The sequence below is a fragment of the Lipophrys pholis genome (genome assembly GCF_963383615.2).
Source record: "Lipophrys pholis genome assembly, chromosome: 5".
In the NCBI taxonomy this organism is placed as follows: Eukaryota; Metazoa; Chordata; class Actinopteri; order Blenniiformes; family Blenniidae; genus Lipophrys; species Lipophrys pholis.
This window is the reverse complement of record NC_137628.1, coordinates 9,944,544-10,071,318: the sequence shown is the minus strand read 5'-3', so window position 1 is coordinate 10,071,318 and position 126,775 is coordinate 9,944,544. Positions and strand designations below refer to the sequence as shown.

Sequence of the window (126,775 nt, the reverse complement as noted above, 5' to 3'; positions counted from 1 at the left end):
ACATGAGTCATATTCAAAGATGGTGGAGCACAGCAGGACGGTGGCTTCCCTCCCTCTCAGTGTCAGTGACTGTGTGTTTATAGTTTATTGTTCTTTTTTTTAGACACTTTTTAAAGCCTCCGCTGAGTCAGCTGCAAAGCAATTTCGTTCTCGTATGAACCAATGGTGTATATTTTTGAATAACAATAAAGATATCTATCTATCTATCTATCAATCTATCTATCTATACTTTACACAACTACAGCCAATAAAACATTAAACTGCTTTTATGAATTCATGAGTCCAGTTGTTTTACGCGGCCTCATTGAGCTTTGTTCCAACATGTCCGCCAACACCTTGAAAACATCTTTACCCCTCCTCTCCTTCATCCTGTACCACATCACCTATAGTCATCAAGAAAGAAGCCCTTCATCAGCAAACGGAACCAATCAAAACATCTTCAGTTTGCTAAAGTACATATTGACAAACCTGAACACCTTCGGAAATCGGTCTGTTGCAAATAGTCTGAGCCTCCAGCTCAGTATCAGTCACTCTTTTAACTTAGCAAGTAGATTTTTGTGCAGCAGGAGAGGACATCTGACAGTTCATACAGATATATTGAAACGCAGGACAGTCAAAGACAGTATAGGGACACAGACATAGACGGGAAATCACAGGCTCACTGACAGGTTAAACAGTGAATGAATGAATGAATAAATAGATGAATGAATAAATAAATAAAAGGAACCACTTACATACCACTATGAAAACTTGTTGATAAAGAAGGAACAATAAATAGATAATAATCAGGTTGAAATTCATTACATAGCAAGACCCAAGAGTAAAGTACTTTCAAGCTGCTCCTGTAGCGGCTCGTATTACGTTTTAAGGCTTTAAATCTCCACCCAGATGTCAGAAGCTGGAACTCTCTGGCCAGGGGATGGGAGTCATCGCCAGAGGTGGAGCTGGCCAGTCGCTGTAGCTGCCTGTTGTACAGCGACTATAAGCTCAGCTGTGACTCTCCAATCAGCCGACGAGCCCATTTTATTAACTATAAAACAGATTCAATTATAGCTCGATAAAAAGTGTCATCAGGGTTTTGTCCACATTGAAAAGGGACAACTTTCGCAGACAAGACAGACGCTGGTGTCCCTTCGTGTTCACTGCCTCACACCTTTCTTGAAAGTTTCACTTCGACTCTGATTATCCCCACATACAAGCATTTCACTTGGATTGTACCTGTTCTGTGGTGGTGCAGCTCTGGATGACAACAAAGCCAAGTCGAGGTCAGCCGGCTCCTTGAGGAGCTCTCTGGCAGTTTTAACCACTCTGGAAAGTTTGAGCCGCTCGTGACGTGACAAGTTGTTGTCGCTCACCAGCACCTCGGGAATCCCATGACGAGCAAAAATGGACTTCAGATGGACATTGACGTCTGTCGACCTTGAGATGGTAATACTATAGCATATTGACAGGAACTAGCAGGAGAGATCACATTGATCCAATATCAGCTTCTCTTCATCGTCTTCCTCTTAAATCTGGAATAGAATCTAAAATTCTTTTAACTTTCTTGCGTCTCCTTTGATGGTAAAAAGGAGACATCGACACGACAATCAAAAATTAGATGGAGTCAGAGCAGGTGTGACATGAAGAAAATAATTTATTAAACAAAAATGGTACAAATGATCACAATTGTGAAGGAGGTAGGGACAAGGGGGTTGTGCAAAACAATATCAAATATATTATTGAATATAAATACAAGAAAACCAGGCATCACCTTGTAGAAAACAAAACTCAAACAAATGCCTTGCTCACTTATCAAACAAAAAAGGAGGAGCTTGACCCAAAAGGCTGTACAGACATGGCACCAACCCCCTTCATGTGCATTAATACGCAACTATCATGACGGAAAACATATCCTGAGTGTCCTCAACAACTTATTTCAAATGGACAGAGTTCATCACAATTAATATCAGAGAACAAGAACATCCATCCATCCATTTTCTTCAGCTTATCTGTATACGGATCGCGGGGGTGGCAGTCCGAGCACTGTCACCCAGATCACATTGCACTGATTAAGAACCTTTCCTGTGGGTGGTGAGCCCACGGGAAGATGGCGCCTGACGTGGGACACGAACCCACTACCCTGAGAGTACGAGCCTCATGCTCTACCAACTGAGAGGGAGAACAAGAAAACAAATGATATTGTTGTTGTCCCTTCATCAGTATAAGCTGTAAAAATAATAGTAGTCAGACTGCATTTGAGAGTTTTCTTGAAAGTTGAAATCAAGCTGATCAATTTAAGTTCATCACCGAGTTTAAAACAACTGGAAACAGTTATCAATTAATTTTAAAGCCAATGTTGAGAATTATGATCTTATTGTGATAATCTATTGATCATGACAGATTAAAGTTAACAAACCATCACTGAAGTACATTGTGTGGACGTTTGTTCAATGTTTATTCCATGATAGAATAATCACAGCTTCTCACTGTGATGAGTGGAACGTAAACTTGATCAAAACCAGAACAGTGTTCCATAAAGACAAGAGCTAAAAGACAATCCTGTCATGATCAACAGTATTTAAACCTTGAAAAAGGTGGCTGAAGATGATGGCATGTCGAAGTTTGTTTCACATTGCTGAGCTGAGATAAAGTTTTATGAGCTGTACTTGTGCAAATTTTAATGCTAACACGGAGAGCCCTGAAAACTGCAGCACTGTTGCGCTCCATCATCTTAAAATAAGAGTCACTTCCTCCTGCTGGGATCAGCTGGTCACAGACGGTGGTCAGTTTGGAGTTTCCAGCTTCCAGTGAGGTCCCTTCCTGGGGAGGACAACAAGATCAATTAAAACAAACGGAGACAGCTAAAGTATGCTAACATTTTAATTACTTTCAGTACAACTGCAAAGAATAAGAACAGTTACACGATCACATGAAGGTGTGACAGAAAGTACTCACTGGAGTGCGTCTATTCTGACATAAGTTGATCTCAGTGAGCTGCAGAGATAAAACGAGACAACTTCAAAATTCTTGAATCTTTTATTTCTTCTCTGGCTGAAACATGCTGCAGTTAAAGAAAAAGGAAATAAAAGGCTGCTGTACTCGGGGGGAAAAAAGAAACATGTTCATAAACAAACCATAAGTCTTTGTTCTTATTTGATCATTTTGTCTTTTTCATGTTGAAATGGGAACATCGTAACCCAACTGGGAATGTGGGAGAGTTCCCGGAATATAATGTGACGTCGCACAAGACTTCATGAAAAAGTATTTTTTAATTATCCCCGACTTCAAAACAAATCATCAAGAAAATATGACGATTTACTTAGTTATTGAATCTACCTAAAGAAATCAGTTTTCCCTATTTGTTTGATTAAAGATGAAAAACAAAGTAAAAACCAAATAAAGAAACTTTATCGTCCTCTAGTCAGCACAACCAGGTTTTAAGTGAACCAAATGGCACACACACACACACACACACACACACACACACACACACACACACACACACACACACACACACACACACACACACACACACACACACACACACACACACACACACACACACACACACACACACACACACACACACACACACACACACACACACACACACACACACACACACACACACACACACACACACACACACACACCTTTATTAATCCCGTAGGATGACTCCGTCAGGGAAATTTGAGTTCCAGCAGGTTAAAAGAAGAGGAGCAGGACACAGAGGATAACAAAGATGAGTTACAGGAAGTAAGGTAATTCACCTTACTTCCTGTAACTATAGAAGTGGCAAAAAGAATTACACTCCTAGCAAAATATAGTACAAGAAATATAAAATAATATAAACTCTTACACCCCCCCCCACACACATATCCAACCTGTAGTCCATTATAATCTGATGCATTAATATCAGATTTGCACATCAAAGAAAACCAGAATCAGACACTTTGTAGAATCTAGAAACCTGAGCAACTGTTTCATTGTTTGGTGGTTTTACACACTGAACTTGAACTTAGGAGTGTGATGTGACCTGCCTGGAGGTGTGTCCATCAGTGTGTGGCTGCACTCTCACCTCTGCCAAGGAGGTTATAAAAGCACCTTTGTTTATTTGTCCATCTGTCTGTTTACAAAATATCTCAAAAACTAATGAGCAGATCTTCATGATTTTTGCCACACAGGAGAACTTTGATCAAGGGAAGAACCCAAAAAGTTGTGATGGTGATTTGGATCAAATCCTGGATCCTTGAACACCTGTGTCCATGTCCACCCTTGGCAGAGGTCAGAAAACATTGACTGCTTTTGTTGATTTATTCATTTACTTATTTTATTCACCACTGGATTCAATTATCACTGTAGAACCAGTACAGATCAATGAGCTCCAGTTTAAGAAGACAAATCTTCTCACTGATATCAGAAAATCCACCAAGAGCAGAATTTAACAGGCCTGTGCAGAGGTCCACTGTGTCTGAGCCTGAACCCTGATGAACAGAGTCAAACCTTTCAAACACTGAACAAAGGTCACATTCAAATATTTAACGTTAATAAAGATCTGTCAGTTTGCTTTGTGATGAAGAAAAAACAGAAAAGGAACCTGCCTGTCTGTCCCACTGTCGACTTCTTCTGGTGACAAAACCTCCAGATGGTATAAACAGAGAGTAACAAGACGACACCACACATGATGATGATGATGATCACATCTGTTAAAATCACACATAAACACCACAACTCACCAAACAGTCTTTGAAATATGAGTTATTGTTCCAGGTCAGGGTCAGAGGTCACTCACGATGTCTGGACACTGTGGAGCTGCTGGTGTTGACTCTACGGTTCTGTTGACAGGACGTCCTCACATCAACTGACACTGTTTTATTCTCCACAGGGTTTTCAGCCACACATTGAAGAGAAGAGTTCAGGTCCTGCTGGTAGAATAAAGTCAGAGACAGAGAGGCAGCAGAGAGGCTCTTCTCCTGGATCTTCAGGTCTTTGGACCACAGGAGCGTGACGTCCTCCTGAGCTGAGTCCACAGAGCAGCTCAGAGAGCAGCTCTCAGAGCTTCTGTTCAATACGCTCACTTGAGGAGTCGGTACAGAGTCTGCAGAGCAACGACACAGAGAATCACATCCCAGTCAGGATACAGTCTGAATAATGATACAGGATTAATAATGATAGTGTACAATGAGAAGACTGCAGTAATACTTGCTGAATGGAGATGTTTTATGTCTGGATGGTTTTTCACAGAGAGATTGATATAATGTAGATACTTCTCATTCTGTTCTCTTTGTTTTTTGGTATTTATACACTACTTTCTACTCTAATAAGTTCAATACTTTAACAAGGCGCCTGATGAAAACTGCACCATTAATTTAGTTGCTCCTGCTACAATAAAAATACTCATTCTGTTTTCTGAAGTGACTTCAAGCAGAAAACTAATGTGCTGATATGGCAGCAGAATGATTATTGCAATGATGGACCATCTCCACCAATCAGCCCAGTTGAGGGTCTCCTGGTGTTAAAGTTGATCAGTGCTGTGTGTGAAGGCAGGTTCCACCCAGGACAGGTCAAGAGTCCCTCACAGGACAAACCCAGAGAGACACACATCACCAGACTGGACACACAGATCAAACGTACCGTACACCATCAGTTTATAATTTACAAAAACAATTCTTCCTTCTTCAGAGTCAACTGTATACATCCCAGAATCATTCTTCTGCAGCCCAGTGAGAGTAAAATATCCCGTGTTCTGGTTCCAGTGAAGTCTCTTCTTGTACTTTTCTCCATATATCTCCAGCAGTTTCTTCTCAAGCACCAGAGCAATAGCCTGTCTTTCATATGACAGAAATCCTTTCTCCTGAATAGACTCAGGCAGAGTGATGTTTCCTCCTACAGAGGCTGTCAGGGTCTCCAGTGGATCAGCAGCAGATGAGATGATCACTGTGAAATAAAAACACATGCATCCATCAGAAGGACAATTAGCTGCAATTTAACAAGAACTGAATCAGAAAAGCTCCATCAGCCTCGGAAACTTCTGCAGGTCAAAGTGGAGCAAAGAACTTTAATGATGTATTTGAGAAGAAGAGGTGTGCTTATAAATCTGATCCATTTCTGTCTGCCTGCTCAACTCTGTGATTATACCTGAAGAACCTGAATCCTTCACAGCAAGCAGCTCATAAACCTCTTCCTTTTAGGAAAACCTGTAACCTACACCTTTCATGAGGAGTGGATGTTTGTGTGTGTGTGTGTGTGTGTGTGTGTGTGTGTGTGTGTGTGTGTGTGTGTGTGTGTGTGTGTGTGTGTGTGTGTGTGTGTGTGTGTGTGTGTGTGTGTGTGTGTGTGTGTGTGTGTGTGTGTGTGTGTGTGTGTGTGTTTCTGTTTCAGAAAGCAGCCATACAGCAGTGTGTGAAGTTCAGGCAGCTTGTTTTGATTTTTTTTAATCAAGTACAGTACATTCTTTACTTAACATATAAGTACAGTACAGTTTTATTTAATCTTTAAGAACAGTTTTTTGTTCGTTTGTTTTACATTTATTTAAGTCCAATGTTTATCTGACTTTTCTGTGCTTTTAATTGAATCATTATTTAAGTACAGTCTTTTATTCTCCTATATTTAAGCGTAGTGTTACTAATCTAACTGTGTAAAATTTTACAATGGCTGACAATTTTAAATATACCTCTTTAGGAGTAAAACCTCTGCCTTGTTTTTGATGAATGCTTAGGCTTACTAGGCTACTGTATAGTGTTGGTCATACTGGTGGTATTTGAAGAGCCAAGTATTTTCTGGGTGGTAATCGGTGTAAAAAGTTTGAGAACCACTGCTGTAGACCAGAGGCTGACAAAGTGCGGCCCATGAGTCAATGGTGGCCTGCCATGAATTACAGTTGCTAGTTTAATCCAAGTGTACATTGCTTAGAAAGGCTCAATCTCTGTTTCATGGTCTTTGACGACATCTATAGGTTTGGTTTAGGGATAAGCGGTAATTGCTGGTGTGGCCTTTAGGTGCGCTGTGACTCACCAAATACACCAAAAATGCAGAAGAAGACACGGAAAACATAGAAGTTGATTCCTGCTCATAGACGTGTGGTGTGGAGGGGCGAGACGCACATCTGTTTTCCACAGATGTGCGTCTCGCCCCTCCACACCACAAAGCCGATCAGGCGTGTTAGAATTTCCCCAAGCGACAACCCATGTTCAAAAAACCTACTTTTTTGGGCTTCTAAAGCGCAGCGCCGTGTGGATGATAGAACGTGTGGACAGGCCCTGAGACTGAATGGCTGGTCTAAATCTTTTTTTTTACATATTCTGAAATGGAATGTTATTCATTTTCATTAGCCTTTATTTAGTCAGAAGAACCACATTGAGATTAATAATCTCTTTTAAAAGTGTGTCCTGGCATCCCAAGTTTGACTGTAGAGGGCAGAAAACCCCGTTTTGGAATTCGTGCAGTAAAATGTTTCTCAAGGTTTTCTCAAGTTTTGCTTCATTTATTAATTAAAATGTATTTCTTGCACATTATTGAATGCAGATCAATAAATGTAAATTATAGAGATGCAACCTGGTCATTAAGATTATTACAAATGGGATTTTGTTTTGGGCTGTTTTTCCCATTGTTTTCTTTGGCGGCCCTCAGTCCAATGTTGGGTTCTTAAATTGGCCCTCAGGTATCAAAACTTTGAGAGCTCCTGCTGTAGATGATCATTCTGCTGCCTCAACCTTAAGTTGGGATATACAGCTATACAGAGCCTCGGAAACCTTCAGTGACCAGAAGATCACTTTTATTCTGTTTTTTTCTTTGTCCTTTAAACACAACCTGCCTGAACTTGTTTTTCATAGTAAAGAGATGAATTGAGAGCCACTCCAGAGGTCTGTACTACGACGCTGGATTTTCCCTTATTGAAATTAATTAATCAATACAAACAAATATATACTCTTTTTTTGCAAGAAAAATATATGAATGTACTTATAAACTTAAATCACACAAAGACTTATTAAAGAATTCATCCTTCTTGTTCACATCAACAAAACTGACTGAGAGAACGATAGTGAAGCTCTGCTCGGTGCGTCTTCGCGTGACATCCGAGGGGCCGTTACATATAGGAATATATAAGAGCATAAATAAGATCAATGAGCATCAAACAAAACGAATGCAAATGAAACATCATGCTTTTCTTAGTATCTTTTTCATTTCTGAAGCTTCTTTTCTCGGAAAACTGTTTTCTCCGTTTGATTTAGTCAGAAATTTCCACTTTTTCAAAGACATGAAGCTGATCAAGTGTTTGCGATGTGATGAGCAAACAAAAAACTCACCTAAATAGAAGAAGAAGATCGATCCTGGAAGCTCCATTATCAAGTTAAAGAGTCAACAGCGTGTGAGTCCACAACGGACATGTGCAAAACATGAAGGGTGGGGTCTAATGCGGGATCGGGAAGTGAGTAGGACACACGCACGCACGCACGCACGCGCGCACGCACTCACACACACACACACACACACACACACACACACACACACACACACACACACACACACACACACACACACACACACACACACGTGGGTTGGAAACGAAAGCTTTTGGGGGGATTTCTCCCAGTCACGAGATAAAAGGAGTAAACTGTATTCAGGTGCTGCAGAGGACAACTGAAAACCTTCACAACAGTTATATTCTTGCTGGCGACAAAACGACTCTTCCTGTACCTTTTGGAGGAGCTCAGTTTCTCTGGCTTCACGCTTCACCACAGTGCTGATAGAATTGAGTCGACAGAAGCATCTTCAACCCACAGCTTCCCCCCAAACCAGCAGGTTTCTATCAGAGCTCACCTCACAACATTGTTCTCATGCAGCCTGCAGCCCCTCGCTTTGCTTCTTCAAACTTTATCAGGCTGAAGAGTTCAAACCTGCTGTTTGCAGCAGATTGTAAAATAAATGTTGGTTTTTCTTCTTTCTCAGCTTTTTTTTTTTTCACGTCAGATTATATTTCCAATATTTTTTATAATATATATTTTTTAGTATTTCGGAATTATTTATTCGATTTTGAGCACTTTGAGTTTTTATTTTATTTTATTATTGTATTAATTGTTTACTTCACCTTCATTCATCCTTCATTCAGTGGATTCCAGAGAGTGGTGAACATGTAGAAGGAAGACCGTCTGGGAGAACCTCAACCTCTGGTTGCCATGAAACGTGTGACAGTAGAATTGGAGGCCAAGCTTTCTGCTATCAGGCTCTTCTCATGTGGAACCAGCTCCAGTTTCAGTTAAGAAGGCTGGCCCAGTCTCAACTTTTCTATTAAATTGATACAGTAATTGAATTAAATTCAATGTGTTCCTCAGGAGAGTCATTGGTGACAGTCTGCTCACCTCTTCCATGTCTGCTGCATGCACTTTGAAACAACCTTTGGCAGCATTCATATTTTGTGACCTGTTTTGATCTGTTGAGTATTTAATTACTGGCTTCAATTCAAATATTCAACTTCCATTAAAGCAGATGGAGTGTTTGTATGAACAAGATAACTTTAAACAAATAAAGGTTTCTGTGTTCACTGGGATTTTATTTCTGATGTTAGAGGACATCGAACCAAAACTCAATCAACAAGACAGAATAAGTTCAGTAAAATATATGTACATTGTGTAACAGATGTCAGTGTTTTATCATAGAAAAAATGATCACTCTCCAGGGTGACGTCTGTGCAGAAGATGACTGGCTTCCTTGAATTAGAACTGGGGTGGATCATTAAGTAGAGCTCACAGCGGGTGATCCGTCAGAATCACGCGAGATTTCCTTATTGGATGATGATTTATTGGGTTCACAACTGTACGGTTGAATATGTATAATCACTTGCACGTCAGTGTGTGGTTCTGAAACAGAGAAACAGAAATAAAACATAACTAGCAGAACGCAAATGGCCTATAATGCAAGAAACATTGTCTTTTTTTTTTTTTTTTTTTTTTTTTTTTTTGCCCTTGTCTTGTTCGGCAGCTTAGGCAAACAATATTATGTGATTGAGAGCTGTCTGGAGCCAGAACAGTTTTTGCTCTTGCAACAGGAAGAGACCTGTAGTCTCCTCATACAATACCCTTGTTGTGCTACACATATTATTTGCAGTTATCACACTGATCCAAATACTTTCTAACTGTTATTAGATTAAACCAGCCTGAGCAGCTCTATCTAGACAGTAACATGATTTTCTAGATTAAACCAGCCTGAGCAGCTCTATCTAGACAGGAACATGAAGCAGGAACATGAATTAACAAAGAGGCAACAACAAAAGAGGAACATGATTTTGAGAGTTTGAGCAAATGATGAAAACAAGCAACTTCAACAACACCTTTCGTGAGGAGTGGAAGTGTGTGTGTGTGTGTGTGTGTGTGTGTGTGTGTGTGTGTGTGTGTGTGTGTGTGTGTGTGTGTGTGTGGTTTGTCCACTGAGTGTGGCTGGAACTGTTGTGGGGGGACCCGTAGCGACACCCCGGGTATATGTGTATGTGAGTATGCATGCATATACATATATATTATTATTTTACTATTGAAAAAAAAAATTCTTAACAACAATCCCTAGGTCACCATTCAATCAAACTTTATGTATAAAGCATATTTCATCTAAGAAAACCTTCATATTAAAAAACTCCCAACCAGCTTTCACTCCTTTATCCATATTTTCAGCAGAATGTGTCACGTGTGAGGTGCGGAGAACCAGGAGACAATGACTTTAATTCAAAAAATCTCGTCAGGTGTCTGTTGATCACATCCAGCGTGTTTCTTCACTTATTCATACTAATTCAAACTCGCACACTGAGTCTGAGCTGCTCCCATCATGCTTAGTTTAGCCCAACACACATAGCGCCCCCTCCTGGTCCTCTGGTGGCTCTGCAGAGTCAAACCATCACAAAGATTCCAAATCATCCGGAGCTGGGAAAACTTTTCACATTGTTTCTGAAAAATAGACGATGCATCCTGTTGTGATTCTGACGACATTTTAATGATTGAACCTCATTTCTACAAGAATTTCTCCAACAAACCATTGAGACAAATTCATTGAATCAGGAGAGCTGATTGGATCAGTGTTTTCAGTTTGTCACTGTGAAGTTGAGATTTGGGAGAAGTTTTGTGGAGTCCTCTCCGTGTCACCGCAATATGATGACGTTTTAACCAGTTTGTACTTTAAGTAACACGAACACAAAGACAACTTCTTTAGTAATTAGGAGCAAAGTGAGATTGTTTAGTTGTCCCAGGAATATGACCGCCACTTTTGAAAGAACCAGATTTACCTGCCAATGATATGAAGAATTCAGTAAAAGGCAAAACCTGTCAAATAATCAGCGAAGTGAGTTTCAGCTGTGTAATCCTTAACTAATCAGTAAACGTGAGATTTTCATTACTAAATCCCACTAAAATCATTTAAAAGCTGTTGAAAAGACGCCTTTGCCTCCCGTCTAAACTGTGTCAAAGTTTGTTTGAAAAGTGAAACAACGTCTTTTATCGGTCGCCAGTCCATCACAGGACACACAGACAACCAAACGCACTCACACCTAGGGGCAATTCAGGGTCACACTTTACCTCACATGCATGATTGTGGACTGTGGGAGGAGTTCGGAGTACCCAGAAGAATCCCACAAGGTGATGAACATGCAATCTCCACACAGAAAGGCTCCAACTGGATTTGAATCGATGACCTTCTCGCTGTGAGACGGGAGCCCTAACCACTGTGTGGCGTTATTGGACAATTCAATGACGGTCCAATAATACCCCAATTTCAATGGCTATAAGCCTATTTGGGATCAATTTAGACTACATTGGACGCACCTATAAATACCTAATTTCAATGACTATATTTGAGCTAAATCCAGACTATGACGGAACGATCAGATTTAGCCTAAAAAAACATGTAAATCATGTTGAGTGTTTGGTGGGACCTTCCACAAAGTCGACTGAGGAGAACATTCATGAATGGACCATTTGATGTGATAAGTTAACAGAACAACACTGACCCACATGCACACACATCCAGAGTTATCTTTGTTTCTTACACTCGTTTCTGAGGGGATTTTACTCCTCGTGGCTTTAGAGGAGCAGGCGGGAAACCTCAGGGATGAAAAGCTATGTAAATCTGTAAAGTTTTCCACAGGTAAGTGTGTGAAATGTGTATTAATATTTCTCTATGAGTAAAATCAGGCTCAGTCCATGAAAACTTGAAGCCCCACAAATGTATTTTTTTTGTTTGTTTGAGTCGTTAATCTTTTCAAAAGACGCCATGTAGAGGTAGCTCGGGTATTTATGAAGGGATAGCTCTGAATGTGAAGCTTTGACTGTTAATAAACTTCTGAGTGTTCATGAAGCTCCACCTGTCTATGGGGCAGTGACTGTAAATAAAATGTAGATAAAAATACAATACCTTCAAAAAAGAAAAACAATGTCTAAATAAGGACGAGAGCAGAACACTTCAGGACAAAACATGAATTTAATCAGAAAGATCTCAATTACCATTAGATTAACAATCTGCCAAATAAAATGAATCTGCAGGTAGATGAAGCAGGTGGTGCAGTGGAGGAGGAGGAGGAGGAGGAGCTCTCAGACCGTGGCTGCTTTTTAAATTGGATTCCTGGAAAATTACTCGTTACTTCATCAGTTACTGCAAAATAATTAGTTACTTACTGAAGTAGAGCCAAATTTCACAAGCTTCAGGTTGCATACCATGATGCACTGCTTTTACCTTGCCAGTCAGTAGTTTGTGATAAATAACGTGTCCACTCTTAATGCTACTATCTGAAAGTTTGTATTTAAATTTAGGAACAGTCTGTAGCTGTCAAACAAGGACATTAGAAAGGTTTTTATCAGACCAAAGTGTCAGACAGGTACACATCTGCACTTTGAAGGCATATACAGTCCACCAGGTTCAGAGCTGTTATGAGTACACCGAACCTGTAGGGGGCATTGTCTTTTTTCACTTTTGAATTTCAAGATATTCACAACTGAAGGGTAACCAGGTCTGGGGGGGGAAGCTGCAGTTTAAAGTCTCACATGTTCAGCAGTCTGTGGGACTAAATGCCAGCTGGTCATAGACGGCATTAAGATTGTTAGGCTGAGAATTTGATGGTTCCTGTGAGATCCGATCCTGGGGAGGAAGAGGAAGAGGAAGAGGAGAAGTTAAATTAAAACAAACTGACAAACAAAAGTTTCTTAACCTTTGAAATTGCTTTTGTAAAACTGTAAAGAATAAGAACTTTCCTGTCAAGCACATCAGGATGTTGTTAGGTAATTCGTTTTGCACGAGCAGGAGAAAGCGTCTGGCAGTATGCACTGATACGTTTAAAAAACACACAGGACAGTAAAAGCAGCAAAAACATGGAGAGGCACTCACAGGCTCACTGACAGAATTAAAACGTGAATAAATAACTAAAAGAACTGCTAAAATGCCAATATAACAAAACTGTTAAAAATATATTAAAATAAAAACAATAAATTAGGGAACAACCAGGTCTGACTTCCGTTAAATAATAAGACCCAAAAGTAAAGTGCACTAAATCTTGTTTAAAGAGAAACTGCAGCAAGGCAAGGCAAGGCAAGGCAAATGTATTAAAAGAATACAATTCAAACACAAGGCAATGCACAGTGCTTTACAAAGAAATAAAAGAAACACATTTAAGTTAAACTAAGATAAGATCAACTTTATTGTCTGTATAGTTAAAGGTATATTTAAATAATCAAAAGCAGGAATGTGTTGAAAATGTTTCAAATGTGTCAACGTCTGTTAATGGTTTATCAATGTTTAGATATGCTCATATTTATCAATAACTGAAAATCTAAGAGCTTAAAAAAGCACCATTTATTTTGCAAGTCTTTTTGAGGTATAATCCTAAAAGGCTTTAAAAGATGGATTGATGTGTTGGTGAAAATATACCTAAGTCATCATTGGAAGTGGAGCTGACCAGCCGCTGCAGCTGTATGTTATACAGCGACTGTAAGCTCCGCTGTTACGAGCGATACTTTATGAACCACTGTCTTTATTTTCTGGAGCCACTAGGTGGCGCTGTCTGTTCAAAAAACGTTTGAAAGCACACTTCATTGCTGGTCTTTCATACTCTATCTTCCAACCAAGATTACCATCTGGTGGAGACAGAAAATAAAGAAAGTGGTTCCTGAAGCTTCATGAAGCTTTGTTTAGCCATCACTCGCTGTGTCTCCGTGATCAGCTGGCTTACCCATTAGATTATTTGGTTGAGTTCCTTCCTTTTAAGAGATGGTTTCTAAATCATGACACCAGTGGAAAGGATAAAACAGATTCAATTAAAACAAGATAATAAACTCTCATCAGGGTCGGGACGGCTGGATTTAGGGACTAGGACAACATCAGCATCCTTCCAGTGCTTCATACTGGACCAGGCTGAGCGGAACTCCAGTCTAGCTTTATAGCTTATTTGCTTTTAAAAGATCTATATTAAGGTTTTTGGTTACTGTCTGTAGATCTGATTCTCCTCCTTGGTGGAATTCTAATGTCTTTAACAGATTTGTTAACCCATGGCTTATTGTTAGAGTGTATTTGAACTCTCTCACTGGGTATAAGCATGTCTCTACAGAAAGCTGAGTATGAATAAACAACATCAGTTAGTTCATCCAAGACCTTACAAGATTCCTCCAACATCTCCCAGTCTGTACTGTCGAAGCATTCCTATAGAGAGCGTACAGCATCATTCGTCCAGACTTCCACATACTTACTTTGGACTACCTCTTTCAAACAGTCTTATAAATGGGTAGAAGATGCAAGCAGTTGTGGTCTGCAGAACCTGGGGGGGTGGGGGTCCATCCAAAGCATCTTAGATGGACCCAGAACACAACGGTCCATCAAAGAGGAGTGAGCAGAGATTTGAAAGCAGCTCATGAGTCTAGGTCAGGGCTCTGCAACCTTTATGACCAAAACAGACTTTTTGTGGGGGATTTTCCCCCAAATCAAATTCATTTATGAAGTTTAAATTATAATTTGAGATTGTACCATTTGATGATATTTTCAGCTGATTTTCTACCTGGTTTTAGTGTTTCATCCTTCTATTCCAGCATTTTTCTGACCATTTCGAATCAAATCGAATCGATTCGTATAGAATAGAATAGAATAGAATAGAATCAAATAGAAATGTTTTATTAAACTCATAAGGAAATTCCTTTAACCATGGCTGCACACAGAATAAATAGGGAGTTCAATATCAAAAAGGACAGAAAACAAAATCCTGGTCCTGAATTCCAGCCAGTCTAAAAGTCCCTCTAATGAGCTCTACTGAGAACAGGCCATTTCTCTGTCTGTACAATGATCAGCTCATTGTACATTGTCTGTCCATGACTACGCCACACCCCTCTCTAGAAGAGGATGTGGTTTTCACTCACGGTATCACAAAGTAATATTTACAGTGGAGGTATTGCTACGACTCATAGAAATGCTGTTGTACGACCATACCAGTTTGAACCAGAATCTGAGCCAGCAGGAGAGGCTCCTCAAGACCTTCAGTCACTTTTCAGAATAGCGTGTTAAAAATACTGTAAGTCTGAATATGTTATTCAGTTTGGTCGTATGTGTTGTTACGTAGCTACCAGTAGCTCCTGCTAACTGTAAGGCCAACTGTTACAGTATGAATATTATACTGAATATAATCAGTTTATCAGTAATCTTTGTAAGTCTTTATCTACCCGTGAGAGGGTCAAAGTGAGTATCAATACCAGTGGGAGTGGTTTAATTCCCCAGTTGATGTCACAAAGGGAAAATCTTTTATTCGCCTGTACGTGTACACATTTGCTTAAAGGAGTAGTAAGCAAGTGAGGGAAATGACTTTCTTCACTTCTGGAGCCTCGTACACAGGCTATGGGGACACACGTTACTGTTAGAAAACCATTACAAAGCAAATGTGTATAATATGGAATGTTTAGAGTTAATAAAGATCTGTCAGTTTGCTTTGTGATGAAGTAAAAATAGAAGAGGAACCTGCCTTCTGTCTGTCCCACTGTCGACTTCTTCTGGAGACAAAACCTCCAGATGGTATAAACAGAGAGTAACAAGACGACACCACACACGATGGGGATGATGATGATGATGATCACATCTGTTAAAATCACACATAAACACCACAACTCACCAAACAGTCTTTGAAATATGAGTTATTGTTCCAGGTCGGGGTCAGAGGTCACTCACGATGTCTGGACACTGTGGAGCTGCTGGTGTTGACTCTATGGTTCAGTTGACAGAACGTCCTCACATCAACTGACACTGTTTTATTCTCTACAGGGTTTTCAGCCACACATTGAAGAGAAGAGTTCAGGTCCTGCTGGTAGAATAAAGTCAGAGACAGAGAGGCAGCAGAGAGGCTCTTCTTCTGGATCTTCAGGTCTTTGGACCATAGGAGCGTGACGTCCTCCTGAGCTGAGTCCACAGAGCAGCTCAGAGAGCAGCTCTCAGAGCTTCTGTTCAATACGCTCACTTGAGGAGTCGGTACAGAGTCTGCAGAGCAACGACACAGAGAATCACATCCCAGTCAGGATACAGTCTGAATAATGATACAGGATTAATAATGATAGTGTACAATGAGAAGACTGCAGTAATACTTGCTGAATGGAGATGTTGTTTTATGTCTGGATGTTTTTTCACAGAGAGATTGATATAATGTAGATACTTCTCATTCTGTTCTCTTTGTTTTTTGGTATTTATACACTACTTTCTACTCTAATAAGTTAAATACTTTAACAAGGCGCCTGATGAAAACTGCACCATTAATTTAGTTGCTCCTGCTACAATAAAAATACTCATTCTGTTTTCTGAAGTGACTTCAAGCCGAAAACTAATGTGCTGATATGGCAGCAGAATGATTATTGCAATGATGGACCATCTCCACCAATCAGCCCAGTTGAGGGTCTCCTGGTGTTAAAGTTGATCAGTGCTGTGTGTGAAGGCAGGTTCCACCCAGGACAGGTCAAGAGTCCCTCACAGGACAAACCCAGAGAGACACACATCACCAGACTGGACACACAGATCAAACGTACCGTACACCATCAGTTTATACTGTACATTAACAGTTCTTCCTTCCTTAGAGTCAACTGTATATATCCCAGAATCATTCTTCTGCAGCCCAGTGAGAGTAAAATATCCCGTGTTCTGGTTCCAGTGAAGTCTCTTCTTGTACTTTTCTCCATATATCGCCACCGGTTTTTTCCCCTCCACCTTAGCTATCGTATTGCTTTCATATGACAGAAATCCTTTCTCCTGAATAGACTCAGGCAGAGTGGTGTTTCCTCCTGCAGAGGCTGTCAGGGTCTCCAGTGGATCAGCAGCAGATGAGATGATCACTGTGAAATAAAAACACATGCATCCATCAGAAGGACAATTAGCTGCAATTTAACAAGAACTGGATCAGAAAAGCTCCATCAGCCTCGTAAACTTCTGCAGGTCAAAGTGGAGCAAAGAACTTTAATGATGTATTTGAGAAGAAGAGGTGTGCTTATAAATCTGATCCATTTCTGTCTGCCTGCTCAACTCTGTGATTATACCTGAAGAACCTGAATCCTTCACAGCAAGCAGCTCATAAACCTCTTCCTTTTAGCAAAACCTGTAACCTACACCTTTCATGAGGAGTGGATGTGTGTGTGTGTGTGTGTGTGTGTGTGTGTGTGTGTGTGTGTGTGTGTGTGTGTGTGTGTGTGTGTGTGTGTGTGTGTGTGTGTGTGTGTGTGTGTGTGTGTGTGTGTGTGTGTGTGTGTGTGTGTTTCTGTTTCAGAAAGCAGCCATACAGCAGTGTGTGAAGTTCAGGCAGCTTGTTTTGATTTTTTTTAATCAAGTACAGTACATTCTTTACTTAACATATAAGTACAGTACAGTTTTATTTAATCTTTAAGAACAGTTTTTTGTTCGTTTGTTTTACATTTATTTAAGTCCAATGTTTATCTGACTTTTCTGTGCTTTTAATTGAATCATTATTTAAGTACAGTCTTTTATTCTCCTATATTTAAGCGTAGTGTTACTAATCTAACTGTGTAAAATTTTACAATGGCTGACAATTTTAAATATACCTCTTTAGGAGTAAAACCTCTGCCTTGTTTTTGATGAATGCTTAGGCTTACTAGGCTACTGTATAGTGTTGGTCGTACTGGTGGTATTTGAAGAGCCAAGTATTTTCTGGGTGGTAATCGGTGTAAAAAGTTTGAGAACCACTGCTGTAGACCAGAGGCTGACAAAGTGCGGCCCATGAATCAATGGTGGCCTGCCATGAATTACAGTTGCTAGTTTAATCCAAGTGTACATTGCTTAGAAAGGCTCAATCTCTGTTTCATGGTCTTTGACGACATCTATAGGTTTGGTTTAGGGATAAGCGGTAATTGCTGGTGTGGCCTTTAGGTGCGCTGTGACTCACCAAATACACCAAAAATGCAGAAGAAGACACGGAAAACATAGAAGTTGATTCCTCCTCATAGACGACGCACATCTGTGGAAAACAGATGTGCGTCTCGCCCCTCCACACCACAAAGCCGATCAGGCGTTTTAGAATTTCCCCAAGCGACAACCCATGTTAAAAAAAAACTACTTTTTTGGGCTTCTAAAGCGCAGCGCCGTGTGGATGATAGAACGTGTGGACAGGCCCTGAGACTGAATGGCTGGTCTAAATCTTTTTTTTTACATATTCTGAAATGGAATGTTATTCATTTTCATTAGCCTTTATTTAGTCAGAAGAACCACATTGAGATTAATAATCTCTTTTAAAAGTGTGTCCTGGCATCCCAAGTTTGACTGTAGAGGGCAGAAAACCCCGTTTTGGAATTCGTGCAGTAAAATGTTTCTCAAGGTTTTCTCAAGTTTTGCTTCATTTATTAATTAAAATGTATTTCTTGCACATTATTGAATGCAGATCAATAAATGTAAATTATAGAGATGCAACCTGGTCATTAAGATTATTACAAATGGGATTTTGTTTTGGGCTGTTTTTCCCATTGTTTTCTTTGGCGGCCCTCAGTCCAATGTTGGGTTCTTAAATTGGCCCTCAGGTATCAAAACTTTGAGAGCTCCTGCTGTAGATGATCATTCTGCTGCCTCAACCTTAAAGGGGACATATCATGCTAAATCCACTTTTTTAGCCCTTAAATGCATTTTGTTGTATATTTAGAGTGTTTAGAAGTACAGAAAAGTTCAAAGTAGTCTCTTCAGGTGCTCCGTTGATATCTTTATATTCTGTTTTGGTCATATTTTGCGATCGGTTTCGATTTTTCTATTCTCTATTACGTTTTTTGAACAATGACGTCACAGTATTCTCAGCGGAACTGCCAAATTAGGACATCGACATTTCGAGCAATCCGCCATTTTTGTTTCTCGCTGCGGTTTTGTAGTCCAACCGAAGTTACGAGAGGATAAGTCGAAATGTTCGGTTGTTGGATGTAGTAACCCACAAGCTTCGTTACACCGTCTCCCAGCATCAGAACCTTTTCGAAGTGCCTGGTTGAGTTTTATTTTTCACAGAAATGTACCCACATCTGTGGGTAAGGTCATTTTTGTGTGCGCGAATCACTTTAAGGACGACTGCTTCAGCAACCTCCGCCAGTATAAAGAAGGATTTGCCGAAAGACTTGGTCTGATTGAGCGGTCAGTTCCTTCTATCTATGGAGACGACGAACAGAGCACTTCGGTAAGCTGTATATAACGCTAAAAAGTGTGATGATAAGACGTCCCTGTCATTGTTTTGTTAGCATTAGCAGTTGCACCGTCTTCATATGTTAGCGCTGTGTGCTCGTTTTAGATTATAATGTAACTTCTGTGTTAAATAGTCGTTGTAATACAGGCAGTATTGTAGTAGTGGGCATGGATGGAGAAGTTAGTGTAAATATAGTAACACACCATTGCGTTACATCCATATGAAGACGTTGTTCTGTAGGTGCATCATCGTCATTTTCATCTCGCTCCGCCGGGTCCGACTCTGGCTCCAACATGTATGGCTGGATGGACAAATCTTCCCTTGTTGACATTTTGTAAATAATGTGTGAATATAAAGTTTCTGCGCCGCTAGATAATTGTATCTGTTCTATCAAACTACAAAGATGGCCGAACAGGGTGACGTTGAACCGAGTATCACCTCTGCAACCTGGAGAGGAGGCGGGGTATGAAGTGTCTCATTTGCATTTGAAGAGACCGCCCCAAAACGAGTTGCTCTCAGAAGCACATCAGAAAAGGGGTTGAAAAGGGGCCTGTGGAGCTCTAATAATGAGGAATTCAGACCCAAGCATTGCAGTTTCGCGTTGTATAGACCACAACTGTATGATTTATATGTAAAAAGGAAGGATTTAAAAGCATGATATGTCTCCTTTAAGTTGGGATATACAGCTATACAGAGCCTCGGAAACCTTCAGTGACCAGAAGATCACTTTTATTCTGTTTTTTTCTTTGTCCTTTAAACACAACCTGCCTGAACTTGTTTTTCATAGTAAAGAGATGAATTGAGAGCCACTCCAGAGGTCTGTACTACGACGCTGGATTTTCCCTTATTGAAATTAATTAATCAATACAAACAAATATATACTCTTTTTTTGCAAGAAAAATATATGAATGTACTTATAAAATTAAATCACACAAAGACTTATTAAAGAATTCATCCTTCTTGTTCACATCAACACAACTGACTGAGAGAACGATAGTGAAGCTCCGCTCGGTGCGTCTTCGCGTGACATCCGAGGGGCCGTTACATATAGGAATATATAAGAGCATAAATAAGACCAATGAGCATCAAACAGAACGAATGCAAATGAAACATCATGCTTTTCTTAGTATCTATTTCATTTCTGAAGCTTCTTTTCTCGGAAAACTGCTTTCTCCGTTTGATTTAGTCAGAAATTTCCACTTTTTCAAAGACATGAAGCTGATCAAGTGTTTGCGATGTGATGAGCAAACAAAAAACTCACCTAAATAGAAGAAGAAGATCGATCCTGGAAGCTCCATTATCAAGTTAAAGAATCAACAGCGTGTGAGTCCACAACGGACATGTGCAAAACATGAAGGGTGGGATCTAATGCGGGATCGGGAAGTGAGCAGGACACACACACGCACGCACGCACGCACACACACACACACACACACACACACACGCACACACACACACACACACACACACACACACACACACACACACACACACACACACGTGGGTTGGAAACGAAAGCTTTTGGGGGGATTTCTCCCAGTCACGAGATAAAAGGAGTAAACTGTATTCAGGTGCTGCAGAGGACAACTGAAAACCTTCACAACAGTTATATTCTTGCTGGTGACAAAACGACTCTTCCTGTACCATTTGGAGGAGCTCAGTTTCTCTGGCTTCACGCTTCACCACAGTGCTGATAGGAATGAGTCGTCAGAAGCATCTTCAGCCCACAGCTTCCCCCCAAACCAGCAGGTTTCTATCAGAGCTCACCTCACAACATTGTTCTCATGCAGCCTGCAGCCCCTCGCTTTGCTTCTTCAAACTTTATCAGGCTGAAGAGTTCAAACCTGCTGTTTGCAGCAGATTGTAAAATAAATGTTGTTTTTTTTCTTTCTCAGCTTTTTTTTTTTCACGTCAGATTATATTTCCAATATTTTTTATAATATATATTTTTTAGTATTTCGGAATTATTTATTCGATTTTGAGCACTTTGAGTTTTTATTTTATTTTATTATTGTATTAATTGTTTACTTCACCTTCATTCATCCTTCATTCAGTGGATTCCAGAGAGTGGTGAACATGTAGAAGGAAGGCCGTCTGGGAGAACCTCAACCTCTGGTTGCCATGAAACGTGTGACAGTAGAATTGGAGGCCAAGCTTTCTGCTATCAGGCTCTTCTCATGTGGAACCAGCTCCAGTTTCAGTTAAGAAGGCTGGCCCAGTCTCAACTTTTCTATTAAATTGATACAGTAATTGAATTAAATTCAATGTGTTCCTCAGGAGAGTCATTGGTGACAGTCTGCTCACCTCTTCCATGTCTGCTGCATGCACTTTGAAACAACCTTTGGCAGCATTCACATTTTGTGACCTGTTTTGATCTGTTGAGTATTTAATTACTGGCTTCAATTCAAATATTCAACTTCCATTAAAGCAGATGGAGTGTTTGTATGAACAAGATAACTTTAAACAAATAAAGGTTTCTGTGTTCACTGGGATTTTATTTCTGATGTTAGAGGACATCGAACCAAAACTCAATCAACAAGACAGAATAAGTTCAGTAAAATATATGTACATTGTGTAACAGATGTCAGTGTTTTATCATAGAAAAAATGATCACTCTCCAGGGTGACGTCTGTGCAGAAGATGACTGGCATCCTTGAATTAGAACTGGGGTGGATCATTAAGTAGAGCTCACAGCGGGTGATCCGTCAGAATCACGCGAGATTTCCTTATTGGATGATGATTTATTGGGTTCACAACTGTACGGTTGAATATGTATAATCACTTGCACGTCAGTGTGTGGTTCTGAAACAGAGAAACAGAAATAAAACATAACTAGCAGAACGCAAATGGCCTATAATGCAAGAAACATTGTCTTTTTTTTTTTTTTTTTTTTTTTTTTTTTGCCCTTGTCTTGTTCGGCAGCTTAGGCAAACAATATTATGTGATTGAGAGCCGTCTGGAGCCAGAACAGTTTTTGCTCTTGCAACAGGAAGAGACCTGTAGTCTCCTCATACAATACCCTTGTTGTGCTACACATATTATTTGCAGTTATCACACTGATCCAAATACTTTCTAACTGTTATTAGATTAAACCAGCCTGAGCAGCTCTATCTAGACAGTAACATGATTTTCTAGATTAAACCAGCCTGAGCAGCTCTATCTAGACAGGAACATGAAGCAGGAACATGAATTAACAAAGAGGCAACAACAAAAGAGGAACATGATTTTGAGAGTTTGAGCAAATGATGAAAACAAGCAACTTCAACAACACCTTTCGTGAGGAGTGGAAGTGTGTGTGTGTGTGTGTGTGTGTGTGTGTGTGTGTGTGTGTGTGTGTGTGTGTGTGTGTGTGTGTGTGTGTGTGTGTGTGTGGTTTGTCCACTGAGTGTGGCTGGAACTGTTGTGGGGGGACCCGTAGCGACACCCCGGGTATATGTGTATGTGAGTATGCATGCATATACATATATATTATTATTTTACTATTGAAAAAAAAAAATTCTTAACAACAATCCCTAGGTCACCATTCAATCAAACTTTATGTATAAAGCATATTTCATCTAAGAAAACCTTCATATTAAAAAACTCCCAACCAGCTTTCACTCCTTTATCCATATTTTCAGCAGAATGTGTCACGTGTGAGGTGCGGAGAACCAGGAGACAATGACTTTAATTCAAAAAATCTCGTCAGGTGTCTGTTGATCACATCCAGCGTGTTTCTTCACTTATTCATACTAATTCAAACTCGCACACTGAGTCTGAGCTGCTCCCATCATGCTTAGTTTAGCCCAACACACATAGCGCCCCCTCCTGGTCCTCTGGTGGCTCTGCAGAGTCAAACCATCACAAAGATTCCAAATCATCCGGAGCTGGGAAAACTTTTCACATTGTTTCTGAAAAATAGACGATGCATCCTGTTGTGATTCTGACGACATTTTAATGATTGAACCTCATTTCTACAAGAATTTCTCCAACAAACCATTGAGACAAATTCATTGAATCAGGAGAGCTGATTGGATCAGTGTTTTCAGTTTGTCACTGTGAAGTTGAGATTTGGGAGAAGTTTTGTGGAGTCCTCTCCGTGTCACCGCAATATGATGACGTTTTAACCAGTTTGTACTTTAAGTAACACGAACACAAAGACAACTTCTTTAGTAATTAGGAGCAAAGTGAGATTGTTTAGTTGTCCCAGGAATATGACCGCCACTTTTGAAAGAACCAGATTTACCTGCCAATGATATGAAGAATTCAGTAAAAGGCAAAACCTGTCAAATAATCAGCGAAGTGAGTTTCAGCTGTGTAATCCTTAACTAATCAGTAAACGTGAGATTTTCATTACTAAATCCCACTAAAATCATTTAAAAGCTGTTGAAAAGACGCCTTTGCCTCCCGTCTAAACTGTGTCAAAGTTTGTTTGAAAAGTGAAACAACGTCTTTTATCGGTCGCCAGTCCATCACAGGACACACAGACAACCAAACGCACTCACACCTAGGGGCAATTCAGGGTCACACTTTACCTCACATGCATGATTGTGGACTGTGGGAGGAGTTCGGAGTACCCAGAAGAATCCCACAAGGTGATGAACATGCAATCTCCACACAGAAAGGCTCCAACTGGATTTGAATCGATGACCTTCTCGCTGTGAGACGGGAGCTCTAACCACTGTGTGGCGTTATTGGACAATTCAATGACGGTCCAATAATACCCCAATTTCAATGGCTATAAGCCTATTTGGGATCAATTTAGACTACATTGGACGCACCTATAAATACCTAATTTCAATGACTATATTTGAGCTAAATCCAGACTATGACGGAACGATCAGATTTAGCCTAAAAAAACATGTAAATCATGTTGAGTGTTTGGTGGGACCTTCCACAAAGTCGACTGAGGAGAACATTCATGAATGGACCATTTGATGTGATAAGTTAACAGAACAACACTGACCCACATGCACACACATCCAGAGTTATCTTTGTTTCTTACACTCGTTTCTGAGGGGATTTTACTCCTCGTGGCTTTAGAGGAGCAGGCGGGAAACCTCAGGGATGAAAAGATATGTAAATCTGTAAAGTTTTCCACAGGTAAGTGTGTGAAATGTGTATCAATATTTCTCTATGAGTAAAATCAGGCTCAGTCCATGAAAACTTGAAGCCCCACAAATGTATTTTTTTTGTTTGTTTGAGTCGTTAATCTTTTCAAAAGACGCCACGTAGAGGTAGCTCGGGTCTTTATGAAGGAATAGCTCTGAATGTGAAGCTTTGACTGTTAATAAACTTCTGAGTGTTCATGAAGCTCCACCTGTCTATGGGGCAGTGACTGTAAATAAAATGTAGATAAAAATACAATACCTTCAAAAAAGAAAAACAATGTCTAAATAAGGACGAGAGCAGAACACTTCAGGACAAAACATGAATTTAATCAGAAAGATCTCAATTACCATTAGATTAACAATCTGCCAAATAAAATGAATCTGCAGGTAGATGAAGCAGGTGGTGCAGTGGAGGAGGAGGATGAGGAGGAGCTCTCAGACCGTGGCTGCTTTCGTTCAGTCACAGAAGCAGCTGTTGCTCTGTCCTGGTCCTCAGAGGAGAAACCAGCTGGTTTCCTCACAGCTTCACACGTCTGACACCTTCAGAGACTCGACCATGAAGCTTCACCTCAGCATCCTCACCTTCATCACAGGTACACATGTCAGCTTTCTAAACTCATTTTTAAATTGGATTCCTGGAAAATTACTCGTTACTTCATCAGTTACTGCAAAATAATTAGTTACTTACTGAAGTAGAGCCAAATTTCACAAGCTTCAGGTTGCATACCATGATGCACTGCTTTTACTTTGCCAGTCAGTAGTTTGTGATAAATAACGTGTCCACTCTTAATGCTACTATCTGAAAGTTTGTATTTAAATTTAGGAACAGTCTGTAGCTGTCAAACAAGGACATTAGAAAGGTTTTTATCAGACCAAAGTGTCAGACAGGTACACATCTGCACTTTGAAGGCATATACAGTCCACCAGGTTCAGAGCTGTTATGAGTACACCGAACCTGTAGGGGGCAGTGTCTTTTTTCACTTTTGAATTTCAAGATATTCACAACTGAAGGGTAACCAGGTCTGGGGGGGAAGCTGCAGTTTAAAGTCTCACATGTTCAGCAGTCTGTGGGACTAAATGCCAGCTGGTCATAGACGGCATTAAGATTGTTAGGCTGAGAATTTGATAGTTCCTGTGAGATCCGATCCTGGGGAGGAAGAGGAAGAGGAAGAGGAGAAGTTAAATTAAAACAAACTGACAAACAAAAGTTTCTTAACCTTTGAAATTGCTTTTGTAAAACTGTAAAGAATAAGAACTTTCCTGTCAAGCACATCAGGATGTTGTTAGGTAATTCGTTTTGCACGAGCAGGAGAAAGCGTCTGGCAGTATGCACTGATACGTTTAAAAAACACACAGGACAGTAAAAGCAGCAAAAACATGGAGAGGCACTCACAGGCTCACTGACAGAATTAAAACGTGAATAAATAACTAAAAGAACTGCTAAAATGCCAATATAACAAAACTGTTAAAAATATATTAAAATAAAAACAATAAATAAGGGAACAACCAGGTCTGACTTCCGTTAAATAATAAGACCCAAAAGTAAAGTGCACTAAATCTTGTTTAAAGAGAAACTGCAGCAAGGCAAGGCAAGGCAAATGTATTAAAATAACACAATTCAAACACAAGGCAATGCACAGTGCTTTACAAAGAAATAAAAGAAACACATTTAAGTTAAACTAAGATAAGATCAACTTTATTGTCTGTATAGTTAAAGGTATATTTAAATAATCAAAAGCAGAAATGTGTTAAAAATGTGTTTCAAATGTGTCAACGTCTGTTAATGGTTTATCAATGTTTAGATATGCTCATATTTATCAATGACTGAAAGTCTAAGAGCTTAAAAAAGCACCATTTATTTTGCAAGTCTTTTTGAGATACAATCCTAAAAGGCTTTAAAAGATGGATTGATGTGTTGGTGAAAATATATCTAAGTCATCATTGGAAATGGAGCTGAAGCTCCGCTGTGACGAGCCATACTTTATGAACCACTGTCTTTATTTTCTGGAGCCACTAGGTGGCGCTGTCTGTTCAACAAACGTTTGAAATTACACTTCATTGCCAGTCTTTCAGGCTCTATCTTCAAACCAAGATTACCATCTGGTGGAGACAGAAAATAAAGAAAGTGGTTCCTGAAGCTTCATGAAGCTTTGTTTAGCCATCACTAGCGGTGTCTCCACGATCAGCTGGCTTACCCATTAGATTATTTGGTTGCGTTCCTTCCTTTTAAGAGAAGGTTTCGAAATCATGACACCAGTGAAAAAGATAAAACAGATTCAATAAAAGCAAGATAATAAACTGTCATCAGGGTTTTGTCAACATGGAAACGGGACAGCTTCTGCAGGCAAAACAAACACTGGAGTCTCTTCCTGCTCACTACCTCACCCAGTTTTCTCTAAAGTTTAACTTAGAATCAATAATAGTCCCAAGATATTCATAGATTTGCACTTGCTCAAAGGTGTGTCCCTTGATAATAATGGACTCGGGTGTGTTTTTCCCAACAGGCCATGTCTTTGGTCTTAGAAATGTTGAGCTGCAGGTGTGTGTAGGGCCGTGACTGTTTTCATTCACCTGAAGTGGGCTCACATTCACAGCGTCATTGGCATATTGAAAAATAAACTGATCTTTAAAAGTGCTCCGACATATATTAGCGTACAGTATAAATAACAAGGGTGAGAGCAGACATCCTTGTGGTGAGCCTGTGGAAGAGCACACTTTGTCAGATAAAAAAAACAATAAGTCTGACCCTCCGTGTCCTGTTAGTTAAAATGTCAAAAATTCAGCCTACAAGATTATTATTCAGGTTAAAATGTTCTAAAGGTCTCTGGGTAAAAATGTGTGGTTGAATTATTTTAAAAGCAGAAGAAAAATCACTTGTTAAAAGCCTGCGTGACACCCACTCCCTTCTGGGCTTAAAAACCATGTTAAGCTGAGTGAGTGGGGAATCCTCCACTCCTCTTCTGGGTCTGTAGGCAAACTGCAATTGCTCAATTTGCACACTCTGGATTCTTCAAAATTTCAAATCTTACCAGTTTTTCAAAAGATTTTCATAGTAATTGAAGTCAGAGTCAATGCTCTGAAGCCATTGAGTATCGTGGGACGGCTGGATTTAGGGACTGGGACAACATCAGCATCCTTCCAGTGCTTCATACTGGACCAGGCTGAGCCGAACTCCAGTCTGGCTTTATAGCTTATTTGCTTTTAAAAGATCTATATTAAGGTTTTTGGTGGCTGTCTGTAGATCTGATTCTTCTCCTTGGTGGAATTCTAATGTCTTTAACAGATTTGTTAACCCATGGCTTATTGTTAGACTGTATTTGAACTCTCTCACTGGGTATAAGCATGTCTCTACAGAAAGCTGAGTATGAATAAACAACATCAGTTAGTTCATCCAAGTCCTCACAAGATTCCTCCAACATCTCCCAGTCTGTACTGTCGAAGCATTCCTATAGAGAGCGTACAGCATCATTTGTCTAGACTTCCACATCCTAAGTTTGGACTTTCTACCTCTTTCAAACAGTCTTATAAATGGGTAGAAGATGCAAGCAGTTGTGGTCTGCAGAACCTGGGGGGGTGGGGGTCCATCCAAAGCATCTTAGATGGACCCAGAACACAACGGTCCATCAAAGAGGAGTGCAAAGACACGCAGCAACTAGCAGGTGGCACATGAGCACTTAGTTACATATTTACAGAATAATCCCTACAGGTATACATTCATCTGAAGCAGTTAGAGGAAGTAATCACCTTGGAGCTCCTGTTCTGACATATGATGTTGACGTCAGTGTAAACTACATCTGCAGAGACAGAAGGAAACAGTAAAAGATGGGAGAAGATCTGTGTTTGTCTACGGTCTGTAAATAAAGTGAAGTTTGTCATTACAAAATGTAACTATTGGAGTTAAAGTCTGGAGGAGGTGGAGCCGCTGAATGAGCAGAGATTTGAAAGCAGCTCATGAGTCCAGGTCAGGGCTCTGCAACCTTTATGACCAAAACAGACTCTTTGTGGGGGATTTTCCACCAAATCAAATTTGTTCAACCTTCAAAATGAAGCGGACACAGCTTCCATAGTTTCATACAGTAGTTTTGAAAAGCGTACAAAAATGTTTCATTTATGAAGTTTAAATTATAATTTGAGATTGTACCATTTGATGATATTTTCAGCTGATTTTCTACCTGGTTTTAGTGTTTCATCCTTCTATTCCAGCATTTTTCTGACCATTTAGAATCGAATCGAATTGAATTGAATCGTATAGAATAGAATAGAAATGTTTTATTAAACTCATAAGGAAATTCCTTTAACCATGGCTGCACACAGAATAATTAGGGAGTTCAATATCAAAAAGGACAGAAAAAAAAAAAAAAAAAAGGAAATTCTATGGGATTAAAACTTCCACAAACTTGTTTCACTTTCCTGTCTGATTCATGTGTTCATCCTCAAATGAGGATACTGAAAACGTGATGTAGTTTCTTGCTGCAGCTGCACGTTCTGAGCGTTTCCTCTATTCGTAAACCACCTCAACCACCTCTTATATCAATGATTTTAAGCAGAAACTCGTGTAGAGAAGTGACACGTACAGACTGGATGTGGTGGATATAAATGCGATGAGGTCTTCCTGAACATCACACAGTGTCAGCCACATGTTTGCTCATCAGAAAACTTTTTCTGGAAGTGTCTGTGCAGATCGTTACTCTCAGCTGACACTTTTACCACGTGACAAGTTTCATATTTGCGACTCTGGAAAGCAAATATGAAATATGAACATTTTGGTTTTTGTTATGACTGAAAATGACTCCAATGAAAACAAAAGACATGCCGGGGGCACGTCAGAGGATCGAATTATCAGACTGAGTTGAACTTTAGTTGATGAAGCTGCAAACAGAGCAAACAGCCGCAACCTTAAATAAATGAGTTTCGAATGAACAAACATCCTTGAGTATAGTCAAACCAGTACTTCAAAAATGACAAACATTCAAAGCTCCCATATTCAATAGATTTTCAACTATTTCACATCGATGTCAGAGGTCCAACAACAAATTCAAAGTGTATTTCTCCAAATCCAGCCTTGGTCCTGAATTCCAGCCAGTCTAAAAGTCCCTCTAATGAGCTCTACTGAGAACAGGCCATTTCTCTGTCTGTACAATGATCAGCTCATTGTACATTGTCTGTCCATGACTACGCCACACCCCTCTCTAGAAGAGGATGTGGTTTTCACTCACGGTATCACAAAGTAATATTTACAGTGGAGGTATTGCTACGACTCATAGAAATGCTGTTGTACGACCATACCAGTTTGAACCAGAATCTGAGCCAGCAGGAGAGGCTCCTCAAGACGTTCAGTCACTTTTCAGAATGGCGTGTTAAAAATAGTGTAAGTCTGAATATGTTATTCAGTTTGGTCGTATGTGTTGTTACAATTACTACGAAGTAGCTAACAGTAGCTCCTGCTAACTGTAAGGCTAACTGTTACAGTATGAATATTATACTGAATATAATCAGTTTATCAGTAATCTTTGTAAGTCTTTATCTACCCGTGAGAGGGTCAAAGTGAGTATCAATACCAGTGGGAGTGGTTTAATTCCCCAGTTGATGTCACAAAGGGAAAATCTTTTATTCGCCTGTACGTGTACACATTTGCTTAAAGGAGTAGTAAGCAAGTGAGGGAAATGACTTTCTTCACTTCTGGAGCCTCGTACACAGGCTATGGGGACACACGTTACTGTTAGAAAACCATTACAAAGCAAATTGTGTATAATATGGAATGTTTAGAGTTAATAAAGATCTGTCAGTTTGCTTTGTGATGAAGTAAAAATAGAAGAGGAACCTGCCTTCTGTCTGTCCCACTGTCGACTTCTTCTGGAGATAAAACCTCCAGATGGTATAAACAGAGAGTAAGACAACACACACGATGGAGATGACGATGATGATGATCACATCTGTTAAAATCACACATAAACACCACAACTCACCAAACAGTCTTTGAAATATGAGTTATTGTTCCAGGTCAGGGTCAGAGGTCACTCACGATGTCTGGACACTGTGGAGCTGCTGGTGTTGACTCTACGGTTCAGTTGACAGGACGTCCTCACATCAACTGACACTGTTTTATTCTCCACAGGGTTTTCAGCCACACATTGAAGAGAAGAGTTCAGGTCCTGCTGGTAGAATAAAGTCAGAGACAGAGAGGCAGAAGGGAGGCTCTTCTTCTGGATCTTCAGGTCTTTGGACCACAGGAGCGTGACGTCCTCCTGAGCTGAGTCCACAGAGCAGCTCAGAGAGCAGCTCTCAGAGCTTCTGTTCAATACGCTCACTTGAGGAGTCGGTACAGAGTCTGCAGAGCAACGACACAGAGAATCACATCACAGTCAGGATACAGTCTGGCTTCTCTCCACTGGCTGCCTGCGCATTTTAGAATTTGTTTTAAGATTCTTTTATTTGTTGTTAAATCTTTTAATGATCTCGCCCCACCCTACCTCTCGGAGCTGCTCCACCCCTGCCCTCCTGCTCGGTGCCTCCGGTCAGCTGATCAGCTGCTTCTGGAGGTACCGAGGTCCAAACGAAAGCTCAGAGGGGATAGAGCCTTTTCTGTTGCGGCCCCTCTGTTGTGGAATGAGCTACCACTGCCCGTCAGAATATCCCCCTCACTGTCCACTTTTAAAACTAATCTTAAGACCCATTTTTATTCCTTGGCTTTTAACCAAGTTTGAGACTCTGTGCCTGGTTTTATTGTTGCCAATCTTATTGTTTGTTTTACTGTATTTCAATGTTTTTACTCTTCCATTGTAATTTTTTATTTTTTTTTATTTTGTCTCTTAAGTGAAGCACTTTGGCTTCAGCCACAGCTGTTTTAAAGTGCTATATAAATAAAGTTGACTTGACTTGACCTTTTACCAAGTCGAACTCAAAGTAATGTTGGCATAACGCTGCTCAGTCCTGTTCTCTCCAGTTGTTTACATTGATGTGCGATTGATAAGTCATTGTTACGAGACAGTATCACAAAAATCATGGATTAGTAACGCAGTAACGCGGCCTACTTGCTGAAAAGTAACGTAATCTAATTTCAGTTTTTGCAAAAGTAATCCCTTACTTTACTCATTACTTGAAAAAAATTAGTCAGATTACAGTAACAAGTTACTTTTACACTTTACTTCCCATCAGTGTCTGTGCCCGAGTGTGTGATTGTCTTCACCTGGTGACAGCACTATATATTGGGATGAGTTTTATGTCGTGAAGCCAGTTTAACTGTGATTCTCCGTGTTGCTATGCTCCCTGAGTTCCTGCATTCCTTATGTTCCCTATTTTCCAATAACAGGAGTGCTTCTGCAACCTGCTCTGTTCAGCTATTTGAGTCTATCCTTCACCTTTGACACATACTGCTCAACATGTGCTCTCTGGACAAGTTGCACTTCAGACGCCTTCCAAGAACAACCCATAAAGCTTCGTTTCTACTGTGCAGTATGTGCCGGTACGGTTCAGTATGGTACAGCAAGGGGTACCCAGAACCAGCTCTGCTGCGCAGTCCCACCGCAGACAGCATGTTTATAAATGGAAGCGGAGTTGTGAACGGCCACTTAATGATGCAGGTACGTAACGTCACCACGTGACTGTAAACATTGCGGGACCAGCACGGAACACATTTGTTGCTCAGGCGTCAGAGTAAAGTCGTCAGCCTCCATTCTTTGTGACACAGCTTGTAAAACGTTCTATGTATAGCATCATCCAGATCCCGCTGAATCTACAGGAGAGGAGAGTCTGCACCTCGTCAACACACCATTGTGCTGTGAAGTACCGACATTTTCAATAAACCCAGTAAACAAAACAATCAAAACAACATACCCCACAAAGAGGAGTATGTAAATAACAACCGGAGGCTTTATATGGTTGATGAGCTATTTAAATACTGTTGCTTGTTGAGAGCGACGATCGCTGTAGCTCCTCCTTATAGGACCCATTCTCTAGTGCCTTGTACCTCAACGAAGGGGTGACGAAAACTGATAACGGGTGGGTATGGTACTGTTGGTATTATCCACAACTTTTGTTAGTGGAAACACATGAAAATCCGTATCGCACCGTACCATAACGTACCGGCACATACTGCACAGTGGAAACAAGGCTGAGCTTGCAAGAGACTATAGTGGTGGTGTACTCACAGAGACTTGGCTCAATGACAGTGGTCTACAAACACTGCTCATCGTCTGTTGAGCATATAGTTAAGTGCTGATCATTTTGTCTAACATGGGAACTTACAGCTGCAATGGTCTTTACTGTTTATATCCAATCCTAACCCTCCAAATCTCAACAACAGCATCATGAATGAGGTGCTGGATGAACTGGTTCTCTCCACTGCACTCCACACAGCTCTCACACATCTGTAAACAAAAACATCTGTGTTTGAATGCTATTTAACTTCAGCTGAGCATCCAGCGTCATCATTCCCTAATAGTTTATTCACAAACTGGACCTGCAGGGACTGATCACCCCACTGTGTGACGAGCTGTTAGACTTCCTGACCAGAGACCACAGGCAATGCAGGTCAGTATTAACACATTCAACACAATCATGCTAAATGCTGGAGGCTCCCCAAGGATGTCTGCTGGCCCAGGACTGCACACCGTCACACAGATCCCAACACTTTAAAGGAGACATATCATGCTTTTAAATCCTTCCTTTTTACATATAAATCATACAGTTGTGGTCTATACAACGCGAAACTGCAATGCTTGGGTCTGAATTCCTCATTATTAGAGCTCCACAGGCCCCTTTTCTACCCCTTTTCTGATGCGCTTCTGAGAGCAACTCGTTTTGGGGCGGTCTCTTCAAATGCAAATGAGACACTTCATACCCCGCCTCCTCTCCAGGTTGCAGAGGTGATACTCGGTTCAACGTCACCCTGTTCAGCCATCTTTGTAGTTTGATAGAACAGATACAATTATCTAGCGGCGCAGAAACTTTATATTCACACATTATTTACAAAATGTCAACAAGGGAAGATTTGTCCATCCAGCCATACATGTTGGAGCCAGAGTCGGACCCGGCGGAGCGAGATGAAAATGACGATGATGCACCTACAGAACAACGTCTTCATATGGATGTAACGCAATGGTGTGTTACTATATTTACACTAACTTCTCCATCCATGCCCACTACTACAATACTGCCTGTATTACAACGACTATTTAACACAGAAGTTACATTATAATCTAAAACGAGCACACAGCGCTAACATATGAAGACGGTGCAACTGCTAATGCTAACAAAACAATGACAGGGACGTCTTATCATCACACGTTTTAGCGTTATATACAGCTTACCGAAGTGCTCTGTTCGTCGTCTCCATAGATAGAAGGAACTGACCGCTCAATCAGACGAAGTCTTTCGGCAAATCCTTCTTTATACTGGCGGAGGTTGCTGAAGCAGTCGTCCTTAAAGTGCTTCGCGCACACAAAAATGACCTTACCCACAGATGTGGGTACATTTCTGTGAAAAATAAAACTCAACCAGGCACTTCGAAAAGGTTCTGATGCTGGGAGACGGTGTAACGAAGCTTGTGGGTTACTACATCCAACAACCGAACATTTCGACTTATCCTCTCGTAACTTCGGTTGGACTACAAAATCGCAGCGAGAAACAAAAATGGCGGATTGCTCGAAATGTCGATGTCCTAATTTGGCAGTTCCGCTGAGAATACTGTGACGTCATTGTTCAAAAAACGTAATAGAGAATAGAAAAATCGAAACCGATCGCAAAATATGACCAAAACAGAATATAAAGATATCAACGGAGCACCTGAAGAGACTACTTTGAACTTTTCTGTACTTCTAAACACTCTAAATATACAACAAAATGCATTTAAAGGCTAAAAAAGTGGATTTAGCATGATATGTCCCCTTTAAGTCTGTGGATGACACAAGTGTTTCTCATCAGGAACTATGATCAGACGGACGACAGGGGCAGCCTGCATGTGTACTACAGACACACCCAGCATGTTACACCAACTATCAATGGTTCTGCTGTGGAGGGAGTGAACAGCACCAGGTTTCTCTGCACATCAGAGAGGACCTCTGCTGGACCTACAACACTGCATCACTGGACAAGAGGGCTTCCTCTGCAGGCTGAGCTGACCTGCAGCAATGGACCACATCATGAGGACCTTCTCCAGAGGCCCCATGAAGAGCATCCACACCTGCTACATCACTGAGTGGTGTGGTTCCTGCCATGCATCCTGAAGAAAAAGAGAGCGCCCCCACCTCACCAACAAAGCACGGCAAGTGATCCCACCTAGTGATGACCAAATTAAGCTTCACGAATCACTGTCTTGTTTTTATGAAGCCACTAGTTGGCGCCATCTGTTCAACAAACATTTGAAAGCGCACTTCATTTCCAGTCTTTCGGCATCTATTTTCAAAACAAGAGTTCTTCTAATACAACAAACACACAGAACAGCAGGGTGTGAACCTGGCAGCTCCTTTTCTCTGTCCTCCTTCACAGTGTCGGTCCACTAAATGTCTGGGTTGAAGAAAAGTGTCTCCACATATGCAGGTGATGGTGTTGGTAGGAAAAGCAGGACAAACAAGAGTCAACTGGTTTTTGTCTGTTGTGGTGAATTCCTCCAGACGTGTCTGAGCACGAGTTTTCAATCTTTATGCACTCTGATATCAAATGTGACGGCGTAGCAGTCAGAGCTCTGGGCTTGTGAACAGAATAACTTACAGGCTTCGGTTGGATCTCTGCTGCTGCCACTGTCATTCCCTGAACAAGCACCTTAACCTCTATTTCTTTAGAAACATCAATTAAATTAATCTGGAAGATATTTAGTTTTAAAAATTGTAAAATGCCCTACACCAGCAGCATGTCACCTTTGGACCTTCTTTAAAGGGGACATATCATGCTAAATCCACTTTTTTAGCCCTTAAATGCATTTTGGTGTATATTTAGAGTGTTTAGAAGTACAGAAAAGTTCAAAGTAGTCTCTTCAGGTGCTCCGTTGATATCTTTATATTCTGTTTTGGTCATATTTTGCGATCGGTTTCGATTTTTCTATTCTCTATTACGTTTTTTGAACAATGACGTCACAGTATTCTCAGCGGAACTGCCAAATTAGGACATCGACATTTCGAGCAATCCGCCATTTTTGTTTCTCGCTGCGGTTTTGTAGTCCAACCGAAGTTACGAGAGGATAAGTCGAAATGTTCGGTTGTTGGATGTAGTAACCCACAAGCTTCGTTACACCGTCTCCCAGCATCAGAACCTTTTCGAAGTGCCTGGTTGAGTTTTATTTTTCACAGAAATGTACCCACATCTGTGGGTAAGGTCATTTTTGTGTGCGCGAATCACTTTAAGGACGACTGCTTCAGCAACCTCCGCCAGTATAAAGAAGGATTTGCCGAAAGACTTGGTCTGATTGAGCGGTCAGTTCCTTCTATCTATGGAGACGACGAACAGAGCACTTCGGTAAGCTGTATATAACGCTAAAAAGTGTGATGATAAGACGTCCCTGTCATTGTTTTGTTAGCATTAGCAGTTGCACCGTCTTCATATGTTAGCGCTGTGTGCTCGTTTTAGATTATAATGTAACTTCTGTGTTAAATAGTCGTTGTAATACAGGCAGTATTGTAGTAGTGGGCATGGATGGAGAAGTTAGTGTAAATATAGTAACACACCATTGCGTTACATCCATATGAAGACGTTGTTCTGTAGGTGCATCATCGTCATTTTCATCTCGCTCCGCCGGGTCCGACTCTGGCTCCAACATGTATGGCTGGATGGACAAATCTTCCCTTGTTGACATTTTGTAAATAATGTGTGAATATAAAGTTTCTGCGCCGCTAGATAATTGTATCTGTTCTATCAAACTACAAAGATGGCCGAACAGGGTGACGTTGAACCGAGTATCACCTCTGCAACCTGGAGAGGAGGCGGGGTATGAAGTGTCTCATTTGCATTTGAAGAGACCGCACCAAAACGAGTTGCTCTCAGAAGCACATCAGAAAAGGGGTTGAAAAGGGGCCTGTGGAGCTCTAATAATGAGGAATTCAGACCCAAGCATTGCAGTTTCGCGTTGTATAGACCACAACTGTATGATTTATATGTAAAAAGGAAGGATTTAAAAGCATGATATGTCTCCTTTAAGTTCAATCCTCTGGTTTTAATATTGCTCCTTTCTCTTCTTTCACACTCTGAAGTGATAAATGTCTCTCTTAAACAGCAAAACTTTACTTTTTATAAGCTGTCTTATCTTTATTTAAAAGGTTAAATATTTTTCATCGCTCTAAGCAAATTTATTTGGTTGTGTAAAAACCAATAACTAAATAATTCTGTCTATTTTAAAGGCAATAATGACCAATTAAGCAAACTTGCCAATGTTATAAACTATTTGAGCCAATTTTGTTGCCAATAATCTTGTCAGTCATTCCTTAAATTAAAACAGTATTAAGGTCAAATTTTAAAATCATTACCAAATGTGAATGTATTATTTGGAGTCAATAACATAAAAAGGATACATAAGCAGGATTTTATTCATTAGAAATAAAAGGGTTTTTTTGCACGTTTTGTGTATTTTCCTAAAAAAGCATTAAAAGTGGAAGGCATAGTCGTCATATAATTTATTGAGGAAAAATGTTTGCATCACTCTCTTGCAATTTCATTAGCTCATTAGTTTTAATGGGTTCGCCCAGGGTGTAAAACCAACCAGGTTCACCACTGACTACAATAATAGAGACATTTCCCAACACTAAACACACAAATCAAAGTTATGAAGAAAAAATCCAACGTACCGTACACCGTCAGTTTATAATTCACAAACACAATTCTTCCTTCCTTCGAGTCAACTGTATACATCCCAGAATCATTGTTCTGCAGCCCAGTGAGAGTAAAATATCCTGTGTTCTGGTTCCAGTGAAGTCTCTTCTTGTAATGTTCTCCATATATCTCCAGCAGTTTCTTCTCTTGCACCAGAGCAATAGCCCGTCTTTCATGTGACAGAAATCCTTTCTCCTGAATAGACTCAGGCAGAGTGATGTTTCCTCCGACAGAGGCCGTCAGGGTCTCCAGTGGATCAGCAGCAGATGAGATGATCACTGTGAAATAAAAACACATGCATCCATCAGAAGGACAATTAGCTGCAATTTAACAAGAACTGAATCAGAAAAGCTTCATCAGCCTTCTAAACTTCTGCAGGTCAAAGTGGAACAAAGAACTTTAATGTCTGTGAGAAGAAAATCCTCCATCAGAAGAGGTGAACTTATAAATATGATCTTTTTCTGTCTGCCTGCTCTCTTTTTGTGATGATATCTGATAAACCGGAATCCTTCACAGCAGGCAGCTCGTAAACCTCTTTGTAAATCAAAACGTCAGATATCACTTCATGTACTCTGTAATCGTGTCACAGATATTCGATAAAAGTTATTTGTTTTCTTATGGAAACACTTTCAGTCAAATGGGACAAACATGAAATATTCAGTTCTTGTAGAAACCAGGAGAACACTATGTTGATCCATGGTGGCCTTTTCCTGCTCCTGGCTGGACACTACATCAAGAGTAGAAGAAGAAATCTGATCATCTGATAAGTTGACAGGATAAACCATCACCACTTTCTTTAAGGCTCAAACTGGTGGTCTGATGAAGATTATCAAAATAAGTTTATTAACCACAGAAACAATCAAACACATAATTATATAAAATGCTTCACTATTACTTTGAAATGCACAAAAATCAATCATGGAAACTTTAAATATTTGTTTTAGATCACGAAACACAAAACTAAAAGATAATAAATGGATGTAAACTACACACACACACACACACACACACACACACACACATAGAGAGAGAGATGAAATACTTTTTTTTAAGCATAAGTCAAAAGCAAGGGCAGACAAATGTAAATGAGCAAGCTTTGGATGACCTTAACAAGTGATTTAACCCTTTCCATGTTTTATTGTTTTCAGAAATTCTTTTCACGTCTCACAAAAATCAGGAAACTACCTGGTATCTAGTATCTATATCATTTGTCCTCAGGATTATCTTGCTGTTTCATGTAATTGATTGTGTTTTTAAGAATATCTGTAAATTAAAACTTAGTATATAAATGAACTGTATAAAGAAATAGTGTGGACTGTTTAAATGATACGCAGTCAGTTTGTTAAGCTCTTCTTCTGTTTTTCCACAGACATGAACAAAGTCTATGCAAATAATGAATCAGCAGGATTTTATTTCTCTTCCATGTCCTGGTCCTTCAGCTGCAGGTTGTTACAACCAGACATACACTAGACGCCGCTCAGCCTGTGTCCGCTCCGATACGTCAAACAAGTCTATGTGACAGTGATGTGTTTTCTGAAGAAAACCACGCAAATATACATTTACATGACTGTGAAGAATCATTGCTTTCATTTATAATTTATTTCTTTAATGTAGCATACTTATAGAAAGAATTGAGAGGAAATGGAAGAAGTTTGCAAATCGGACATTGTGTCGGGTGTGGTGTGTGGAGGATTCAGGCGCCGACAGGACGAGGAAGGTAAGTTAGAAAAAAGAGTTTATTCAGGTGATCTTTCCAGCGCACGGGTAATCGTCGGAGAGTGGTGTGGAGGTTGAAGTCACTGGGAAGCGATCTCCTGAGCAGGACAGAGCGGAGCACTCCGGGGACACGGGGGTTAACGTGACGATCTGGCGATGAGAGCCTGGAAACCCGGTGTTCCATATTAACAGGTGACCATTTTAACTGGTGACCGAGCTCCTTTAGCGTCAGTTGTTACTGCTGGCAACAGCAGATGTTGAAAAGTCGACGGAGGCTCATAGCTGTCCTGGCGAACGCCTGTTAAGCGCATTCACAATAAAGTTTCAAAGTACATTACCTTCTGTGAGAGTATATCCTTGTTTGATGAACATGTGAGACCGTGTGTGTCATTCAGCCGCTCATTTCAGAGTTACTGATTATGCTGAGACCAACATCGGGTCTTGAGACGTCACGAAGGGGGGCGTTATAGCCTAGGTCACATCTTAACAAGAAGTGTGTGAAAACAGACGGTCACATTCCTTTATTATTGGCCTGGCCTGGCGACACTATTCATGTACACACTGGCTCGTTCAATAAACATGCTGTTGCTAGCAGTAACAACTGACGCTAAAGGCGCTCGGTCACCAGTTAAAATGGTCACCTGTTAATATGGAACACCGGTTCCTAAATATTGGCCTCACTCATCGGTTTCAGGTGAGCATCCTACGCCACCCGCTCCACCTACACACACGCCCATACAAAAAACAAATCCAGCAGAATACACCTGCAAAACGTGACCCATTGGGACTTCTGTACTCTCCTTTTAGAGCAGCAACATGATGGAGCCCATGACCAAAATATGCAAAAGTGTTTATTTACACACAATGTGACATTTATGTACAATGAACATGTACATCAGGGCACAAGTTCTAACTTTTTTTTGGAACAAATTTTGAATTGTTTTTACATATTTACACACAATAACATATTTACCTATTATACTTTCATTTATTTTTACATAGTTACCTTTAATATTACATAGAAAATAATTATTACATATTTACCTATTACATATTTATTTATTGTTACACATTTATCTATTATTACAAATTATTTGACATATTGTCTTTCAGCTCTTCATTTATTCGATTTTTCACTCTCAGTTCCTCCAGAAGACCACACACTGCTCTTTGCCCTCCATTCTCCATCTTTTCATTCCTCTTCTCTCTTCTCAGACTCTCCACCTCGGCCATGGCTTCACTGAGTCTGGCTGTCAAAGCATCAGGACATGTGGGCAGTGCATAGGAGGGGTCCTAGTAAAAAAAAAAGGATTTACATGTTCAGAGTCCTGTGTTATCACATTAATTCATTGCTTGTGCAATGTGCAATCAATTGATCTGCTATCCTAATCAATATATATAATAATTAAAGCTGCAAGCAGCGTTGGTCGGGACCTCGACCCTTGCCGGACGACGGCCCGTCGGACATTCCTGACCCGTAAGGTGTTGATCCTTGATCCTAGCGCCCACATAAAGCCACCCCCCAAATTTCAGCTCAATCGGACAAACTTTGTTAGCATTCTAACCCTACAGCGTGGTCAAAAGTTGGCGGGATCCAGCTAATTAGCTAGTGATACGTAACCTTAGCGCCCCCATAAGGCCACCCACAAAATTTCAGGTCAGTCCGACAAACTCTGTTAGGATGCTAACCCTAAGGCGTGGTCAAAAATAGGCGGGAACCAGCTAATTAGCTAGTGATACGTCCTCCTAGTGCCCCCATAAGGCCACAAACCAAATTTCAGCTCAATCGAACAAAACTTTGTTAGCATGCTAGGTAGCATGCTTGGACCTGTGATGTATCTGAAAATCACACAGGTTAACCCCCCAGGTGTTCTTGACCCGAAATCTGGTCTAATCTGAAATGCTAACCAGTTAAGCTAACAGGCCTAGCATTAGCATTAGAAAGCATTAGCATTATGTCAAAGTGCCCACTAGCATGTTAGCTCCTCCACAAAGCACACATTAGTACACATGCATTATATAGCCATTGATAGCAGGTCAGCTCATAGTGAAGCACTGTCATGGCGGAACATTCCGGAAGCTGTGACATCATGCTTGGTGTTAGATTACACAGACTGGCCTGGCCAGGTGCTGCAGTTAATTACTGCATGTGATCAGAGTGAGAGCCGAATGATTTTCCGAAAATATTTTGGAAACAAGTCCTCCGAATCCATACTTGTCGGGCAGCTACGTGGATAAAAAGATCATTTCTTGAGAGGAATTTTTGTCCTCTTTCAGTCTGTGTGGGTTTGGAAACAGTCACGCGTAAACTTTAGACTGTGGGAGTCCTAGTTTGACGCAAACGCGGGATTTTGCTCCATCAGACTCGATGTTAAATCGTGGGTGAAAAAAAATCAGACAGCACGGTTCGTACTCGTCAAAAAGGACCTTTCTTATAGAATTTTCCCCACAATTCTTACATCATCGTGTTCGTAAGGTTCTTGTGGTGATTTTGATGTGCTCGGTTTGTTTCTGCGAGGCACGGTTTGGCCACATTTGATAGTAGTTCGGACTGTTCTGTCACGGCAGTTTTGGAGGTGAAATTTCGGTTTTCCCATGTATCTGGATGGGAGGAGGGAGGAGGAGGGAGGAGGCATGATTCTACTAGGAAACTTTGAGGGCTCATAAAAATGAAACCGTAGCATTAAATAACAATCTGTTCTAAATTTTTGAAGAGGACAATCTCCTCTTTCAAATCATACTGTTTTCAAGCCGATGCGACTTTCGCCCTAGGAGGAGATAGCGTTTGCGTTTAGGGTTTTTGGGCGAAAATCGTATTTTGAAAGGCAAATTGCGGACTTCCTGTTGGATTTAGGTCCAAAGTTAGAGCGCGTGAATCGTAGGTCTCGATGAGACGAACAAATACGTTTTAGTTTGATGTCTCTACGACATTCCTACGGGCCTCGGTGGCCGTTTTAGTACTTCTAGGTGGCGCTAGAGAGCCCTTTAGGCAATTTTGTGGTTTTTTTTACATGGTCTTCTGGAGGCAAGAATTCTTCATGAGCCTGCCAAATTTGGTGAGTTTTTGAGCGTGTTTAGGGGGTCAAATATGGGCCGGAGTGAAAAGAAAAAGAATATATAAGAAGAAGAAACATTAGAAGAACAATATGAAATGCCAGGTCTGTGGTGCCGGGCCCCCTGCGGGGGCCCGGCACCACCTTTCATGCTGGGGCACTTACTATAGGGCTCTGGGCTTGGGCTGGGCCCCTGCGGGGCCCAGCCTTTTTTTTCTCGGTTGCGTTCGAAACACAATAGGGACCTTGCCGGTAGGCTCGGTCCCTAATAAGGACGAGAGCAGAACACTTCAGGACAAAACTTGAATTTAATCAGAAAGATCTCAATTACCATTAGATTAACAATCTGCCAAATAAAATGAATCTGCAGGTAGATGAAGCAGGTGGTGCAGTGGAGGAGGAGGAGGAGCTCACAGCTCTCAGACCGTGGCTGCTTTCCTTCAGTCACAGAAGCAGCTGTTGCTCTGTCCTGGTCCTCAGAGGAGAAACCAGCTGGTTTCCTCACAGCTTCACACGTCTGACACCTTCAGAGACTCGACCATGAAGCTTCACCTCATCATCCTCACCTTCATCACAGGTACACATGTCAGCACTCTAAACTCATTTTTAAATTGGATTCCTGGAAAATTACTAGTTACTTCATTAGTTACTGCAAAATAATTAGTTACTTACTGAAGTAGAGCCAAATTTCACAAGCTTCAGGTTGCATACCATGATGCACTGCTTTTACCTTGCCAGTCAGTAGTTTGTGATAAATAACGTGTCAACTCTTAATGCTACTATCTGAAATGTTGTATTTAAATTTAGGAACAGGCTGGAGCTGTCAAACAAGGACATTAGAAAGGTTTTTATCAGACCAAAGGAAAGTAGTGTCAGACAGGTACACATCTGCACTTTGAAGGCACTAATGACCGTGTTTATATAGGTTTTAATCTTTAATTTCATTTTTGTTGTCTATATATATATATATATATATATATATATATATATATGTGTGTGTTTCTTTTGCAATAAAGGTTGATTTGATTTGATCTGAATTATTTGTGGCCGTCTTGATAACAGGCATGCAGTTGTAATCTTTATCTTTATAGTTATTTTTCCAGTAAATAGATGTGTGTTTTAAAATGTAATTATATATTTCTTGTTCAGAAATCGTATTTTATTAAATTCACGTTTATTCATAAATGTACGTTCTTTACCCCGACGCTCACTCACACACCAGCTCTGCCTTCAGCTCCTTTCAAGAAAACTTCTGTTCTAAAGTTAGAAACATCTTTGCTGCTCTGGCTCCAGTCAGGGACAAAGTCGCCTGGAGGAGGAAGGCAGGTGTTGAAATTTAAATCTCCTCATTCACCTACATATAAACACTTTGAATATCTAACTTACAACTAAAAAGGGCCAGTCAGTGGTTGTCAATGAGATTATCACCAAACGCAGTGATAATGCACACACTTTATTGAGTGTTGTGGACGGACTGAATCATCTCTCAGCATCAGTCCCTCCCGAAAGGCTATCTGCTGCAGCTTGTAATGATTTGGGATCCCAGCATGACTAACACCTGAGTCTCCAAACATAAATATTTAGTCTAATCAGGCACATTTTCACCTTTTTCAATAGCTGACATTGTTCAGCACCTTAAGCCCACAACGTCCAGCCTTGACACTTTACCCAGAACCTTTCTTAAAGATGTTTTTAATTGTACATCTCCAGATGTACCACAGATAGTCAACAGGTCTTGTCAGACAGGTTGTGCAAAAGCTCTAAAGACAGCAATTATCTCTTTAAACAAAAACAAAGAGTAAATCTGGATTTAGGTCAAACCACTGCGCTGAAACTGCTCTTTATTAAAATGCTGAATTGCATTTTTGTGAGCAGTGACACATCTAGAGTCTCAGTTTTAGTGCTACTGGATCTCAGTTCTTCTTTTGACACAGCTGAAAATAACACTGATTAGCAGGCTTGAAAAATACTTGGGAATTTCTGGCACTGCATTCAGTCTTTTTTTTTTTTAATCAATTAATTCATTTCAGGCATGAGAAAAACTTGTGTGCAAGCACATACGCACACAGATGCACCTAATTCCACACACACACACACACACACACACCCACACACACCCACACACACACACACACACACACACACACACACACACACACACACACACACACACACACACACACACACACACACACACACACACATATCCATTTCCATCTATAAACCACTTGATGATAATATAAATTCATATTCTAAGAAAATAAACAAATACACCAAATATATTATCTATATTCGAGTAAACTCATACATACATACATAGTCATATATCTAACATGCCTGAATAGGGGTCGGAAGAAGTAAGACTTATTTAATCTCACGCTCTCTGCAATATTCAAAAATCACATTTTATAATCTTACTTGCAAAATGGAGACTATTCTCCATCCAATAGACAATAGGTAATTATGAGTGTGAGCATATGAAAAGCACTTGTTGGGTTCCTCAAGGCTCTATCCTTGGGCCTCTGTATTTAACATATACATTTTCCCTCTGGCTCAGATCATGGAACATTAGAACATCTGGTATTATAACTATGTAGAAGACACTCAGCTCACGTGTCAGTGTCAGTGCCAGTGCCAGTGTCAGTGTCAGTGTCAGTGTCAGTGTCAGTGTCAGTGCCAGTGAATGACCACAGTCTCTTATACCTGCTGACTAAGTGCACCAATGAAATTATTGACTGGATGTGTCATAAATTTGACCAGCTCTTCTGCCCGTCTGATTTTTCTCTTATTAACTTGCAGCCATATTGTCCTTCTGATGGATGCATGTGTTTTTATTTCACAGTGATCATCTCATCTGCTGCTGATCCAATGAAGACCCTGACAGCCTCTGTAGGAGGAAATGTCACTCTGCCCAGTGCTGTGGTGGAAAGAGGATATCTGTTACGTGAAAAAAACAATTTAGCTGTGATATATGAAAATATACTGCAGATACTGGATGCTAACTATAAGGAGAGACTTCACTGGAACCAGAACACAGGATATTTTAGTCTCACCGGGCTGCAGAAAAATGATTCTGGGATCTTTACCGTTGAATTAAAGAAAGGAACAGACGTTTCTACAGATTATCTGATCGTCTACGGTACGTTGGATTTGTCTTCTTCACTTTGTTGAAATATCAATATTTTTTAGGATGTCTTGCCAGATTTATCCTCACAGTTTGGCTTTTGTGCTAATGATAACAAAGGCGACAAAGAAACTTTGATATTGTGTAGAATAACTTTCCTGATGACTGAACAAGGGAGGAGCGACAGGGGGTGAGAGTGGTTGGTGGACTTCCAGTTGTCCAACGGACATTTAGGACTGAAGCAGATTTGGGACAAATGGAAAACAGCCACGAGTTGGAGCCTATTAAAGGCATCCTCAGCTTCAAGAGTCTATGAGAGGACCAACTACCAGGATGAAATCCACAAGAAACCGCTGGTTGAAAAACAATATTTACTGAGCTTTACTGAAGTGGGTTGAGGCTGTTCCACCACTGTCTGGGTCTTCACTGTCCACTTTCAGCTGGCCTTCCTCTAATTATATCCCAAAGATGGTGGAGGTCAAATCGCTTTATGTCATTAGGAGATATGGAAATATTCTGCTGTCTAATATCTGCATACCTGTGAAAGGTGGTGCCATGTCTCCCGATGACATTCCCAAGTAGGAGCACGTATAAGTCAGAGAGCAACCATACATGTTCTATCTGGGGGATTGAAGCTGAACTATCTGAAGGCAGCGCCAGAGAGAAAAAACAGAATTGACGTTTGTGAAGCCAAAGTGCAGGAGCAGATATTCAAAATGACCTACCACAATGTTGAAGCTGTCTTCAAATCATCTCCCTGTCTGATACAAACTACATGATAAAGCATTGTGTGAATCCAGCTGGGAAAAGGAGGAGGTCTCATTGATAGCTCTCAATGCAGCATCATCAGGGCGATGGACTCCTTGTTCCTCACCATAGTGGCACTGAGACCGTAAAGGCATCTATTGGTGTGTAGGGAGTCACAAAAAATAATCTGGCTGCTTGAGAAGAAGTGGACGTTTGAATTTGTCTCAGCTGATTGCAGCACAGCTTGGCCTCTGGAGTCAGAGTTGAAGGTTGATAGAAGTGTAGCATCCTCACTGGTGAGCTCACTCTTCTGGTCAAATGCAGCAAGTGGGGAGGAAGTGACCTGTATTTTATTTTATTCATCCTCCTCTCAATGTCTTTCCTAATCACATTGTTTTAATGTATTTCTATTATATCCTTGGAAAGCACTGTGATTTGCCTTGTGGCTGAATGTGATATACTAATGAACTTTCCTATTGACAGAATGGCTGCAGGTGAGCCTGAGGTATCTGTTTATCAACCCTGACCCTTCAATGTGGGAAATAAGAGACTTCCAATGGGCTCATAAAGCATTCAGCTGAAACCAGAAACATTATTTTGTCTTTCTTGATGTTTTTACTTGTAATATTTTTCCACTTTCTTGATGTTTTACCCGTAATACTTTTCTCCTTTCCACAGTTGTCATGTGGGCCTGTATGAGCTTGTGGGCGTCATGTTTTCCTATTTTTCCGTTGAGGGTGTGAGTGAATTAATTAATAACAGTGTAACCAACATGCTATGGTAAGATATTAGAGAAGTGAAATTCATCATAAAATCTATGTGAACGAAGTGTTAGATATAAAGAGCAGAAACATGACGACAAAAGGAAGAAAATCTGATAAAAAGCTGCAGTTTGAGCTGCTCTGAATCCTCAGTTGTGCTTTGTGTTCCTCTCATGAAGAAACTGTGACGTGTGGTTTGAATACGTGATCAGGAAACATGTAGGCCTGCGTGGGGGAACTTTAAAACTTCTCTGTCATCGAGTTTTTCTCTGCATCAGCTTCCTGTCAAATGTAGAAAAGAGTTTATAGCTCCTAAAAAACAAAAAACCCAAAGCAAAACAAAACAGGGTTCTTCTTCTCTCAAAGCAGGTGATGGCCAAATGAAGCTTCATGATGCTTCATGAACCACTTTCTATATTTTCTGACTCCACCACATGGTACTCTTGGTTTGAAGATAGAGGCTGAAAGACTGGCAATGAAGTGTACTTTCTAAAGTTTGTCCAGCAAACAGCGCCATCTAGTGGCTTCTGGGGAAAAAAAGACAGTGGTTCATGAAACCATGGCTACTCACAGCTGTATGTGCTTCACAATGCTGCCCCCTACGGGTTTCTACAGTTCCTACAAATAATCAGACACCTCTGATACTGGACCAGCTCTCAGTTCAAGTTCAGGACTCAACCACAGTCTCTGCGTGAAGATCAGACATGTTATAGCTTTAGCATTTTTGTAACTTTTGATATTGACGTTGACGTGATCCATAGCTTGAGTACGTGGGATTGTTATTTTTCTACATTGTATGCCAATGCAAAGTGCTGTGAGATGGATGTGGTCATAATTGGCGTTATATTTTACTGTGTTTGTCCTGGATCTTCTAAGTTTGCAGAGACACAGAGAAGAGGCTCACATTTAGGTGTTGGCATTCATGTGGCAGCTTTAGCACCCATGTTGTAGTTTTAGCATTAGTTTTGCAGTATTGTCTTGTGTGTGTCAGCTCCTTTGGTTTTTCTGTGGTATTAATAACTCTTGGGTACAGGGGTTCTTTTAGAGCCACAAATCCTCAGAAAGCCACGTTTTAAACTCGAAATTCAATTTATTGGTGATTTTATCATCTTGATTGTAGATTTAAGATCCTAGGGTTCTCAAAAAACAGCCCTAATTAGTATAAAACGCAAGAAAGAAATACAACATCTGCAAATGTGTTGCAAATAAATTTATTTCCTGGAAAGGAAAATTCTGTTACATTGACATAGAATCCAAGACACATGGCAAACATTTACTAACAAGCAAACAAGATGGAGGCTGGGAGACATAGGAAAATACTTCAGGCCTGGAATGCGTCCAAATAGTCCCTCCGGTCACCTTCTTATACTATTTCCCTTAAACCCCGGAAGTGCCATAATAAGGAGCATTCAAAATTTCAATAAGCTAAGGAAAGGAGGCTCAATGCTTCTTTTATAACCTCCTTTAGCCTAGAAAACACTGATGGATCCAAAGGAGATGAGACAATACTGCCCCACAATTCCATGTGTTCACGGAAACTCACGATGATTGAAAAGGGAACAGATCATGTATGAAATAATATGCCTTGAATAACTTTAAATATTCTAAAACCAATATCCCAACTATAGATGCTATGCGGAAGTTGTAAACCAAACCCAGTCAAGTAAACGTTTTGTACAGCCTATTCTCAGTTTGCATCGGTTATTGATTCACGTGGCAGCCGTTTCACTTTTGTTGCTCGTAGGCTGGAAGCTTCTTTTCCTTTGATTTCAATTCAAACTTTGTGATATTACAGATTATATCAGCAGTTAGAGGCACTGGGGAAAGTGTTTTAAATGCACTTTTTTCAGTCCATTTTCGAAAATGTGTAGTTTTTTCAGCATGAGAGACGTCACTAACCTCCACCGCCGTCGGATTATTATTACGTCACCTAGTGGAAGTGCGGTCTGATTGTCAAAACAACGTGGTCTCCTTTTCCAAACTCCTTCAGGAAGTTTCCTAACACCTTTGGATGACAACACTGGGTTAAGAAAAGAGGATAAGAAAGGAGATAGGAGGGACCATTCAGATGCACCCCTAGACTTGGAGAGGAGGAAGTGGGTGGAGCTACCAAATTAGGTCACACCCCACTTTTCACCACCTGAGGTGGTGCTCTTGAAGTTTTGAACAGTAGAGATTGAATCATTGTGTGTGACTCTCTCCTGTAGAGCCTGTTGGAGCTCCTGAAGTGCACATGGTGAACGTGAGCTTGGACAGCTGCTCTCTGCTCTGCTCAGTGGACGGAGCTGAAGACACGATGCTGCTGTGGTACAAAAACCAGGACGTGGTGAAGCAGAGGGCCTCCGCTGGGCCTCTGCTTCTCACCGTACCTGAGTCAGACTACAGCTCCTCTTACAGATGTGTGGCTGCAAACTCTGCAGAACATCGGACTCTTATGGTGGACGTGGCGACATTCTGCAGCAAGTTGAAGCTCAGAGGTGAGACTGACGCTTCTGTCTGCATGTGCACCATAGTTATAGTGACAATGTTATCAACCTACAAACCCTGTGACCTCTGCCGACCCGCCAGAGGGTCCCAGACCCCATCAGTGCTGTAGGACAGTCTGACTGTGAGGCTGCATGTTGGACTGTGGGTGACTTACGGTGGACTCTGACATGTTCCCCACAGCTGAGACTGACTCACAGTCCTGGTTCTTCCTGATTCCCATTCTTCTGTGTTGGAGCTTCATCGTTCTCTGGATCATTCTGACGAACCTGAAGCAGAAGAGAGAGGAAGCACCAACTTCACCATCACACCTGAAATAAGCTGAAACCAACCTGCAGACTCAGAGGAGACACATGGATCCACCATCCACACACCTATTTCTACATGAAGAGCCTTCATGGACCTGAGACTGATCAGTTCCTGCTCACATTTGATCTCTGGACACAAAAGTCACACAAATCATTGTGCTTAAGCTTATTTGTGTTCAGGGAATTTACTATAAGTGACCCTTTTTCTGGCTGTCATATGATTTATATGTTGAAGTATACTAATAAATACTACCTATGACCACTAAATGTCGCTGTATGGAAACAAAACGCCTACTTCCAGCAAGAAGATGACAGGGTGAGAATGCAGAGCCTCTGAAAAACAAGTCACGCTTTGTGCTTTTCAAAGGAGGCAGGTTACGTGTGCGAGTTCAAACTCCAAGGATGATGGGAAGATGTTTTTCTGTGACCGCTCTGATACAGTTAGTCACAAAGTTATCAGTGGACTAAATGTTGCTGTAGTATTGGGACGGTGTTCTTTTGATGACGAAGCCTCCATAAGTTACAAACAGAGAGTAAAACGATGACACCAGCCACGATGCAGATGATGATAAGGATGACACCTGTTAAGTGAAACATAAACACCACACTTCACCAAACAGGCTTTGAAATATGAGTTATTGTTCCAGGTCAGGGTCAGAGGTCACTGACAATGTCTGGACACTGTGGAGCTGCTGGTGTTGACTCTACGGTTCAGTTGACAGGACGTCCTCACATCAACTGACACTGTTTTATTCTCTGCAGGGTTTTCAGCCACACATTGAAGAGGAGAGTTCAGGTCCTGCTGGTAGAATAAAGTCAGAGACAGAGAGGCAGAAGGGAGGCTCTTCTTCTGGATCTTCAGGTCTTTGGACCATAGGAGCGTGACGTCCTCCTGAGCTGAGTCCACAGAGCAGCTCAGAGAGCAGCTCTCAGAGCTTCTGTTCAATACGCTCACTTGAGGAGTCGGTACAGAGTCTGCAGAGCAACGACACAGAGAATCACATCACAGTCAGGATACAGTCTGAATAATGATACAGGATTAATAATGATAGTGTACAATGAGAAGACTGCAGTAATACTTTCTGAATGGAGATGTTGTTTTATGTCTGGATGGTTTTATTTTCATTGTGAGATTGATATGTGAGATTGATAATCCACTGTGTGGAAAGCAGCACTGAGATCCAGAAACACTAAAACTGATGCTTTAGATGTGACACTGTTTACATAAATGTCATCTTGCACTTTTGTCAGTGCAGCTACAGCACGGTGGTTTCACCTAAATCCAGACTGAAAAACATTCATTGTTTACTTTTCATAAGAGCATTGACTTTCATAAAATCTGTCTTTTCAATAAGCTCACCTAAGAAAAGAAGGTCTGATATGGACCTGTAAGAGTTAATTAGAGATGAATCCAGAGTGATTCCTGCTGTCATTAGAGCTTTTGTTAAAAATTAGTTTAGAGTGCTGACATGTGTACCTCTGATGAAGATGAGGATGATGAGGGGAAGCTTCATGGTCGAGTCGCTGAAGGCGTCAGACGTGTGAAGCTGTGAGGAAACCAGCTGGTTTCTCCTCTGAGGACCAGGACAGAGCAGCGGCGGCTTCTTGTCTCAGTACGGTTTGGTGGAAACATGAGGGAGGAGAAGCAGCTGCAGGTTGTTCTTCAGCAGGTTTAGAAGTGTTCAGACGCATGAGGATGAGTCTCAGTGGGAGGAGCAGCTGGAACCAGAGAACCTCAATAGCTCCAGAGGAAGAAGCAGGTCAAGGAGAAACACCCTAAGAACCCTGGAGACTGATTATCAAACTGCTGCAAAACAGGAAACTTTATAACATTCATGTTACATGACAAAGTCTTCAGTGTCTCTCGTCTTGAAACTGGACTGAAGGATGATTTTCACATTAAAACACAGGCGGTGTTTTCACGATAGGTTTAGTGGCCACCGGAGGTTCTCCTGGAGGGTCTTCCTTCTATGTCCACCACAATATGGAATCCAATGACGTGATGAATGAAGGTTCAATGAAGGTTTAATTTGGAAACAAATCAAGCAAACAATTAATACGATAAAAGTTTAACAAGCTCAAAAAGGACAACAACAATATTTTTTGACAAATTATATCCATTATTAATAACAATAGTTATTTTATTTGATAATAATGAATATCATGACTGAATTTTTCTTTTAATTTATTAAATCAATAATATGCATAATTGGAATATTCATAAAATATACTGTTGAATATTTAACTCTTAATCAGTGTGATTTTTATTCATGTTTTTTAAATCGCAAACTCACAAAAAAAAACCTTCAAAACACAACAAACAAGAAAAACTGAATGTAAGAATGGCTGCATGCTGCACGAAAACGCTGCTCTGATAGAAACCTGCTTGTTCGGGGGGAAGCTGTGGGCTGAAGATGCTTCCGACGACTTATTTCTATCAGCACCGCGGTGAAGCGTGAGGCCAGAGAAACGCAGCTCTGCTGCTTTGAAGTGGAACAGGAATCATTTTCTATCTGACAGCAGTAGAAACCATGATGTGGTTTACACAGAGGACTTGTAACCAGCAGGAATATAGAGGTTCTTTCAATTTTATTCATCTACTATTGTTGTTAACATTGTCGTTTCGCTGTGGAGAACAGGTGCTTTAAACATTAGAAGAATTATTTGTGACAAATAAAGGACATTTCTTTCCCCTTCTCCTCCTCCTCACTTCCATTTCCGCCCTGCTGCTGATTGCTGCTCATCTACTTCCTGATCTCCATCAGCCCGTCAGCTCCACTCTGGGTCTTTCTGTTGTGGACTCTCATTACAAACTCCTTAACTCAATGATGGAACTTCGAGAATCACTCTTTTTCCTCTGTTCAGGTGAGTTTTCTGTTTTCTTCACACAAATCCTTTGTCAGCTTCCCTCCTTTCAGAGGAAAAAGTGGTTAAGTTTCCTGTTTTAATTCTGTCTGAAATATTCAGACGTTTTCTCTTTTGTGTGACAAAATAAAATGTGAAATTAGAATTTAAAGTGTGAAAACACACACACACACACACACACACACACACACACACACACACACACACACACACACACACACACACACACACACACACACACACACACACACACACACACACACACACACACACACACACACACACAGGCTGTTTTAAGAGAAGAAACGAGGCAATAGAAGCTTCAGAAGTCAAATAAATACAGGGAAAAGCAGTATGTTTCATTTGTTTTTATTCTGTTTGATGCTCATTGCTCTTATTTATTGTCACGTATCTTTATTAAAGGCAGCAGACAAGATATTTAAATTTTTATTTTCTCTGCAAAGAGGCTTCAGTCAGATTTATCTCTTCATTTGAATTGAACAAAAATGTTTTTCAAATAAGTCTGTAAGTGATTTGTGTCTGAATACACTCATGTATTTAGTTTCTTTTATATATTTTTTCATTTCCACATTATTCTTTGCAGATTGCTGTCCAGCTTATGAACAGATTTTTGCTTTATTTTATTTTATTTAAATTTAGTTTGTATATTAATTTCATTTTTCATTCATTTTGTTTTGAAATACACAATAAATTCACATAAACTATAAAATCAAACAAATGTTTGGTTCTGAAGGTATCATCACACAGAGAGCAGGCAGAAGAAAACAGACAGAATTGGATCGTATTTATAAGTTCACCTCTTCTGATGGAGGATTTTCTTCTCACAGACAATAAAGTTCTTTGCTCCACTTTGACCTGCAGAAGTTTACGAGGCTGATGGAGCTTTTCTGATTCAGTTCTTGTTAAATTGCAGCTTATTGTCCTTCTGATGGATGCATGTGTTTTTATTTCACAGTGATCATCTCATTTGCTGCTGATCCACTGGAGACCCTGACAGCCTCTGTAGCAGGAAACATCACTCTGCCTGAGTCTATTCAGGAGAAAGGATTTCTGTCATATGAAAGACGGGCTATTGCTCTGGTAAAAGAGAAGAAACTGGTGGAGATATATGGAGAACATTACAAGAAGAGACTTCACTGGAACCAGAACACAGGATATTTTACTCTCACTGGGCTGCAGAAGAATGATTCTGGGATGTATACAGTTGACTCGAAGGAAGGAAGAATTGTTTTTATAGATTATAAACTGACGGTGTACGGTACGTTGGATTTTTTCTTCATAACTTTGAATTGTGTGTTCAGTGTTTGGAAATGTCTCTATTATTGTAGTCAGTGGTGAACCTGGTTGGTTTTACACCCTGGGCGAACCCATTAAATCTAATGCGCTAATGAAATTGCAAGAGAGTGATGCAAACCTTTTTCCTCAATAAATTATATGACGACTATGCCTTCCACTTTTAATGCTTTTTTAGGAAAATACACAAAAGGTGCAAAAAAACCCTTTTATTTCTAATGAATAAAATCCTGCTTATGTATCCTTTTTATGTTATTGACTCCAAATAATACATTCACATTTGGTAATGATTTTAAAATTCGACCTTAATACTGTTTTAATTTAAGGAATGACTGACAAGATTATTGGCAACAAAATTGTCTCAAATAGTTTATAACATTGGCAAGTTGTTGCTTAATTGGTCATTATTGACTTTAAAATGGACAGAATTATTTAGTTATTGGTTTTTACACAACCAAATAAATTTGCTTAGAGCCATGAACAATAATTAACCTTTTAAATAAAGATAAGACAACTTATAAAAATTCAACTTTCGCTGTTTATCTATTCAGGAGATGGGATTTCTGTCATATGAAAGAAAGAATTTAGCTCTGGTGCTTGAGAAGAAACTGCTGGAGATATATGGAGAACAGTACAAGAAGAGACTTCACTGGAACCAGAACACAGGATATTTTACTCTCACTGGGCTGCAGAAGAATGATTCTGGGATGTATACAGTTGACTCTAAAGAAGGAAGAATTGTTTTTGTAAATTATAAACTGATGGTGTACGGTACGTTTGATCTGTGTGTCCAGTCTGGTGATGTGTGTCTCTCTGGGTTTGTCCTGTGAGGGGCTCTTGACCTGTCCTGGGTGGAACCTGCCTTCGCACACAGCACTGATCAACTTTTACACCAGGAGACCCTCAACTGGGCTGATTGGTGGAGATGGTCCATCATTGCAATAATCATTCTGCTGCCATATCAGCACATTAGTTTTCGGCTTGAAGTCACTTCAGAAAACAGAATGAGTATTTTTATTGTAGCAGGAGCAACTAAATTAATGGTGCAGTTTTCATCAGGCGCCATGTTAAAGTATTTAACTTATTAGAGTAGAAGGTAGTGTATAAATATCAAAAAGCAAAGAGAACAGAATGAGAAGTATCTACATTATATCAATCTCTCAGTGAAAAAACATCCAGACATAAAACAACATCTCCATTCAGCAAGTATTACTGCAGTCTTCTCATTGTACACTATCATTATTAATCCTGTATCATTATTCAGACTGTATCCTGACTGGGATGTGATTCTCTGTGTCGTTGCTCTGCAGACTCTGTACCGACTCCTCAAGTGAGCGTATTGAACAGAAGCTCTGAGAGCTGCTCTCTGAGCTGCTCTGTGGACTCAGCTCAGGAGGACGTCACGCTCCTGTGGTCCAAAGACCTGAAGATCCAGAAGAAGAGCCTCTCTGCTGCCTCTCTGTCTCTGACTTTATTCTACCAGCAGGACCTGAACTCTTCTCTTCAATGTGTGGCTGAAAACCCTGTAGAGAATAAAACAGTGTCAGTTGATGTGAGGACGTCCTGTCAACTGAACCATAGAGTCAACACCAGCAGCTCCACAGTGTCCAGACATCGTGAGTGACCTCTGACCCTGACCTGGAACAATAACTCATATTTCAAAGACTGTTTGGTGAGTTGTGGTGTTTATGTGTGATTTTAACAGATTGGATCATCCTCATCCCAATCGTGTGTGTTGTCTTACTCTCTGTTTATATCATCTGGAGGTTTTGTCACCAGAAGAAGTCGACAGTGGGACAGACAGGCAGGTTCCTTTTCTGTTTTTACTTCATCACAAAGCATCACAAAGTGTGTGTGTGTGTGTGTGTGTGTGTGTGTGTGTGTGTGTGTGTGTGTGTGTGTGTGTGTGTGTGTGTGTGTGTGTGTGTGTGTGTGTGTGTGTGTGTGTGTGTGTGTGTGTGTGTGTGTGTGTGTGTGTGCGTGTGTGTGTGACCTTATTTTAAGATGACATTTCATTCAGTATGTGGTGTTTATTATCTATTCTTGTGTTCATGTAGTTAGTTGCATTGGTCAGCAGGGGGCAATAAAACTGTGTGGGGTTAATAACTCTCAGCCAACTGGGAGAAGAAGCACAAGTTTTTCAGTTGAAAACTTTGTGTTCTCGGTGATACTGTAAGTTGTATATTTTCCCCTGTCCTGGCTGAGATTAATAAAAATAAACACATTTTCAGACGCGTCGATGTTTTCTTAGTGGTGTGACACCTGCAGCATCTTTCAGCCTGTTAAGAAAAGAAAAAGCTTTTTGAACATTGAAGTTTGTCTGCTTCTGTCTCCGCAGAGGTAGAGTACACGAAGAACAACATCTTTACTCAGGTGAGTACTTCCTGTAACTCCCTCAGGTGAATGTGTAACTGGTGATTAACCTGTAAGTACAGTGAGTACCACCGTCAGCTGCTGCGTATCTGTTTACTCTTATAAAGTCAAAGCAACACGTCTACTAAACACACACACACACACACACACACACACACACACACACACACACACACACACACACACACACACACACACACACACACACACACACACACACACACACACACACACACACAAAACTGTTGTTACTCTTAACAGTTTTACAGAAGCAAATTAAAATGTCAGCAAGTGTAAGCTTTTGTAATTTTTCTTTATTTAACTCCTCCTCAGGGAGAGATCTCACAAGAACTTACTGCCACTCATTTGGGACAAGCAGGTTTTATATTTTAATCTCAGGAGCAGTTGACCACAACACAGGTGACACCATCCATTCCAATGTAGTCCTCACCTGAACTCAGTGTGTGTTATTTTTTAGCTGCGCCATGATGAGATGAACGTGGGTGGAGCTTTGCCAACTTTACATCTGGCTCTGGGTGACGTTTTTCTTAATGTAACACATGAGCATATTTCCTTCTTTTGCTCCAATCACAGTCCAGCAGCCTTTTATTTCCTTTTTCTTTGACTGTGTAGCACCCGAAAGAAAAAGTACTTCCTCTCGTGGCGCCATGTGCCAGAGCAGAGTTGCCTAATTGTGGAAGGGTCAAATGGAGAGGACAACTTGACTGGGATTAGCTGAACCCCCCCAATGACACTATATAGGGTTTGATTTCTGATTGGCTCGTTGAAGCACACTCCGCAAAAATTGAAATAAGCAAGGGAGAGGGGGGCGTCATTCCCAGGTATGGGGACGCATATTACAGTTGGAAAACCTTTTGAAAGTGAATTTTTCATAATATGACCCCTTTAAATAAGCTGAAACAGGAAAGTAAATGGGATTTCTAACGTTTGAATAACAGAACAACTAAATACTCCTTTCCTTCATCTTTGTGTATACTCACAAAATCTTTCCATATAATACACCTTTCTACAAAGCAGTAGTTGTTTAAATAGAAACTTTTCCGGTGAGGTCGTCTTTATGATTTCTCACACTTAGTCATGTCTTCCTCTGGGACAGACTGGACCCTTCTTGTGCAGGTCTGTTTTGGCCCACAGGCCATATGTTTGACACTCCTCAAAGACAGTAATTACACCTGATATGTGATCTAAACATGGTTATTAATAAGAGCGACATAATCCATCACATCAAACCAATAATCATCTTGCAGAATAAATAAGACTGGGGGCCATGTTTGTGCCACTGGTTGTCATGTTTTCCCCAGAGCAGAGGGCAACTTGGATCATTGTGAGGAACAAAATAACTTTGTAGTGTCTGGCTGAGACAAACTGTGATGAATTATCTCATGATGCAGAATTAGAGCATTGACGTCCAGCCAAGAGTTTAGGGAAGAAAGCTTCTGTAACTACAAATTAGTTAATTTTTTTCAGTAGTTTGTTGTGTTTGTTTTTGCTGTGTCGAAGCAGATATTATCATTTATTATTTCCTATCAAACACACACTCAAAGCTTCATTATTACAAAATACAAGCATGTTTGTCTGCAGTATTCTGAGGCGATTGACTCTCTGGCTGCTCCAATTGATCTGCCATGCTGCCCTCTGCAGGCCATGCAGTCAGTGTAGAGATCTGCCCCAACAGGGCAGAAGAAGAAAAGGCCTCCTGCTTGCGTACATGCAGGCTGAAACATTTAAATCAAATATTGAATGTATTTATTGTTTATGGGACATTAGTTCAAATCTTTTGAACTATGTGGGTGTTTTGAGGGATAAAGAACGTTTTTACATCCTGTAACTAAATATAATGTTAAAAACACTTCACCACTTGTGTTAATTCGTTTCTCTAAACAATGTAAATCTAATATTTTTGGAAGGTTTTATAATCCCATGTGCCGGTTTACACGACAACGGTCCTCAGAACCACTCAAAGTGTAACTCTGAAAACACATTTTTTGGTGTGTTTTCGCTTCAGGAAAGTTTTGCATTACACGGCAACGTATTGCAAATAATGTCCGTTTACACAGAAACAGCAGAAATGCTGAAAACGGTGTAGTTATCATGCTGTTCATAACATTCATCACTTAAGTAGATGTATAGGTACACTGTCTTTTGAAAGTACTTTGTGAAACAACTCAAGTTCTTTACTCAAGTAGAAGCATAAAAGTACAAAACTACTTAAGTATGAAATTAAAAGTAATATCAAGAAGAAGAAAAAAACGCCAATCAGCACAAAACCAGCTTAAGAGAGTGGCCTATAGTGCACGACCCCAACTTCCAACAAACCAACGCTTTTCTAAATGCCATAATGACTATAATGTTATATTTTGGAAGCCATTAGCTCGTGGTACTTGGGCATGCAGAGCTTGCAGCACATTTGAAATGTGTTGTTTTTGGATCCAAATTATACCCATTAACATCCGGGGGTTCCCATCTCAAATTGTTGTGCAATACTGATAAAAGTTTTGCCAATATGCAGTTGGCCTATAACATGACAATATTTCATGGATGCAAGCCAAGACAATTAGTCTATAGCTTTCATGACAACACACACACACATCCATTTAACCATTTTTGATTATCTGATATCCTTTAGTATCCGTAAAGAATTGATATAATATGCTACATTGGTAATCTATTCGTAATATGTATGCATATTGTTTTATAGTAAGGAGTGGCAAAATCATGCATTACGATGCAGACAACAACAATTGGTGACAATCTAGAGAATTCGCAAGAGCAATCGACTGAATAAATGTCAGGCATAGAATATCGGCACACAATCAGTGCAGTTGTATATGAGTCAGCAATATGACTGATCCTGTGACATTACAAACAATTACAAAATTGAACACAAAAACAGAGCAGATTTGCCAGACCATGTAAACAGGCCATCAATAAGAGTGAAAAAAGCACCACAGCAGAGGCTTTTAGACAGACAGCTCACAACAAGCCAAACATCACTACAGCTGGTGCTCTCTCTCTGTCTCGCTCTCTTTCTCTCTCTCTGGCCCCGTTTACACAACAGCGAAAACGAGTATAACCATAAAACCTTTGTTGAGTTTAGGGGTCCATTCACACAACACCGGTTTATACATGCCAGCCTCCGGGGTGGCATATCTCCCAGTCTGCATTCTAATCTTGTAGTCCATATTGGTAGTTATATAGTCGACATTGGTGGTTTTATAGTCCATATTGGTAGTTATATAGGTGAGACTCATGTCTAACAGCATTCAGTTCATCGTCTGTCTATAGGAATGTCGGGTACCATCCACTGTGTTAACGTTTATTGCATATTGTTCTCTGCACACATGTATGTGTGGTTAAAAATAAAAAACAAGCAACAGTGCCATCTCCTGGCCTGGCATGCTAACTACATTGCTTTTTGTGTCTGTTTTTACTATATCACTTGAAAGGTTTTAGTGTAAACAGCCCAGCCCCCCCCCCTCCCCCCTCTCTCTCTCTCTCTCTTGATTGAAAAATTAGCCTTTAGCAGCTAACGTTGGCTTCACCTCAACAGCTGCTGCGTCTTTATGTAGAGTCTCTGTTCTGGTTGTGAGCGGGTCCACTGTGCTGCAGCAGAATCTTCATCTCTGAGTGACACCTTTATGGATGTAAACTCAAAGTGTGCCATGAGCTTTTTTAAGTAGGACTTCTCTACTTTACGTCATCCTTCTGTTGGGCACATGGCTAATTAGCATACATGCACGGGATTGGCTGGATCATTTGTTCAGGGGCGGTGGATCTGCTTACCAACCAATAGGGTGTCGGAATGTTAATGCCTCTCATCCAATCATGGCGCAATTTATTCTTCTTTTCTTTTTTTCTTTTTTTTTTTCCAAACAAGCCGAAATGAAACAAGACAGCTAGTATAAATAAAAAGTAGGCAGAAAAATAAATACTCCAGTAAAGTATAGATACCTAAAACGTCTAATCAAGACTCCCCAGTTGGGCACTTCACTTGTTTTTACGTTGATGGTTTGATTTAATGTTGTCTCTTATGCTTTTATTTCTTGTAAAGTGACCTTGGGTGAGTTGAAAAATATATTAAATGTATTATTATTATTATAAATAATTCAACTTAAGTAAGGTAATGGCGCTTTTGTACTTCGTTACTTGATTCCTGCTGGATCCTGGTGAACATGACCCTCTGTGTGTGTGTGTGTGTGTGTGTGTGTGTGTGTGTGTGTGTGTGTGTGTGTGTGTGTGTGTGTGTGTGTGTGTGTGTGTGTGTGTGTGTGTGTGTGTGTGTGTGTGTGTGTGTCCATTCTTATTTTTAGATGATGTTTCATTCAGTATGTGGTGTTTGTTATCTATTCTTGTGTTCATGTAGTTAGATGCATTGGTCAGCAGGGGTCAATAAAACTGTGTGGGGTTAATAACTCTCAGCCAACTGGGAGAAGACATTTCGTTAGTTGAAAACTTTGTGTTCTCTGTGATACTGTTGAGAGAGACTGTAGATCAAATGTAGGCTTTGCAGAGTCTGAGGTCTGTGTATGGACTTGATAATTGTGTGGTGATTTTTTTATATATTCTATTATTAAATGGGGGCTCAGGATATTCTCCTACTAATCTCCGCTACTAATTATGATCATTAGTGGAGGATGATTAAATTATCTGATCTCAGTGTGGCATGCACATAGTTAGATAAGCGCATAGTCACTCAGGGTGGTCTGAATAGTAATTTATTTGCCGTTAAAACAGCACATTTCTTTGGAAAGTAAATATCCAGTGCAGCTTATTAACATATGCAGACACACAATATGTTTTACTAACCATTCTGAAACCTCCTGCCGCAGCAGCAGAGTCGGACTTCTTCTGGAGCTTCTCTTTATGGGTTAGATTCTGGATCATATTGGTATGGTTTCGCTGGGTTTCTCCATGACATAACAACAGATAGAATGTAAACAATACCGCATGGCATAAGGAGAGGAAGCACATCCTCCTATTCCCAAGATGGGCATGTGAGGCGGAGCCAGTCCAACTCCCTGAAACCCAGCAGATTCTGAATGCAGCTCGAATGATCGAATATTCAACTCGCTGAAAATCAAGAACAAGCTGGATTTGGGGAAAAGAACTTTGAATACAATTTTTTGGACTAATAGGAACCATGTGAAAGTGTTGAAAAGTTGTGTGATATGACTCCTTTAAAGGAGACATATCATGCTTTTAAATCCTTCCTTTTTACATATAAATCATGCAGTTGTGGTCTATACAACGCGAAACTGCAATGCTTGGGTCTGAATTCCTCATTATTATAGCTCCACAGGCCCCTTTTCAACCCCTTTTCTGATGCGCTTCTGAGAGCAACTCGTTTTGGGGCTGTCTCTTCAAATGCAAATGAGACACTTCATACCCCGCCTCCTCTCCAGGTTGCAGAGGTGACACTCACCCTGTTCAACGTCACCCTGTTCGGCCATCTTTGTAGTTTGATAGAACAGATACAATTATCTAGCGGCGCAGAAACTTTATATTCACACATTATTTACAAAATGTCAACAACGGAATATTTGTCCATCCAGCCATACATGTTGGAGCCAGAGTCGGACCCGGCGGAGCGAGATGAAAATGACGATGATGCACCTACAGAACAACGTCTTCATATGGATGTAACGCAATGGTGTGTTACTACATTTACACTAACTTCTCCATCCATGCCCACTACTACAATACTGCCTGTATTACAACGACTATTTAACACAGAAGTTACATTATAATCTAAAACGAGCACACAGCGCTAACATATGAAGACGGTGCAACTGCTAATGCTAACAAAACAATGACAGGGACGTCTTATCATCACACTTTTTAGCGTTATAAACAGCTTACCGAAGTGCTCTGTTCGTCGTCTCCATAGATAGAAGGAACTGACCGCTCAATCAGACCAAGTCTTTCGGCAAATCCTTCTTTATACTGGCGGAGGTTGCTGAAGCAGTCGTCCTTAAAGTGCTTCGCGCACACACAAATGACCTTACTCACAGATGTGGGTACATTTCTGTGAAAAATAAAACTCAACCAGGCACTTCGAAAAGGTTCTGATGCTGGGAGACGGTGTAACGAAGCTTGTGGGTTACTACATCCAACAACCGAACATTTCGACTTATCCTCTCGTAACTTCGGTTGGACTACAAAATCGCAGCGAGAAACAAAAATGGCGGATTGCTCGAAATGTCGATGTCCTAATTTGGCAGTTCCGCTGAGAATACTGTGACGTCATTGTTCAAAAAACGTAATAGAGAATAGAAAAATCGAAACCGATCGCAAAATATGACCAAAACAGAATATAAAGATATCAACGGAGCACCTGAAGAGACTACTTTGAACTTTTCTGTACTTCTAAACACTCTAAATATACAACAAAATGCATTTAAGGGCTAAAAAAAGTGGATTTAGCATGATATGTCCCCTTTAAACCAATTTTGTGTGTTTCTGAACAGGAAACCTTAGATGACACGCAGTGTGGAACAACTTGTCCGAGCGAGGAACAACTTGTCCGAGCGAGGAACAACTTGTCTGAGCGAGGAACATGGCACTTAGCTCTTGGGACCCTGGAGCATACACCAGAGCTAGGATAGCACTGAGGAAGGGTATCAATACTGCCGAACAACAACACGGGAGGTGTATTGAAGCCACTTTTAACAACTCTACAAACCTCACATGCTATGCTACATGCATACAAAGCAACAACAACATATCCCTCAGCTGATGCCATCCAAGCTGAGGATTGAAACCTATTTTATGGTCACTTTGACAGGGAAAACACATACCCGGTGCTGATGACACCACAGTGCTCAGACTCATTAACAACAACAATGAGAAGCAATACTAGACCAAAGTGCAACATCTATTGTCATGTTGTGTGGGTAACAATCTCATACTGAACATCAAGAAGACCAAGAAGATTATTGTGACTCCCCCAAGAAGAGACACAACAATCATCCTCCACTCTCTATTGGCAATGAGGTTTCACCTGCTGACCTCAGGCACCATTTTGCACCATTAATGCACGTTTTTTGTTGTTGTTTTTGTTTGTTTATAACATACTATGTTGGTTATGTTGCTCCAACACAATTTCGTTGTATCTGTTTGACAATGACAATAAAACTATTTATTGATAGCATGTCTGAATTAATATTCAACTCTTCATCAGTCAGTGTGATTTTCTCTTTTTTGTTAATCACAAACTCCCAAAATAACATTGAAAACAAAACACAACAAACAAGGAAATAAAGTGAGTGTAAAAGTGACTGATGGGCTGCAGGCTGCATGAGAACAATGTTCTGAGGTGAGCTCTGATAGAAACCTGCTTGTTTGGGGGGAAGCTGTGGGCTGAAGATGCTTCTGACGACTCATTTCTATCAGCACTGTGGTGAAGCGTGAGGCCAGAGAAATGCCACTCCTCTGCTTCGAAAGGGAACAGGAAGAGTCATTTTCTATCTGGCAGTGGTAAAAACCATGATGTGGTTTACACAGAGGACAGTGCATCTGTCACCAGCAGGGATAGATGGATAGATAGCTATTTTATTGACTTTGGTCTGGTCTTTGTGTCACTCATTTCTCTTTTTTCTCCTCCTACCCTCATTTTCTGCTCTGCACCTGAATCTTACTCATCTACTTCCTGATCTAACATCAGCCCCACCCTGGTTTTACTTTGTAGACCCTCAGTTCTAGCTCAATGATGGATCCCCATGGATCGATCTCCTTCATCTGTTTAGGTGAGTTTTTTGTTTGTTGTTCGACACAAATCTGTCAGCTTCCCTCCTTTGAGAGGGCAAAGTGGAAGTTAAAGGAGAGTTTCTGTTGGCCACTATTAAACAAGAGCAAAGGACAGAAATGCAGAGGGTCGCCTTGTACTGTCCTGGGGGAAGTAGTGACAATTACCACTCAAATCAGAGAGTTACATTTCTAAATTCTTTCCCCGAACTGTAAGAAGGAGATATCTCTATTTTTATATTTTTTACAGAGGCTTCAGTCAGATTTATCAGTTCATTTAAACATGGAGTAGCAATTGTTTAATAAGTCTTAAAATGACATAAGTATAAATATATTCAGATATATTTCTTGTGAAAAATATGTATTTTATTTATTTATTTACCGGTAGTCATGTCCATATTATTCTTTCCAGATTGCTGTCAGGACCAGGTTATTAGCAGATTTTTACTTAAATCTATTAATTATCTTTAATAATAATAAAAAAAAACATACATCTTTGAAACAGAATAGATCAATATCAAATGTGGAAATGCAAAGATTTATCAAATGTAAAAACAAAAATCTAACAAACCTAGATTTAAATTTTTTTTTATTCAGTTTAATTAGCTTGTATATTGGTTTCACTCATTTGCTTTTCATATGCAGTGATCATCTCATCTGCTGCTGATCCCCTGAAGACCCTGACAGCCTCTGTAGGAGGAAACATCACTTTGCCCGACGCGGTGGAGGAGGAAGGATTTCTGTTATATGAAAGAAAGATTTTTGCTGAGGTGCAGGAGAAGAAAATGCTGGAGATATATGGAGAACAGTACAAGAAGAGACTTCACTGGAACCAGAACACAGGATATTTTACTCTCACTGGGCTGCAGAAGAATGATTCTGGGATATATACAGTTGACTCTAAGGAAGGAAGAACTGTTAATGTACAGTATAAACTGATGGTGTACGGTACGTTTGATCTGAGTGTCCAGTCTGGTGATGTGTGTCTCTCTGGGTTTGTCCTGTGAGGGACTCTTGACCTGTCCTGGGTGGAACCTGCCTTCACACACAGCACTGATCAACTTTAACACCAGGAGACCCTCAACTGGGCTGATTGGTGGAGATGGTCCATCATTGCAATAATCATTCTGCTGCCATATCAGCACATTAGTTTTCTGCTTGAAGTCACTTCAGAAAACAGAATGAGTATTTTTATTGTAGCAGGAGCAACTAAATTAATGGTGGAGTTTTCATCAGGCGCCATGTTAAAGTATTTAACTTATTAGAGTAGAAAGTAGTGTATAAATACCAAAAAGCAAAGAGAACAGAATGAGAAGTATCTACATTATATCAATCTCTCTGTGAAAAAACATCCAGACATAAAACAACATCTCCATTCAGCAAGTATTACTGCAGTCTTCTCATTGTACACTATCATTATTAATTCTGTATCATTATTCAGACTGTATCCTGACTGGGATGTGATTCTCTGTGTCGTTGCTCTGCAGACTCTGTACCGACTCCTCAAGTGAGCGTATTGAACAGAAGCTCTGAGAGCTGCTCTCTGAGCTGCTCTGTGGACTCAGCTCAGGAGGACGTCACGCTCCTGTGGACCAAAGACCTGAAGATCCAGAAGAAGAGCCTCTCTGCTGCCTCTCTGTCTCTGACTTTATTCTACCAGCAGGACCTGAACTCTTCTCTTCAATGTGTGGCTGAAAACCCTGTAGAGAATAAAACAGTGTCAGTTGATGTGAGGACGTTCTGTCAACTGAACCATAGAGTCAACACCAGCAGCTCCACAGTGTCCAGACATCGTGAGTGACCTCTGACCCTGACCTGGAACAATAACTCATATTTCAAAGACTGTTTGGTGAGTTGTGGTGTTTATGTGTGATTTTAACAGATGTGATCATCATCATCATCATCATCATCATCATCATCGTGTGTGGTGTCGTCTTGTTACTCTCTGTTTATACCATCTGGAGGTTTTGTCACCAGAAGAAGTCGACAGTGAGACAGACAGGCAGGTTCCTTTTCTGTTTTTTCTTCATCACAAAGCAAACTGACAGATCTTTATTAACGTTAAATCTTTGAATGTGATAATTGACTCCAGTGGTGAATAAAATGAGTAAATGAATAAAGAAAGAGATGAGAGTGCAGCCACACACTGATGGACACACCTCCAGGCAGGTCACATCACACTCCTAAGTTCAAGTTCAGTGTGTAAAACCACCAAACAATGAAACAGTTGCTCAGGTTTCTAGATTCCACAAAGTGTCTGATTCTGGTTTTCTTTGACGTGCAAATCTGATATTAATGCATCAGATTATAATGGACTACAGGTTGGATACCGTTTGTTCAATGTATGTATAACAATGCTGAGCAGCTCTCTGTCTTCTCCATCCTCCATCGTTTTTACTGCCACTCATTTGGGACAAGCAGGTTTTATATTTTAATCTCAGGAGCAGTTGACCACAACACAGGTGACACCATCCATTCCAATGTAGTCCTCACCTGAACTCAGTGTGTGTTATTTTTTAGCTGCACCATGATGAGATGAACGTGGGTGGAGCTTTGCCAACTTTACATCTGGCTCTGGGTGACGTTTTTCTTAATGTAACACATGAGCATATTTCCTTCTTTTGCTCCAATCACAGTCCAGCAGCCTTTTATTTCCTTTTTCTTTGACTGTGTAGCACCCGAAAGAAAATGTGTGTGTGTGTGTGTGTGACCTTATTTTAAGATGACATTTCATTCAGTATGTGGTGTTTATTATCTATTCTTGTGTTCATGTAGTTAGTTGCATTGGTCAGCAGGGGGCAATAAAACTGTGTGGGGTTAATAACTCTCAGCCAACTGGGAGAAGAAGCACAAGTTTTTCAGTTGAAAACTTTGTGTTCTCGGTGATACTGTAAGTTGTATATTTTCCCCTGTCCTGGCTGAGATTAATAAAAATAAACACATTTTCAGACCACGTCGATGTTTTCTTAGTGGTGTGACACCTGCAGCATCTTTCAGCCTGTTAAGAAAAAAAAAAGCTTATTGAACATTGAAGTTTGTCTGCTTCTGTCTCTGCAGAGGTAGAGTACACGAAGAACAACATCTTTACTCAGGTGAGTACTTCCTGTAACTCCCTCGCTGCTGCGTATCTTTTTACTCTTATAAAGTCAAAGCAACACTTCTACTGAACACACACACACACACACACACACACACACACACACACACACACACACACACACACACACACACACACACACACACACACACACACACACACACACACACACACACACACACACAAAACTGTTGTTATTCTTAAGTTTTACAGAAGCAAATTAAAATGTCAGCAAATGCAAGCTTTTGTAATTTGCATTTATTTAACTCCTCCTCCTCAGGGAGAGATCTCACAAGAACTCTCAGAGTCTGGAAACTCCATCCTGACCACCGTCTATCTACGAGCCGGCGTTCATTACACACTTTATGGAACGTGTGTGACATTAACCTGCAGCTGAAGACAGAGAACCACACAGAGTTCAGTGCACTGATCCCTGCAGGAGGACATGAGTCATATTCAAAGATGGTGGAGCACAGCAGGACGGTGGCTTCCCTCCCTCTCAGTGTCAGTGACTGTGTGTTTATAGTTTATTGTTCTTTTTAGACACTTTTTAAAGCCTCTGCTGAGTCAGCTGCAAAGCAATTTCGTTCTTGTATGGACCAATGGTGTATATTTTTGAATAACAATAAAGATATCTATCTATCTATCTATCTATCTATCTATCCATCCAAACTTTACACAACTACAGCCAATAAAACATTAAACAAGTTTTATGAATTCATGAGTCCAGTTGTTTTACGCGGCCACATTGAGCTTTCTTCCAACATGTCCGCCAACACCTTGAAAACATCTTTACCCCTCCTCTCCTTCATCCTGTACCACATCACCTATAGTCATCAAGAAAGAAGCCCTTCATCAGCAAACGGAACCAATCAAAACATCTTCAGTTTGCTAAAGTACATATTGACAAACCTGAACAGCTTCGGAAATCGGTCTGTTGCAAATAGTCTGAGCCTAAAGCTCAGTATCAGTCACTCTTTTAACTTAGCAAGTAGATTTTTGTGCAGCAGGAGAGGACATCTGACAGTTCATACAGATATATTGAAACGCAGGACAGTCAAAGACAGTATAGGGACACAGACATAGACGGGAAATCACAGGCTCACTGACAGGTTAAACAGTGAATGAATGAATGAATGAATGAATAAATAGATGAATGAATAAATAAATAAAAGGAACCACTTACATACCACTATGAAAACTTGTTGATAAAGAAGGAACAATAAATAGATAATAATCAGGTTGAAATTCATTACATAGCAAGACCCAAGAGTAAAGTACTTTCAAGCTGCTCCTGTAGCGGCTCGTATTACGTTTTGAGGCTTTAAATCTCCACCCAGATGTCAGAAGCTGGAACTCTCTGGCCAGGGGATGGGAGTCATCGCCAGAGGTGGAGCTGGCCAGTCGCTGTAGCTGCCTGTTGTACAGCGACTATAAGCTCAGCTGTGACTCTCCAATCAGCCGACGAGCCCATTTTATTAACTATAAAACAGATTCAATTATAGCTCGATAAAAAGTGTCATCAGGGTTTTGTCCACATTGAAAAGGGACAACTTTCGCAGACAAGACAGACGCTGGTGTCCCTTCGTGTTCACTGCCTCACACCTTTCTTGAAAGTTTCACTTCGACTCAGTGATTATCCCCACATACAAGCATTTCACTTGGATTGTACCTGTTCTGTGGTGGTGCAGCTCTGGATGACAACAAAGCCAAGTCGAGGTCAGCCGGCTCCTTGAGGAGCTCTCTGGCAGTTTTAACCACTCTGGAAAGTTTGAGCCGCTCGTGACGTGACAAGTTGTTGTCGCTCACCAGCACCTCGGGAATCCCATGACGAGCAAAAATGGACTTCAGATGGACATTGACGTCTGTCGACCTTGAGATGGTAATACTATAGCATATTGACAGGAACTAGCAGGAGAGATCACATTGATCCAATATCAGCTTCTCTTCATCGTCTTCCTCTTAAATCTGGAATAGAATCTAAAATTCTTTTAACTTTCTTGCGTCTCCTTTGATGGTAAAAAGGAGACATCGACACGACAATCAAAAATTAGATGGAGTCAGAGCAGGTGTGACATGAAGAAAATAATTTATTAAACAAAAATGATACAAATGATCACAATTGTGAAGGAGGTAGGGACAAGGGGGTTGTGCAAAACAATATCAAATATATTATTGAATATAAATACAAGAAAACCAGGCATCACCTTGTAGAAAACAAAACTCAAACAAATGCCTTGCTCACTTATCAAACAAAAAAGGAGGAGCTTGACCCAAAAGGCTGTACAGACATGGCACCAACCCCCTTCATGTGCATTAATACGCAACTATCATGACGGAAAACATATCCTGAGTGTCCTCAACAACTTATTTCAAATGGACAGAGTTCATCACAATTAATATCAGAGAACAAGAACATCCATCCATCCATTTTCTTCAGCTTATCTGTATACGGATCGCGGGGGTGGCAGTCCGAGCACTGTCACCCAGATCACATTGCACTGATTAAGAACCTTTCCTGTGGGTGGTGAGCCCACGGGAAGATGGCGCCTGACGTGGGACACGAACCCACTACCCTGAGAGTACGAGCCTCATGCTCTACCAACTGAGAGGGAGAACAAGAAAACAAATGATATTGTTGTTGTCCCTTCATCAGTATAAGCTGTAAAAATAATAGTAGTCAGACTGCATTTGAGAGTTTTCTTGAAAGTTGAAATCAAGCTGATCAATTTAAGTTCATCACCGAGTTTAAAACAACTGGAAACAGTTATCAATTAATTTTAAAGCCAATGTTGAGAATTATGATCTTATTGTGATAATCTATTGATCATGACAGATTAAAGTTAACAAACCATCACTGAAGTACATTGTGTGGACGTTTGTTCAATGTTTATTCCATGATAGAATAATCACAGCTTCTCACTGTGATGAGTGGAACGTAAACTTGATCAAAACCAGAACAGTGTTCCATAAAGACAAGAGCTAAAAGACAATCCTGTCATGATCAACAGTATTTAAACCTTGAAAAGGGTGGCTGAAGATGATGGCATGTCGAAGTTTGTTTCACATTGCTGAGCTGAGATAAAGTTTTATGAGCTGTACTTGTGCAAATTTTAATGCTAACACGGAGAGCCCTGAAAACTGCAGCACTGTTGCGCTCCATCATCTTAAAATAAGAGTCACTTCCTCCTGCTGGGATCAGCTGGTCACAGACGGTGGTCAGTTTGGAGTTTCCAGCTTCCAGTGAGGTCCCTTCCTGGGGAGGACAACAAGATCAATTAAAACAAACGGAGACAGCTAAAGTATGCTAACATTTTAATTACTTTCAGTACAACTGCAAAGAATAAGAACAGTTACACGATCACATGAAGGTGTGACAGAAAGTACTCACTGGAGTGCGTCTATTCTGACACAAGTTGATCTCAGTGAGCTGCAGAGATAAAACGAGACAACTTCAAAATTCTTGAATCTTTTATTTCTTCTCTGGCTGAAACATGCTGCAGTTAAAGAAAAAGGAAATAAAAGGCTGCTGTACTCGGGGGGGAAAAAAGAAACATGTTCATAAACAAACCATAAGTCTTTGTTCTTATTTGATCATTTTGTCTTTTTCATGTTGAAATGGGAACATCGTAACCCAACTGGGAATGTGGGAGAGTTCCCGGAATATAATGTGACGTCGCACAAGACTTCATGAAAAAGTATTTTTTAATTATCCCCGACTTCAAAACAAATCATCAAGAAAATATGACGATTTACTTAGTTATTGAATCTACCTAAAGAAATCAGTTTTCCCTATTTGTTTGATTAAAGATGAAAAACAAAGTAAAAACCAAATAAAGAAACTTTATCATCCTCTAGTCAGCACAACCAGGTTTTAAGTGAACCAAATGGCACCGACACACACACACACACACACACACACACACACACACACACACACACACACACACACACACACACACACACACACACACACACACACACACACACACACACACACACACACACACACACACACACACACACACACACACACACACACACACACACACACACCTTTATTAATCCCGTAGGATGACTCCGTCAGGGAAATTTGAGTTCCAGCAGGTTAAAAGAAGAGGAGCAGGACACAGAGGATAACAAAGATGAGTTACAGGAAGTAAGGTAATTCACCTTACTTCCTGTAACTATAGAAGTGGCAAAAAGAATTACACTCCTAGCAAAATATAGTACAAGAAATATAAAATAATATAAACTCTTACACCCCCCCCCACACACATATCCAACCTGTAGTCCATAATAATCTGATGCATTAATATCAGATTTGCACGTCAAAGAAAACCAGAATCAGACACTTTGTAGAATCTAGAAACCTGAGCAACTGTTTCATTGTTTGGTGGTTTTACACACTGAACTTGAACTTAGGAGTGTGATGTGACCTGCCTGGAGGTGTGTCCATCAGTGTGTGGCTGCACTCTCACCTCTGCCAAGGAGGTTATAAAAGCACCTTTGTTTATTTGTTCATCTGTCTGTTTACAAAATATCTCAAAAACTAATGAGCAGATCTTCATGATTTTTGCCACACAGGAGAACTTTGATCAAGGGAAGAACCCAATAAGTTGTGATGGTGATTTGGATCAAATCCTGGAACCTTGAACACCTGTGTCCATGTCCACCCTTGGCAGAGGTCAGAAAACATTGACTGCTTTTGTTGATTTATTCATTTACTTATTTTATTCACCACTGGATTCAATTATCACTGTAGAACCAGTACAGATCAATGAGCTCCAGTTTAAGAAGACAAATCTTCTCACTGATATCAGAAAATCCACCAGGAGCAGAATTTAACAGGCCTGTGCAGAGGTCCACTGTGTCTGAGCCTGAACCCCGATGAACAGAGTCAAACCTTTCAAACACTGAACAAAGGTCACATTCAAATATTTAACGTTAATAAAGATCTGTCAGTTTGCTTTGTGATGAAGAAAAAACAGAAAAGGAACCTGCCTGTCTGTCTCACTGTCGACTTCTTCTGGTGACAAAACCTCCAGATGGTATAAACAGAGAGTAACAAGACGACACCACACATGATGATGATGATCACATCTGTTAAAATCACACATAAACACCACAACTCACCAAACAGTCTTTGAAATATGAGTTATTGTTCCAGGTCAGGGTCAGAGGTCACTCACGATGTCTGGACACTGTGGAGCTGCTGGTGTTGACTCTACGGTTCAGTTGACAGGACGTCCTCACATCAACTGACACTGTTTTATTCTCTACAGGGTTTTCAGCCACACATTGAAGAGAAGAGTTCAGGTCCTGCTGGTAGAATAAAGTCAGAGACAGAGAGGCAGCAGAGAGGCTCTTCTTCTGGATCTTCAGGTCTTTGGTCCACAGGAGCGTGACGTCCTCCTGAGCTGAGTCCACAGAGCAGCTCAGAGAGCAGCTCTCAGAGCTTCTGTTCAATACGCTCACTTGAGGAGTCGGTACAGAGTCTGCAGAGCAACGACACAGAGAATCACATCCCAGTCAGGATACAGTCTGAATAATGATACAGAATTAATAATGATAGTGTACAATGAGAAGACTGCAGTAATACTTGCTGAATGGAGATGTTGTTTTATGTCTGGATGGTTTTTCACTGAGAGATTGATATAATGTAGATACTTCTCATTCTGTTCTCTTTGTTTTTTGCTATTTATACACTACTTTCTACTCTAATAAGTTCAATACTTTAACAAGGCGCCTGATGAAAACTGCACCATTAATTTAGTTGCTCCGGCTACAATAAAAATACTCATTCTGTTTTCTGAAGTGACTTCAAGCCGAAAACTAATGTGCTGATATGGCAGCAGAATGATTATTGCAATGATGGACCATCTCCACCAATCAGCCCAGTTGAGGGTCTCCTGGTGTTAAAGTTGATCAGTGCTGTGTGTGAAGGCAGGTTCCACCCAGGACAGGTCAAGAGCCCCTCACAGGACAAACCCAGAGAGACACACATCACCAGACTGGACACACAGATCAAACGTACCGTACACCATCAGTTTATACTGTACATTAACAGTTCTTCCTTCCTTAGAGTCAACTGTATATATCCCAGAATCATTCTTCTGCAGCCCAGTGAGAGTAATATATCCTGTGTTCTGGTTCCAGTGAAGTCTCTTCTTGTACTTTTCTCCATATATCTCCACCAGTTTTTTCCCCTCCACCTTAGCTATTGTATTGTTTTCATATAACAGAAATCCTTTCTCCTGAATAGACTCAGGCAGAGTGGTGTTTCCTCCTACAGAGGCTGTCAGGGTCTTCAGTGGATCAGCAGCAGATGAGATGATCACTGTGAAATAAAAACACATGCATCCATCAGAAGGACAATTAGCTGCAATTTAACAAGAACTGAATCAGAAAAGCTCCATCAGCCTCGGAAACTTCTGCAGGTCAAAGTGGAGCAAAGAACTTTAATGATGTATTTGAGAAGAAGAGGTGTGCTTATAAATCTGATCCATTTCTGTCTGCCTGCTCAACTCTGTGATTATACCTGAAGAACCTGAATCCTTCACAGCAAGCAGCTCATAAACCTCTTCCTTTTAGGAAAACCTCAGATATCACTTCATCTTCACTGTAATCGTGTCACAGACATTTGATGAACTTAATTTATTTTCTCTTGGAAACACAGACTCTGTGATGAGACAAACAACAAACAATCTCTCTCTGCTTAAATAAGAAATGGCTGTAGTTCAAATCGACAAAACTTGGAATTCAAGTTAATTAGTAATGCTCAAAACCAAATATTTTATTACGATTATGACATATTTACATTTAACAATGTGCTGAATGGGGCTAGAAAGTCGACTATAATTAATTCTTAGTCAAAATGTGTTAAACGGTCCATTTCCCCAAAGGTTAATCAGACTCACGTTAAAATAATAAATAAAGTCTACCCAATAGCTGATTTTCTTAAAATCATATTTAAATCTGAAGTTGATTTGTGCTCATTTTGCAATTTTAGCGAGGAAACTTTAGATTTGTTTGTTCACTGTTCAATTACAAGAAACTTTTTGATTGGATATTAAAAACCAGATATGATTGAAATAAACAGATTTGCGTGCTCTCAATGAAACTCACATCTAGTTTTTTTATGGATAATTTAAACCCGTCTACCTCAGACATTACTAACATAGTTATTCTTTTGGCGAACCCCCACATCCACTGTTCCAAATGAATAAAAAACAAGAAAACATTTCCTTGTTTCAGAAATTGACGGATTGGAAAATGGTCAGAAAAATGTATTACCAGCTATTCAAATTCTTATTGTTATAAGATGTTTTGTTTTGTAAACATTGACTAGTTTTGTGGAGTCTCTATTCTATTCTTCCTCCTGCACTTTCATTTTGAAGTCTTAGTGATGATTAACTTTTTATTGCGGATGACTTTGTTGATGCCCCGCCCAGCATGTTCTTTAGAAGTGTTCATTCTTTATTTCTGAGATTATTTTCCTCTACGAGTCTGTCACTTGGTAGTTTCTTTGTTTCTTAAATAATAGTTATAAAAGAAATTGCAACAAAACAAAATATGTTGCACTGACTCCACATGTTCCAACCTATCTTGGTTGTTGCAGTTTTTCTCGATTGATAAGACACTAAATTCCAGTCACTGCACACAGCCACCAACTGACTGCGCACATTTCTCAATAACAGGACTCTGGTGTCAAAACCTTGAGCACTATTCCTGGTTTGCACACAGTTTCTAAAACTCTTGAACTCTTTTTGCAAAACACTGAACACATTTTTTGCTCATTTGAACACACTTCTCAATCATCTCACACATTTTTCAAAAAGTGAACACGAGGAATCAGAATTCGGACTCTGTTCCAACACAACTGTCACAATTAAGACACAACAGGTCAAAGCTGAAAACACTTTTTCCAATCGAAATGCACACTGTAAAACCTGCTGGGAAACTGCATTAGCTGTTCAGAATGGATGTCAGAGGAGGAAGAGGTCATGGTGGAAGAAGAGGATGTGGACGTGGACGACCTAGACCATGGCCAGAACCAGAACGTGGCCCATGCACCTGGTCCAGAACCTGGACCTGACCCTAACCCAGCCCCTGCACCTGGTCCTGGATCACGACCCAGACAGACACCAAGGCAAAGACCTAGACGGAGACAAAGACCCACGCAAAGAAATACAATCCAGATGAAATTCGTGCCGGTCATTGATCCAGTATTGTGATTTTTCTGCCGCCATAATCTCCCTTTCTGAATCCTATAGAGGAATTCTTCTCTTCATGGAGGTGGAAGGTATATGAGCGGCAGCCATATAGTCATAAAATTCTCTTGCAATCATGGTCTTGGCATGTGATGATGTTTCTGTTGATGCATGTCAGGGCTGGATCAGGCACACTAGTCTTTCTTTCCACGTTGCCTGACCAGAGAAAACCTAGCTTGTGATGTTGATGAGGTCCTGTGGCCTGACCAGGCAGAAAGAATTGATGCAGATGTGGTGTAAATATTTGCTTACTGTACTGTGTACAATACAGTGTTGTATTTATTTGTCTAACATTATTCTTTATTTGTAATGCAGAGTCAGGCACTGCAATGGCCCCTTGAATCATTTATAGGATGCATTTTGGTTCAAGTTGTCATTTTTCAGGACTGTATAATTTTTTTACACTTCATGTGAAAACACAGTGAGGGAAGAGTGCTTTGTATTTAGCAGTGCAGTGTCCTACCTTTGCTTTATGTGTGCTAATTTTGAAAACAAAGTTCAAATTTTGACAACAAGGTGCACTTTTGACACAAGTGTGCAGTGCTTTGTGAATTGTGTCCTAATAAAGAAAATAGGGTACAGTAGTAGTGGCACTAGGAGTAGTAGCAGTAGTGGCACTCCGACTATTAATTGTCTTACTAGTGAGGACAAAGAGCTTTCTAGTACATTGACTTTAACTTTGATATCTAGGATATCAAATAAATACTCAAATGGCGCTTTCCATCTTTGGTGACCAGCGTTATTTCTATTCTATCTCTTTCATGACGTAAGCGGCTGCCGATGTTCGCTTAGCCAATTTGTTTTCCACTCAAAGTGCTTAAAAAGAGAAATACTCAAGCAACCGACAATGGATATGAGTTGGAAGAATATTTATTGATCGAGCCAGTGTGAACATGAATAGTGTCGTCATGCAAGGCCAATAATAACGGAATGTGACCGTATATTACCCAACACACTTTATGTCTGGAAGTTGCCTGTAATGTATCCCCGCCCCGTTACTGCCATCAAGTGAGCCGGCGTTCGCTGAAGCAGCGTCAACTGAGCCCGCACTTGTTTCTTGCTGCGCTTTTTGTAGCGTCTTTATGGTAAAGCACAAGGGAGCGTACGGCCTCAATGCTGAAAGGGAACCCTTCAAAATAAAAGCACAGGAAGCAGCGATAGACGGACAGACAGATGGATGGATGGATGGATGGATGAATCAGTGAAAATAAACCCTTCAACCCTTGTTTTCAATTGGCCATGGAAATGAATGTCTTATAGGTTTACTCCTTATTTCACTTCAGTGCAATACCAGACATGCTCATTTGTTACTACAAGCAATATGAAAAGAAATTACTGTTGAAATCTGGAGTAAATTACTGTTAAACATTGGATCTGACCATCGAAAGTAATGGTCTCTCGCCTGTTTTCAATTGGCCATAAAAATGAATTCCTTATAGGTTTACTCCTAATTTCACTTCAGTACAATACTAGACTTGCTCCTTTAGTACTACAAGCAATATGAAAGGAAATTACTGAAGAAATTTGGAGTAAACTGCTGTTAAACCTGGAGCAAATTACCAAAAGTAATGGTCTCTCGCCTGTTCTCAATTGGCCATAAAAATGAATTCCTTATAGGTTTACTCTTTATTTCACTACAGTACAATAGTAGACATGCTCATTTGTTACTACAAGCAATATGAAAGGAAACTACTGTAGAAATTTTCTTTTTTTTCTTCAGGTAAAAACTTGGGGGTATCAACAACATGGTATGTTCAAAGTTATAGATTTAAATGCTTTTATGATATTTTTCATTGCACATGGTAGATGGCCAAAACCATGGTAGAAAACTTCCCCGCTGTGCCACAACGCATCCACATCAACAGCTCCAGACAAAATATGAAGCGGCTCAGGGAAGAAATGGGAAAACCTTTAGAAAAAAAAGTAAGGGGCATGTCGGTTACCTGAGATTTTCTTTTATTAGTTTAAGGACATTTACCTGCATCACAAACACACCACAGCTACAACCGTCTTGTTGTGTGCTGTGGTTCACTCTCAAGTCTAGCATTAGTGTAGTGCACTTGAAAGAGAACTTTGCATTGCAGTAGACCATGCCAAGCACAAATTGAAGAGTCAACACTGAACAACAAATGTCTACAGTAATTTCCTTTCATATTGCTTGTAGTAACAAATCAGCATGTCTAGTATTGTACTGAAGTGTAATTAGGAGTAAACCTGTGAAGAATTCTTCTTAATGGCCAATTGAATATAGGCAAGAGACCATTACTTTTGGTAATTTGCTCCAGGTGTAACAGCAGTTTACTCCAACTTTCTACAGTAATTTCCTTTCATATTGCTTGTAGTAATAAAGGAGCATGTCTAGTATTGTACTGTAGTGAAATAAAGAGTAAACCTATAAAGAATTCATTTTTATGGCCAATTGAATATAGGCAAGAGACCATTACTTTCGATGGTCAGATCCAATGTTTAACAGAAGTTTACTCCAAATTACTACAGTAATTTCCTTTCATATTGTTTGTAGTAATAAAGGAGCATGTCTAGTATTGTACTGAAGTGAAATAAAGAGTAAACCTATAAAGAATTCATTTTTATGGCCAATTGAAAACAGGCAAGCGACCATTACTTTCGATCATCAGATCCAAGTTTAACAGTAATTTACTCCAGATTTCTACAGTAATTTCCTTTCATATTGTTTGTAGTAATAAATGAGCATGTCTAGTATTGTACTGTAGTGAAACTGGGTGTAAACCTCGAAAGAATTCATTTTTATGGCCAATTGAAAACAGGCAAGAGACCATTACTTTCGATGGTCAGATCCAATGTTTAACAGCAGTTTACTCCAAATTTCTACAGTAATTTCCTTTCATATTGCTTGTAGTAATAAAGGAGCATGTCTAGTATTGTACTGAAGTGTAATTAGGAGTAAACCTGTGAAGAATTCTTCTTAATGGCCAATTGAGAACAGGCGAGAGACCATTACTTTTGGTCATTTGCTCCAGGTTTAACAGCAGTTTACTCCAAATTTCTTCAGTAATTTCCTTTCATATTGCTTGTAGTAATAAAGGAGCAAGTCTAGTATTGTACTGAAGTGAAATTAGGAGTAAACCTATAAGGAATTAATTTTTATGGCCAATTGAAAACAGGCAAGAGACCATGACTTTCGATCATCAGATCCAAGTTTAACAGTAATTTAATCCAGATTTCTACAGTAATTTCCTTTCATATTGCTTGTAGTAATAAATGAGCATGTCTGCTATTATACTGTAGTGAAACTGGGTGTAAACCTCGAAAGAATTCATTTTTATGGCTAATTGAAAACAGGCGAGAGACCATTACTTTCGATGGTCAGATCCAATGTTTAACAGCAGTTTACTCCAGATTTCTACAGTAATTTCCTTTCATATTGCTTGTAGTAACAAATGAGCATGTCTGGTATTGCACTGAAGTGAAATAAGGAGTAAACCTATAAGACATTCATTTCCATGGCCAATTGAAAACAAGGGTTGAAGGGTTTATTTTCACTGATTCATCCATCCATCCATCCATCCATCTGTCTGTCCGTCTATCGCTGCTTCCTGTGCTTTTATTTTGAAGGGTTCCCTTTCAGCATTGAGGCCGTACGCTCCCTTGTGCTTTACCATAAAGACGCTACAAAAAGCGCAGCAAGAAACAAGTGCGGGCTCAGTTGACGCTGCTTCAGCGAACGCCGGCTCACTTGACGGCAGTGCCCCAGCTCAGTGGTTTTGTGAAAATGTGCGCTGCCCAGCGAAGTGGTGCGCGCGACCAAACAAGAAAGTCGCCGCAGCGGCATTGCGGGCTTCTGACAGACAGATTTCACACAATAGGAGGTAATGTCATGCATTTTGAACGTCTTACAGGCCACGCACTAAGGTTTTAGTCCCATCTCGTCGTTTCAACGAAAACTCACAAAACTCACCAAGACAGAGGAAGATCGTTGTCCGAGGATCCATCATCAAGTCAAAGTCAAAATCACGCTGAGCCTTTAACAGAATGAACGGAGAGTCTCACGGAAAAAATGCTACAGAAAATGCTACTGGTTGCCAACTTATATCTGGCAACTACAGACTGCAGCCTAACTCCAAGAGGCAACAAAGACGTCTCATTGGATGAGCCCGCCACTGTGTAAACAGGAAATACGTCACATTTAACCCGAACGCGTAGGCGCGAGCTACTTAGCGGTGAGGTGCTACTTTAAAATTCCCGAAAAAGTTATGAATGTATGATTCCTTGCCTATGTTCGCCGTTGATATATTTGCCGCAAACTAACATATATTGATGATGCCAATAACAGCGTGTTACACCAGTGGTTTAGTTTACGTGTCGTTTCAAAGCTAAGTAATGCTAACGGTGGTTAGCATTAAAACACCGGAAGGTTGAACTGTTTTCAGTACAAAACGTAATGGACAGAACTGTATGAAAACTGCTATACAAATAAAGTCTGTTTTGAGTTAATGAGTAATGCGTTATATTACTTTGTTTCAGCAAGTTTACTAGGTTTCTGTAACTGTGTTACTTTTGTAAAGCGTTACTCCCAACAACCGTGTGCAGTGAAAGATAATTTTTTGTTATATTGTGATATTGTTTATGAACAAAAACATTATCAGTTCTGCAGGGTTACTTTTGTGCAGATTTCATTTGCCCTGCATATATTGACTTAGTTAATAAAACATTTTTTATTTGCCTACTGCATTTTGCTATGGTCATAGTCATAACTAATAAAAGAAAAACCTCCCAAAATCATTCAAAGATTATGAAAAATGCATTATATTTATTGTGACTTCAGTCCTGGACTGAAGTCACAATTGTCAACAGATGAATGAACTAATCCTTTAATTCAATATTTTAATAACATATATGTGACTTTGATCATTTTTAGTATTGTCTGATGGCCCATCTGAATGTGAGGAAATATTTTTTGATACTTTAATAATTTTTGTTACATGTTTTTTGTTAGCGTTAAACACTGACCATACATTGGCATTATTGTTGGCTCTTTAAATTAAAGAGAAAATACTTTGACTGTAATTTTCTTTAACTCAAACCTCATCATCGATCCATTTTCTATTCTGTTCAGGGTCGCGGGGCGCTGGAGTCGATCCCAGACTATGAGCGAGGGCAGGATACAGCAGGACCAGTCACCAGTCCATCACAGAACAAACACACAGAGACAGAACACACACACTCATATTCACACCAAGGGGGCAATTTAGGGTCACCAGTTAACCTCACATGAATGTTTCTGGACTGTGGGAGGAAATCTTCTCACTGTGAGGCGAGAGAGATAAACACTGTCCCACTGCCTTGAATTTCAAATAGAATATTAAATATTGATAATCTGTTGGAATAAAGTTGTTTAATACAGTTTAATACAGAATTTACAGAGGGATACTTCATGTTGTTGAGTACATACTTTTGGGCGGTTTTGGTTGACCCCCCCCCCCCCCATGAGCCATGATCAAATGGAGACATAAACCACAGGACTCAGCAGGTACTCATCAGTTCTTTTATTTTAAATGTTTAAATAAAAGCAGAAAGCTTCATTCGGATGTGACGCAGCTCTCTCAGAATGAAGCGAAGCAGAAACCAAGCAAACATCGGTAAATATTCTGCTTCTTCCACAGTCAGTCCTCTGCTGCCCACAATAAACTCTGCATAGACACTCTGCGGGAGGTTTAGCCGACAACCGACCCCAGCTGGAGACACACTGCTGCGGTAACTATTTACAAATCCTCACTGCTGCTAAAGGATCACAGTGAGTGTCGTACGATGCAGCCTTAACAATCAAGCTTTTTTTTTCTTTTCTTTTTTCTTCAGAGAGATAAAGACAAAATATCCTGTCAATGCACAAACTGGGAGACTGTGTGACTGCCGAGGTCCATGAGTCATCCCGTCCTGGTCCTGCAGCCTCACTGCTCTGCTTGCTGCTTCACATGCTGAGGTCTCTGCTCATCAATTTGGACATTCATTTATTTATATGACAGGTTGTGAATCACATGATGAACTGGACTCGTACACAATGGATGCTCAGTGCTAGAAGAAGGAATCGGCAGGAGCTTCGTGTCATGTGCGCTTCTTGGGCAGTTTGAGTCAATCTATTTCAGTTGCCACCATTAAACCAGTCTGATGCACAGACTGCTTCCTGTGGTGCCGGAGTCGGGCAGTCCTTGGAAATAGCCTCTTGTGCACTATAAAGAGGCTGCCTTTGGCAGTAATGAGTTAGTAACTGATTAATACTATGATGGAATTAGTTACAGTTACTAATGTTTCCATTTAGCTCATACTTGTTTAAATTTAACATACATAGACAGAGCTGTTGAGCTGTTGTATATTCATATCACTCGATAGCCGGCTGTTAGCTTTAGCATTACCCAAAACTGTTGCATCGATGTTTACTATTTCAATAAACTCTGGTTTACTGAAGCCTCATTAACTGATAACAACACATAAGTAGTAGCATAAGTTTACGTCCATGGTAACTGAGATTAATATTAGCGTGCTTAAATAAACATGAGCGTTTAGAAAAAGTGTCTTCACAGAGGTCTGGTGCTGTCTGGAAACATTTCTAGAAGTTTAGGACGTTTCACTAAAGATCAGTCTGGTACTTTTAGCCCCCTCAGAACTGTTGTAATATTTAGTAAACCAGCATTGTATGAAATGTTTTTCTCTTTGTGTAACTTTGTAATCTGCAGATATTAGACTTCCAGTCTGACATTGCTCTAGTAATTTGAGGATTAAATTATTTTTTTAAGTTGCTGCACCACACCACACTGTGTTGACTCTCTGCAGAGCTCCATAAGCATGGTCATCAGACTGTACAGCATCGGAGGAGAAAGCAGGACCAGAACTGGACATGTTGGTTCTGTGTGTGCATCGCCTGACCGGCTGTAGAGGGAGGGGAGAACATCTACTCTTCGAAAGGTTTTCAGACTCTTCTTATAATACTTAACGTCCTAAAGCAGCAGGAAAATTCAGATTATCAACCTGTAAAAAACTGAGAGGAAAAATATGATGTGTATGTGATGAGGAAGACAATTATCAAGGACAATAAGCTTCTTCTTCTTCAGCTTCAGCAAAGGACCAGAAACAGCCTCACAGCATCAGATCAGTCAGTCTAACTGAATCTGCACCAAGTCAACAATCACATCAAACAGATTTGTACAGGTTACATAAGAGGTGTGAAGATGAAGTAGGACTGTCAGCGAGCCAGATCAGTCAGATGATAGCAGACTTCAAATAAGCCAATTGCAAACGTTCTCTTTGTTTTAAAGCAAATCAGTAAACTATATTTTTACAAAACCTTAAAACCAACATAAAATCTTCATCCAGTTCTCAAGTGCTTGTTTTCAGTACAATAGAAGTCTTAAACTGGTGAAATACTGATTAAATTATTAAAATATCTAAAGATTTATTTTTACCCAGTTCATACCACCTGGTTCATTTCATGATTTTGACATATTTTACTTCAGTTTTCTCTGAAACGCTAAAGGTGGAAACTGCTGTTGTAAAGTGGCACATTCAAGAAAATTCACCAAAAACCTACAAAAAAAAAAATCCACTCAGGAAAGTTTAACTTAATTCCTCATGTTGCTCTCAGTGTGTTTCAGTGCTTCTGATATAACTTATTTGATGCACCAGAAAAAAAGATGTTCCAGAATGAAATACGTCTCTCAAAAGCTTGAAGGGTAAAACCGTGGCGAGGAATCTTTCTCGGCGGTCAGGTGGATGAAGGTTGTGTTTGAAACTGACGGTTGAGCCTTGGAGGTTACCTCGGGGTCACGGGGTGATGGTGGGGATGCTGCGTGACCTCTTCATGATGAGGCGCACCTCCACGTCCGGGAGGCTGTCCTGCTTGGTTTGGGCGCAGCCTTCGTCCGCCGCCGCCATGTGCAGGTCGAAACGCAGCGACACCGACTTCTTCCGTAGCTTGGGGTTCCCTCTGAAGAAGGATCCCTCCCACTGCTTTATTACTTTATCGATCTTCTCTGTCCTGCACACACACACACACACACACACACACACACGCACACACACACACACACACACACACACACACACACACACACACACACACACACACACACACACACACACACACATACAGAGGGTCATATTCACCATGATCCAGCAGGAATCAAGTAACGAAGTACAAAAGCGCCATTACCTTACTTAAGTTGAATTATTTATAATAATAATAATACATTTAATATATTTTTCAACTCACCCAAGGTCACTTTACAAGAAATAAAAGCATAAGAGACAACATTAAATCAAACCATCAACGTAAAAACAAGTGAAGTGACCAACTGGGGAGTCTTGATTAGACGTTTTAGGTATCTATACTTTACTGGAGTATTTATTTTTCTGCCTACTTTTTTATTTATACGAGCTGTCTCATTGCTCTTGTTTCATTTAGGCTTGTTTGGAAAAAAAAAAAAAAAACTAATAAATTGCGCCATGATTGGATGAGAGGCATAAACATTCCGACAGCCTATTGGTTGGTAAGCAGATCCACCGCCCCTGAACAAATGATCCAGCCAATCCCGTGCATGTATGCTAATTAGCCATGTGCCCAACAGAAGGATGACGTAAAGTAGAGAAGTCCTACTTAAAAAAGCTCATGGCACACTTTGAGTTTACATCCATAAAGGTGTCACTCAGAGATGAAGATTCTGCTGCAGCACAGTGGACCCGCTCACAACCAGAACAGAGACTCTACATAAAGACGCAGCAGCTGTTGAGATGAAGCCAACGTTAGCTGCTAAAGGCTAATTTTTCAATCAAGAGAGAGAGAGGGGGGGGGGGGGGGGGGGGGGGGCTGGGCTGTTTACACTAAAACCTTTCAAGTGATATAGTAAAAACAGACACTAAAAGCAATGTAGTTAGCATGCCAGGCCAGGAGATGGCACTGTTGCTTGTTTGTTTTTTTTAACCACACATACATGTGTGCAGAGAACAATATGCAATAAACGTTAACACAGTGGAGGGTACCCGACATTACTATAGACAGATGATGAACTGAATGCTGTTAGACATGAGTCTCACCTATATAACTACCAATATGGACTATAAAACCACCAATGTCGACTATGTAACTACCAATATGGACTATAAGATTAGAATGCAGACTGGGAGATATGCCACCCCGGAGGCTGGCATGTATAAACCGGTGTTGTGTGAATGGACCCCTAAACTCAACAAAGGTTTTATGGTTATACTCGTTTTCGCTGTTGTGTAAACGGGGCCAGAGAGAGAGAAAGAGAGCGAGACAGAGAGAGAGCACCAGCTGTAGTGATGTTTGGCTTGTTGTGAGCTGTCTGTCTAAAAGCCTCTGCTGTGGTGCTTTTTTCCACTCTTATTGATGGCCTGTTTACATGGTCTGGCAAATCTGCTCTGTTTTTTTGTTCAATTTTGTAATTGTTTGTAATGTCACAGGATCAGTCATATTGCTGACTCATATACAAGTGCACTGATTGTGTGCCGATATTCTATGCCTGACATTTATTCAGTCGATTGCTCTTGCGAATTCTCTAGATTCTCACCAATTATTGTTGTCTGCATCGTAATGCATGATTTTGCCTCTCCTTACTATAAAACAATATGCATACATATTACGAATAGATTACCAATGTAGCATATTATATCAATTCTTTACGGATACTAAAGGATATCAGATAATCAAAAATGGTTAAACGGGTGTGCGTGTGTGTTGTCATGAAAGCGTCTAGACTGATTGTCTTGGCTTGCATCCATGAAATATTGTCATGTTATAGGCCAACAGCATATTGGCAAAACTGTTATCAGTATTGCACAACAATTTGAGATGGGAACCCCCGGATGTTAATAGGTATAATTTGGATCCAAAAACAACACATTTCAAATGCGCTGCAAGCTCTGCATGCCCAAGTACCACGAGCTAATGGCTTCCAAAATATAACATTATAGTCATTATGGCATTTAGAATAGTGTTGGTTTGTTGGAAGTTGGGGTCGTGCACTATAGGCCACTCTCTTAAGCTGGTTTTGTGCTTATTGGCGTTTTTTTCTTCTTCTTGATATTACTTTTAATTTCATACTTAAGTAGTTTTGTACTTTTATGCTTCTACTTGAGTAAAGAACTTGAGTTGTTACACAAAGTACTTTCAAAAGAAAGTGTACCTATACATCTACTTGAGTGATGAATGTTATGAACAGCATGATAACTACACCATTTTCAGCATTTCTGCTGTTTCTGTGTAAACGGACATTATTTGCAATACGTTGCCGTGTAATGCAAAACTTTCCTGAAGCGAAAACACACCAAAAAATGTGTTTTCAGAGTTACACTTTGAGTGGTTCTGAGGACCGTTGTCGTGTAAACCGGCACATGGGATTATAAAACCTTCAAAAAATATTAGATTTACATTGTTTAGAGAAACGAATTAACACAAGTGGTGAAGTGTTTTTAACATTATATTTAGTTACAGGATGTAAAAACGTTCTTTATCCCTCAAAACACCCACATAGTTAAAAAGATTTGAACTAATGTCCCATAAACAATAAATACATTCAATATTTGATTTAAATGTTTCAGCCTGCATGTACGCAAGCAGGAGGCCTTTTCTTCTTCTGCCCTGTTGGGGCAGATCTCTACGCTGACTGCATGGCCTGCAGAGGGCAGCATGGCAGATCAATTGGAGCAGCCAGAGAGTCAATCGCCTCAGAATACTGCAGACAAACATGCTTGTATTTTGTAATAATGAAGCTGTGAGTGTGTGTTTGATAGGAAATAATAAATAATAATATCTGCTTCGACACAGCAAAAACAAACACAACAAACTACTGAAAAAAAAGTAACTAATTTGTAGTTACAGAAGCTTTCTTCCCTAAACTCTTGGCTGGACGTCAATGCTCTAATTCTGCATCATGAGATAATTCATCACAGTTTGTCTCAGCCAGACACTACAAAGTTATTTTGTTCCTCACAATGATCCAAGTTGCCCTCTGCTCTGGGGAAAACATGACAACCAGTGGCACAAACATGGCCCCCAGTCTTATTTATTCTGCAAGATGATTATTGGTTTGATGTGATGGATTATGTCGCTCTTATTAATAACCATGTTTAGATCACATATCAGGTGTAATTACTGTCTTTGAGGAGTGTCAAACATATGGCCTGTGGGCCAAAACAGACCTGCACAAGAAGGGTCCAGTCTGTCCCAGAGGAAGACATGACTAAGTGTGAGAAATCATAAAGACGACCTCACCGGAAAAGTTTCTATTTAAACAACTACTGCTTTGTAGAAAGGTGTATTATATGGAAAGATTTTGTGAGTATACACAAAGATGAAGGAAAGGAGTATTTAGTTGTTCTGTTATTCAAACGTTAGAAATCCCATTTACTTTCCTGTTTCAGCTTATTTAAAGGGGTCATATTATGAAAAGTTCACTTTCAAAAGGTTTTCCAACTGTAATATGCGTCCCCATACCTGGGAATGACGCCCCCCTCTCCCTTGCTTATTTCAATCTTAACAGAGTGTGTGCTTCAACGAGCCAATCAGAAATCAAACCCTATATAGTGTCATCGGGGGGGGGGTTCAGCTAATCCCTGTCAAGCTGTCCTCTCCATTTGACCCTCCCACAATTAGGCAGCTCTGCTCTGGCACATGGCGCCGCGAGAGGAAGTACTTCCTTCTCTTCTCAAGATGGGCATGTGTGGGCGGAGCCAGTCCAGCTCACTCAGACACAGCAGATTCTGAATGCAGCTCCTATGATCCAATATTTAAATGGATGAAAATCAAGGAAAAGCTGGATTTGGGGCAATAAACTATGAATACAACGTTTTTGAACCAATGAGACCATGTGGAAGTGTTAAATAGCTGTGTAATATGACCCCTTTAAAATCAATTGGAGACTGAACTAAAATGAGTTCTGACTTCAAGGTAAAAGACATCTCAAAAGCTTGAATGTTGATTTGACTCCTGGTTCAGTTTTTTTTGCCTCAACTGGTTTAGTTATGAAATCAGTAGCCAAACATCTCATCTGGTTCTTTTCTTGAGCGAGAAAAGTTCAGTAACAACTTGGCCGACGGCCTGGATTAAATACCAGTTAATCTGTAATGACCAAAGTTCCTGAACTCCAGGCCATAAGTTCTCCAACTGTGAAAAGCAGCTGAGAAGATGTGGATCTCTCCAAGTAATTATTATAAAAATGTTTTAATTCTTACCAATGGATAGAGCTTGAGTATCCACTGTTCAGGTCAAGGCTCTGAGCTGTAAAGGATTATTTTGTTGGCCACTTGATGGTGCTGCAAACTGTGAAAGTTTACTTCCTGTGTTTATGTAGTCTGTTTGGCTCATGAGTCTGCACATCCACATGAGAGAGCAGCAGCTTTAACCTCTATCAGTTATATGAATAGAAAACAAAGTAAAATGTGTGCAGGACCCTAAACATATACCCTCTTATATCACAAAAGGGGATGAAAATGAAATATTTCAGAACAGAAGCTGTGGATGTTAAACTTATGTGATGGTGCTTGATTGTTTCCTTTCTGGAGAAATGAAGCATCGAACTGATGTTAAAACCTGGAAAACGTGTTCTGAGGGCAGACACATCATGTGAACCACACAGTTTACCCCTCAGGAGCTTGGACTCCGACTCCAACACAATCCGACATGTTTGAACATTTCTGTTTGAACATTAATCAAACAATAACGGAGAAGTTGTTATTTCATTCCTTGGAAACTTGTTCCAGCAAAATTCATATGATTTTCATTGGAACTTGCTTTCTGGCTGTCAGCAGCTCCTGAAACACTGAATCATTCAAATTGATTAAAGGAAGGTGAGTCTGTGACACTCTGACACAGGTGATTGAGGTTTTAGGAAGAAACATGACAGATGTGTTGTCTGACATGCTATAAGTAAATAGGATGTATTGTAAAGATGTGTCAGGTGGTGAAAATGTACAGTGGAGACACAAGCCTGCCGCATACTGCCATCATCTGCCATGTACGTGATTCACTCAGATCCTATATAAAACATGAGAATTTTCATGCATAAGCGAATATATTGAAATTTAAATTCGAATTGCATTTGGAGGGTGATTAGCTGTTCTCAGCTATTCTAAGATGATGCTGTTCTCAGTCGTTCTCGCCTGTTCTCGGCCATTCTCAGCTGTTTTCAGCAGTTCTCAGCCGTCCTTGGCTGATCTCGGCTGTTCTCAGCTATTCCTGACTGTTGTTAGCTGTTTTCAGCTGTTCACGGCAGTGTTTATCTGAAGCTGTGATGGTGTTGTGTTATTCAGGAGACTCTGCTCCGATCAATACTTGTAGACAGACCCTTTCTCTGGAAGATGTCCAGGAGTGGCGAGCTGGAGCAACTTCAGCCAGGTGACGTCAGTGAGTGAATTCTCCAGGAAACACTTGAGGAACATTTTAGTAACAAGTCATTTCTCTTGTGTCTCTTTCATCAGTATCAATCAATCAAACTGTGTCTGTCAATCAATGCTCAGACAAAAGTCAGCCTTCTGCCGTGTCATATTGGAGCTGACGCTGTTTTTGAAATCCCTGTCTAATTAAAGGGTAACTGAAAAAAAAAAAAACTATGTAGGAGATCCTCCCAAACATACCGCAACACCCTACCCTGCCTTTGTCAAGGGAAGGCTAGAAAGTGATGTTGGCAGCTCCGGAGACATTTGACGACAACAAAGTATGTTCTCGTTTGTGTGTGTGTGTGTGTGTGTGTGTGTGTGTGTGTGTGTGTGTGTGTGTGCGCGCGCGCGCGTGCGCAGTTTCATGCCTGAAAAATGAACAAAGTCATTCTCCAACAATAACAGGTGCCCCGCCCTTCAGCCTGCACAAACGCAGGTATCCACATCAAACACCAGCCAAAAAAATTCCCATGCCGGCTGCGGTGAATCAGCCCTGGGAACCTGTGAGGCCAACTTAACGTTTTATTTGGCGTGACTCGCTCGACGTGTAAAGGTTTGTTTGGCCCAGACGTCGCCGCAGAGGCGAGGGTATCAAAGAGAACTAATGAGCGAGTCATTATCTCAGTCAGGAGTCTGAAAAGTTAATCCTTCAGAGAATTACAGAGTTAAAGTTGGTGTCAAAAAAGGTGTGAAATGTGTGTGATGTGGACTGGCTTGCTCTGAACTGTGCGGTGAAGAGTGTGGCAGGAACATCTGTACTCACTCGATGGTGCCGTGGCCCTCTGCACTCTCTCGCACCACGTTACCCTGAAGAATCTCCTGAGTCTTCACGGTGGAGATGGGCAGGTCTTTATCCTGCTCCGGCTCTGCACCACAACAAAAACAATCAACAGTGTCCTGTTAGGAAGGAGCACATGACTGCAAACTCAAAGTAAGATGGTAGTAACTGATTACTTTTCAAACAATCAGTACAGTCACTAAAGTTTCCACGAGTGGCTATAATTGAACACAGCCGCGCAGCTGCTGTCTCTCTCTGCATTCTGCATTCAAACACACGCTTAGCATTAGCATTGTCCAAAGTAGTTACCAATCCTAATCCTGAGTTAACTCGGTCCTCCTGGTAGCAAGGCATGAGTAGCAATAGCATTAGTTTCTGTTCACAGTCGCTGTGGTTAGCATTGCATCTATTCTGGTCGGGAAGTGGTGGTTCAAGGCTGGAGAAGCATAGTTCACAGGTTTGATTCCCACAGCCGAAAGGTAACCACTGTGGGTCCCTGAGCAACACCCCTGATCCCCATCAGCTCCCCAATGGGGCTTCCCAATGCATCCTAGAAACAGGATGGAGCATGACTACTTCACCCAACTCCTGTGTACTGGAGAAAGAGCCTTATTAATTCTCAATGAACTTCTCCTAACCATAACACACCAGCAGCATGAGCTTCTGTCCACAGAATCTGGCATTAGCATTAGTAGTCTCCCTTCAGAAGCTCTGTCATGATCCTCTTGACTTTAACTTCACCTTTGGCCCTATTGAGTCATAAAATGATTACTATTATTAAATCATTATGGCTCCAACTGAATTTTCCATGTGCTCATTGCAGATGATTGTTGTCCAAGGAGAAAATAGTTGAAGAGCTGCAGAGCTGCTCTCTCCTAATGCACTGCTCCATGTTGGCCCACTGTTAGCTTTAGCATGAGCTAACGGCTGTTGCTGTTTCACTAAACTCATGTCTCCTGAAAGAGGAGTGCCACATTAACCTTGAACAATGGCAGTCTTCCTGATATCAACTCATGAGTAACAATACCATTAGCATAGTAGCGGTGATTAGCATTGGTAAACCTGATAAATTGCTAGTATAAGCATACAACCATAACCATAACCATAGCATACATACGCTCTCTGCTGCTCTGTCTAGTTTCTCCTCACTAACTAATAATTCTCACTGTAACTCCACTACTTTTGGCTCTATTGAGTCATAAAGTGATGATGACTGTTATTAAATCATAAACGCTGGGACAGTTACTAAATTTTCCGTGAGCTCATTACACACTATTGTTGTCAAATGTGAAAAGAGTTGATGAGCCTCAGAGCAGTTAGGATAAACTCATCTCTGTTAGGAGGAGCCTAGTTAATCCCGAACCCACTCAGTTCTCCTGAGGGCAACAAGGAACATATAACACTGTTGGTAGCATTAGCCGTAATTCACAATGCCGGTCTGAAGAAACTTCAGCTTCTATTTTACTCTTGTTGTCATTAGATCATAAATATGATTGTTTCTGGCAATAACATTCAAATTATAGAGCATCTTCCTCCCACTTATGGATGTAACTTCAGCTAACAGCCAGATTCTAGGGCATCTTCTTATGTGACCATTATTATTACGGTACAGAAAATGTTCCAAATGACTAGTTGCTTTGTATCTGCAGTAGCAAGCCAAGTCACTACGCCACCGTTGATAAATAGAACTATTAACCTCTTAATTTTGAGTGACTTTTCAGTACAACATTGTTACAAAATTGTGTTAAAAAAGACAGAGCACCCTCTCCTGGTGAGTGTCTTTATAACTGCTTGCTGGCATCTGAGTCAGTCATTTATTAAGATTCAGTTTAGGGATTCACTGAGGCCACACTGCCCCAGGTCATTTCTTTTGAAGTGACTTTGATGACTTAAAAAAAAAAAAAAAAGCTGCTGACTCATGGAGATGAGTGAAATGACTGAACTGAGGTGACGTCTTGTTGTTACCTGTGAGGATGACGAGGCTCTGCTGTCGGTACAGGATGCTTTTCTTCAGCCCGTTCTCTGCGGGGAGCAGTGGCGGTATCTCCGGCAGAGGCTCCGACTTGGGCTCATCCGGAGTAATGGCGGGGTCACTGAAGCCATTGTCCAGCCCGTTTTCCCCAGGCTCCACCACAGGAGACCGCCAGGGCCGAAGACCCATCGGCTGCACAGTGCGGCCCATGTACCTGCAGTACACGGGAGCATCACACTACGTTCAGCACTCATTACTAAAATGAAATTAGTCATATTTGGAGATCTGCTGTGTCTCTCTCTGTCTGGCTCACTGAGCTAACTTTAGCAAGTTACTGTCTTTAGGGTTACGAAATACTGAACTGTTTATTAACGCTGTCATCCTGACAACAACATAAAACATGCCCTAAGTCATATCAGCATTGGCCTGTATATACAGAGCTGTGATTAGCATTAGCATGCTTAAATAGCAGTCAGATTCCCTTTCTAAGAATTGCCTGTGTCTGCCTGCATGTTGGTTGTTGCTGTTGAATGTTTTTGAGAGGGGAAATGTCCACCTGTTTGTCTTCACTGCAATGTTTTGGAGAAACAGCCTCTCAGTAATCTGGTGATCTTGTTTCCTCTGTGATTAAGCTGTTTTCCTAAAGTGCAGACTGCGGCAGGGTTCAGACCTATACTAAAAGCATCTATGAAGTCTCTCTTTCTCCTTTAATTTCATCTACAATTGAGCGCTTCGAATACAGACTACAGATACCACACTGTATCTCTCTCCGTGACGTCAACCTGTAAAACTGAGGAAAACCCGGGGCAGCACACTGATCCATCTGCAACCTCTGTGAGAAGCCATAAAACAAAACTACCTTCCACTATCTATATAAATGACAATCATATGGTTGACGCAGCAAATGTGCCAGACTGTAAAAGATCCATCCATCATCCAGAAAGTTTGGAGGATAATTAGAGGGCTCGTCAGAAGAACACAGTATATAATAAAACACACAAAGACGAGGCGGCAGGTTGGAGTCTGTCAGGTCTGATTCAACAGTTTCCCATCAATGAATCACTGGTGGAAACTTTGTCATCGCTCCTAATCAACAGTTTCCTGTTTCTACTGACTTTCTGGTGGACCCCCGATAAATTGTGGCCCAATTCTGTGTGTGCAGCCGGAATGATGTTGGATTTAGAGGAATAGTTTTGTGAGGAGGTCGTTTGTTAGATCTGTCAATGTTGAGTTTAAGATGCAATCTTTGTGTTTTACCTTTACATCTATAGACATATCTAACCATCAAAATCAAAAATTATTCGACCACTGTGTCCAATCCCAGTTGAGGCTCATTTCTGCATGTCTCTCACACACAGAGCGATTCGTATTCTTTGTTCATTGTGTTTGTATTTCTGTCCCTCTTCTGGAAGCTCACACATTCAGATGGATGGAATAGTACCACCAGCCATCATAAGGGGCAGTGTTGAGAAATGAATAACTAATGTGTGACTTTCTTGAGGAGCATCTGGATACCAACATCGTAAATAGGGATGTCCCTGCGACTTCCTGTCAGCATCATCATAGTTATCATAGACTCGAAAAAAGACTTCAAGTCTTGGTATTTAGTCAGTTTGTTGAGTCAGAGCCACAGCCTTTGCTGGATCAATGCCAAAAGCTCATTCCAACACATTGCACACATGAGACTTGAAGGTAGAGACAATTCTACCGTTTCAATCAGAAATGAAGGAGAAATGAGCCTGAAGTAGAACAAGCAAAATCCACACTTAAAGAACCAGGGACCTTATCATCATGAGGAGAAAGTTCTGACCGTACACGACCATGAAATGAAGGTGAAACAGATTCTAACTTTGATATCTAATTTATTTATAAATATATACATTTTGAATTTAATCTGCGTCTTAAGTGTCACAATCTTAAATCCTGAAGCTCATCAGGATCAGCAGACACCAGCATTTACTGTCACAGGCCAGCTGAGACCATCTATACCAGCAAACACCAGCAGAGACCAGCAGTGCTCACCTGCCCTCTTCGCGCTCCAGCAGTCGTCTGTAGGTGGCGATCTCTCGCTCCAGCCTCATCTTGGTGTTGAGCAGCTGGCTGTGGCGCTGGCGCTGCGTGGCAAGTCCGTCCCTCACCTGCTCCAGCTCACCCTCCAGCCCGGCGATCACCTGCGACAGGTCCTGCAGCTGGCTGGAGTACATCCGCTGGGTGTTCTGCAGGGAGGTCTCCAGGCCTTTCTCCTGAGCCCACCACACACAACCAGCGGCTCAGATCAAGAGCAGACGAAAAACTAACAGTGTGACACTTAAAAACACATGAACACTCTCGAGATACCTTAAATCTGAATATTTACTGAAGTTACATCAGTTAGCGGGAGGAAGATGCTCTATATTGCTATCTCATCTCTTAGATATTAAAGGTGCACACATGCTGAGTGTGTTTCTGGCCGCTGTGCGTTTTCCTACCAGTGCATGCAGGGTCTCTATCTCCACCTGCAGGGAGTGCCACTGCTTCCTGGCCTCGGCCAGCTCAGCCCTCGCCTCCCGCAGGGCGGCGCCACCGAGGCTCACCTGCGTCCACGCTGCCTCCTCCTGCAGGACCAGAGGTGGGCAGCATGTTAAAGCGAGAACAACAAGACTACCCCGACAGACCCCCGTCAACATGCTGCAACACGATAGCATGATTCCCATTTTGAAAACTTATAAAACAACAGGAATGATGAAAACAGGATGATTCTTAAAAACAAAGCCAGGGCAAAATAATGAGTGTAAAACATGCAAAAACTTTGAAGTATGCTTTTCAAAAACTTTCCAGAGTGTAACTTTTTAACTGTTTGGTGCTTTATTGCAAATATTCTTTTCATTTCACCTGTTTGTAATAACCGAAGTGCAGGAACAGAAAGTTCTATAATAGAAGACTTTGGTAAAAGTAAAAAGTACTGAGGACACGGATGATTCAGGATTCAGACCGCGACCCTGCTGAGGGAGCTGCACTCTCAGCTGCTCCTCACAAGTCTGGAGCAGAATAATAAAACACTATAACACAGAGGTCCTGGGATCAGGGAAACCCTTCAACATGGACGAATGAATATACAGTATAGACAGTTAGAGAGATATAGAATTACTTGTATTACGACAACCACCATCAAAAGGTCAGTCATGATGAGTTTAATTTATAGTAATACAGTTTACCATGACTGAATGTGACTCTAGGTCTGAGTTAAAGAATGAGAAAAAGTCAAATCCGACTGTCAGAGGAAACAAGCTGAGAAGAAATTAACTATTCAAACCAAATGTGCAGATATATTCAGTAAAGAAAATTCTAATACCTGCCTAACAAACATAAACCTTCAGGTAAAATACTGAAAATGAAATACCCTGATAGGATTTAATTAACAACTCAAAAATAATATGTATCATGAATTTGAATAACTGTGAACTCAGATTGAAATAGCACACTGAACAAGAACAGATGAGACTTTAAATACCTCTATAAATCTTAAGTGGAGTCCACTAAAACAGATGCATCAAATGGTAAATAAATACACAGTGAGTGAGACTGAAATCTACCTTTTAAATGCTTAATTGATCTGAACGATTATTCTCTCTCTTACACACACACACACACACACACACACACACACACACACACACACACACACACACACACACACACACACACACACACACACACACACACACACACACACACACACACACACACACACACACTTGAGTTCACTCATCATGCCAGCGGGACGTCCTGTTGTCGGTGTGTGAGGGTGTGTCTGATCCCTGAAACAACCAGAGGATGAGGTTGCAGGAGTGGATGCGTACTTCATTGAGGAATCCTCTGTGTGTTCGACATGATGCTGCTGCTGCTGCTCCTCCTGTTCCTCCCATACGGCTGGGCCCGGCCAAGCCGGACGCTGGATTTGAGAGCAGGGGCAGGTGATGCCTCTCGCCTGGGCTGGGCACTCTGCCCTGGTCGCACTGCGCTCGGATTCGGTCGGGGAGCTGGGTGAGCTCCATCCCTGTGCCATCCTCCTCCTCCACTCCTCCTCCTGCTGCTGCTGCTGCTGCTGCCGTGGTCGACACTAACAGAACATCACAGGAGCCGGCTCGCTGCAGCTGCAGAGCCCGGGCTGCCTGCAAACAGTCAAACACAAGGAGATCAGGTGGGAGGGGGGGGAGCACAAGGGGGAGAGAGAGAGAGAGAGAGAGAGAGAGAGAGAGAGAGAGAGAGAGAGAGAGAGAGAGAGGAGTAGAAAGAAATACAAGAAGAAAGACAGAGAGACGAGCAGGATTAAAATAGTCTGCAAATGACCAGGTGAATGAACGTAAAGGACAGGGATGGGACGGTGCTAGTGTGTGTGTGTGTGTGTGTGTGTGTGTGTGCACAGGAAAGACCCCAGTGAAGTGTTGGAGGGGAGGTATTAGTCAGCAGGAATGAGGAAATAGACAGGAGACAAGACACAGGAGAAACACACTCACACACACACACACACACACACACACACACACACACACACACACACACACACACACACACACACACACACACACAGGCTGCTGCTGAGTCAGGGTCACAGCTGGTCTGTCAATATTTTCTCATCAGACAACAATAATTTTCTGTAATTGAAAGGTTAAAAATGGTTTATTTCAACATTTTATTCACTTTAAAAGAGAAAAATTGAATAAAACTTCTGTACAATAACAGCCAGCTCTCTCTTTCTTTCTTTCTACAATGGGTTTAGTAACTGTACACTTCAGATAGTAAATATTTAACAAACCTTTCACACTGACAAAGAGGAAAACCATTTGTAATACCATGGGTTTTTTTTTAGGTTGTGTAGTGCTGCAGTGGAAAGTTCTCACTTCTCCTTGCAAACTGTCTCCATTTCTAGTTTGGATTGGGTCCTTTAGCGGTTTAGATTTTCTACCGGGGTTATTCTTTTTCATTCACCCCCAAACCACAATCTGTTTGCATGAGCGTGAAATTTAACACATTTTATCAGGATCTGTTGCTCTGTCTACTCAAACGGAAAACTTTTGTTGCATTTTGGGGTTCTTTTACATGACAACGGTGCTCTGAACCACTGAAAATGCAACTTGTTAAAAACAGCTCCCAAGGTGGAACTTGTAAAAAACACTCAGTTTATGTCTCCATGGAAACGGGAGAAAAAGCAACTTTTCTGAAATATTGCGCATGTGCACCACGGCTGTAGTAAATAGCACATGTGCGACTGGATGGACAATAAGAACAATGTTTGGCTCCAGAGTGTCATGACTCCCAGCTCATATTCTCTGGGACTTGGTAGTTTTTTAATCGATAGTCACCATAGTAACAATTCAACATTTCTGTCCGTCCATACGAATGTCCGTGTTGTTGCCGTTGTTAATGTTTATACCCATTGTTCTCTGCATGCATGTGGGTTCATTACAAAAACAAAGAAGAGCGCCAACTTGTGGCCTGGCATTAAAACGACATCGTTTTCAGCATTTCTGCCTTTTATGTGCCAACGGACATTGTTTTCAAAACGTTGACATAAACACTAAACTTTCTTCGACGAAAATGCTAAAACGAAGTAAGTTCATATAAACGGGGTCTTCGTAAATCAGACCCAGTGACTCTAATACAGAGTTACTCTGAGGGGGAACCAAGCACACTGAGTTACAGTCTCACTCTTTCAGGGTCACATTTACACTGTTGGTTCTGAAAAGAAGATAAATTCGAGGCAAAAAAACATGAACTCATGTCACCTCAAACTCCTGGTGCATCTCCTGCAGCTCCGTCATGGATCGATGGCAGTCGGCCTGCAGAGTCTCGCTGCTCTGATCCACCTTCCTCTTCGTCTCTCGGAGCAGAGCCACTTGCTGCTCCAGACGTCTGGTGTTCTTCTCCTCCGTCTCACACCTACCGCGAGACATCGTCCACGCACCGGTTACACACATTTGAACGAAAGGGTTTAAAATAGTTCAGCACACACGTCATTCCTGTCTGACCGAGTGTGCAAAATAAACACAAGTCGATCGTCTTGAATTTGCTTCATATTTTATGTAAAATGTTAACGTGTATCGGCTTTAAATCTCTTATGAGTTGAACAAGTAGATTTATTTATATTTTCTGTGTGTAGCGATCTTAAAAATGCACAATAAGTAGGGGCTTCTCATTTTTCCAGGACTACTTTTTGGTAGAGCATTCGTCTCTCAATCAGAAGGTCGCAGGTTTGTTTCCCTATTTCCCCTGCCCACATGTCGAAGTGTAGTTGAGCAAGACACTGAACCCCAAATTGCTTCCAATGGAAGGATTGAGCGCCTTGCATATGGTGGCTGCCTACATTGGCGTGTGAATGGGTGCGTAAAGGGGAGAATGTGATTAACAATGTAAGGCGTTCAGGGACGGCTCAAGCAGTAGGAAAGAGCTGTATAAGTGAAATCTATTTACCATTTGAGATTCATGCTACTAATGTGACATGCTGCTGAATCTGTGATTGGACGGTCGTGTTGCAGAACTCCTGGAGGTCTCTGTGATCACTACTGTATAGATACTAAGCTCAATGTGTCAGCTTTCTGGTAGTTTTTGAATTTCTTGACATCATAAATAGTCTCTGTGATTATACTGAAGACAAGTAGGCTTGTCAAGATAAGGTAAGGTAAGGTAACGGGTTTAAAAACCGCATGCCATCAATAAACATTATCACCTTAAAGATTTACTGACGGTTCAACACTGTGCGTCCTAGCCTCAAAGACTCAAAGTTTTCCCAGCGATAAGAAAAGATTTTGCATGCCCTATTTATCCTCTGCAATTTTAACCATCGGCACTAATAAAAACACAGAAATGCTTTGTTTAAATTCCTGAGGGCACTTCAGCTCGCAGTCCAAGGTGCGGTCGGGTGTGTCCAAGTCTGTTTTCACTGTTAGGGTGGAATGTCTGTGCGCATCAGTTGGCACACAGTTCAAAGTGGTTTTATTTATTCACTATTTATTCCTAAGCTTTGAACATAACATACAATAAACCAATCAGAATGCCATCTCATACTTCCTTAGATGCCTTATAAGGACATTTAAGTTGTAGTATTTCATGAGGCATGGATGTGTGTGTGTGTGTGTGTGTGTGTGTGTGTGTGTGTATACTTGGATTTGCTCATTTTTAACTTGGGTTTTTCAGCCTTTTTTTTTTTATTGTTCAGATTTTTGTTTATAAAATCACATTGAAAAAGATGAATGTTGCAAATCATTATATTTTTTTGTTCAATACAACATTAAATAAGCCATATTTTGGATATGCAAAGAGTTTGAGAAATAGTTGTTCACATTAGGCTCTGAAAACTTAATCTGATTAAAAGTACTCACTTAAAGCAAGTTTATGAAGATAAATGAACTGAGAAATTAGTAACTTGTTTAACAGTTAAATGCCAACTAAGAACAAAATCTGAAACAGAAAACAAATCAAACTCCAGCATTGAGTTGATTTGATATGGAACACTTTAAATGGGGATTCAAACAATAAGTATTATGATGAGTGTTCGAGCTGAGTGACCATTATGAGCTGCTGACGGGACATGAAGAAACATTAACATCCTGCTCAGAATGGTGTAAACAGGAGAAGAGCAGGTGAACGTGTGAAGCTACACCGTCCTTCAGGAGTTAATGACTAACAGCTCTGTGTGTGTGTGTGTGTGTGTGTGTGTGTGTGTGTGTGTGTGTGTGTGTGTGTGTGTGTGTGTGTGTGTGTGTGTGTGTGTGTGTGTGTGTGTGTGTGTGTGTGTGTGTGTGTGTGTGTGTGTGTGTGTGTGTGTGTGTGTGTGTGTGTGCGTGCGTGTGTGTCAGTCTGCATCAATACATAAGTGAAAGTGCCGACGCAGCACAAAGCCCGGCCTGGATTTGTATGCAGGTTGGCTCACAGGAGCGCGAGTTAGATAACAGGCCCGGAAAAAGCATCACAGCAGCAGGATGAAAACAGGAAGACTTCCAGAATTACACTAAATAATGACACGTCTTCATATGCTTGCTATGAGAACTCAACAATTATTCCTGGAATTTAGTTAAAATGACCAATTAAATTGCAGAAAATGCGATATTTCTGCGTCTCTACCCGATCCCTGTGAATCTGAGGTTGATAAAGAGGATTTAGCAGGTTTTATGGGAGGTGGTCTGATGCCTACAGCCCTAATCAATAAGCCAAGGAGAAACATTGCAGCTTTCAGGAGAAACAAAAGCAGCTGACCTGGCCTGGATAGCAGCCGCTCTGCACTTCATGTTGTCAGACTGTAACGCCAGTTGAGCATTTTCCATGAGTAGCTTACCAACCTGACAGAAACAAGAAGAAGAAAAAAACAATTAACCTTCATAAAATGGGATTGAACGATATGCAGAAAGACAGCATTCCTAAAGCAGTAGCTCACTGGATCACGATTTGTCACACGATTTGTCACGCAATCCAACAGAAAACACAGAGATTTCTTTGACTTTCATCTGTCAGAGTGATCTATAATAAGTTTCTAATGCAGCGCAAACTGATCTATGACGAATATTACAGAAAGCCAAACAACTGTGAACACAAACTCATCAAACAAAAGTAGGATCCATCCATCCATCCATCCATCCATCCATCCATCCATCCATCCTCCAACCCCAGATTTTCCTTTCCTTCATACTTCCTTCAGATCTTCTGGTTTGACTCTGAGCTGCGAAACTGACACAACCAGAGTTAGAACCTCTCAGCAGGTCCATGGTCAACTTCAAAGTCCATCTTAGTTTGAAATGCCTGGTCGACCATTAATGAGTGGCCACCAGAGGGCGTCCTGATTAGATGAAGCTCCTCAGAGGCTCCACTTTGAGACTCTGATGAATGTCTGAGCTCCACACTCAGTGAGATCTACATCTGGATCCACACTCAGGGGTGGAGTGGCCTTGATTGTTTATCTTTCACCTCATATTCGTACAAATGTGATCAATGTTACACAATCTGTCGCATTCACCCAGTCACTCATAAAATTATGGAGACACTCTTCCACCAATGGTGATGGCTGTCCATCCATTGGCAAACAATTCCAGGCTTCCACAAAGACGCACAGATCTGTCTCCTCACCCCAACATCCTCTTTTATACCTGTTATTTTGGCCATAAGAGGTATATTGACCCAATGATCCAATATAGCATACATAGCATATGTTGGGCCATTGGGCTTCTACAATCAAATTTTTCACATTGGAAGGTTGTGTGGCTGTGATGGCCAAATGAAGCTTCATGAAGCTTCATGAACCACTTCCTTTATTTTCTGACTCCACAAGATTGGCGATAAGTGTGCTTTCAAACATTTGTTGAACAGACAGCGCCATCTAGTGACTTTAGAAAAATAAAGAAAGTGGTTCAATAAGAGGCCCCGGCTAGCTCAGTTGGTAGAGCATGAGACACAATCTCAAGGTAGTGGGTTCATGTCCCACGTTGGGCGCCACTTTCCCGTGGGCTCACCACCTGCAGGAAAGGTTCTTAATCGGTGTAATGTGATCTGGGTGACGGTGCTCAGACTGCCACCCCTGGAAGCGGATAAGCGGGAGACGATGGATGGATGGATGGATGGATGGATGGATGGATGGATGGATGGATGGATAGTTCAATAAGCTTCACTTCGCCATCACAAGTGAGTGTACTTAAACTAGTGGAATTGGGTTTTAACAGTAAGGTTCACTCTCTAATTAATCTAACTATGGCTATGACTCATTTCAGTATGTAAGAAGAACACCATTATCATGAAGCTCAATCAATTAAAAATCAAGCTAACAGTCAATGCAGCCATATTTCTTGGACGATTTGTGTGCATTGGTGTGCGGGTAGCCCAGGAGTTCCACTTGAACTCCGCTCCATCAAGTTATGTGAGAAGGCCTTTGTGGACCCACCACAAGGCCCACCTGCCAACATGAAGATCAGTGCATCACTGTGTGAGAGGGCGGAGAGCCATGAGGCTTCATGGGCTCCTGCAGCAGAAACTGGCTCTCGGAAAAATAGGCCCTGGGCACTTTCTCAGGTCTTTAGAGTCTACACAAAGTCTCATTATGCGTTTGACATAAAGATACTTAAATTTTGACGACCTCAGAGCTCATCTAGCCCTCATCTAGATCAGCGTGAGGTTTGTGCTCCTGGGTGAGATACGACTGAAGTGAAGCCAATCTGAACCTCAGATGACTCTGTTGTTTAATCATCTTCATGACTTGATGAGGTTAGAAACCTCCAGTTTTGCAAACAGATTAACTGCAAAGCTAAAAGAAAGCTGAAATATTTTCAGCATCAATGAATTAAAAACCACTGGAAAAGCCTGAAGGCTTCTTTATAATAACATAACAGCTTTCTGTCATAGACAAGAAGACGAAAAACTCTTAATCAAGTTTCGCTCAATCTCGTTGCTTCCCACCTTCAACTGGTTGAGGGTTGAGAGTGGTTCCTGCTTAAATAATTGACCACATTGATTATGTAGGATTTAAAAGTTTGTTTTTTTTTCTCTTTGAGTTCATCACAATAAAGTTTTGAATAGATTATGTTGTAACCTGCCCTTCTTACATGAAACTGAAGACAGCGAAAGTGGCTCTCAATTTTCTCTATGATCCAGCAAAATAAAATTGGTGAATTTAAATTGAATAATTTTTGGATTGCTGTACTCTTGATGACATGAGCCTATGTTTTCTTTTGAGTATATCTGAGTTCAGGTCATACACAGGCAAACAGAAGAAAAGAGGAGGAGGAAACACTGCTTGTAACACTGAATGTGACGTTTGTCTCACACTGTCTCCAGCTTCAGGCTCCTTGACGTCCCCTCCATGTGTTTGATTGCTGATCCCTGCCCTGATGTGTTTCACCTGTGTTGGAGCCAAAATCCTTTGTTCACTCACCCTCATGAGGAAGGGGGGGGGGGGGCGAGGAGGGGGGTGAGCCACGTTTCTTTGAGAACAAAGAAACCATGTGCTCAACCCTGGAAAATTCGCCATTGATCACATGACCCCCCCCTGGGGGGCCCCCGGGTCCCCCCTCCTCTAGCTGCGGCACTGCAGCTCGACGGCAGGGGGACCCAAAATCCCGTCATCACCGGGTCACCGGCCCGGTGACGCGCAAGCCAACCCCGCGTGGATTGGCTGAACCACGGCCAACGCCGCGGGGAGCCCGGAAGACATCATAACGGTATAAATTCAGGCCCGGGAAGAGATCCAGCCTCTTCCAAAACGAAATCGCGTCAACCCAGACGCACCTTTTCGTAAGGAGACAAAGCGCCTCGTGTTAACGCACCTGGACCGGGCCTGAATTTTCTTCACCTCGCTGGACGAGCTCAAGAAAAGCGGGAATTCCCTTTATTTTTGGTTTCCCCTTCTTTTTTTTCTTCCTTTTTTTTGTTTGCATCCTCCGGACCCCGAGCGCGCGCTGCAACCGCACGCTCGTCTGCAGACCGACCTGAGCATCGCTTCTTCACTCCCCCCCTCATCGCAAGAAGCTGCTGATCGCCCCTCGGATCACACTACGGGTTTCCCCTCCGTAGTCCACGTCAGGTCTCTATTTTCTGGGACGCCAGAGAACCGCCCGCGGCCACAAATCGACGGATTTCACCTGGCCACGGAAGCACGTTTCCCCCTCGTCCAACCAAGTAAGGCTTAGAGTCTGGGCAGGAATTAGAATAACGTGATATTATTATTGCTGTGTGTTTATTGTTGGTACTTGTAACTTTGGGACGCCGATCCCTGTTTCTGAGTACTTTTGTGTCTACGCGTGGACGGCCATCCACGCGAATCATCGCACGCACGCGCGAGCCTCCTCATCCTCAGCTCACGCTTCTGCTCCCAGAGTCCATATCTGCCTGAACAGCCGTTTTTGGACTCTGTACGTGTAAGCTGAGGCGGTCGCGTCAGTGTACACAGTCAGACACCCCCTCCTCTCTCCTCTCTCTCTCTCCTCTTCTCCTCTGTTTCCCTGTTCACTAACCAGCGCACGGTACGGCCGCCGCTGCCTCCAAGCGCCTCCTTTCAGTGCGTCCCTGGGACCGTGTGTAGTTCACTGCGGCTCGGATTTCTCGGCCACAAGGAATCCGGCGCGCTCCCGACGGCTACGGCCCGTGCGGAGCTCAGTGACGTCACGCTATCCCAGGCAGAGCACGCCGAGCGCCTCTGGTGACCGGGTGGGTAATCACATCGATTTCCTCGCCGGGTCGCCGAGCCGTTTGGCGCCCTCTGGTAGTCGCGTGGGTAATTGCAACCGCTCGTACCGCCATCTGGTGGTTGCATTAAGTCATCACAACTGCCCCGCGCGCCGACGCGCACCTAGTGGCCAGATCGGGTGATTACACCGGACCGCCGACGTCTACCTCCCTCTGGTGGACGTTCGTGGTCATTACCCTCTCACCAAGTCACGCCCCTTTCGCTCCACAAACCCGCACACACACACACACACATCGCTCCCCACACTCGAACACACACACACACACACACACACACTCACACACACACACACACACTTTATTAGCTGGCTTTGTTTTGTATTGTGTTGTTTTATGAGATCTTGCTTGATGTTTATTGATTAGATGTGATTCATAGATTGATGATTTAGGAATAGACGTTTGTTAATAAACACTTAATAGTTGAATTGAACGATTCTTGGTGGTTTTTGTGTGCTTTTCAGCGACAACTGCTGGTTGTAACAGTCAGTGCTCGGATTTACAGCCTTCCTTTCCTGCTTCAGTTAAATTGCGATTATCATTTCAATCAGAAATAATAATTTAAACATTTTAATTGAACTTTCTTTTTTAAGACTGATGTTTCGTTTAAGACCCTAACTTCAGCTGGTGCCCCGACTTTGATTAAGTAACGGTAATATTCAATTGATTAATAGTTTGAATGGTTTAAATCAATTTCAATGATTTTAACGCTTTGGGTAATTTAACACACCTAGGAGGCGTTGGCGAATGAATGCAGGTTTTCCACGGGAATAACCCGCATTGCTTTTAAATAATTTTAAGTGTTTCATCGCATTTTCTGTGGTTAATTACCCGCACTATTATTGATTGATCTGTTACCCAGTTAACCTAATCACAACTTGAATTGTCTCTAAGCTATTGTTCATTTATTTTTGTTGCAGATAGATAATTTGTATGCTTTATTAATTAATAAATTAGTCAATTTATTCAATTAATACTCAAGAGTGCTTTTAATCATTTTTAAGTGGTTTTCGTGCATCTCAGCATCCAATTATCCAGTATTATTAATTCATAAAGCGCAAGTTTATCCAATTAATAATCCTAACTGCATTTAATTCAATTTCAATGGTTTAGCTCATTCAAATAACTCATTGTATTTAATTAGTAAACCCCGACTTTACTTAATTAATTCCAACTCCTCCTTGATTACTCCCGATTGTTATTAGATAAATAACCAAACTTGTTTGATTAACAATCCATTCTAAATTACTTGCAGATCACCTTCGGTGGTCCACTCCACCGAAGTAATTCAGCCTCCCCTCAGTTATTGACTTACAAATCGCAGGTTTGTTTCATTGATAACTTGAATCATAGGTTGCTCTCCGTAATTTAATCATCACTCGTAATCAAGTACCGTTGTTCATTGATAGGTCAATAGCCATTTGTGACGCCTTCGCAGCTTGAGCTTTTCCCCGGTTACCCCAGCGAGTCGCCTCTTTTTAGCTCAAAGCTGTTGGCCGATAACTGACTATTTACTCCAATCAACCTTTATAGCTTTGCATAACTTACACTTGGTACATTACCTTAGTAATCTATTACTCCAGTAATCCATTACTTTGGTGGCCTACCGCTAGTGATCAGTAATTGTCAACCCGTAAATAACAATTTACTTCTGTTTGGCGATTCGTTTATATGTAAATTACCTCTGACAGGGTAGAACCTTCCGGTAGCCTACCACTAGGGTAATTTGCATATTCTGATCACACGCTGACCCCAACACCTGAGTGTGTCAGGAGGCTCAAACAGGCCTTTCTCACTTAAATGGATAGATAAATGACAGCGTGATCATACAGCCATGATTCGCCACTTTCTTATCCTCAAAGCCCCCAGAATGACTCAAAGAAAGGCTGCAGACTCCTGAGCCTGTGTCTGATTGGCCAATATATCACAGTGAAACTAAACAACACACAAAAAAAAACTGAGCAGTTTTCCAGCTCTGCGATGGATTCTAGAAAGTGTCTTATTTGGATTTCTTTGGGAAAGTGTAAATTTAGGCTGTCTAATATCTGTCGCCTTGCCAAAGGAGGTCTCAGACCACAAGCTGTGAAACACTGTTATATCATTGGCCTTATGGGTGCATTGAATTTGCTTTAATATATCAAAACAAAGCACAGTGACACAATATATTAAGTTTAATATTTTATTAGCAAATCACATATTATACTGATGGCTAACATCACAGCTTAAATAGCTAGCTAGCTAGTAGCATCCTAGATGTTTAGATAGCAAGCTGGATGTATGGGTGGGGGTCAAATCAAATTTCAAATCTGAACACAAAATGCTGACGTGCTTCTCTTCAAAGGATTCTGATGGAAAATTTCCACATTTACGGCCTACTACAAATAGAGCTTAAATTGAATTCTCTATCTGTACAGAGGAGACATACTTTGGATCTATTAATATTGTAAGACATATTTGGGGACACTTCTTGTATCATTTAACCCTCTCAAGGCCGAAACGAGTTTGTAATTCTTAATGCGGTCCTCCTACCTTCAGAGGTATTGTGATTCATGTGTGTGATGTTTAACTATGACCCTTTATTTCTCTCTGTCTCTAAAGCCAGCCAGATCAAAAGGTTGTACTGTTTACTCTCCATCCACACAGCTAAGAAACTGAACAAAAGGTGGGGGTAATAATTACCTCGGATTTGCTTGTCATTTCATCTTCATTTCACTCTCACTGTGTGGGATAAAGAAAGCTATGTGTGGGCTTTGTGAAATCAAAACACTGGAGAAATCCAAGCGCAAAAAAGGTGGGACACACATTAACATGCAAACACACCTTCTTTACCTTTTGTTTCCAACAAAACACACCTACACTGAACCGATGCCACATTTCACTTAGGATATTCCGTAACATCATTATGTGGCAGTCTGTGCACCTGACACTTCTCACAGCCTGAGCAGTGAGTGAAAACTTGATTATAGCTGATGTCTGAAGTCTGTTCACGTGTCATTAAGTCGACACAGTAAAGAAATGGATACTATGAAGCTTGTAACTTCATCTGAAGCGTCTCCTTGGATGTGCAGACAATGATGCTGACTGAGCTTTATAATCATGGGAACTTTTGCCAAACATTTGAGTGACAAGGTATGCATTGAGAAACAAGAAAGTAATTACAGTGTCTGACAGTGTCACCAACTCATGCTGAACGAGATACTAAATCCAGGCAGACGGGTAAAAACCGTCAAGACGAGTCATGTGGGATCGTTACAGCGGTAAATGATCTGCAGGGAAGTTCAGTCTTTTACAAGTCATGAAGGTTCACTGTGCGGCAGTCGTCACTGACAGGTGTAATAACACTGCTGATAATCCGCCACTGCATGTTTCTTTACCTCCATTCAACCATTCATCCACTGATTAGCCAATAAAACCAACCAAATAACCATTCATCAGCCAACCGACTGACTAACAAGTGATAGTCATTAGAGACCACTACTGCACCCTGTGTAGTGATTAGCAGTTGATCCATCTATTAATCAATTTATGTTTATAAAGCACTTTTCATACAGTAGAATGAAGCACAAAGTGCATGACATGTTAAAAACAGAGGCCCTCCCTTCGCTCACAGACATACAGACCCGTCCCACCACCCTTCACACCCCTCTCCTCTCCCACTCCCTCAAAGTGATTAAAAAAATAAATGAAAAAAAGAAAGTTACGGCTTATCCAGCTAGCAGTTTGTGTAAACGTGAACACTGTCATTGTGTCTATTTCTTTAACTGTAAATACTGTATTGCTCATTTGTTGAAGCTCTTCAGATTGACTCTAAATAAATCTGTGGACTTTCTCTTTCATCTCCGCTGTTCCAAATGATCACGAGGACGACAAACACATGTCGATCACACAAGCGCCACACAAAAAGGTTCCTGAACAAATAAACATCACTTTATGTTCTTCATATCCAATACAATCCATTTAAAACGGGAGAAAACCAACAAAGATTTCACAATTTATTACTCAGATTTATTAAACAAGTCCAACTAATCCTCAATAAGACTTTTTAATCTTATAATACAAAGATGGGTGTTTTTCATTATTGTGTGCACCTCACATATTTTGATCCTCTTGTCTGGAGAGAAGACTTCTATTCGATTTATAACAAGTACAGTGATTACCTTGAAAACAATTATCTATGTAGCAGTGATTTAATTTTACGAGATTGATATCTATTTTTCAATTATCTTTTTTGAGTTGTATCTATATTGTCAATATTTTTATATATTCTCACTGTATGATAATTTTTATTATATAAGCACCGCTTACATTAGAAAAACATTGGTTCTCACTAACTGTTTATATTAAAATAAAATAAAAAAAAATTTCCTGTAATTTCCCATTTTCTCTGAAACAATCTTCATTGGGAATAAAGTGACTCACATGGCTGCAGGATGTTCAGTTAGGAACAATCTCTTCCAGTTGGAATGAATGTTGTAATGAATGCTTCTTTTTTTGTCACTTTTGCTGCGGGCTTTCATCATAAAAACATTTTTTAATCGTTTTTTATTTTAGAAGAGTTGATGAGGTTTGGGCCACACAGTGGTTCGCTCTCTTGCCTCACAGCGAGAAGGGCATGGATTCATATATTGTCCCAATCTTTGTCTGCAGAGTTTGCATGTTCTCCCTGTGTGTGCCTGGGGTTCCTCCAAAAACATCCATGGTACAAAAACATGCACGTGAGGTTAATTGGTGCCACTAAATTGCCCTGAGGTGTGAATGTGAGTGTGTGTGTTTGTCTCTGTGTGTTTGTCTTGTGATAGACTGGCGACCTGTCCAGAGTGCCTATGGGTGACATTAAAAGGCAATCTATGGTACAAATTTCATTGTTAATAGACACTTCAATGGGACATAACAGAAAAGGTGAAAAAGCACCAAAAAATTGTTTTATCACTTATTCAGAGAAATTGCAAAAATCATTTTCATTTTATTGTATTTTAAAATTCAAATTCAAAATCTAGAATTCAAGGGTACTGAAGTAACTTTTTGAATTGGACATAAGGGTTGATATTGCATTTATTAAAATCAACAATACAAGTGTAAATCAGCTGTGAAGCTATTTTATAGTAATTTGAAAAATTGCTCTTGCAGGCTGTCATTATGAAGAAAATGAGCAGAAATGAGGAAATGACAAAGTATGGTCATTGGGGGTAATAAAGGGTTAAAATCAGTTTCAAGGTTGCTCACATGATGCAGCTGTCAGCTGTTTTTACGAGTGTTTGGTTAAAGCCACCAGATCCGTGCAGTGGCGATACAGCGTAATGATCAAACCTTTCTTCACAGTTTAAGGTGGACTTAATGATCCTGTCTGGCTTTAGATAGACTCTGACCTGATCTCGGAGCTCGGTGACGGCCTGCTCCTGCTGGGACCAGTCCTGGGAGTGTCGGCCGCTCCTCACGCCCCAGTCTGCTATCTGGGCCTCCAGCCGCCGGTTGGCCTCCTGCAGCTGGTTCACCTGCTCCAGAAAGCCCCGGAGGCGGGCGTTCAGGCCAGACATGGTGTGGCTGGAGTCCTGCAGCAGGTCCATGGTGCCCTGACACAGCCACATGTTTAGTCACAACAAGGCAGGAGCGACATAGATACAGTCAAAATCAGCAGCTGAACAGAACCTGTGAGCCAGCAGCGTCCTGACATCCACTCTGACGCGTATTTCCACAGTAAACAGTCATCAGAGATCACACACGGCTGAAGGCGTTTACAAGGTAAATGTTTACCCAGAGAGTCTCACCAGAGGTGACGTGGCTTCTCACCAGCACAGAGTGGCGCAGGTCAGTGTGTGTCCCCCACTATTCCCCCCCCCCGCACAGTCCTCCACTGTATCCCCGCTCTGTCCCCCCTCCGTCCCCCTCTCACCGGTCCCTGGGGGGTCTTGAGAGGCAGCAGGCCGGCTGCAGCCCGTGTCACTGTGTGGTCTTCAGGTTCGGCCACAGTAGAGATGTTCCTCTTGCCCCACCTCGCCCACCCCCAGCGGGGGGTGAACAGTGCTTACATCACCAACACTCTGGAACCCTTTGTGCTCTCTGATCCAGGATTACTGAGCCGCTTTCAAACGAACAGTGACGCTGGAGGGAATGTGCCGGGAGACACAGTGACAGGACGGCTGTGCGTGACTAGATGTGGACATTTCAGCTGGACATTAAATCCACTGATCAGACTGATATCTGCAGGCCTTCGTCAAGTCCAGAGGGCCTCATAGTCTCCATGCCGTCTACTTACAGTCTCTACACGCACCTTCTGCACACTCACACTCTGTACACACGGATACAGTTCATCATGTGTTTGTTTTTCACAGTTTCTCCAGTGCCGCAGCAGATCTGACAAAAACAATACAATGCAGAGTTTCAGTCTCTTCAGTTTCTTCCTGTAATCTTAAAACTGACAACGTATGAAGCTGAATCCAGGCCAAAAGGTTTGTTAAAATAATCTATTTTCATTTTTCCCTGTTAAATATATTGTTTTAGATTTTAGGTGTTATTTTTTTTCTCAGATACAAACTTTTAGCCCCGTCCTGTCGTGGGGGACGTGGTCTTCGACTGAGAAGGGCTGGGGTTGTGAGTGACAGCATCACAAAGATAGCTCAGGACCTTCCCCAATTATGTTGCTCCATTTTGAAAACACATTTGATGAAATGCACATAAAGCTATTAAATGGGTCAGTCTGCTCATTTTCTAACATCCGTCCAACTCATTGAAAAACAAATTTTCATTGTAACATTCTTTAAAAGAATAACACATCAGCACTGACTGGTTTGTCAAATATGGAAGAAAATAGTATGAAATAACAATTAATATATCTTCAGGGTACATTTTTACAGATTAAGGCATTTCAAGGGGTTAGCTCACAAAATTTGTAAAAAGAAAAAAGGTTTTCCTTTTTCAAATACAAAGAGCATTTAATTGTATTTTTTTTCCACCTGAATTTACACAAAGTCTGACTTTTTCAACAAGTTCCACCTCGGAAGCCGTTTTCAAAAACTTGCATTGTCAGTGTCTCCAAGCACCGTTGTGGTGTAAACAGACCTCTAAAATGCACCCAAAAGTTTGCATTTTCACTTGAAAACGTTGTGGAAATGGGGCCTCAAAAGTAGCCACATCTGTAATAAACTTCTTATTAGTTATTAGTAAAGGGGTACTTCACAACAATCATAACTATAATAGTTACTGCTTTTGAAAGAGTAGCTTGTAACTATGACTCCAATAAAGTAAACGCTACTACAATATTCAATGCTGTAAACAGACTTGTAATCAGTTACTAAAGTAAAGTAACTAGTCCTATAACTCCACCACTACAGTATTTAAAACTCTCAGGGTTCCTCATGATTTCCTTTGACCCGGGGTCTCCCTGTGACCCACTGCAGCTCCGTACACTGAAGACAGTAAGACGTATTTTTAAGAACTGAAAAAATTATGTTTATATGTAATAACAGTGAGTGTTGAATAATTCTTTAACAGTGCCAAACATGAGGAGTCAGGGTTTTGATGCTGCACATGAGGTTCTATTTTGGATTCCAAAGTTTACAAACACAAGGAAGCTGAGAGTAAAGCCACTGCTCTGAACACAACTCCAGCCTTCTGTCATTTTCTCAGTCAACCCAGTTCATATAGCAGCAGATCCGAGTTTATATTGTCTTATAACCTTGTCCAATGTCAGAGCAGCGTGACTTTCTCACAGTGTCTAAAGGAACATATTGAAGTCTGCATATGATACTGAATTTAAAATATTCCATATCAGAAAGGAGACGGGTCGAGAGGTCAACCTGTCTGAAACAGACACGAAGACAAAAATAAAGGCTTTTGCAACCCTTTTAAACCAGATTAAAAGATAAACTAGGGCTCGACTTAAGTTTCGGGTCATCAATGATGTAAAGATCATAGTTGTTTTTGTAACCTGCATGCTTGGTTGAACTAATGGGTGTGGCACAAAGAAACTGAGACAAATGCAAACAGAAGGGTAAAAAAAAAGTCTTAACGTGAGACGTCTGACTGGAACGGCTCCAGTGCGGAAAATAACACAAAGATGTACTTGTAATGTAATGCAGCCTGCCGGTGTCTCCACAACAGATCTGTGTTCCACCTGAGAAACAGCGACCCCTGTGGCTGAATGTGGCAACTGCAGGATGGATATGCAAATATACTTTGTGTGTGTGTGTGTGTGTGTGTGTGTGTGTGTGTGTGTGTGTGTGTGTGTGTGTGTGTGTGTGTGTGTGTGTGTGTGTGTGTGTGTGTGTGTGTGTGTGTGTGTGTGTGTGTGTGTGTGTGTGTGTGTGTGTGTGTGTGTGTTGCAGCTGTATAATCATGAGTGATGAAACAGCAGAATTCGACTTGTTTGATAGTTTTGAGTCAGAAATGATTTTATAAACAAAAGAAAATGAATAGCCTGGCTAATGTTTATATGAAACACAATGACTTTTATTTAAAAAGTTTTACTTTGGAATTACTTTTAGTCTTGTTCTTCAGCCATTATTGATGTAATCTGATTCCCTGTGTGGCTCCAGTGTGGAGGATATCTGATCCTTTCACTGTAACTCTGAAACAAAGGTTAATATGAGGAGTCAGTCTGAAGAATGAAGAAGGAAGGAAGTTGAGATTAGTCGTTACATGGAAGGAGGAAATGGAACAAGGCTAACAGATCTTTTTGTAAAGTATAGATAGCTGAAAAATACCCATTATTGTCACTTAATAGCAGTTGGAAAAATTCTTCCTTGAGATCTGATTCAACAACCAGCCTCATGAGAAACCAGTCTGACTGCGTGTAAAGAGCATTTTAGAAAGGCAGAGTCATTGATTACAGTAAATGTTGATATAAAAAACAAAAACTAACCCACAGTGGATCTTCTTTCAACCCTCGTTCTTCTTCTCCTCTTCATCCTCAGCATCCTTCCCCCTCCACAGCTCTCATCGCTCCCTCATACATGGCTGAACCATTTCATCTCGACCTATTCTCTCTCACTTCAACACCAAACTGTCACAATCTTCAGCAACTATCTCAGATTTTAAAAGCTGCTGAAGTTCAAGGCTCTTTGCTTCAGGCAGTACTCTGGAGGTTAGCATTTAGCATTTAGCTTGCATACAAAGTGCATTCAGACTCAACATCTTCCATGAATTCCATGAAGCCTTGAAAGTTTCAATAAGTGAAGTGGAAACAGATCCCTCAGCTCATTGAGGTGATGAGCGGTGTTATCCTCTCATACCGGATCACAGCGTCTCAGAGTAAATGATGTCATATTAGCCCGAGCGTGACGAGCTAGCAGCAGCAGGTTGGGTGGTGCAGGTTTATATCCAAAGTGTAGTTCCAGATAAACATAGTGACTCCATCTATTTCTATTACTGACTACAGTCTTTTGAAAAACTCCACAAAGGTCAGGCACACTTCCGGAAACCATTATCTGTGAACAGTGTTCCCTGCACACTCCATCCATCTCCGATACTGCTTTAACCTGTTCAGGGTAGTGAGGCACTCGACCTCAGCTTGCAGTGGACAAGGGTATGGTACACCTGGGCAGATTGCCAGTTCATCGCACAGCAAACACAGAGAGACACACACATAAAGCTGTGCCATTCAAAGAAGAAACCATGTGAACACTGGCCATAATCACTATCCAAATTCTTTCAGATCTTGTTTTCAGAAGAGGAGAGGAAGTCGCACCATCGGTACAAATCTTAGGCCCCAATTACACAATGATTCAAGTGAAAATGTTTTTGAGTTTCAGAAAAGTTTCACAAGTACTTGGCCACATTTTGAAAACAATTAGCATGGAAATGGCCGAAATACTGAAAATGGTGTAGTTTTCATGTTGGACCACTAGTGGATGCTGTTGTTTGTTTTTGTAATTAAACCACACACACATGCACGCAGAGAAGTATACGCTATAAACATCAACAATGGGGAGCACATGGACATTTGTATGGACAGACAACAAAGTTGCATTGCTATTATGGTGACTTTCAACTAAAAAACTACCAAGTGCCAGGAGAACGTGGACTGGGAGTCATGACACTCCGAAGGCCACCATTGGAGTTATTGTCTGTCTACTCGCGCATGTGCAGAGGTGCATGAAGCTAAACTATTTGCTATGCTGTAGTTGCATGTGCAGTAGCAGCTTTTCTCAAAAACCTTTGCTTCCCCCCGTTTCCATGGAGAAGGAGTCGAAGCATTTTCAAAAGGTTCCACCTTGGGAGCCATTTTCAAAAATGGCGTTTTCATTGGCTCTGAGCACTGTTGTCGCGTAAACAGAAACCCAGAATGCACCAAAAGCTTTTTGTTTTCACTTGAAAGAAAAAAAAAAAAATCAACAAATTCAGGTCTCACTTTCTAAAATGAGGACATTTTCAGACACAGGATTTCCCTTTTTCTTCAAGTGTTGTCCCTTCCCTCGTGAAAGAACTGCTTTTCTCATGTTGCAAACACTGTTTTTGAGGATATGCTTATCAGACGACTTCTGTGCTGAATAAACAGGCGGGCTTTGCTCAGCGGCAGGATGTGGGGATTATTATTAGCCAACACAGACATTGTTGTGTGATATTGTGCACAAATATTGTCTTTGCCTGCACTTTCATTCTCTCACCAGAGAATCTGCAGTCAGCTGTGCAGCTTGTGTGGTTTTGCTGACATTTGTTTGGGCTTGCAGTTATCGTCCATCAAAATGGAAACAACAGAGATGAGATGGGCTGATAATAGAGGGATATTATGTCTATCGCAGACATTGTGAAGTTTAATCACACACAAAGCATGCAGACTAATGAAACAGTGCCAGACAGGACACTTACTGTCATCACACTCCCACGTCCTCCGGCGATCTCGGCCTCCTCCTCCTCTTCTGGCAGAAGAGCGCAGCGATGATGACGGCTGCCTTTAACAGTCGGTTAGAATCCTGGAAAACAAATGTCTCAGGGCGTTGCAGCCGGCTCAGCTGGCATGGGTTATCCCCGCAAACTGGAAATGTCACCCGGCCTGTTTTCGGATTGGCATGTCGCCTCCTCACAGCCAGGAAATGGCTGCTGCTGTCTCGCCACGTTCACGGGAGCGTTTCAGGGGTAAAATGAGGGCTTGAAGCAGGTGTTGGTCAGATTGCAGGCGATGAGGGAGGGGGCTTCGAAAAGGGAAGGAAATACACAACAAGTGCACCTCAGATTATTGGTTTAACAACCAGCAGGGCCCTGGAGCTGACCTGTGTGACTTCACATTCCTCTGCTTCAGGGTGGGAGTTGAGGAGCTTTGATCCTGACTCATGTGACCCATCATTTTCCACGCAACACACCGTTTACAAAGCGTCTGACTGACAACAAATAGAAACACCTGTTAGAAAAACACGCGCCAGCTTCGAAGTGCTCCTAACAATTACAGAGCAAGCAGCAGGTTTGTGTTCAGACATGATATCATGATGCAAAGCACTTGAGATCACCACTGAAAACTATTGTGGCCTAAATCCAGAAGCAGAGTAGGGATAATCTTTACATAAACTCTTTATTCCGCTCGAGGGGTTACGTTCAGCTTAAGCATGTCTCATGTGCTTTTCCTTGCAGCATAGTGATAGCAGGCGATTAGTAATAAGTCGTCATTCAATGTGCGACCCTCGGACCTCATTTATACGTGTCAAACACTGCTTGAAGAATAATCGTGTACATGTTTACTTGGAACATTAACTTCAGTTATTGAACTTTCCAAAACTGCTTTATATCAAGAGTATTTTTATGTCTAGTGTGAAAAACGTCAACTTTATGGCCTCAACAAATCAGCTGATTTCTGTTTGGCACAGAAGACATTTTAAAGCCCTGTTTCCACCAAAAAGATATCTTCATGTGATAATGCAAAACTTTCATTAAGTTTTGGGTGTCTGTTTACATGTCAGTGGTCCGCGCTCCTGAAAAAACGGCTCACAAAGTGGAACTTTTCTAAAACAACCGTGTTGGCGGTGGCTGTGCATGCGAGCAACGGTCGTAGTAAACAGTTCTCCTGCACATGCTCAAATAGATGGACAGTAACAACAATGCTTGCCTCCAGAGTGTCATGACTCCCAGTCCATATTCTCCTGGGACTTGGTAGTTTTATTGTTGAGAGTCACCCTTAATAGCAAGCTAACTTTGTCGTCTGTCCACACGACTGTCCGTCTACTTTCCATGGTTAATGTTTATAACCTATTGTTCTCTGAGTGCATGTGTGTGGTTTCATTGCAAAAACAAACAACAGCATCCACTAGTGGACCAACATGAAAACTACATCATTTTCAGCTTTTCTTCCGTTTCCAACGGACATAGGTTTTCAAAATGTTAAATGTTAAAAGTATTTCTGAAACAAAAAAATACAAACAATGTGATTTCACTTTATGTGTTGTCATATACTGTATACAGCAATAGGATGTCAAACCAAAAAGGCCAAGAACAAGAACAAGACGGTGACATTCATGGGCATATGATTGAGGAAAGAGTCGCTTGAGCTGATGATTTTGTTGTAAAAGTCGGAACAAGCCCAGAATACTAATCCTCCACTGTTGTGTTGGTTTGTTGGCCTTCAGGTTAGCACATGTGGGTTCAGGGCTCTGATGTCATCATTATTGAGCAAATGTTTTCAGAACTCTGAGAGGCGGTTTAAAAAAATTACGCTTTCATTTTCATGAAAATCTAAGAACATATCCAAGAAAAACACATGTGGTTACTCCAAAACCTGCGTAGGTGTGAGCGGGGCTTGAATTGGGTTCAAGCATGATTGCATGAGTGAGTCTGTGCATGACTGATAACTTGTTTCTCAGACTGGAACCAGTGATGCTCTGAGGAAGAACTGGGAGAAGTCAATGGAGACAGAAGCAGGTTGTCAGGGATGTTTGTGTCTTTCAGTGAATACAGAAGTTGGAGCTTTTCAGTGAAGCACAGCTGCAGCTGAACAAATAGGGAATGCAAAATTCAAAAGGAGGAACTAAGTATTCCTCAACTTTTAATCAGACGGAGATACGACACACAGCTCAGGCCCTGATTTATTACCAAAATAAACTATGTCGCTTTGTGTTTACTTTGAGTGACCTCAAAACCTAACAAGAGTGTTGAAATGATGATTTATTGTCCTTCGAACTTCTTTAAAGGAAAATGATCTGCTAGAAACTGTATTGTTTCCCTGTTTGCTTTAGTTTTAGCTCCATGCAGTGAATGAATGGAGCTCCAAGTCTCCACACTATGAAATGTGACAACGTGAAGTCTGACGTGTTGGTAGAGGTTATCAAACATATCAGAGCTTTACTGCAGTACTGCAGCAAATGATTTCATCGTCAAACTGAACATCACCCTGAACTTCATCCTAAGCTTCATCCTGAATATCACCTCGAACATCACCCTGAACGTCACCCTAAACATCACCCTGAACATCACCCTGTATTTCACTCTAAACGTCACCCTGAACATCACCCTGAACATCACCCTGAACTTCACCCTAAACGTCACCCTGAACATCATCCTGAACATCACCCTGAACTTCATCCTGAACATCATCCTGAACATCACCTCGAACATCACCCTGAACGTCACCCTAAACGTCACCCTGAACGTCATCCTGAACATCACCACGAACATCACCCTGAACATCACCCTGTATTTCACTCTAAACGTCACCCTGAACATCACCCTGAACATCACCCTGAACTTCACCCTAAACATCACCCTGAACTCATCCTGAACATCACCCTGAACATCATCCTGAACATCATCCTGAACATCATCCTGAACTTCACCCTTAACATCAGTCCGAACATCATCCTGAACATTACCCTGAACATCACCCCGAACATTACCCTGAACATCACCCCGAACATCACCCTGAACATCATCCTGAACATCATCCTGAACTTCACCCTTAACATCAGTCCGAACATCATCCTGAACATTACCCTGAACATCACCCCGAACATTACCCTGAACATCACCCCGAACATCACCCTGAACATCACTCCGAACATCATCCTGAACTTCACCCTTAACATCAGTCCGAACATCATCCTGAACATTACCCTGAACATCACCCCGAACATCACCCTGAACATCACCCTGAACATCACTCCGAACATCATCCTGAACTTCACCCTGAACTTCAGCCTGAACATCATTCTGAAAATCACCATGCCATCTCCAGTGGGATTCCTGACTCAGAGATGGGACTACTGATGGCATCGGGAACCATGTGCAGTTTAACTTCCTGATCTTTTCCTGATTTTCCGGTTGAAGATGAAAGCTTTCAAACAGGTGTGACACTTGTTTTGTGGGAAGGTGTGGCTGCTTTCACTGAGTGACTCATTTGTGCCACATACACACAGTACCAACAAGACTGAGCTTATAGCAACCAACACTGTCAGCACTCCTTCGATAATCACATTTAATCAAGCTCCACCATAGGTTTGAGTTTCACTCTCTTCGATTAGAGTCTTGTTTTAACATAACTGATGTAACTTCAGCAAATATCCAGATTATATGTTAAAAGCACCTAGAAAGGACTGTGTTGTATGTGGTGCTATATAAATAAAGTAGAATTGAATTGAATTGAATTATAGAGCATCTTCCTCCTAGTAATTCGTGTACCTTCAGCTGAACTTAATGAGTAAATCAAATTGTATTAATGTATCTACAAAGTGACAGCTCAGCTAATGTGTCACATTAACATGTTAAAGGAGACTTTTGAGATTATTCTGCTGCTTCGTGTGACTAATTATTTGTTAGCATCATTGAGCACATAACTAAACTACTTTTTGAATAGGTAAGTAGTCCATGTAATCTACTGCTAATTTTCAGTCATTTGTACAACATGGAGGAGCTGCGTTCACTGTCCATATAAACGCATTTTTGCTTCGGTCAACAGTGTATTTTTCATTGGACTATTTTTCAGGTAATAGCTATAATTAGAGGTTTAATACCACTTGTGATTTGCGGGAGTCTGGTGTCATTTGGATTTGTTGACTTTAGTAGCAGTGGCAGAGGAATGCGAGTACTCCAGTGTAAGGTGATTCAGAACAATACAGTTGGCAGCATAGCAGCAGCAGCAGGAGGGGAAAAAAACGACTTCGTGTTTGGACACGTTTCTTTATGGAAAGTGTAAGAAACAGTTTGGTGTGGGGAAATTTCCCCGGATGAACTGGAAAGCAGGTGGAGGACCAGGTGCTATGATTCATCCTGGAAATCACTTTTACTCAGGTTCTTCTCACTCTACGAGGTTTACTCTTACAAATTTCAGTTTCCTTGGAAGGGATTCCTAATATTCTGACCATCTCATTATCATATATATGAGGGACGAAGAATTGAAATGAAATCAAAATCAAAAATAAATATAAATATAAACTGTCGAATTGAGATGTATCAGCAGAACGAGTGCTATCCAATACTTTACAAAGCAGACATAGGTCAACATAAAAATGTGGCTCAGTCTTCTTTCATCATACTAATGTGGTAGTTTGTGTAATCAGTGCTTTTGTTTTAATGACATTTCACTTTAAAAAACAGATTAAAATCCACGAGAAGCCATGAACCCCCTCTGATCTCTGATCGGCCCATGTTTACACTAGATAGTAGAAAAAGTCTTATTTTGGTTTTCTTTAATATGTTATGTCCTTCCTTAAGTCTGATCACTTCCTGCTGTGGACCCGACAGTACAATGAATTTCTTATGGTCTGATATATGACCCCTCCCTCACTGACCTCAAGAATCGCACCTGAACCTGAAGGAGCACATTTCCAGTTTTACCTTTTGTCTCTGAACCAAACCCACCACGCCTTCCACTTTGAAGCTCATCATACCAGTCACAATGATTAAGCATGACAGACATCATTCCGAACATTATAGTCCTTATAACAGAGCCTGGGAGGCAAACATGACATACTTACTACGACCTAAAGCTAATTTTATGAGCATCAGTCAAAGGAGCAGCTCTTCACACACTGTGTGAGATGATGATCATTTATTTATTCAACTATTTTCTTCTGTTTGTACATACTGTAGAAAAACATTTATAAAAATAGTTCACATATAAATGTATTCACCTCCCTGCAGCTGGAGTAGATATAAAGTCACCCATATCACACATGCACACAAATGGTGAAGAACAATTAAAGCTTATTTGATCTTAAACCTTGTCTCAGTTACTCATTAATATGTTTCTGAATCCTATGAAAAACATTTATTTCAGTGCCTGTGATATTTATTGTTTTGTTATTAAGCAAAGCCAAATCGAACTTCTTTTGGTTTTCTATACTCACAAGACATAATCGTACAAGCACACAGTGTGCTTCGCCCCCATTTATAGACACTGAGATATTTGGGAATGAACAACTTCAAATCTTATGTGTTGTTAAGGGACATTTGAAGACCTACTTTTTGACTTTTTAACTTCAGTCCTAAAAACCACAACAAGATTTTGATTTATGTCATAAAAAATGTATTGGAAAGTGTAAAACTGATAAAAAAAAATGTATTTAAAAAAGAAGTAAAAAAAACACTTGGGCTGCTACAGCTCAGTTGGGGGAGTGGGTCGTCTCTCGTTTGGAGATTTGTAGGGTCAATCCCCAATTTGTCGAAGTGTCCTTGAGCAAAACAGTAAACCCCAAATTTATATTGTGATGGATTGATGACCTGCCTCAGTTACATCAGCAATACATATACTAGATTTACTCAACACTGTTCTACATAGTAACAAATCGCTGAATAGATGATCAGAATAGAATGAACTTTGTTTGTGGAGGATATTTAAATCAGAACTGGTACAAGTTCTTTAAATAAAAGGCCTCATGTTTCCTGGTTTTTATGTAGTTCGATTGTTAATAGAAACCTAAAAGAGGAGCTTTAGACTTCAGGCCTGTATCACTGAAGATGGATTTACTCTCTGAGCTGTTCATTACATTATGTTTCATTAAATCTCTGATGGCTTGGGTTTAAACCTTGTGTGAAGTTTCTTTAAGCTGCAGTTCATGTGTGAAAGTGACTTAGCCTACATGAGGTTCAGTTCGTAGAAAGTCATTATGATGATGGAAGACGAGGGTGCAGCCACAGAGCCGAAAATTATTATATCTGACATAATGTTTGACATTCTCCAAAGCACCTCAGGGTTACTCGTTTCCAATAAAACAATTAGACGAGGAGTGTCACACGTCGCAGCGGTGTGGATCTAATCCCAACTAGGTGGGGCAAATATTTCAAACAGCCTCAACAAGTCAGAGCTGTGTTCGACTTTTCCCGACATGTGATGGTTCTTCAGACTAACCAATGGGTCATCAGACAGACCAGTAGGTCATTAGACTAACCAGTGGGTCTTCAGACTGACCGGTGGATCTTCAGACAGACCAGTGGGTCTTCAGACAGACCTGTGGGTCATCAAACTGACTGGTGGGTTTTCAGACCGTTGGGTTTTCAGAAAGATTGGTAGGTCATCTGACCGTTGGGCCTTCAGACAGACCAGTGGGTAATCAGACAGACCAGTGGGTCATCGGACTGACCGTTGGGTCATCAGACTAACCAGTGGGTCATCAGACTGACCGGTGGATCTTCAGACAGACCTGTGGGTCATAAAACTGACCGGTGGATCTTCAGACAGACCAGTGGGTCATAAAACTGACTGGTGGATCTTCAGACAGACCAGTGGGTCTTCAGACAGACCTGTGGGTAATCAGACAGACCAGTGGGTCATCGGACTGACGGTTGGGCCTTCAGACAGACCAGTGGGTCATCAGACTAACCAGTGGGTCATCAGACTGACCGGTGGATCTTCAGACAGACGTGTGGGTCATCAAACTGACTGGTGGGTTTTCAGAAAGATTGGTAGGTCATCTGACAGTTGGGCCTTCAGACAGACCAGTGGGTCATCAGACTGACCGTTGGGCCTTCAGACAGTCCGGTGGGTCATCACATCATTGGGTCTTCAGACTGTTGGGTCTTCAGAAAGATTGTTGAGTCGTCTGACAGAAGCTGGTTCAGGTGGCGGTTCAGTGAGGAAACCAGGTAAACCTTAAAGACACAAAACCCTTTAAAACCTGTTTTTCACTGGAACTGATGAGAAGTGTTTGTACAGACGTACACACTTTTAATCTTTTAAAGTCCTCAAAGAACACTGAGACAAATACTTACAGTAAATCAAAAAATATATATTTTAAGCCCTAAAGTCTTCAAGCTTTGTAATACTACCGTTAATTAAGTGCATCTCTCTATCTATCTATCTATCTATCTATCTATCTATCTATCTATCTATCTATCTATCTATCTATCTATCTATCTATCTATCTATCTATCTATCTATCTATCTATCTATCTATCTATCTATCTATCTATCTATCTATCTACCTATCTATCTATCTATCTATCTATATATATATATGTTATGTATACCATTAACAACTTACAACTGTTTTTTACGTCACTTGAAATTCCAATAAACTTTCCATCCGTACTTGAATCTCATAAATCCCAAAAGTTCACACTGGAAATCTGCTTCATCCTGATGAATAGTTTTTTGTTTTTCAAGCTGTTGACATGCTAACAGAGCAGTTTGTGGCCATCACAGTGAAGAATTTGGATTGACGGACAAACCACCGATCCATCACAATGATTCTTGTGTCACTGGAAGATAAATGAGTGAGGACCAATCACTGAATATTGAAAAAACAACCACGGTGCTGTAGTGAGCTCCTCTGGGGTTTAAACTCCTTCACTTCATTAAGTGAGTCTGATTGGTTCAGTTTGTCTCTTTGGATTAATGCACAGAATTGATTATTGACAGCAGAGTTTTAAACACAGCACTGATCAGTTAACATGGATGGACTCTATTCTAACTGATACAGAGGGAAATTTAAGTTCCTTGTAGCACAAATGTGTAAAAACGAGCAGATTTCTGAATGCCAAACTTTATTTTTCACTCTCATTTCTAAAGTTAGAAATAAACAAATCAGCTCCATCACAAGACAGGATTATTTACATTCACTCAATGAACACAACAATTAATTATTTTCACAACATCAAAAAGACCTGGGTTTGATTCGGAGGAGAGGTCTCTCTGCGTAAACTTTGGATTTTCTTGGGTCACTCCACCATCATCACACAGTTCAAACGCAGGCTTTAACAAGTGACACCACAATAATGTAATCCCATTATTTTTACTAAAATTGTTGGCTGATAATTGAATTAAACACAGTTTGTCCATCATCGATTATACTTCAGGACGAATGCTGGTCACATGATTCCTTTCATGGAGTCACTCAGCAATATGATCCGGTTCACTTGAGTTAATGTGCTGAGGAAGCCGTGTTTCTTTATCTGATCTTTCCCAGAGAGTTATGGGGAAATGTGCGTGCGACTTTGTATATGACATGTTTACCTGTATATTGTCCGCTTTGTTTGACCAGTTGATAGATTTTTTATAGCCATTTTTACATGTTTAACATCACAATGCTACTTTCCAATAACCTATATATGGGATTTCCCATTAGCATCAAGCGAGCAGCCTTTATGCTAATGATATTAAGTACCTTATTGAGGATTTGAGTCGGAGGAAATAATTAGCCTGGAAAAATGAGTCCTTATGTGTGTCGAAGATCACACACGAACGATTTCATACAGATTATTTGACACGCTAAATAAGAAGTTGAGGTTTCTTCCTGATTGGCTGCTCTGAGCGACGTCACGAATAAGGCGGCTCAGAAGTGACAAATGTTTAACCAAATAATCTACGGGGCAAAACCTAACCAAGAGAGCAGAAGATTCTGATTACTGATCAGCGGAGAGAGAACTGAAAGGATCCGGGTTAGTAGACTCAAGACTCGTGATTCCTGAGTCAGTCAATGAGTCAAGTGATTAACTCGAGTGATTTGGGAAGTGGAAAGCTCGATTGAGGATTTTACAACTTACAACACACACACACACACACACACACACACACACACACACACACACACACACACACACACACACACACACACACACAATGACGAGTATTACAAAGGTACACAAAGAAGGAAATAACCCTTTTTATGCTTAATTAGCTCCATTTTAATTAGAGCTAAAAAGTGCGAACATTAATTTTCACTCGTGAGGCAAAACAAATGTGAATTCATGCACCAATATGAAATAAAGTTGATCTTATCACATTTTTTCTCCTGAGTATAATAAAATATACATGTCATATGTGAACAAACGGGCTACCCTTACAGTCTACCTCTTGTTAAAGAGCGCAAATAGACAAGACTATGTTGGTTTTTACCTTAACTCTATTTTTTTATTTTTCCACATATGACCAACTTTTAAGGTCACGACCCACCTGTTGAGTCTCTGTTCTTCACAGCACCTAATCACATTTTTCTAATTGCCATGAGAGGCATCAAAGTGTCAGTTTAATAAGAAATCACACTTCGGAGAAAGTTTCTGTTTCCTGAAAATGACTGGAGGCAGACTGAGAGGCAATAAAAGGACTTAATCATTGATTAAAGAACAGGATCCACTCGTCTCTACATTAAAGACATAAAAGCTGGTAATCATATATAATGAAGCCATTTCACAGGCCCACACTGGTGATTACACATCAGCTAATGACAACATACACAGCAGCAGTCGAATATTAAAACGTGTTGGCAGTTGTTTGAGAAATACCAAATCAATCAAAGTGTTTTATGTTTGCAGTGTTTTCCATCCCACTGCCAACATCAATGTTCACTTCAACGGATCAAAAACTAAAATTAAAGCTGCAAGCAGCCTTGATCAGAACCTCGCACTCTGGCCTCTGACCCGTCGGGGTCAGCCCAATCATGGCCTCTGGCCCAGTGATAGCCTCTGCCCCATTTAAATATTGATAAAATATAACAAAAACAAAAACAAAAACTTACTTTTATTTTGGAAAAATGTGGGTGGGGGGGGACTTTTTACTTTGAAAGCCAAGTAACCTCTAATCCAGCTAATCCCTAAATATAAATTGTTGAGGTTTTTGGTATAATTCTTAATAAACAAGCTTTTATTTTTGAATGCCAGCTCAGTCACCCCTAGCCTAGCTGTTACAATGTAACATCGATGTCTAAGATTTTTAATGCAATTTTAATAAACAAGGCCTTTTATTTTGAAAGCCAGCTCACTTCTGGCATAGCAAAACACCTAATATCCATTTTGAAGTCAACATTGTAATCCACAACTCAGACTCCACAGTTTTCGGGCAAATATTTTGATAAACTGATCATTTCTTGGGAGGAAAATTTGTCTTTCAGTCTGTGTGAGGGTTTTTGAAGCAGTCAGACGGAAACTTTGGACACTAGGAGGCGCAGTTTGACACAGACGCATGACTTTGCTCCATCTGACTCAATGATAAATGTCGCTTGAAATCGCCGGAACAAAACAAATGACAGCATTGTTCTCTCTGGTCAAAAAGGTCATGTTTTATGGAATTATCCCCACGTGTGTGACATCGTCTGTTCGGCAGCTTCTTGTCGCGCTTCTGATCTGATCTCTTTGTCTATTAGAATCACAGTTTAGCCACAGTCACCACGTGTTCAAAGTGTTCTACGACGGCTTTTTTTGAGGAGACATTTTGGTTTTCCCATGTATTTGGTTGAGAGGAGGCAGGCGGGGGGATTCGGAGTTTGGAGCTTTGACGGCTAATAAAAAAGAAACCCCTCAACTAATCAAAAAGTTGAACTGAAGATTTGAGCAGGAGAGTCTCCTCCATCATTTAATCGTGTTTTGAAGCCAATATGATATTCGCCCTCAGAGGAGATAGCGTTTGCGCGAGGGCCTTTTTTTGGGATGAAAATCTTATTTTGAAAGGCAAATTGTGGACTTCCTGTTTGATTTATGTCAGGGGTACCAGTGTGTGATTTTTGGGTCTTGATGAGACGAACACAATAGTTTTGGTTTGATCTGTGTACAACATTCCTCCTGCAGTGGCGGCTGCTGATAAATCTCTCAGGTGGGGCTGATGTGTTTATGAACCACACAACAATCATGCCTTTTTTAGATTGAGAGAATCCAGTGATGAAACACTATAGTTCCATTAAACAGCTAGTGAATAGAGAGCACTGGTTAAGAAGACGCTTTTATCAACATACTTTAACACAAATATAAGCAGAAGCTTCATTAGTCTCTTTTAGAAAATAAAGGTTTTTTTGGGGGGCCTGGTTTACTTGAAGTGACAGTTTGTCTGAGTTCAGGGAAAGCAAAAGGTATATCATCCATCCATCCATTTTCTTCTGCTTATCCGTTTTTGAGTGGCGGTGGTGGCAGTCTGAGGACTGTCACCCAGATCACATTGCACCGATTAAGAACCTTTCCTGTGGGTGGTGAGCCCACGGGAAAAAAGGTATATCAGGTATATTTTAAAACAACACATCAATCCATTTAAAAATAACTTCAGTGGGGAAAGTTGAACCTGACCTGCAGCTTTTCAGACAAATTTCTCCTTTCAAATGATAAATTAGAAGAGATGTGACAGATTTAATAGTCAGAGACTCACTGCTTGTTGTCTTCATCTCAACATCCTGTAGAAATACACCAGAACTGGCGCCCTCTATTGACCAGCCGCCAGTGGTTTCTAGGTGGTGCAGAGAGTATTCTGGGGGTAAATCTTTAGATTTTCTTAAAATTTTCAGCAGTCTTGACGAGCCTGCCAAATTTGGTGAGCTTATGAACGTGTTTAGGGTCGACTTTGGCCTCAATGACGTGTAAGTCTAAGAAAAAAGAATAATTATACAATAAGAAGAAGAAGAAACATGACAAATGCAAGAAGAGGAAGACGAACTATACCTCTGACACCCCTGATCAGCCTGCAGCAACTGGCTGTGAAGAAGCGGTGCAAACCACTGCTCCACCATGTCACCGAGGCACATGCAGTGGGTTTCCACTGCTCCCTTCAGGGATAAATACATTCAGGTCATCTGGCGTTAATTGAGGTTGAGGAGCCGCAATCAGCAGTGGAACTCCAACCGGTGAACTTCCTCCCACAAGCACTTCTCCAACCAGTTGTCCAGAAAACGACAACATTTAG

The 126,775-nt window shown here is 40.9% G+C and overlaps 7 protein-coding genes and 1 long non-coding RNA gene across 11 annotated transcripts; 3 read left to right on the top strand and 5 right to left on the bottom strand.

Annotated features, from left to right (window-relative positions):
* Window positions 1–1,617: 1,617 nt before the first annotated feature.
* Window positions 1,618–8,380, bottom strand: LOC308109757 (SLAM family member 5-like). Its single transcript, XM_080463557.1, has 6 exons — window positions 8,289–8,380; window positions 5,617–5,919; window positions 4,775–5,080; window positions 4,584–4,685; window positions 2,938–2,976; window positions 1,618–2,802 (listed from the first exon to the last, which is right to left on the bottom strand). Exons 1-5 carry the CDS (start codon window positions 8,323–8,325, stop codon window positions 2,969–2,971), a joined length of 756 nt encoding a protein of 251 aa, XP_080319683.1. The 5' UTR covers window positions 8,326–8,380; the 3' UTR covers window positions 1,618–2,802; window positions 2,938–2,968.
* A 4,043-nt stretch (window positions 8,381–12,423) lies between these two features.
* On the bottom strand, window positions 12,424–20,990 carry LOC308110392 (SLAM family member 5-like). 2 transcript variants are annotated; one of them, XM_080464648.1, is made up of 6 exons: window positions 20,892–20,990; window positions 16,998–17,300; window positions 16,153–16,458; window positions 15,950–16,063; window positions 14,180–14,224; window positions 12,424–13,092 (listed from the first exon to the last, which is right to left on the bottom strand). In XM_080464648.1, the coding sequence occupies exons 1-5, from the start codon at window positions 20,926–20,928 to the stop codon at window positions 14,211–14,213; spliced, it is 774 nt and encodes a 257-aa protein (XP_080320774.1). In that variant the 5' UTR covers window positions 20,929–20,990; the 3' UTR covers window positions 12,424–13,092; window positions 14,180–14,210. The 2 variants fall into 2 exon arrangements, with proteins under 2 accessions (XP_080320774.1, XP_080320773.1); XM_080464647.1 differs by lacking the exon at window positions 14,180–14,224 and having other exon boundaries at window positions 20,892–20,988.
* A 4,038-nt stretch (window positions 20,991–25,028) lies between these two features.
* On the bottom strand, window positions 25,029–39,646 carry LOC308110305 (uncharacterized protein). Of its 2 annotated transcripts, XM_080464516.1 has the most exons (6): window positions 39,570–39,646; window positions 37,491–37,793; window positions 30,743–31,048; window positions 30,546–30,653; window positions 28,465–28,514; window positions 25,029–25,867 (listed from the first exon to the last, which is right to left on the bottom strand). In XM_080464516.1, the coding sequence occupies exons 1-6, from the start codon at window positions 39,601–39,603 to the stop codon at window positions 25,778–25,780; spliced, it is 891 nt and encodes a 296-aa protein (XP_080320642.1). In that variant the 5' UTR covers window positions 39,604–39,646; the 3' UTR covers window positions 25,029–25,777. The 2 variants fall into 2 exon arrangements, with proteins under 2 accessions (XP_080320642.1, XP_080320643.1); XM_080464517.1 differs by lacking the exon at window positions 28,465–28,514 and having other exon boundaries at window positions 39,570–39,643.
* Window positions 39,647–41,373: 1,727 nt separating this feature from the next.
* LOC308110303 (CD48 antigen-like) lies at window positions 41,374–49,971 on the top strand. Its single transcript, XM_080464513.1, has 5 exons — window positions 41,374–42,287; window positions 42,655–42,861; window positions 45,127–45,423; window positions 49,124–49,393; window positions 49,584–49,971. Exons 2-5 carry the CDS (start codon window positions 42,825–42,827, stop codon window positions 49,718–49,720), a joined length of 741 nt encoding a protein of 246 aa, XP_080320639.1. The 5' UTR covers window positions 41,374–42,287; window positions 42,655–42,824; the 3' UTR covers window positions 49,721–49,971.
* Window positions 49,972–63,778: 13,807 nt separating this feature from the next.
* On the top strand, window positions 63,779–67,830 carry LOC308109268 (CD48 antigen-like). The gene is made up of 6 exons (XM_080462729.1): window positions 63,779–64,026; window positions 64,670–64,972; window positions 65,512–65,817; window positions 65,907–66,026; window positions 67,082–67,116; window positions 67,402–67,830. Exons 1-6 carry the CDS (start codon window positions 63,987–63,989, stop codon window positions 67,516–67,518), a joined length of 921 nt encoding a protein of 306 aa, XP_080318855.1. The 5' UTR covers window positions 63,779–63,986; the 3' UTR covers window positions 67,519–67,830.
* Window positions 67,831–69,188: 1,358 nt separating this feature from the next.
* On the bottom strand, window positions 69,189–79,516 carry LOC308109238 (SLAM family member 7-like). 2 transcript variants are annotated; one of them, XM_080462680.1, is made up of 6 exons: window positions 79,332–79,495; window positions 73,159–73,461; window positions 72,314–72,619; window positions 72,126–72,224; window positions 70,513–70,551; window positions 69,189–70,377 (listed from the first exon to the last, which is right to left on the bottom strand). In XM_080462680.1, exons 1-5 carry the CDS (start codon window positions 79,366–79,368, stop codon window positions 70,544–70,546), a joined length of 753 nt encoding a protein of 250 aa, XP_080318806.1. In that variant the 5' UTR covers window positions 79,369–79,495; the 3' UTR covers window positions 69,189–70,377; window positions 70,513–70,543. The 2 variants fall into 2 exon arrangements, 1 of the variants encoding a protein (XP_080318806.1); XR_013935327.1 differs by lacking the exon at window positions 72,126–72,224 and having other exon boundaries at window positions 69,193–70,377; window positions 72,258–72,619; window positions 79,332–79,516.
* Window positions 79,078–82,179, top strand: LOC308109239. Its single transcript, XR_013935328.1, has 4 exons — window positions 79,078–79,593; window positions 80,490–80,903; window positions 81,037–81,127; window positions 81,230–82,179. It is a non-coding gene; the product is annotated as an uncharacterized lncRNA (long non-coding RNA).
* On the bottom strand, window positions 80,907–109,457 carry krt222 (keratin 222). The gene is made up of 10 exons (XM_080462679.1): window positions 109,414–109,457; window positions 109,134–109,337; window positions 99,802–99,884; window positions 97,335–97,488; window positions 95,409–95,720; window positions 94,038–94,163; window positions 93,592–93,812; window positions 91,563–91,783; window positions 89,583–89,685; window positions 80,907–83,402 (listed from the first exon to the last, which is right to left on the bottom strand). The coding sequence occupies exons 2-10, from the start codon at window positions 109,329–109,331 to the stop codon at window positions 83,189–83,191; spliced, it is 1,632 nt and encodes a 543-aa protein (XP_080318805.1). The 5' UTR covers window positions 109,332–109,337; window positions 109,414–109,457; the 3' UTR covers window positions 80,907–83,188.
* Between the last annotated feature and the right edge of the window lie 17,318 nt (window positions 109,458–126,775).

What these genes read in the sequence shown, in the direction of transcription:
- LOC308109238 (XM_080462680.1), bottom strand. Translation starts at nt 79,368, where the DNA reads ATGATGGATCCTCGGACAACGATCTTCCTCTGTCTTG. An exon ending in GTATAAACTGATGGTGTACG is followed by an intron (nt 72,620 to 73,158) that starts GTACGTTTGATC and finishes GTTGCTCTGCAG; the next exon opens with ACTCTGTACCGACTCCTCAA. An exon ending in CTCCACAGTGTCCAGACATC is followed by an intron (nt 72,225 to 72,313) that starts GTGAGTGACCTC and finishes TGATTTTAACAG; the next exon opens with ATGTGATCATCATCATCATG.
- LOC308110392 (XM_080464647.1), bottom strand. Translation starts at nt 20,928, where the DNA reads ATGGAGCTTCCAGGATCGATCTTCTTCTTCTATTTAG. An exon ending in GATCTTCTTCTTCTATTTAG is followed by an intron (nt 17,301 to 20,891) that starts GTGAGTTTTTTG and finishes TTTATTTCACAG; the next exon opens with TGATCATCTCATCTGCTGCT. An exon ending in CTCCACAGTGTCCAGACATC is followed by an intron (nt 16,064 to 16,152) that starts GTGAGTGACCTC and finishes TGATTTTAACAG; the next exon opens with ATGTGATCATCATCATCATC.
- LOC308110305 (XM_080464516.1), bottom strand. Translation starts at nt 39,603, where the DNA reads ATGTTCATCAAACAAGGATATACTCTCACAGAAG. An exon ending in CTCCACAGTGTCCAGACATC is followed by an intron (nt 30,654 to 30,742) that starts GTGAGTGACCTC and finishes TGATTTTAACAG; the next exon opens with ATGTGATCATCATCATCGTC. An exon ending in GACAGTGGGACAGACAGAAG is followed by an intron (nt 28,515 to 30,545) that starts GCAGGTTCCTCT and finishes CTGTCTCTGCAG; the next exon opens with ATGTAGTTTACACTGACGTC.
- krt222 (XM_080462679.1), bottom strand. Translation starts at nt 109,331, where the DNA reads ATGGACCTGCTGCAGGACTCCAGCCACACCATGTCTGGCCTGAACGCC. An exon ending in CTGGAGCGCGAAGAGGGCAG is followed by an intron (nt 91,784 to 93,591) that starts GTGAGCACTGCT and finishes CGTGTACTGCAG; the next exon opens with GTACATGGGCCGCACTGTGC. An exon ending in GAGGGCCACGGCACCATCGA is followed by an intron (nt 83,403 to 89,582) that starts GTGAGTACAGAT and finishes GTGTGTGTGCAG; the next exon opens with GACAGAGAAGATCGATAAAG.
- LOC308109757 (XM_080463557.1), bottom strand. Translation starts at nt 8,325, where the DNA reads ATGGAGCTTCCAGGATCGATCTTCTTCTTCTATTTAG. An exon ending in TTATAAACTGATGGTGTACG is followed by an intron (nt 5,081 to 5,616) that starts GTACGTTTGATC and finishes GTTGCTCTGCAG; the next exon opens with ACTCTGTACCGACTCCTCAA. An exon ending in CTCCACAGTGTCCAGACATC is followed by an intron (nt 4,686 to 4,774) that starts GTGAGTGACCTC and finishes TGATTTTAACAG; the next exon opens with ATGTGATCATCATCATCATC.
- LOC308110303 (XM_080464513.1), top strand. Translation starts at nt 42,825, where the DNA reads ATGAAGCTTCACCTCATCATCCTCACCTTCATCACAG. An exon ending in CATCCTCACCTTCATCACAG is followed by an intron (nt 42,862 to 45,126) that starts GTACACATGTCA and finishes TTTATTTCACAG; the next exon opens with TGATCATCTCATCTGCTGCT. An exon ending in CAGCAAGTTGAAGCTCAGAG is followed by an intron (nt 49,394 to 49,583) that starts GTGAGACTGACG and finishes TGTTCCCCACAG; the next exon opens with CTGAGACTGACTCACAGTCC.
- LOC308109268 (XM_080462729.1), top strand. Translation starts at nt 63,987, where the DNA reads ATGATGGATCCCCATGGATCGATCTCCTTCATCTGTTTAG. An exon ending in GATCTCCTTCATCTGTTTAG is followed by an intron (nt 64,027 to 64,669) that starts GTGAGTTTTTTG and finishes TTTCATATGCAG; the next exon opens with TGATCATCTCATCTGCTGCT. An exon ending in AGAACAACATCTTTACTCAG is followed by an intron (nt 67,117 to 67,401) that starts GTGAGTACTTCC and finishes CCTCCTCCTCAG; the next exon opens with GGAGAGATCTCACAAGAACT.